Genomic DNA, 124,242 nt, shown 5'->3' with positions numbered 1-124,242 from the left:
TGATTTACGATGTGCTTCCCTGCACGCTGCCGGCCACCCCTGTAAATCGTCATCACCACGCTGCGTGCAGAGAAGCAGCTTTTCAAAAAGCACTTTTTTTCCTGCTTTTTAAACTGCAGCTGTGAAAAAGCAGGAAATAAAGGTCAGGTAAGAGCCTGGGCAGGCGGGTGGGACAAAACAGCAGCAGACATAGAACTGGTTCTATGTCTGCTGCTCTTCAGAGCTACCGGTTCTACAGAGGCAGACAGAACCAGTAGAAACCCACCCCTGCTAATAGCCACAAGTCATCAAAGCCTTTGAAACAAGTGTGTCATTGAACATGGAGAGAGAGAGAGAGAGAGAGAAGGAGAGAAAGAAAGAGAGATTGAGATAGAGAGCGAGAGAAGAAGGAGAGAAAGAAAGTGGAAGAGAGATTGAGACAGAGAAGGAGGAGGAGGAGAGAAAGAGAGATTGAGAGAGAGAGAAGAAGGAGAGAAAGAAAGATTGAGAAAGAAAGAAGGAGAAGGAGGAGAAGGAGAAAAAGAAAGAGAGATTGAGAGAGAGGAGAAGGAGAGAGAGAAAGAAAGAGAGAGAGAAGGAGGAGGAGAAGGAGAGAGGAGAGAAAGAAAGAAAGAAAGATTGAGAGAGGGAAGGAGGAGAAGAAGAAGGAGAGAAAGAACTGATTCCATCCAGGGTTAAACGTTGGCTTGTTCCCCCCTGGTTTAAAAGCACACTGAGAAGAATTTCAACCATCCCTCCCTTGGTTCTTGATCTGGATTATAAAGAGCATCCAGAATTAAAGGCCCAGGTACCAATATATCAATTTTTTAGATTTATACCACCTGAATGTCGATAGAGCTTTTCACTCACCCAGGACACGGTTGTCCCAAAAGATGCTTTTTCCAAAAGACAACTAGACTTCCTTGTTTGTTTGTTTTTTCCTTTGAAGACGTTTCATTTCTCATCAGAACTGAAGAAGCCTCTTGGATGAAACAGCGAAATGTCTTCAAGGGAAAAACAAAAAACCAAGTCCAGTTGCCATTTGAAAAACACCTTTGGGATTTATACAACCTATTTTTCCTCCCTTTGATGGTATAACAAAGCTCTTTCCTCATTCAGGCGCTGGTTGGGCTCCATCATAAACCACCCCAATATCTGGGTTTACAAAACTACAAATCAGGATTGGGATGCTTGATTGCACCTGGGGAAACCCTTGAAGACACTGTCTTTTAGGAATGGATCTAGAGCATTGCTAATCAATCTTGGGAACTTTGAGAAGCGTGGGCTTCAATTCCCAGAATTCACCAACCAGCCAAGTTGCTTGGAGAAGTTTGGGAGTTGAAGTCCATGCATTAAGATGTTCCCAAGGTTGGATAAATTAAGTCCAGGCATTAGGAAGTTCCCAATACTATCCTAGAAACAACTATAATTTGTTCTTGTGTTGTTGTTTTTAAAAAAAGACACATCAAAGCAGGCTTCTCTTCTCTCCCAGAGGAGGAGCAAGGGTGTTTCTATGCATGTGCAGAAGGCATTCCTCCCTTCTATAGCTTACGAATGACTTGGTTCCCCTGGCATACTTGAGCTTGAAAACAAAACGAAAATTTCCGATCTCTTAAGGAACGCCTGCGCCACCAATGTGCAATTTCTCATGAGTCATGCAACCCACAACTTTCCAGCACACACACACAAAAATCTAGTTGTGACCACGACATTCCAGGCCAACACAATGTGAAAAAGGAGGAGGCCTTGCTTGACAGATTAAGGGCCGATTTTGGGGCCAACTAGAGCAGTCTATTTTAACCAGGTCAGAGAATGTCTAACGGACATGTTGATTCGGTGTGCTAAATTTGGGGGAAGGTGCCTTAAAAGAAGATGTCTTGCTTTGGGGTAAGGTAAAGTGTGTGAATTCCAGCCATTGGTTTAATTAGTGGAAAGATCCATGATGGTGAACCCAGAAAATAGGTTTAGTGGGCAAGGCAGGGGTGGGGATTCTATTGGTTTGGACTGGTTCTATAGAACTGGTTATTATGATTCTGCGCAGTTTGGCGAACCGGCAAATCATGACCCTGGCTGGCCCCGCCCCTCTCCACCTGCCCCTCCCCTTCCCACCCAGTCAGTCCTTATCGCGCATGCCCAACATTGCCGACTGCATTCTCCTGCACCCGGTCACTCCTTAAGGTATTTCTTTTCCCTCCCTGCCAACAATCAGTTGTTCCGATGATCAGCTGTTCCGGGATCCCGCTCTCTGTCTTACTGCTTTGCCCAGGAGGCCCAGAAATGGAGCACAGGGAGGAGGGGGGCACTGCGCCCCCCCCCTGCACTCCATTTTTTGCTTTCCTGGGCCCCAGGGAAGCTTTCTGAGAGCAAAAACGCCACCCCCTCGGAGGCTTCCCTAAGGCCCAGGAGGCAAAAAACAACAAGAAGGAGGGATGCTGCAAAAAAAAAAAAAAGGCCACACTTACCCAGTCATATAGCCACACCCACATAGCCACGCCCATATATCCACGCCCACAAACCCGGTTGTTAAAAAATTTGAATCCCACCCCTGGGGTAAGGCACCAGGTTAGAAAATGGGAAAGCAAGAAAGGCCACTGGGTGACTCTGGGCCAACCACCAGGAAACGGTGAGTTCTAGTCCCGCCTTAGGCAAGTAAGGCCACTGGGTGACTTTGGACCAATCACCAGGAGACAGTGAGTTCTAGTTCTGCCTTAGCCATGAAAGCTGGCTAGGTGACTCTGGGCCAATCACCAGGAAACAGTGAGTTCTAGTCCCGCCTTAGGCAAGTAAGGCCACTGGGTGACTTTGGACCAATCACCAGGAGACAGTGAGTTCTAGTTCTGCCTTAGCCATGAAAGCTGGCTGGGTGACTCTGGGCCAATCACCAGGAAACGGTGAGTTCTAGTTCTGCCTTAGCCATGAAAGCTGGCTGGGTGACTCTGGGCCAATCACCAGGAAACGGTGAGTTCTAGTCCCGCCTTAGGCAAGAAAGGCCACTGGGTGACTCTGGGCCAATCACCAGGAGACAGGGAGTTCTAGTTCCACCTTAGCCATGAAAGCTGGCTGGGTGACTCTGGGCCAATCACCAGGAAACGGTGAGTTCTAGTCCCGCCTTAGGCAAGAAAGGCCACTGGGTGACTCTGGGCCAATCACCAGGAGACAGGGAGTTCTAGTTCCACCTTAGCCATGAAAGCTGGCTGGGTGACTCTGGGCCAATCACCAGGAAACGGTGAGTTCTAGTCCCGCCTTAGGCAAGAAAGGCCACTGGGTGACTCTGGGCCAATCACCAGGAGACAGGGAGTTCTAGTTCCACCTTAGCCATGAAAGCTGGCTGGGTGACTCTGGGCCAATCACCAGGAAACGGTGAGTTCTAGTCCCGCCTTAGGCAAGAAAGGCCACTGGGTGACTCTGGGCCAATCACCAGGAAACGGTGAGTTCTAGTCCCACCTTAGGCAAGAAAGGCTACTGGGTGACTCTGGGCCAACCACCAGGAAACGGTGAGTTCTAGTCCCGCCTTAGGCAAGTAAGGCCACTGGGTGACTTTGGACCAATCAACAGGAAACGGTGAGTTCTAGTCCCGCCTTAGGCAAGTAAGGCCACTGGGTGACTTTGGACCAATCACTAGAAGACAGTGAGTTCTAGTTCTGCCTTAGCCATGAAAGCTGGCTGGGTGACTCTCGGCCAATCACCAGGAAACGGTGAGTTCTAGTCCCACCTTAGGCAAGAAAGGCCACTGTGTGACTCTGGGCCAATCACCAGGAAATGGTGAGTTCTAGTCCTGCCTTAGGCAAGAAAGGCCACTGGGTGACTTTGGACCAATCACCAGGAGACAGTGAGTTCTAGTTCTGCCTTAGCCATGAAAGCTGGCTAGGTGACACTGGGCCAATCACCAGGAGATTGGGAGTTCTAGTCCTGACTTTCTTAGGCAAGAAAGACCACTCGGTGATTTTGGGGCAATCACTAGGAGGTGGTGAGTTCTAGTCCAACCCAGTGAAATTTGATTGGGTGACCTTAGTCCAGTTCCTCTCTCTCTGCCCAACCCACCTCACAGGGTGGTTGTTATGGGGAAAATAGGAGGCAGAAATTGTATGAAGTATGTTCACCACCTTGAGTGATTTGTAAAAACAATAAAGGAGCGATGTAAATAAACAAATGCATTTTTAAAAAGTGTTCAGTGTAACCCGATTATTTGAGGATGTTCCGTGAACTCAAGCAGCACCGTGCATTTGAGAGTTACAGTAGCTGAGTGAGGAAACTAGCTCCCAAAAAGTCTGCAGGAAAATCCTCCACCCCGTTTTCCTACCAATCAATCATTCTTTACTGTCTCCAGCTCCATTCTCAGGGGGAGGGGGAGAGAGAGAGAGAGAGAGAGAGGAAGAGGAAGAGAGAGAGAGAGAGGGAGAGGAAGAGGGAGAGAGAGAGAGAGACTTTTGGCTTCATGCAAGGAAAGCAGCAGACGCAGCAAAAGTCTTTCTTTCTCTCCCCCAAACTCCGTCAGAAACAAGTCTTTGCCGGCACAGCCTCTTGGCCCAGGAGGCTTTGCAGGGTCCCAAAGACTCATTTCTGGTGGAGTTTGGGGGAGAGAAAGAAAGACTTTTGCTGCTTTCCTTGTGTGCAGCCAAAAGCAGAAGAAGAAAGAAGCGGAAAGAAGCAGCCTGGTGGCCAAGCCAGGTGCATGAGGTGAATGGGGCAAGTTCCCCCTCCTCCCTTTCCCCCTCCCCTCACTACCTCATAGTGTTCGCAATGCAAGCGACACAAGCCTTGTGTTCCCACGGGCCACGTGGGCAGCACAGCCTTGTGTTCCCAGGCAGCCTGGATTAATTGCTTTGGGGGTGACATTTCTCTGCGGACCACCAACATTTTCTCATGGACCACCAGCGGTCCCCGGCCCACTGGTTGGTGACCACTCTACTAGAAGATCTCCAAGGTCCCTCCCAACTCTGTTAAATATTGATTTGCAAAAGCTGGACGGGGCTACACTTAGTAGGTTAGATTTTTTTTTTTTTTCCCCCCGAGGCTCAGCGTGTTTTGGCTGTATAAGCCCAGCCTCCTTTGCTGCTTTCCAATCCAAAGTCTTGGGGAAGTTCACACAGCTAAGCGTGTTGTGCAAGGGCAGGCAACATATTTGGAGCTGCAGACTCCTTACTACACCCGAGTGGAAGCAGCTGCCCTGCCTCTTGCTGTCATCCTGGAATCCAGCCGGTTCGGTTGCTGAAACTCAGGAATCTGTAGGTGAAAAACAAGGAAGGAAAGGAAGGAGGACAGAGACCGATGAAGTTGGAAAACAAGCCATGAAGGCCCCGAGATGGGGGACTCCTTGGAGACTCCGTTCCTTTACTGAAGGTGAGAAAACGGAGCAGTTTTCCGTAGCAGGAGGGGAGTAGAGTTGAGTGGGTAGGGCTGGAAGGGAATGGGAAATTCCTATGGGATCCCAAAAGGCTGCTTTTGAGCATTACGTCGTCGGGAAGGAAACTCCAGTTAAGAGATCTTGAATGTGGGGCAAGGAGAATGGCTGTATGTTTAGAACACAGGTCTCCAAACTTGACAACTTTAAGACTTGTGGATTTCCAACTCCCAGAATTTGCCTGCTGTGGGAGTTTGAAGTCCACAAGTCTTAAACTTGCCATGTTTGGAGGGAACAGAATAGAATAGAATAGAATAGAATAGAATAGAATAGAATAGAATAGAATAGAATAGAATAGAATAGAATAGAATAGAATAGAATACTTTATTGGCCAAGTGTGATTGGACACACAAGGAATTTGTCTTGGTGCAAATACTCTCAGTATACACAAAAGAAAAGATACATTCGTCAGGAGTCAAGCCTTGGATTAGAGCAAAGAAGGACAGTCCTCCCTAGTCATCAGCTGTTGAGGGCCACCTTCGACCTTTCTCCTCTCAAATTATCTTTCCTTGGTCCTTTGGGGATATTCCTGTCCAAATTATCCATCCTTAGGCAGCTTGGAGTGTCACAGTAGGATGTCAGCTATTCTAGCCACTGGAAAGTAGAGAGGCATGGATAGAAGAGGGTATTTGTAACTCAGAGTTGAATGGTGGGGGTCCTTGGTATTTACTGAGCTTGTTGGTTTTCTTGCAGACATTCCATTACCTAACTAGGTGACGCCTTCAGAGTTTCTGTCACTTTTCCCAGTGTTGGGGATGTTACCTAACTGGATAATGAAACGTCTGCAAGAAAACCACCAGGCTCAAAGAGCGCCAAGGACCCCGCGGTAGAGGAGGACTTGGGAGCTAGGTGACTGGTGGATTAGGCATTCTCAAACTTTTAGATGGATTTCTTCCAGGATGACATGTTCCCATCCTGAACTTCAGATCTTTCAATAGTGTATGCATAGCTGATGTATTTGAATCCACCCATTTGCTGCTGGTCATCCTCTTGTTTTCTTTCTTTCCACCTTTCCCAGTATTATGGACTTCACGATAGAGCTAGGAGGGAGGTAGGAGGTTGGGGAAGAACAGATAGATAGATAGATAGATAGATAGATAGATAGATAGATAGATAGATAGATGATAGATGATAGATAGATAGATAGATAGATAGATAGATAGATAGATAGATAGATAGATAGATAGATAGATAGATAGATGATAGATAGATAGAATGGGTGGAGATGGATGGATAGAATAGATGGATGGATAGATAGATTGATACAATAGATAGATTGATACGATAGATAGATAGATAGATAGATAGATAGATAGATAAGGATAGGATAGGATAGGATAGGATAGGATAGGATAGGATAGATCAATAGATAGAATAGATGGATGGATGGATGGATGGATGGATGGATAGATGATAAGATAGATAAAATAGATAGGATAGATACAATAGAAGATAGATAGATAGATAGATAGATAGATAGATAGATAGATAGATAGACAGACAGGCAGACAAATAGATAGACACAGACAGACAGAATTCTTTATTGGCCAGTTGTTATTGGACACTCAAGGAATTTCTCTCCGGTGCAGAAGCTTTCAGTGTACATACAAACAACAATATATAGATAGGTCATATACCATAGATCATATTTGCAATCGTTAGTCATATGATATGAACAACAAGTGACAATCATAGATATCAAGAGGAGAAGCTCATAGGAAAGAGGTGAAGACGAGAAAGATGAGCAGATGGCAAGGATAATCGCAAGACAGCCTAATAGATGGGTAAATATCTTCAGGCCAACAACAGCGCTGTGGGAATGAGATGTTCAATAGAGGGATGGCACGGGGAGAAAGAAACTATTTTGTGTCTAATTGTTTTGGCATGTAATGCCCTATAGTGGCATCCAGAGAGAAGGAGTTGAAACAGTTTATCTCCAAGGTGTGTATGCGTAAATATTTTCTCAGCCCTCTTTCTGGTTTGTGCAGTCTACAAATCTTCAATAGAAGGCAAGATGGTTGCAATTGGTTTTTTTTCTGCAGTCCTCACCAGAGGTGGTAATCAGCAGGTTCTGACCAGTTCTGGAGAACTGGTAGCAGAAATTTTGAGTGGTTCTAAGAACCAGCTAATACCACCTCTGACTTGGTCCCGCCTCTTCTATTCTTTGCCTCCCATTGAGTCCCAGCTGATCGGCTGGGTCTTCTTTGGTTGCCCTGCACAGGAGAATGGAGCTGGAAAGCAGGCCAGTGGAGTGGGGTGGGGAGGGAATGGGGATTTTGCAGTGTCCTTCCCCTGCCATGCCCACCAAGCCATGCCCACAGAATCAAGAGTAAACATTTTTGAATCCCACCACTGGTCGTAACTATCTGTTGAAGTCTGTGTCTGTCCTGTTTGGTTGCAGTGCCAAACCGGACATTTAATGAAAGATTGCATTTTCCTCTGTGGAACCCCATCAGCAGATCTTTGGGCAACCTGAGCTTTCTGAGGGTTGGGAAAGATCTTGGAATCCATGCCTAAGGTTGGAGATCTTTCCTCACGCTGGACTTTGGCTCCTGCTGGGGGTGGGGGGGACCCTCAGTCCCCTGGCTTCTTGGCAGGGATAATTGAGCTCTTAATATTCCAGGACATTCCTTGGCAGCAGAGGAGTCAAGCTTGGGCGAGTTTGACGCCCAGTTTTCACATCCCCTCCTTGAAGGCTTCTGCTCTCAAGAGGCTGATCAGGAGTAGGAAGAAACGTCCGCTTGGATTGTGGCAACCTCTGAAAGAGCAGAGGTAGCCTTGGGAACCACTAAGGATTCTCCCTGTATAATGGAACCAAGCTGGAATTCAAAGGCTTGACCGGCAAGGCCACCATTCCCTTTTCAAGCTGCAGCAAGCAGCATGCCAATGGAGAAAATGCAGGGTTTTTATAAACACCTTTCCTTGAGAGGTAAGTGGTAGAGCTGGGAAGAATAGAAATATAAATGTAAATATAAATAATGTAAATATAGAAGAGTAGAGTAGAGTAGAGTAGAGTAGAGTAGAGTAGAGTAGAGTAGAATAGAATAGAATAGAATAGAATAGAATAGAATAGAATAGAATAGAATAGAATAGAATAGAATAGAATAGCATAGCATAGCATAGCATAGCATAGCATAGAATAGAATAGAATAGAATAGAATAGAATAGAATAGAATAGTTGGAATGGAATGGAATAGAATATAAGTAGAGTAGAATAAATAGAGTTAGAAGGGACCTAGTCCAACCCCCTGCCTAGGCAGGAAACCCTATAGCATTTCAGACCAATAGTTGTCCAGTCTCGTCTTAAAAACTTCCAGTGTTGGAGCATTCACAGCTTCTAGAGGCAAGTTGTTCCACTGGTTAATTGTTCTTATTGTCAGGAAATTCCTCCTTAGTTCTGAGTTGCTTCTCTCCTTGATTAGTTTCCACCCGTTGCTTCTTGTCCTGCCTTCAGCAGTTTTGGAGAATAGCTTGACTCCCTCTTCTTTGGGGCAGCCCCTGAGATATTGGAACACTGCTATCATGTCACTTGTGGTCTTTCTTTTCATTAAACTAGACATACGCAATTCCGGTAACCATGCTTTATATGTTTTAGCCTCAAGTCCCCGAATCATCTTTGTTGATGAGAAATCTTGATGGGGACATTTTGTTTATTTCAAGACAGAGACCATGTCGGATTCCTTTCTAGGTGTCCAACTGTATTTCTTATAAAAGAGATAATAACCAGAATAAGAGAGGGTGGAAGGGACCTTGGTGTCAACTAAAAAAAAATACTTCTTTGGTCTTTTTAGTTGCCAGCAGAAAGGGAGTGGGAGAAAGTAGTGCATTCCTTAAATGCTTCAGATAATTGCTAGGCAGCTAAAGCTGTTGATGCGCAAGATTATTACTGGAGAGTATGACTCTTGACTATGGACGTGTCCCAGTGGAGAATATACATCCAGGGGGTGGGGGGAAGACCAGGGGCAAGAGGGAAATGAATGATGTGTCTTAGTATCGGCTGCACCCAGGTAATGCCGACATGGTCACTCCTAATAAATCATTTTTTTTAAACTCTGAGATTATGCAGCTAGAGACTGATGATTTGAACGGGAGTGGTTTGTTGGAGGTCTTCTAGTCCAGCCCTCTGTGGGACACCCCATGCAATTATTTCTCTGTTCTCCTGACAGCCTTTTTCCTAGCCCTGTGGATTATTCTGGTCCAAGCAAGCAGGATCAATATAGTGTCCATCCCAGAGAATCCCGCCGAAGGTCAGAACGTCACTTTCTCTGTGGAAAGAGTGCAGGGTGACATCCGTGAAGTCAGCTGGTTCCGAGGGTTGGCTTCTCAGGGGTCTTCAAGGATCTTCAGCTTCTTCCCCGGAAACTATCGCCCTCAGCGCAACGGGGTTCAATTTACCAACAGAGAATTTGGTTTCCATAATGGATCTATCCAGATTACTGGGCTGAAGCACAGCGATGCCGGCCAGTACAATGTTGTGATTCTACTGCGGCCCAAAGAAATTCTCAATGGCTCCATCGATCTCCGGTTGGCTAGTAAGTACGGGTCCTTGACTTATAAAGCCGTTTGTTTAGGGGCCATTCGGCACTGAAAAAAAATGACATGACCATTTTTCATACTGATTATGACCGTTGAATTCTGGGAGTTGAAGTCCATTCATCTTAAATCACACAGCTGGGGAATTCTGGGAATTGAAGTCCACTCATCTTAAAATACCCTAGATGGGGAATTCTGGGAGCTGAAGTCCACCTATTTGTCTGGGGAATAGAAGTCCACTTATCTTAAAATATCCTAGATGGGGACTTCAGGGAGCTGAAGTCCACTCATCTTAAAGCATGCTGTCTGGGGAGCTCTGGGATTTGAAGTCCACCTATCTGTCTGGGGATTTCTGGGAGTTGAAGTCCACCTATCTTAAAGTATGCTGCTTGGGACATTCTGGGAGTTTGTCCACCCATCTTAAAGCACACTGACTAGGGAGTACTGGGAGTTGAAGTCCACTCATCTTAAAGTACACTAAATGCGGGCTTCTGGGAGTTGAAGTCCACTCATCTTAAAGCATGCTGTCTGGGGAATTCTGGGATTTGAAATCCACCTATCTGTCCGGGGAATTCTGGGAATTGAAGTCCACCTATCTTAAAGTATGCTGCTTGGGGCATTCTGGGAGTTTGTCCACCCATCTTAAAGCACACTGACTAGGGAATTCTGGGAGTTGAAGTCCACTCATCTTAAAGCATGCTGTCTGGGGAATTCTGGGATTTGAAATCCACCTATCTGTCTGGGGAATTCTGGGAATTGAAGTCCACTCATCTTAAAATACCCTAGATGGGGACTTCAGGGAGTTGAAGTCCACTCGTCTTAAAGCATGCTTCCTGGGGAGTTCTGGGAAATCGAAGTCCACCCATCTTAAAATTGCTGAGGTTGAACAACACTGAATCTCAGATGCAACCAAAATTCTCACCTAACTGGTGAGAAGCTGGTAGATATCCAGGAAGGTTTAGCTGAGCTCCAGCCATTGAAAGATGGGTGAGCTAAGAGGCCCAATCTAAAACAACTTCAAAGCCTCACTGGCTAGCACAGGGTCAGGAATGGTTAACCCTGATCCCTCCATCCTTATTTCTATTCTAGCACCACCTCTGACCACGGCGACAACAGCAACAACGGTGACCACAACAAGAAAAGGAACCTCCCCCGTTAAGGAGGTTCCCAAAGAACCTTCGAAGTTGGGCTGGATTGTGGCTGGGGTTCTGGTTGGCGTTTTGCTGTGCGGGGCACTCATCGCCGTGATGGTTTACCGGTTTGTTTTACGGAAATCGGAACCCAGCACAGGGTAGGAGTTTCCTACTTCCCTCCCCCCTCTCTCCCCTCTTACCTCCCCTCCCTAGTTCGGTCATGATTCTAATCAGGTCTCCAAATCAGTGGTGGGATTCAATTTTTTTTTACTACTAGTTATGTGGGCGTGGTTTGGCTTGGTGGGCGTGGCAGGGGAAGGTTACTGCAAAATCCCCATTCCCTCCCCACCCCACTAACCTGCTTTCCAGCTCCGTTCTCCTGTGCAGGGCAACCAAAGAAGAACCAGCCAATCAGCTGGGACTCTGGAGGCGGAGAATAGATGAGGGCGGGGCTAGTCAGAGGTGGCATTTGGCGGTTCTCCGAACTACTCAGAATTTCCGCTACCGGTTCTCCAGAACTGGTCAGAAGAACCGACTGAATACCACCTCTGCTCCAAATGTTGAAATCTGAAATTACGGGGGGTTGTTGGGCAAACATTGCTGGGATTCAGGTCAGAGAGAGAATCATGCCTTTCAGGTTTGGTTCCAGGAGGGAGGAGTGCCCTCCACCAACGATGAGTATCTGCACTTCCATGGAAATGTGCAAGAAGTTAGAAATGTTACCCAACCTTCGTTCTCATCCAACTCAATCTCTCTTTCTCTCTCTCTCTTTCAGGGTAACAGGAAAATTGGATCTAGGTCTAGGAGTAAAAAAGTCACCTCCATCTAAACATGGTAATACCTACAGGTAGTTTAGTTTTAGCTACAGGTAGTTTAGTTTTAGTTTAGTTTAGTTAACTTTATGGCCATTGCACCTCGTACAACAAAATTAAATGCCGTCTTCAGTGTGCATTACAACGATAACGATAAAACACAAACACCCATCCTTCGCATTCTATACAATTGAATTGAAACCCTCTGATATTAAGACATAAGACATAAGACATCAGAATTTATTTGTCATTACACTCGCAAGCGGGTGCAACGAAATGAGGTGCTCTTCCACAAAGTAAAAACTGGACAAACACCACTAAAAAGAAAAAAAAAAAAAATTTAAACTAAACACAACCAACCATACAATCATCTCTATGCAATTTAAAAATGTAAATACCCCATTACTCTCAGCCATTTAATTCCACAATATTGCATTAATATTGCACTATACAGTGGTGGGTTAGTGATGACATCACACCCTTTCCTTCTGTTTTCCAGATGACAAAGAACCCATTTATGAGGTAGTGGATTCTGCAGTGGAAACACCAAAGGATCTGCTCCCGATCTCTGCCCCTCTTCCGGTGAGTCTCCACTTGTGTTCTCCTTGGTTTCTACTGAGGTTGAACAGTGAAGGAGGTCGAGGGCTCAGGAGATGGACCAAATCAACATGGGCCAGACTCTCGAATTGGTGACCTCACTGGAGTAGAAGATGGACCTATGTTTCTTGGAAAAGAAGGCTCCACAGACTGATGTCCCCCTTTCCCCCCCCATTGGAGGAACAGATGACTTTAATGCAAAGAGCAACTTCTGGTTTTGAGTTCAACCTGGATCTTTCACTTTTCTAGAGCGGAGCTCTCCAACCTGGGCAACTTTAAGACTCGTGGACTTCAACTCCCAGAATTCCCCAGCCAGCATGAATTCTGGGAGTTGAAATCCACAAGCCTTAAAGTTGCCAAGGTTGACAAACACTGTTCTCTAGGCATGGATGGCTTTAGGATTTGCTCCTGCTTTCTTTGTGGGAGTAGGATTCCTTCCTTCCTTCCTTCCTTCCTTCCTTCCTTCCTTCCTTCCTTCCTTCCTTCCTTCCTTCCTTCCCTCCCTCCCTCCCTCCCTCCCTCCCTGTTAACTGCCAAAAAAGAGCCTTCACAAAATGTCTCCATGTAAAGTCAAACAGGGACATCAAAGCCCCACCCATTTTAAAATTTGCACAGGCAATTTACATAAAATGGGTGGTGCTTCAATTGTACCATGTGGCTGCCACCTTGATTTATTTTTGTTGTTGCTCGGTTTAATGGATCTTTAACATTTCTCTTAAAAACGCAAAGTAAAAAGGAAGGGAAAGTTTGTTTTTTTTAAAAAAAGAACCTTGGTTTTCTAGCTTTAAGGGATCCCTCCCCCCTCTACCATGGTTGTATATTTTTCTCTTTTGCAGCCTCTTCCAGGGACTTGCCCCAAGTTGGATTCAAACTATACGGTACGTTCCAATTCAGGTGATTATCCTAAGCGGATCTTCCATGCGGCTTAATTTATAATAATCACAACATTGGACTTGAGATGAAAAGGAGCCAGAGGTTGAGGCTTGTTAAGAAATCTTTCAACCAATTTTCCAGCAGATCCCTATAAGTTATTGATGGTTGCACAGTCAATAAGATGTTTAGATTGGATTTATTTTTATCCACCTATCGAGTCCTTCTCAATCATCTGGGAATAGGCAGCTGTTGTTGTTTGATGGTGTTAAAAGTTGTCATCTCAGGATGTAAGCTGATCAAAATAAAGCTGCCTTTTGCAATTGACTGGTGGTGATTTTGTCAATGCCAGTGGTGTGCAACTTTATTTATATTTATTAAATATAAAAATATTTATTGCATTTTTCTTTCTCTCCTTTTTTTAGGACTTACTTTACAGTGAGAAGTCCGTTTACACTGAAATCAAGAGATGATACTATTGCTGAGAGATTCCTGATTCTTGGGTCATCTCAGGTAATGACCCATCCAAAAACATTGGGACAAAAACAAAATACTGTAATCCAAATATTTCTATCTTTGTGGGATCAAAGAATCTTTCTCTGCCAGACTGCGAATACAAATAGCTTTAACCTATTGTTAAATCCATATTTTATTGAACCCAAGACTGTCTCTTGATGGCATGGAGTCACACAGAGTTGGGCAGTCAGTTGGCCAACATCTTTCACCCAAACTGTGGACCACGGTCTAGAAGATCTAGAGGGATGGAAGAGGAAATGGATAGCCGGGGCTGTCACTCAATATAGACTTGATCGGGGGTTGGACTAGAAGACCAACAAGGACCCTTCCAACTCTGTTATTCTGTGATTGTGCAGTTCTTCTAAAAATTCTGAGGACCCCAAATAATTCACATAGAGAGAAAAAGCCTTATTCTCTCCAGATGTGTGTGTGTGTGTGTGCGTGTGTGGATCTTGCACAGATGTCCATCTGACCTCAGCTTTGAGACACGATGGTCGGCCTAGAAGATGGGCTCCTCTGAGACAGCCAGAAAATTGTGAGGACTTCTGAGGATTTCACCAATGTTGGTTTTCTATCTCCAAGAGGAAGTGTATTTAATCCCATCGCACATCTGTAGACATCTCTCATCTGATATTCTCCTTGTTTCTCTACACCAAGGGTCTTCAAACTTGGCAAGTTTATGACTTGTGGACTTCAACTCCCAAAATTCCTGAGCTAACATGACTGGAAGAGGAATTCTGGGAGTTGGAAGTCCACAAGTCTTAAAGCTGTCAAGTTTGAAGGCCCTTGCCCTACACCCTCTTGCGAACGATAATATCCCATCGAAACTGGTTTGTTTTCATTCTAGAGTTTGGGGTGTGTGTGTGTGTGAGAGAGAGTTTGAAAGAAAGGCCGGCTCTTATCTAAAGATGGGGCATCTATCTTTGACCGCTTGTAGCATCCTTCTCAAAATAAGGTGAAAGGATAAGGGACATTCTCTTCAGGCTGGGAAATTTCCAAGCTGGGTCAAATGGCAAGACAGCCTAAAAGGGTTACAAATTCATGTTTGAGATTTGGGTAAAAGATGAGATTCTCACATTTCAACTGAGAGAATACCTCACCGTGGAAAGGAAAGGAAAGCAGAGGTTGCACAGCCTCCAGGTTCAAGGAACACAGATAGTCCTCGACTTACAACCAAAATGGGGACCAGAGTTTTCATTGCTAAACCAGCTAGTTGATAAGTGAGTCATGGCCAATTTTGTAACCTTTCTTGCCACGGTTGTGAAGCTGTGAAGTTATGAGAGGCAACTGGAAGGTTGTTAAGCAAATCTGGTTTCTCCCATTGACTTTGTTTGGTGAAGCGGTGATATTCGTATATTAAAAATATTCTTTTCTGGCCTGTGTCTTTCTCATTCTTGGGTCCTCTTCTACCTCGGAGTTTGAGGGTTCTTCATAGCATCTCAGCTGTTCCTAGCATTTTGGAACAGCTCTTTTGGACCACCAACACATATATGGGCTTGATATGTACATATGAATATTATATATGTGTGTGTTAGCTAGATATAGAGACAGAGACAGAGATAGAGATAAGAGATACAGCAGAGATAAAGATACAGTGGAGATAGAAAAAGAAATAGAGATAGAGATAAGAGATAGAGATATGTGAAGATAGAGATATGATGGAGACAGAGATAGAAATAGAGATAGAGATAAGAAAAATAGAGATAGGAGATAGAGATGAGATACTGTGGAGATAGAGATAGAGATAAGAAATAGAGATAGAGATAAGAGGTAGAGATATGGTGGAGATAGAGATAGAAATAGAGATAAGAGATAGAGATAAGAGAAATAGAGATATGAGAAAGAAGATGGATAGGTAGAGACAGAGATATAGATATAGATATACTGTAAATATACAGGAAGTCCTTCACTTACAACAGTTCATTTAGTGACTGTTCAAAGTTACAATGGCATTGAAAAAAGTGACTTGTGATCATTTTTCACACTTATAACTGTCGTGAGAGAAAGAGAGAGGGGGAAGGAGAACTAAAGTGTATTCTTTTGAAGCGGACACGGCTGGCTGATTGAATGACTTGAACCAAAGAAAGGAGGATGAGGAGGGAACATGACACCAGTGTTCCAGTATTTGAGGGGCTGCCCCAGAGAAGAGGGGTGTCAGCCTCTTCTCCAAAGCACCTAAAGGCAGGAGAAAAAGCAACGGATGGAAACTAATCAAGGAGAGAAGCAACTTAGAACTAAGGAGAAATTTCCTGGCAGTGAATTAATAAGTGGAACAACTTCCTTCCAGAAGTTGTAAATGCTCCAAACAGTGGAAGTTTTTAAAGAAGATATTGGATAACCCTTTGTCTGAAATGGGATAGGGTTTCCTGCCTGAGCAAGACGGGGTTGGACTAGAAGACCTCCAAGGTTCCCTCCGACTCTGTTATTCTGTTAACTGTTCCTCCCTTGAGATCGAATTGCCATATTCTGACTTCTTAATCTTGATCGCGACTGAACCTTTCCCCACATTTGGTTTGCATGCTCCACAGCATTTACTTCTGCATTTTTTGGTGGGTTGGCTAAGGATCAGCGCTTGCAATTAGTAAACTTCCCGAAAGCAACCCTTCCTGCCCCTGGGCTTGTCCTCAAAACTGGAACTCATCCCGTGTGGGATGCATCATTAAAATGCAGGCTGCGCCTTGCCAGTTCTCAGGCGCTTGGAATACATGTGTGCCTTTAAGAACAGGTTGGCAACAGGCAACAGGTACATGTTGTTATTTTTTCTCAGCCTAGAAAAAGTGAGGAAACTATTTCCCCCCACCCCCCAAGAAATTAGGTCGTTTGTTCTTAAAGGCACAGCTGAGCACCAGCACAAAACAGAAACCTTGGCAACAGAATAATGGAGTTGGAAGGGACCTTGGAGGTCTTCTAGTCCAACCCGCCACCCAAGCAGGAGACCCTACACCATTTCTGACAGATGGCAGTCCAGTCTCTTCTTGAAAGCCTCCAGGGATGAAGCTCCCACAACTTCTGAAGGCAACTTCTGTTCCATGGGTGGATTGTCCTCACTGTCAGAAAATTTAGTTTAGTTTTTTTTAAGTTTAGTTTAGTTTATTGTCATTGCACCTCATACAGTGAAATTAAACACCTTCTTCAGTGTACATTATGACTATGAAAATAAACACAAACACCCATTTTATATACTTCACATTTTATACATTGAATTGAAAATCCCTGATATTGCATTAATATTGCACTATACGGTAGAATTCAATAGAATAGAATTCTTATTAGGGTTACATTCATATTAAAAACTACTCAACCTTATATATCATATCATTGTAACTATATTCATTTAACTTCTTCCTTTATTTTGTATTGTATGATATGGGATTTATTTTATAAATGGTTGGAAAATAAAGGGAGAAGTTAAAACGACTTGTCAGCTTTGAAGGTGGGTGGATTTCAACTCTTGGAATTCCCATGGTTGGCTAAGTTAAGGCATTCTGGGAGTTGGTCCACATATCTTTAAGGTGACAAGTTGGAGGAGCACTGATTTCATGCTCTGAATTGCTACTCGGCAAATAGCCAAGGCTGCTAACCACAAAATGTCACACAGAAACAGTGGTTTGTTCAATGATTAAAAATCTAGAGAAATAAAATATCAAGGGGGCAGGGGAGGAACCTAAAACGTTCCAGGGAGAATGGCAGCCAAGAAAGACAGCTCAGAATTTTTGGAAGATCGGATCGGGTAGCCTGAATTTCCATGTATAAAATATCAAAAGAAGCAGCATGATCGCGTCGGAATATTTTCCTTATATGTTTACAAGAAGTTTAAATTAAAGATTGATGAAAGATTGTATATGCAGAAATAATGCCATTGTATAATAAGAGGAAAGGGTCCTGTCATTATAAATAAATGAACACATCTTGTAGCAAAAGCACTATGTAAATGTTATATAGAGTCAGTTTTGTCTAATGATTCAGGCATCAAACTAGAAACCAGGAGATGGTGAGTTCTAGTCCCGTCTTAGGCATGAAATCCCGCTGGGTGACTTTGAGCCAGTCACCAGGAGACTGGGAGTTCTAGTCCCGCTTTAGGCATGAAATCCGACTGGGTGACTTTGGACCAATCACCAGGAGACTGAGAGTTCTAGCCCCGCCTTAGGCATGAAATCCGACTGGGTGACTTTGGACCAATCACCAGGAGACTGGGAGTTCTAATCCTGCCTTAGGCAGAAAAGCCTGCTGGGTGATTTTGAGCCAGTCACCAGGAGACTGGGAGTTCTAGTCCTGCCTTAGGCATGAAATCCGACTGGGTGACTTTGGACCAATCACCAGGAGACTGGGAGTTCTAGTCCCGCCTTAGGCATGAAATCCGACTGGGTGACTTTGGACCAATCACCAGGAGACTGGGAGTTCTAGTCCCGCCTTAGGCATGAAATCCGACTGGGTGACTTTGGACCAATCACCAGGAGACTGAGAGTTCTAGTCCCGCCTTAGGCATGAAATCCGACTGGGTGACTTTGGACCAATCACCAGGAGACTGGGAGTTCTAGTCCCGCCTTAGGCATGAAATCCAACTGGGTGACTTTGGACCAATCACCAGGAGACTGGGAGTTCTAATCCCTCCTTAGGCAGAAAAGCCTGCTGGGTGATTTTGAGCCAGTCACCAGGAGACTGGGAGTTCTAGTCCCGCCTTAGCAATGAAAGCCACATAGGGTGGCTGTTATGGGGAAAATAGGAGGAGGAAGTATTAGATATGTTTGTGACCTTGAGTTATTTATAAAAATAATAAAGGTGGGAAATAAATAAAACCCGTGGAAAGGAACGTCTAGGAAGAGTCGAGATGTGTGGCAAACAAATTTAATAAATAATAAAGTAAATATGTGTAGGAAAGATAAAGTGCCAATTTATATATACATTGTGTTTACAGATAAAGAATAATCTGATTTAAGAGACTGAAAAGGAGAAAGGATTGAATAGGAGGCGAATGTTCATACTAATAGCACATGTACTGTATTCTCTTCTATTGATAATGTTTGGCCAAATTTTTTCAACTAAAAACCTGCCAGAGAAACCAACAGGGTCCCCACCCAATCTAACTTGACAAACTCCGATTGAACTTTTTTTTTTAACCTCTACTGATCATCTGGAATGTTTTATTGGGTTCTCAGCTTGGACACGACTCGCAGGAAAGGGTGGTGTTGGATCCTTCTGAGAACAGCAAAATTTTCACTCACAATTCAGGTTGCAACCCCAAAGTCACAAAAGTCTTCCTAGCTATTTGCACAAGCACATTTTTTTAAAAAAAATCTCTGGCTCTGGGTTGAAATTCAACGATTCCTTCCTTCTGCGGCTGATTTTGGTATTTGCAAAAATAAAAAAAAATTGCAAAATGTTCTTGTAACCACAAGGCATGGCATGTTCATTTCAACCAGCTGAATTAGCAAACTGGTGGTTTTGTGAGCCAACACTTGTAATGTGTTAGGGTTCGTATGAAGAAATATTGAGAAAATCCCTCAATATTGCAGCTCAAAGTTCAACTCATTGCTGACCAGAAAGGAAAATTTTTGAGTCTGTCATCTGCACCTCTATAACTGTCTGGTTTGGTTCTGCAACCCAACAAGACAGACACAGACTTCAGAGAGTAATTAGGACTGCAGAAAAAACAATTGCTACCAATCTGCCTTCAGTCGAGGACCTGTATCCTGCAAGAGTCAAAAAGAGGGATGTGAAAATACCTACAGACCCCTCACATCCTGGACATAAACTGTTTCAACTCCTACCCTCAAAACGTTGCTATAGAGCACTGCACACCAGAACAACTAGACACAAGGACAGATTTTTCCCAAACGCCATCACTCTGCTAAACAAATAATTCCCTCATCACTGTCCAACTGCTTACTCAGTCTGCACTACTATTACTATTAATCTTCTCATCACTCCTTATCACCCATTCCCTCTCACTTGTGACTGTATGACTGTAACTTTGTCGCTTGCATCCTTACGATTTTTAATGACTGTTTCCTAGTATGATTTGATTGCTTATTGTACCCTATGACTATTATTAAGTGTTGTACCTTATGATTCTTGACTCTTGACAAATGTATCTTTTCTTTTTTATGTACACTGAGAGCATATGGACACAAATTCCTTGTGTGTCCAATCACACTTAGCCAATAAAGAATTCTATTCTATTCTAAAACATGCACAATGCAATACAGAAATATTCATTAAAAGACCCAAACATTCTTCATAGACAATAGTTTAATTCAAGTGAAAAAACACATTTTATTTTGAGCAATGTTAGAATGTATAAAGGGCATCCATATATTTTTCCGTTGTGTTCCAAACTGGATAACATCATACTGACTTCCTATAAAGCCTCAGGTGCTTAATACAAAATGTTATGATAATTTTGATTTTGTGCCATCCTTTTTTTTTTTTTTGACTCCTAGATTTATTTCTTAGCTGTTTTGTATGTTGCAAACATTCTCACGTTTTAAAAGTTGAGAATGACTTAGGTTTTGTTCATATAAACAGAAACAAAGTAAGCTAATATACAGTTTGGGTCAAAGTTGAGCTTCAAAAGAAATCAGCATCAGATCAAGATTAATATCTAAGCACAGAACTGTTCAGCTTTACACACGCAGATGGAAGATAACTTCTGTTTGTCTTCTCTAGAAACATCTGCAGAAAGATTTAGTGGGGAGAAAGCAAAATATGAATTGGGCGATATGATTCAGAACCAATTGGACAGCAATCTTGGTCCGAGCCAAACAATAACAATAACATCAGCAACAGCAATAACAATAACAATAATGCTATTTTATTATTGATAAAAGTGTTTGCAATTAAAATGAGTACTGTAATTAATAAGAATGTGAAATATAATTCTAACTTTAAGAGAATGATGATCTCTTTTGAGACAGGGAAGTCAATGGCTTAGCTCAGTTGGAGATCCCCAAACTATATCCTATTATCTCAAATAGAGACTGGTCCAGAATCATCTAATGAACTTCCATCGTTGTGGGAAGAACCTGGGTCTTAGTTCAACATCTTAATTTCTACTCCACCCTCGAAGAAGATTCTGGAATTCTTAGAATGTTAACTTCTTCCGAAGGACATGAAATTGTTTTTTTTTAAATCTCTCTCTTGGTTTGCAGACCACTCTTCAAACATTTGGCTTTCTGGGCAAAATTGAGCTGAATTGAGTTGAATTCTAACCCTCCCAAGGTCCCACACACCTACCTTTCACGAAAGAAGGAATGGCTTCCAAATTCAGCATTCAGGGGAGAATAGTGACAACATGCCTATGGAAAAAAGAAGAAATTGCAATTACCATTTCAGGTGTTCCCTATCCTTCCCCTTTTGTTTCAAGCTGCTCAAGGTCATTTTAGCGTCAGAAAAAGCTGAGGAGGACTATTGTTCTAAATCAGGGGTGTCCAACCTTGGCAACTTTAAGCCTGGAGGACTTCAACTCCCAGAAATCCCCAGCCAGCTTTGCTGGCTGGGGAATTCTGGGAGTTGAAGTCCTCCAGGCTTAAAGTTGCCAAGGTTGGACACCCCTGTTCTAAATGAAAGCAAAAGAAGGACGGATAGACTCAAATTTCTCCTCTTGATGCTTCCTGGGGAAAAAATACTTTGGGAACTCTGTTTTCCCCCATGTTAACTTGCAGAAGGAACAAAGGAAGGGAGGAAAGGAAGGAGGAAGGAGAGGAGGTGAAAGAAAAAGAAGAAGAGGGAAGAAGAGAAAGCAAAGAGAGAAGTAAGGAAAGAAGGAAAGAAGGAAGGAAGGAGGGAGGGAAAGAAGGGAGGGGAGGGAGGAAAGGAGGGAAGGAAGGAAGGAAGAGGAGGAGGGGAGAGAGGGAAGGAAGAAGAGAGGGAGGAAGGGAGGAAGGAGAGGAAAGAAAGAAGAAAAGGGAAGCAGGGAAAACAAAAAGAGAAGTAAGGAATGAAGGAAAGAAAGAAAGAAGGAGGGAGGGAGGGAGGAAGAGGAGGAGGAAGGGAGGGAGGAAGGGAGAAGAGGAAAGAAAAAAAGAAGAGGGAAGCAAAAAGAAAAGGACGGAAGGAAGGAAGGAAAGACTACAAGCATATTGAATGGTATAATAACTACAGTATATTTGAATCCTGAACTCTTAGTGTCTAAGGCCCAAACTGTATGTATTTTTTAAAAATGTGACTCGATGAGACGAATGACATTTTCATGCGACAAACATCAGGACAGGCATGTGGCACAAGCGGCACATCAGAATTTCTGAGAAATCCATGGGCCTCCTCATCCCCTAATCGCTACCGATCAAATTCATTTCCCCGGTTTACGGTTTCTACAATTCCCACTTTTTCCTTTTCTCTTTCTTGAACATGGATTGGTCGATAGGTAACAACTTGGTGGGGAGTGAAAGAGGGCAGACTGATTTCATCCTAGAGATTTGTAATGTGTATGTGTCAGATACGGATACAGATTAACAGCATTGGAAGGGACCTTGTAGGTCATCTAGTCTAATCCCCGCCCAAGGAAAACCATTTTTTGACAGTCTCTTCTTGAAAGCTTCCAGGGATGAAGCTCCCACAAGTGTGTGTGTGTGTGTTTTCCCAGAGGGAAAAAAATAAAGGAAAATAAGAAAGATAATCCCTCCCTCCCCCCAGAAGCTTGGAAAAAAAATTCATTTGGAAGTTCAGCTTAATCTCTTTATCCGTGCTGAGTGAAGAATTCTGGGAGCTGAAGTTCCCAAGTCTTAAAGTTCAAGGTTGAGAAACTCTGGTTTAAAACCCAGTTAGAATCCGAGGTAGCCACCAATCCTTCTCTCATTTCTCTCTGGATCCCCCAGTTCCTGCCCTTCACCTCACCCCATCCAGGGATGGGCTGCTGGGGGCTCGCAGGGTCTCGGACCATCCCCTAGCTAAGACTCTGCGAGCCCCCAGTAACCCCAGAAGGACAAACATTCACAACTAAAATAGTAAATGGACACCTTTTTGCCTTTTTTTCCTTTCTGGGTGTTCATCCAAGAGCATTTCACACCTGGTAAAAGTGTGGCAAGCTAAATAAAGTGCTTGCTGGAGGGAGAGCCATTGAGAAAATCAGATAACCTAGCCACTAGAAACTCCGTGCCTCGCCTCCAAGGGGATTAATTCCCAAATAATAAGAATCAAGTAACCCCTCAGAAACTCCACTAAGACTCCCAAGATCCCTCTCACAGTCACTGCTATTAAGCCTGGTTTCATCCAGTCTTTTATTTAAGTATTAAATACATGGAATAATAAACAACTTTTTGGTATATTATCTTTTTTTTTAGGGCAAAGAAAGGATGTCGAGTTGGCCACACCCACCCAGTCACATGACCACCTAGCCATGCCCACCCAGCCAGTCATTAGGGCAGAGAGCCCCTTGCTAAAAAAAATTGAAGCCCACCCCTGACCCCATCCCACCCCAAGCAGTGGATCTACTTACCAAAGAGCAGCGGCACAAGGGATAGACTGCTGGCCCAGGTGAGGGATCCAAGCAAAGCCCCAGCAATGATGCCTACGCTATATTTCACAGAAGTTGATCCTGAAACTACAAATCGGTTTTAGGTTAGTTTGCAGACATAACTGCATTTTGTCTACATCTGTCGTTGAACAAGGATTCAGGTAGATGTCTATGAAGGTTCTCCGTCCTCCAGGTCATGGGTTTTCCTTTGAAGATGAAGTTTCTTCAGCTCTGAGTGGATGGTGGGGAATGGACGGATTTATACTCCTTGCACACAGCTGGTCATTTGCATCCTTTTAGAGGGTCATTGAGGCCGCTTGGCCCTCTCTCAACAGAGCGGGAGGGATATGGCATCATCTATCTTCCGTCTATAACATACTCCTTTCAACAGTTCCAAGAAGGCTCCACACCCATTTGCACCAGGAGGACATAGATAAACCCCCAAGTGGCCTCAACGACTTTCTAAAAAGGATGCAAATGACCAGCTGTTTGCAAGGAACATAAATCCTTCCATTCCCTATCATCCAGTCAGAGCTGAAGAAGCAAGCAAAACGTCTTTCAAAGAAAAACCAGAAAGTCCAGTTGCCTCTGGAAAAAAGCACCTTTGGGACAAAGATTCAGGTCGCCCTCACCTTACGACCACAACTGAGCCCCAAATTTCTGTGGCTTAAGTGAAACATTTGCTAAGTGACCTTTGTCCTGTTTTATAAACCTTTCTTGCCACGGTTGTGTTTCCAGGTGCAATTCAAGCAACCTTGAAAGTTTTACGTGGCTTGGGATCAGGGTCCCCGAGACTCTACTTATTCAACTAGATTTAGCAGAACTGTCATGCCCCTGGTGGAGACTGACTCTGAGGGAGAGGAGGAACAGCCGACAGGGAGTGGAAGTGTGGCTCCGGAGGTTGGGGAGGAGGCTGGGGAAGGGCAGAGGCCGGCTGGGCAGTCAGAGGAGGACCCAGGCTCATCCCCTCTTCATCCTAGGGCACGCAGGGAGGAGAGGATAAAGGAGAGACGTGGTCTACTGGGGAGGAGAGGGCCTTGATCCTCTTCATGGGCTGCAGCTGTGACAACTGGATAAGAGTTTGGACCTGCGTACAGGCAAACGCTGGAAACAAAGCATGTAAATATCTCTAGTTTATTGTTCCTCTCTGAGTTTGTCATCCTTCCCAGTGTGTGTTATCTGTGGGCATCCTCCAGCCCTTATCTTGCCTGGTTTGTGTTGCTTTTTTCCTTCTTCGTGTAACTGTTTGTGTGGGAGTGTTTTTGTCTTCCGTCAAAGATATTCGGAGCTTGGAAGCCAAGTGAAGGAATAAAAGGGGCTTCACCTGTTTTCTGGGACTGTGTTTGTTTCGTTTGTATCCCACCCTGGGTCATTCACAAGAACAGGTATGTTGTAGATCCCACCAACCAGGGTGTCAGCCAAAGTCATTGACCGAGATGGGTGGCTATAGAAATTGATTGAATGATGGATTGATGGATTGAATGAATAAATGAATGAATGAATGAATAAGACCTGGCCTTCACGTTCTTCTAACCAAGCAATCTCCTTCAACTTCTCAATCCTATGCTTCAGGGACTTCTCCTTTTCGATAAATAATATCCAGGCTGATCGTCTTCAAGAAATTCTAGATTTTTCACAATTGCCCCCCTCCCCACATATCCCTTCTGTTTCTTTTTTTTTCCAAATTTAATTTCAATATTTCACCCAGAGGTGGTATTCAGCCGGTTCTGACCACTTCTGGAGAACCAATAGCGGAAAATTTGAGTAGTTTGGAGAACCGGCCAATCCCACCTCTGACTGGCCCCGCCAACCCCATCTATTCTCTGCCTCCCATTGAGTCCCAGCTGATCGGTTGGGCCTTCTTTTGTTGCCCTGCACAGGAGAACGGAGCTGGAAAGCAGGTTAGTGGGGTGGGGAGGGAAGGGGGATTTTGCAGTAACCTTCCCCTGCCACGCCCACCAAGCTATGCCACGCCCACCAAGCCACACCCACAAAACTGGTAGTATAAAAATTTGAATCCCACCACTGGACTATAAGTATGAGGAAGCATTTTTTTTTAGTGTGTTTAAATTTAGGTAGAAGGCCTGGCGTGATTTTTCTTGCTTTCTTCGTCGTTCTCCTTGCTCCATCTTATGATTTTCTTCAACTACTTGAGAGTAAGCTTGCTTTAGGGTAAATGGAACCGCTGCATAGATTTAAAAGTCAACAAATCGTACGATATAACTGAGTGGTCAGGCCACTTCAAGGCTAGGAGCATACACCCCGATAGAATATTTATAGCTCTGGATTGAAAAGTAAAGTCCACGGAACTCCCTGAGTTTGACTGTTTTCTTGCAGACGTTTCATGACCCAACTAGGTAACATCATCAGTGCTAGAAGGGAGTGGGGTTTGTAAAGAGGAGGAAGAAGAGGAAGGGGGGGGAGGAAAAGGAATGTGGGGTCCTTGGCGCTCTCTGAGCTTAGTTAGTTTCTTGCAGATGTTTCGTTACCAAACTAGGTAACATCATCAGTGCTAAAAGGGAGTGGGGTTTGTAAAGAGGAGGAGGAAGAGGAAGAGCGGGGGGAGGAGGAGGAGGAGGACTGTGGGGTCCCTGGTGCTCTCTGGGCTCGGTTGCTTTTTTGCAGACATTTCATGACCCAACTAGGTAACATCATCAGTACTAGAAGAGAGTGGGGTTTGCAAAGAGGAGGAGGAAGAGGATTGTGAGATCTGTGGTACTTTTTGAGCTTAGTTGTTTTCTTGCAAACATTTCATTAGCCAACTAGGTAACATCATCATCAGGAAGAGGAGGAAGAGGAGGAGGAGGAGGAGGAGGAGGAGAAGGAGGAGAAGGAGGAGGACTCAAATCTTCATCTCAGTTCAGTGACCAGAAAAAAAAACACCACAATACATACCGGATACGACCTTTAACTGCGTCTGGCTTCTGTAGCACTTCATTTCCTCTCTGTTTCCCTTCTCTTTGGCGGAGTGTTGGCCTGAAAACACCTCAACATAAACAGAATATTCTCCAGAATGAGCCTGGGTTATCTGGGTCAGATGCAAGGAGCAACCCTGTTGGATCATCTGTTGTTGGTTCTCCTGTTTGTTGGACTCTTGTCCAGAATCTTGGAATTCTTTACTCACTCCAGATTCGGTTTTTTGATTCCATTCGCAGTGGTCGTACGTGTCTGGGATGCCTTGGGGAGTCATCACGACATCCTGGCCAGCCTTGGGACTTGGAGGTTGGACCTTGATACGAATTTGTTTTTCATCTGCAAATCAAGTTGATTAAAAGAACGTTCCATTATCTCAGGATGGAACTAGAAAACGGGAACGCAAGATGTGTGTTTCTGACCCTTGAGAAGAATAACCTTCTAAAAGTTATTGTTTTGATCTACCTTTAACCAGAGCCCTGGTGGTGGCCCAGTGGTTAGAATGCAGCATTGCAGGCTAACTCGGCTAACTCTGCTCACTGTCAGCAGTTCGATCCTGACTGGTTGACTCAGCTTTCCATCCTTCTGAGGTGGGTCAAATGAGGACCCCGATTGTTGGGGGGCAGTTATGCTGATTCTCTCTAACTGCTTAGAGAGGGCTGGAAAGCACCATGAAGCAGTATATAAGTCTAAGTGCTATTGCTCTTCCTTCCTTCCCCTTCCTTACTTCCTGTCATGCCCCTGTCGGAGTCTGAATCCGAGGAGGAAGACAAACAGCTGACAGGGAGTGGGAGTGTGGCTCCGTTTGGCTGTGGAGGAAACTGGGGAAGGGCAAAGTCCAGCTGGGCAGAGCAGGAGAGAGGTAGAACAAGGGAGAGGGAGTCCAGAGGAAGACCCAGGTCCACCCCCTCTTCATCCTAGGGCATGCAGGGAGGAACGGAGAAGAGAGCAACATGGGTTGCATGGCTTATGGGGGAGGAAAGGGCCCTGATTCCCTTCATTAGCCACAGCTGGGGAGGGAATTTGAAAGAGATGCAAGCTGAGTGCAGTGTCTGCTGGGAACAAACATGAGTTTATCTCGTGTTGACTTTGGTTATCTGCATTCCTGGCATCCTCCCAACCATGTTGAGTTATTGCCGTGCCTTTATGTCTGGAATCCCTTTTCCTGCCTTGCTGGACTAATTACCTCATTTTGCCTTGTTTGGACTTTAAGTTACAGTTTTTGTTGACCACGTTTTGGACTTGATTCCCTGCAGCCAAAGGCTGTTCCTGGGAGAGTTTTTCTCCAGCCAGAAGGTAACCAGGACATTGGGGGAAAATTTGGAGCTAATAAAGGGACTCCTACTGATTATCTGACTGTGTTGCCTTTGTGCCATGCCCCTTTGGGTCATCACACTTCCTTCCTTCCTTCCTTCCTTCCTTCCTTCCTTCCTTCCTTCCTTCCTTCCTTCCTTCCTTCCTTCCTTCCTTCCTCCCTCCCTCCCTCTCTCCCTCCCTCCCTCCCTCCCTCCCTCCCTCCCTTCCTCCCCCTTTGTCCTTCGACTTACAACCACAATTGAGCTCCAAATTTCTATTGCTAAGTGAGACACTGTTAGGTGAGTTTAGCCCTGACCTTCCTTGCCACAGTTAAGTAAATCACTGCAGTTGTTAAGTGGGTAACACAGTTGTGAAGTGCCTCTGGCTTCCTCCATTTTGAGTTTGCTTGTCAGAAGGTTGCAAAAGGAGATCACATGACCCTGGGACACGGCAACTGTCATAAATATGAGTCACCTGGATTTTGATCATGGGGCCATGGAGATGCTGCAACAGTCGTAAGTCTGAAAAATGCTCCTAAGTCAATTTTATCAGTGCCATTGTAACTTTGAACAGTCATTAAAGGAACCATCGTACTTTGAGGACTGCCCATAGCTAGATTTCTGCCTGTTAAATAACACACTGACCGTGTGTTTGCAAACATGCTTAACCAGGGCGGCTAAACATCTAGCAACAACAGGGGTGGAATTCAGCAGGTTTGGACCAGTTCTGGAGAACCGGTAGTGGAAATTTTGAGTAGTTCGGAGAACCGGCAAATGCCATCTCTGACTGGCCCTGCTTTCCCCATCTATCCTCTGCCTCCTGAGTCCCAGCTGATTGGCTGGGTCTTCTTTGGTTGCCCTGCCCAGGAGAATGGAGCTGGAAAGCAGGTTAGTGGGCTGGGGAGGGAATGGGATTTTGCAGTATCCTTCCCCTGTCATGCCCACCAAGCCACACCTACAGAATCGGTCATAAATTTTTTTGAATCCCACCACTGAGCAACAATATCTGTTGTTCTTCTTTCAAGTGGTGCGGTGGCCTAGAGGAGGAGCTCTCGCCCCACAGTCAGGAGGCTGTGTGTTCGATCCTAGGTAGAGGCAGATATTTCTCTCTCTCTGGGTAGAATGAGATTATATCTGCTGAATAAAACTCTGCCCTGGTGAAAGGAAGGGCATCCAGCCGGTAAACGCTCAGCTCCATTCAGTTGCCCAGATTCCACCTCACAAGGGATTAAGGAGGTCGTTAAAAGAGAATGTTCTTTCATTGCTTAGCAAACCTCTTTGCTTCATTGGCTTATACTATATTTTGCAAACCTCCGAATGCTTAGATTGTAGGTTAGGCATTGCTGGGTGAATAAAAGTCTGTGAGGTGGCTTTTGAAAACTTACCACAAAGAATCAGAAAAATGGAACCGATATAAATGGAATCTCTTGTCTGTTGCTTTGTAGGAGGAACAGTGACTTTGACTGTATACCTTCCTTGATCCGATGGCCTCAGATTTTTGATAGTCAAGGAACAATTCTGATGCACCACTACGACTTGGGAAGTATTAACCGGGGTGAATTTTGTACCGCGGGCAAAAATAATTTTGTTCCCAGAGGGTTGCGTCCACTCGCATTCTTCGAATGTCTCCTGGATATTCTCCACTACATCCAGGAGGATACTTTGACCCTGGATAGGGTGTTCAGGTATAGAAGCCACAGTTAAATTTTCCTGAGCTGACACCATCTGTAAGAGGCAGCTTAGGATGCAACCTGCAAAGAAGTAAGTAAAACCACGAAGTTATTTCTTTCTTGTAGCATCTTCTCTGCAGCTCCTGCTAAGCACACCATGCCCCACCCTGAAGTTCTCCATCAAAGGAGGGAGGTCTGAGGAGGGGACTCCATATATGGCTGCCCTCTGTGTTCAGCCCAACCCTGGACTTCCCCTTCTATTCCAATCTTGGAGTTTTGACACATTTTGACATATGATTGCATGTCAGTGCTTGAGTCAGGAGAACAAGTGATCGTCTCTCATGTGGGTGGAGAAGCACCCACCCAAGCCAATAGCCAAGTTATCTGTGGACATAAACCAGCCACTCCCCAAACAACAAGAACAACAACAGTCTGTATTTTGGTGGTAAAGGCACCAGGCTGGAAACCAGGAGACGGTGAGTTCTAGTCCCGCCTTAGGCATAAAAGCCAACTGGGTGACTTTGGGCCAATCGCCAGGAGACGGTGAGTTCTAGTCCCACCCTAGGCATGAAAGCCAACTGGATGACTTTGGGCCAGTCACTCTCTTTGAGTCCAACCCACTTCTTAGGGTTGTTGTTGTGAGAAAAGGAGGAAGTAATTAGGTATGTTGGCCCCCTTGAGTTACAAATAAACAAAATAAAATAAATAAAACAAAACAAAACAAAATAAGTAAAATAATAAAATAAATGCATAAATACATTTCTCCCCCTCTCTTGCTAGCAAGCTAGTCATAGATATCTTGAATGTAGACTACATGTACCATCCAGTTGATGGTATGTGAGAAGATTATGTTGGCTTGCAATGTAGCTTCCAGATTAGTGACCCTGACTGGATTGAGGATGTGAAAAAAAATGACCCGTGCTCTCATGAGTGAGGAAGGCAACGAAGTCTATTTCTTTCTCTTGATTAAAAAGAGAGCCAGTTTGTGTTAGTGGTAGAAACTAGGAAATCTAGTTCCTCCCCGCTTAGGGTTGTTCTCACCCTTAGTGGTGGGACCTCGAAGAAAAATGCAAGGAGTTGCCCAGATGGTCACCGGAACTCAACGCTGGCTTGAAAGCAGGCACACACACACACACACCCCAATAACAAAAACCACCTCTATTTCCTTCTCTAAAAACCTCCATTTCCTTCCCTAAAAATGCATTCTGTGGAACTCTTGATTAAAAGTCATAAAAAGTGAAACAGACCAGTATTTTGAGGGTCATCTGGTGATGATCAAAACAGAACTACAGAATTGGAAGTCTTCTAGTCTAGTTCAGTCTCTTCTAAAAAGCTCCCAGTCATGAAGCACCCACAACATCTGGTTAATTGTTCTCACTGTTAGGAAATTTCTCCTTAGTGCTAGGTTGGGTCTCTCTTTGATTAGTTTCCATCCATTGTTTCTTGTCTCCTCTTCTGGTGCTTTGGAAAATAGCTTGACCCCTTCATCCTCTCTGTGGCAGCCCCTCAAATATTGGAAGACTGCTATCATGTCACCCCTAGTTCCTTCTTTTCACCAGACCAGACATACCCAATTCCTGCAACCGTTTTTCATATATTTTAGCCTCCAGTCCCCTAATCATCTTTGTGGCTTTTCTCTGCACTCTTTCGGGAGTCTCAACATCTTTTTAATAGTGTGATGACCAAAACTAGATGCGGTATTCTAAGTGTGCTTACTAAGGCTTTATAAAGCAGTATTAATATTAATAACAGGCATAGGGAATTACGCATCACTGCACAGGAAAGGTTGTAGCTTGGCATGTACCAAGGAGTAAATGATTAAGGGCGCCTAAATTTGTAGATTACATGCGTAAATATGTACGTTGTATATTTGTGAAACTAAGGCAAAATACGTAGAAGAAAGAAGTGAAAAGAATGAGGTAATAAGGAATGGTAGTGGTGTAGCTCACTTAATTAGATTTCCCTTTTTTTTTTTGTTTAATTGTCTTAATATTTTTTCCCACTGTTTCCTTCCTTTTTTTTTTTTCTGTGCCTCGTATAATGTAAATTACCCTGATAGCAGTGATTGATATGTGAGCAAAACAGAGAGAGACTTATTAAAAAGTTTGTACTTTTCTGGACCAGAAGTTGAAAGAGGATTGTATTATTATTGTACAATGTTATTATAATGATGTGAGTAGGATTAATGTAATTAAGGCTACCAAATTGTTAATCTCATCACTATTATTTGGTATCAAAATTAATGATACCCAGATGCCACACTGTTCATGAATTTAATACTTATATATACTTACAAATAAAAAAACTTAATAAAAAGTTTTCTAACTTTTTCAGAACATGAACCATTTGCCATCTAAGGATGCTAAGAATCTGTTCCATTTTTTTCCCTTCCTTTTAGCCATATACAAAGATATACTGATTTTGTTAGATGCGCTAATCCAGAAAAAATCATTCTAATGCACTAAGCCAGGGGTGTCCAACCTTGGTAACGTTAAGCCTGGAGGACTTCAACTCCCAGAATTCTCCAGCCAGCTTTGCTGGCTGGAGAATTCTGGGAGTTGAAGTCCTCCAGGCTTAACGTTACCAAGGTTGGACACCCCTGCACTAAGCTGTCTTTAATCAGTGGACAGACCTTATGTACATGCCCCAAAGAGTAATTAAATTAATGCCAGCTTGCCTCTAAGAAGTTATAGAAGGAAGAAACCAAGTTTGCTATTTTTAGACTGACCTGCTAGAAATATAGCTGTTTGAGATCTCGAATGGCTTTGGAAAGGCTCCATGGATTCTTAGTCCTCCAGGTAAAGTCAACAGAACAAGGCGTAGGATCTTCTGAGGTCTTTCTGGATTAGCACCCTTGGTGTTGATGTGATAAAGAACCTGGCCCTTCTGCTTTTGTCAACAAAGGACGGGAAGGAAGGAAGAATTGTTACCCAAGGGGTGTGGGAGATCACAAGAACTTCCTCTCACTTTTGGGTTGTTTTCAGCAGTTACCCCACCTAAAATGACTAAGGCAGAATCTCAACATGTCTGCCACCTCACTCCAGCTCATGAGGAAGGAGATCACTGGAAATCTACCAGCAATCACCTTGTATGTCTCAAGATTCCCCCCCCCCCCAAACAGTTTTTGGATTCACGTAGATGTGGTTTGACCGTTGGATATGTCAGCTTGGAATTGCTTCGTTCCCCTTGCAGGGAAGGATAACCTGTTGCGTAGTTTGCACTGGGAAGGATGGGGACACATGGTTTATGGGCCAAAGTAGACCTCTGAAGTTTTGCATTGCGCAGAGTTTCTGCAAAGAAAAAATATATTTTTTTCCTGCCATGCAGTCCTTTTCTAGGTTAGTTCGCTTTGGACAGAGGGACAGGCAACATATAAATGGAACAAATCAACAAAGAAACAAAGAAGTGTATTATTTTCTCCACCTTGCTTTTACTTCAGCACAGGCTGAGGAAATATTTTTTTTTAAATTTGATTTGTCAGTCACTTACAAGATAATATGTACAAGAATAACATGAGTATGAATATAGGAAATAGGTATGAATAATTGGGGACAATAGGACAGGGACGGTAGGCATGATGGTGCACTTATGCAGGCCCTTTACAGACCTCTTAGGAAGGGGGTGAGATCAATAGTGGATAGTTTATGGGTAAAGGAGTAGGAGTTAGAGAATGTAACAATAGAGTCAGGTAGTGCATTCCAGGCATTGACCACTCTGTTGCTGAAGTCGTACTTTCTGCAATCAAGTTTGGAGCGGTTTACATTGAGTTTGTATCTGTTGTGTACTCTTGTATTGTTGCAGTTGAAGCTGAGGTAGTCGTTGATTGTAGCAGATAATTTTGTGTACTACGCTTAAGTCGAACCATAGTTCTAGGTTGTCCAAGCCCAAAATTTCAAGCGTGGTGGTGTAAGGTATTTTGTCGCAAGCAGAAGAGTGGAGGACTCTTCTCGTGACATACTTCTGGACTCGCTCAATTGTATTAATGTCTGATATACAGTGCGGATTCCAGACATATGGGCTGTATTCGAGTATTGGTCTAGCAAAGGTTTTGTATGCCCTAGTTAGCAATTCAGTGTTACTGAAGGAGGAGCTTTGTAAGATTAGATTTGCAACTCTTAATGCCTTTTTGGCAATGCTGTTGCAGTGAGTTCTGGCGCTTATGTCGTTTGATATGAGTACTCCCAGGTCCTTGACAGAGTGAGGGTTGTCAACGAGGTCATATCCGCCTAGGTTATATTTGGTGTACTGATGTTTCTTTTTCTACCAGTGTGTAGGACAGAGCATTTGTTGGTCAAGATTTGAAGATGGTTTGGTGGTGCTGATATTACCTCTTTAGACCGCACTGGTGAGGTCACACTGGGATCCATTCTTGTCACAAAAAAAGCCCTGGAAAGAGTTCAGGGAAGAACTAGAAATAAGGTAAAGGGGTCTGGAGGCCAAACTGTATGATGAATAGTTGAGGGAAACAAGCAGGTCTACTCTAGTCAAATGAAGAGAAGGATTAGAGGTGACATGATGGCAGTCGTCTAATACTTGAGGGGCTGCCACAGAGAAGAAGGATTTGAGATCTTCTACAAACCACCTGACAAGAAGTAACAGGTGGAAGATCATTAAAGGGAGATCCAACCTAGAACCAAGGAGGAATTTCCTGATAGCAAGAACAATTAACCAGTGGAACAGCTTACCTCCAAAAGTCGTGGGTGCTCCATCACTGGAGGTCTTTAGAGATTCTAATATAATTTGGGATGAACACCCTTTGCATGGCGCGGGGGTAGGAATGGATATCCCGAGGAAAAAATGGCAGACTACAGGAACCAGGAGCACCACCTAGGTAACCTTGAGGACACAGATAAACCTCCAAGTACTTCAACGACCCTCTAAAAGGATGCAAATGACTTGTGGACTTCAACTTGCCAAGGTTGAGAAATACTACCATAGTAAAATGCAACCCAGTTTTCTCACCTCCTCTTCGCCCCTTGGCCAGTTGCACAATTGCAAACCTGAGGTCCGTGTGGCAATAAATAGCTATAAGCTTTGTGGAGAAGATTGAGCAAGGCGTTTTCTGTTAGCGAGTTCATTTCCCCATCCATCGTCCCCCTCGTCTTGACCACAGGCCCAATGAACGCCTTGGAAAAACCAATAGAAACACTGGAAAGATGAGAGAAATAAGTTGTGTCGTCTTCTCTACCTCGGCAGATGGTTTCCCCATCTGGCGGCCATGTTAGAATGTGTCCTCCTCAGTGGGATTTTGTGTTTAACGGGCTCTTCACAGGGGCCACGTTTAGATTGTCAGGCATTTTGTAACCTGGAAAACGATAAGTCATGTAGGCCCAAAACTCGGTTTCCTGACAACATTTCTTAACTGTTAAAACGGGGAAACGGTCGATCCGTAGACACTGAGCTTGTCCATTCATTTCCTTCAAGACGAACTAGCTTCAATTAGTAGCGGTTATTAGGATGAAGGTGAGGGTCTCAACACAGCTGCAGTCCTCGACTTGCAACTATCCATTTAGTGACTGTTCAAAGCTACAATGGCACTGGGGAAAAAAAAGTGACTTACGACCATTTTTCACATGACTGTGAAAAAATGTTCACAGGAATTTTTCAAAAAAAATTCACATGAATTTTTCAAACATTTGTCACATGAATTTTTCAAAAAAAAAAAATTTGCATGAATTTTTCAAAACCTTTTTGGATGAATTTTTCAAAACCTTTTTGCATGAATTTTTCAAAACTTTTTCGCACAAATTTTTCAAAAAAATGTCCACAATGTTTTCAATTTCCACACCAATTTCAGTATCCTTACAGTCATGTGGTCAAAATCCAGATGCTTGGCAACTGACTCACATGTATGATGCCTACCATGTCCCGTGGGGGGGGGGAAGGAGGTGTCAGGTGATCCCGTTTAGCGACCTTCTGACCATCGAAGTCATTGCGGAAGCCAGATTCACTTAACAACCATGTTACTAACTTAACAGCTGCAGTGATTCACTTAACGGCTGTGGCAAGAAAGGCTGTAAAATGAGACAAACCTCACTTGACTAAGCTGCCTTTGCTTCGCAATAGAAATTTCAGGCTCAATCGTGGTCGTAAGTCGAGGACGACCTCCACAAGGCTCCCACATTTTTTTTAACTGGACTTCAGAATTGTGTGTGTTTCGTTTCCAGATCGCAAGCAATTCATCCGAGTGGACTCTATGGGGGTCCTTCAAGGCTGTAGGGCCACAATTGAGCCCAACATGTAGGTTGCTAAGAGAGAAATTCGTTCTGCTCCATTTTACGACTTTTCTTGCCACGTTTGTTAAGTGAATCACTGCAGTTGTTCAATGAATTACACGGTTGTTAAGCGAATTATGGCTTCCCCATTGACTTTGCTTGTCAGAAGATCACAAAAGGGGATTGCATGAACATTGCTATCAGGGCTCCGGCAGTTACCCCCATTTAAATCATGAGTCTGGAGCCAAACTTCCAAAACTTAAAGAAGATTTATTAGGAGTAAACATGCAGGTGCTGCCTGGGTGTAGCCAACTCTGAGGCACATCATTCATTGTCACCCTTGACCCTGGTTCCCCCCCACCCCTCTGGGTTTATCATAATTCATATTCTCCAATGGGACACATTCATAGCCCAGAGTCATCAATCATGTTCTCCAGTTAGAATTTTGCGCGGCAAAAACTTTGGTCACCTAGTTACTATCTTTGAAAACATTTATGGAATGCACTTTCTATTTCCAAGCTGCCGCACTGCTCCCCCCTCCCTTTCTGTTGGCAACTCTAAAAAGACCATTTTATGAGTTGACACTGCACCTGTCACAAAGGTGGCAGCCCAGAAGCCTCAAAGAATCTGAATATAAATCACCTGACCGTGGGGATGCTGCAATGGTCATAAGTGTGAAAAATGGTCATAAGTGTGAAAAACGGTCATAAGTCACATTTTTCTGGGCCGTTGGAACTTCAGTGAATTGTAAGTCAAGGACTACCTGCAATAACAACATTGGGCTCTCATTGTCAAGGAGGGACAGATATAGGTAGTCCTTGACTTACTATCACAATTGGGCCCAGAATTTATGTTTGCTAAGCAAGACAGTCGCTTAACAAACTGTTGTAACTCAAGGACAGCCTGTAGTTCACTGAACATGTTACTAGCTGCAGTGATCTGCTTAAGGTTGTGGTTTTATGACCACAACGGAGCCCAAAATTTCCAATGAGTTTTGCCTCGTTCTGTGACCATTCCTGCCCCTGCTGTTAAGCGAAACACTGCCATTGCTAAGTGCCTCCAGTCTCACAAGGCTCTTCTAAGCTTGTATCCCAAGCGCCCCAGCTGATCTGCAAAACACAACAGCGAATTGTATCATCCCGGGTGACTAAGGCTCTATCGCAAACAGGATAAATCTACAACACAAAAAAAATTGCCAAATTCCTGTCCAGGATAACACGCAAACTTGCTTCATTTCCATTTCCTTTCGCTGATCTCTTCTAACCGTTTCCTTCTCACCCCCCACTTCCTCTTCTCTTCTAGGCGGGGTTGCTTGTCGGAAAGGATCGTTTTTCCTGTTTCTGACACCTGGGTGTGAATCAGATCCACGGCGGGTTTATGATCATGATAAAGATTGGGTTGATAACTCAGGGAGAGCAGTAAAAGAGGAGGGAAATTTAATCCGCCCGTTCCCTACAGGCGGTCCTTTACTTACAACCGTTCGTTTAGTGACTGTTTGAAAGGAGAACAGGGCTGAACAAAATGACTTAGGACTGTTTTTCTTATTTTTTTCTTATTGTTTTAGAGTCGGAAGGGACCTTGGAGGTCTTCTAGTCCAACCCCATTCTGAAGCAGGAAACCCTATACCCATGATGGTGAACTTATGGCACGCGTGCCACAGGTGGCACGCAGAGCCATTTGCGTGAGCACGCAAACCCCAGCCAAACTTACCTACACTGTGCATGCGCGCAGCTGATTTTTCGGCCCATTTGAGGCCGTTTTGCCCTCGCAGAGGCTTGAGGAAGCCTCTGCGGCCTCAGGAGGCCGAAAAACGGGTCTTCCAGAAATACTGGAAGTTCCAAAAAGGGCCTGTTTTCAGCCTCAGGAGGCTCCAGAGGCTTCCCTCGAGCCTCCAGGAGGGCAAAAATGGCCTTCCCGGGCTCCAGAGGCCCTCCGGAGGCTGAAAACGGGCCCTTCTGGTATTTCCAGAAAGCCCTTTTTTCGGCCTCCAGAGGCTCCAGAGGCTTCCTCGAGCCTCCAGGAAGGCAAAAATGGATTTCCCCGGGCTCCAGAGGCCCTCCGGAGGCTGAAAACGGGCCCTTCTGGTATTTCCGGAAGGCCCGTTTTTCGGCCTCCCGAGGCTCAGAGGCTTCCTCGAGCCTCCAGGAAGGCAAAAATGGATTTCCCGGGCTCCAGAGGCCCTCCGGAGGCTGAAAACGGGCCCTTCTGGTATTTCCGGAAGGCCCGTTTTGCCCTCCCGAGGCTCCAGAGGCTTCCTCGAGCCTCCAGGAAGGCAAAAATGGATTTCCCGGGCTCCAGAGGCCCTCCGGAGGCTGAAAACGGGCCCTTCTGGTATTTCCAGAAGGCCCGTTTTCGGCCTCCCAAGGCTGCAGAGGCTTCCCTCGAGCCTCCAGGAAGGCAAAAATGGACTTCCCGGGCTCCAGAGGCCCTCCGGAGGCTGAAAACGGGCCCTTCTGGTATTTCCGGAAGGCCCGTTTTCGCCTCCCGAGGCTGCAGAGGCTTCCCTCTGGGAGGGTGAAAACGGCCTCAAACAGGCCAAAAATCAGCTGGGAGGCATGCACATGCACAGTGCAGGTAAGGGGGCGGGGGGTGTTGCGTGCACATGCGCAGGGGGGGATGGGGCGCATTGCATTGTGGGTGCTGGCACGCGCGCACTTTCGGCACACTCACAACAAAAAGGTTCCCCATCACTGCCCTATCCCGTTTCAGACAAACTCTTCCAGTGTTTATTTAAAACTTCTGGTGTTCTCAGTTAATGACTGTTCCAGCATCCCCATGGTCCCGTGATCAAGAGAGCATCAAGGACCCCACAGTCCTCTTCCTCCTCCTCCCTCCCTCCCACAAATCCCAATCCCCTCTAGCACTGATGTTGTTACCTAGTTTGGTATAGAAACGTCTGCAAGAAAAGAACCAAACTTCAAGAGCACCAAGGATTCCACACTTCATCCCCCGAGTGACATATATTCTCTTCTATCAGAGCTAAATTATGCCAACTAAAAGTCTACGGAGGTTCCTGTCTCTGAGGGGTGGCGTTAGAAGACCATTTTCAAGGTCTATTTCATTGACCACCTGAGGAATTCTCAACCTTCTTCTTCCCTTTCTTCAGTACGATTACTTGTTCCTCTCATCAAGGAAGACCAGAACCCTCAACATCTGTAGGGATGGGAACCAAGAAAGGAAGGCCTGTGTGTTATGTCTCACCTGTGCAAACGAAGTGAGAAGTCCAAATTTCCAAATGAATATAAACAAGCAAACAAGTCCAGTAATGACAGGGTTAAATTCCTTGAGCCGAGAAAGTTCTTGGCAGTCTCACACAAGCTGTCTGCCAAGTCCGACAATAAAGCAAGAACATAAATCACAAGCTATCGCCACACACAGAATCTTCCGAAGCTTCTCTCACAAATTAACACGTTGTCCCGAACAAGTTCTCAGAGCGAACACACCCACTTTTATTCCCTGTGGGGCGTGTCAGTCCCTCATCTCAGTCTCTGATTCGTCCTTTCTTTCTGCGTTGCAACTCGCACTTTTTCCTGCACCGTTGCCTCGCATCAAGCCAGCATTCCTCAGCTTGATCTTCAGTCAGAGACTCTGATGTGCTCTCCTGATTATCTGCCGACACCTGAGGCACAATCAGGGAGGAAGGTCTTGCCGAAGAGGAAAGTCCTGGGGAGGAAGGCAATTCCAAATCCTCTAACAAAGCAGGCTCAAACCTCAGAGCCAAATCCTCCTCTTCCTCATTGTCCAAGTCCTCGACCTCTGACAAAGCAGGCTCAAACCTCTGAGCCACAACACCTGTGAATAGGAGCCAATGTTGTAATCTGAAGGTTGGACCCTCTCAAGGATACCCCAAAACCCAAACCCAAGCTCTGGTTGAAGAAGAAACCTCCAGAAGTCTGTTCTGGGAAGTCTTATTTTCAGGAGCAAATCCTAGAGGTTCATTTTGTCTCCAGATCCAAGTGGGTTTCCTGCTGCCCAAATGGCACTGGGCGGTCTTTAATGGTTTTATTGAGATGTCCAAGTTGATGGCATGTTTCTTTTTAGGAGAGCTATAATTCCTAAAGTCCACAAAGGATGGCAGAGTTTTTTTTCCCCGTATTGGCAATCTTCGGGATGTGGTCTCGGTTTTAGACCTCAACGTGTTTTTCTGGAATTATGCAGGGTGGGGGGGAGGAGGCTGCTACTGGTTCACACCGGTTCGAGCGAACCGGATGTTAATTTTACATCCGGTTCGCTGAACTGGTCATTGCAACGACTGGCTGGCCCCACACTACCCCCTAACCCTCCCCTCCCAGGAGTCTCCACACAGCCCATTTTGGATCTCAGGTAAGTACAGGGCCCGCATGGAGGTTCGGGGAGGGTGAAATGATCCCGTTTCTGGCCTCCAAAGAGCCCCTGAAGAGCCTCCGGAGCCCGAGGAGGGCAAAAACAGACCCCCGCCATGGTGCAGGAGGCCGACTTAGGCCATGCCCACCCAGCAACTGGGCAGAGAATGGGTTGCTAAATTTTTTTGAAACCCACCCCTGGAATTAAGTCATGGAAAGAAGAAGTAATCTTGAAGGCCCCACAATGACCAAACATTTGTCATGCATGGCATCATGACCCCAAACACCGGTCTTTCATAGTTGTTGTCCAGCAACAGACGCAAATATATAAGTCACAGGGTAGACATTGGGAAGTCACAATATATATTTTGTCATGTCCCTGTTTTCCTCATTGTACGTGCTTATGAGTGTGGTCCTTCTGGTTTTTAATTTTACTTTTTAAAGGACCAGGCTGTAATCCATCAGGTTGTTGTCTGCGAACAATTGTGGGCTGAATCCATGAACTCCATAACTCCATTTTGAAAAGGAGGAGCGGATCATAATTTCTCTAGATTAGACGAAGGTTTGCGATTTTGTTTTTTGTTATTGTTTTCAAAACAGGAGTATTCAAATAATTTCTTGAACCCTTGCTCTGCTCAGAATTATAGTGCATAAGTTTCAATAGCATGCCTAAAGAAGGAAGAGAAAAGGGGAAGTTAAGATAAGAGAATAAATATTTTTATTCTGCATTTCTACACCAATAAAACAGGTCAGGGACATAATTTTTAGAAGTTTGTGAACAGGTTTAGAATTTTAAGAGAACTTGAGGGACAGTTTCTCAACATGGTTTGAAGTAGAGGTTTGCTAGTTTCTAATCTTCCCCTTCCCTCTTTCTTTCTTTCTCTCTTTCCTTCCCTCCATCCTTTCCTTCCCTCCCTTTCTTTCTTACTCTCTCTTTCCTTCCTTCCCTCTCTCCTTCCTTCCTTCCTTTCTTTCTCTTTCTCTTTCCTTCCTTCCCTCCCTCCTTCCTTTCCTTCCTTCCTTCCTTCCTTCCTTCCTTCCTTCCTTCCTTCCTTCCTTCCTTCCTTCCTTCCTTCCTTCCTTCCTTCCTTCCTTCCTTCCTTCCTTCCTTCCCTCCTTCCCTCCCTCCTTCCTTCCTTCCTTTGAATATGGATCAGATGATCATAGTGTCAGGATTCTGGCAGTTACCCCCATTTAAATTATGAGTCTCGAGCCAAACTTCCAAAACTTCAAAAGGATTTATTGGGAGTTAACATGTCCAGCACTGCCTGGGTGTAGCCGACTCCGAGACACATAATTCATTGTCAGTCACCCTTGACCCTGGTTTCCCCCCGCACCCCGTGGGTGTATCATAATTCATATTCTCCAATGGGACACCTCCATAGCCAAGAGTCATCAATCATGCTCTCCAGTTAAAATTTTGCACGGCAGAAACTTCGGTCACCTAGAAACTATCTATGAAAACATTCATGGAATGCAGTTTCAGTTTTGCAAACTTCTACACTGCTCCCTCCTCTCTTTCTGTTGGCAACTCTACAAAGACCAGAGAAATATTTTATGAGTTGACACATAGGAATGCTACAAAGATCATAACTTCCTAAGTGTGAAAAACGGTCATCAGTCACCTTTTTTCAATGCAGTTGTAACTTTGAACAGTCAATAAATGAACTGTTGTAAGTCGAGAACCACCTTTGTTTGATCATTCCTGTCCTGGTCTGATCATTTTGCCTGGGCAGGAAGAGTTTTTTTTCCTTTCGATTTTAGGAAAGATTTTTGTTTATTTATTTTAAAAAAGATAAATTACGGAAATTACCTTGGAGCGGAATTTAACTGCCAATGTGAAAACATGCCTACAAGAGCAATGAACCCCAGCAGGGAACCCACAACGATTCCAGCTGTTTTCTTTCCAGCCAGCGTGATATTCCTAGCCTCTGTGTTCTTTCTTGGAGATTCTAAACACAAAAACAAAAAAAAAACAAGATGAACTGATGGGTGGCTTATAATCGTAGGTTAAACATCATTCTTTCTTATTGATAGTCCTTGACTTATGACCACAAGGGATTCACCTCACTTGAAGCCTCCGATCGGCTTGCAAACGACTTTTCGCACCGTTTCCCGCACCGTTCCATCGGTGTGAAGTGCATTCACAAGCCAACGGGAGTCTCGCAGCAAGGCGATTTGCTGCCATTGCAAAGCAATGAGAAACCGCTTACTCACAAGAAACACAGACCCTTCCTTATTTAAGTCAGGGCAGGAACAGCCAGTGGTGGGATTCAGCTGGTTCGCAGCACTTCAGGAGAAGTGGTTGTTAACTTTCTGACCAGTTTGGTGAACTGGTTGTTGGAAAAAATCATGAACAAATAATTCCCTCAATGCTGTCCAACTATTTACTAGGTCTGCACTACTATTACTATTAATCTTCTCATCCCTCCTTATCACCCAGACTCTCCCAGTTGGGACTGTATGACTGTAACTTTGTTGCTTGTATCCTTATGATTTATATTGACTGTTCCCTAGTATGATTTGATTGGTTATTTGTACCCTATGGCTATTATTAAGTGTTGTACAATATGATTCTTGACAAATGTATCTTTTCTTTTTATGTACACTGAGAGAATTTGCACCAAGACAAATGCCTTGTGTGTCTAATCACGCTTGGCCAATAAATAATTCTATTCTATTCTATTCTATTCTATTCTATTCTATTCTATTCTATTCTATTCTATTCTATTCTATTCTATTCCATTCCATTCCATTCCATTCCATTCCATTCCATTCCATTCCATTCCATTAAATCATTGCTTTATTCCTATTCTATCCTATTCTCTATTCTATTCCATTCCATCCTGTCTATTCTATTCTATTCTATTCTATTCTATTCTATTCTATTCTATTCTATTCTATTCTATTCTATTCTTCGAACAATCACTAAGCAAACTGTTGTAAGTCGAGGACTACCTGTATTTGATATTTGGGTGTAGAACAGCCTGCTGACTATATCTGCAGGTCTTCCTATCCCAATGGGAACCATTGGCTCCCTTTGAGGGCTACCTAGGAACTTAGAAAGAAGTTGAGAAGCTGGCTGGGACTTGCAACACAAAATGGAAACAATCCCACAGCCACAGAGAATTGGGTGTTGCTTTGTCTTTTTCAGGAACGGAGTTCCAGAGTTAGGTCTCATGATTATCCATCCATGAATAGAGTGGGCAAGGATGAAATTGGAACCAATGGGTCAAGTATAAGATCACTTTGCGCCCCAGGCTGGACATAGGAGAAGGAGTGTCAGAATCCGTGGTGGAGAGAAAAGAGGGGTCAGCCTAGAGTCCCTATGTAGCCACAAGCAAACTAAGTTGAGCCCCCTTTGAATTCCATTGACCACGAGCAAACTAGGTTCAGCCATCCTTGAGTGCTGTTGACCACAGGCAAATTAGATTCAACCCTCCTTGACTGCCATTGATAACAGGTAAATGAGGTTCAACCCTTTTTGAGTGCCGTTGATCACAGGCAAACTAGGTTCAACCCTCCTTGAGTGTCATTGACCACAATCAAACTAGGTTCAACCCTCCTTGACTGCTGTTGATCACCGGCAAACTAAGTTCAACCCTCCTTGACTGCCATTGATAACAGGTAAATGAGGTTCAACTCTTTTTGAGTGCCGTTGATCACCGGCAAACTAGGTTCAACCCTCCTTGAGTGTCATTGACCACAATCAAACTAGGTTCAACCCTCGAGTGCTATTGATCACAGGCAAACTAGGTTCCACCCTCCTTGAGTGTCATTGACCACAAGGAAACTAAGTCCAACAATCTTTGAGTGCCATTGACCCTTAATTGACTCTAAGCAGGTGCTGACCATTAACCGAGAAGATTCTTGTGCATAGACTGTAGCAATACACCAGTTTAACTGAACCTTTATGTGTGAACCTGATCATTCATGCCTGACCCTGAACAACAGAATGAGGGTTAGGTCCATGAGAGAAAAAAGCTAGGATCCCATTACGCCTTTCTTCAAACTTTGTGCCCTCCGAAAATATCAATCAGGAATCATTCTTTACTCAGCGCAGCCCTTACCTGGTTTGCGCAAAAGGTAAGTACAATTTTAAAGCTGTCCAGGATGCTGTAGAAATATGAAAGGATCCCATATCTATTTACCTGTGATTTGTAACAACACTTCACCTTTATCGTAGGCATTTTGGACAGTTCTTTTTTTTAGGATTGCATAGAAACCATTGTCCCTGAATGTTAAATTAGTGATGCTCAAAGAGCAATCCAGTTGTATCTGCTCACGCCCCGTATAAGCGTTGCTGTAATTGACTCTAAGAATGGGGGACGTTTGGTAGGTCAGGATTTCATTCTTCTTCTGGATGGGACCACGATACCACCAGCAGAGAGAGACGTTCTCCATGCTTCCCACTGGGATGAAGGTGACTTCCTTCCCTACGGAGGGTCTCGGCGGTACCGTCTTGATGGAAATATAAGTGTTCCTAGCTTGAGACACAAAGATGCAAGATGAACTTAGAAGATAACCTATGAAGATGGAGAGAGAGAGAGAGAATGGGGTGGGGTGGGGAGACAGAGAATAAGACAGAGAATAAGACAGAGAAAGAGAGAATGAGAGAGAAAGAGAGAATGAGAGAGAAGAGAGATAGATGGAGAGAAAGAATAAGACAGAGAAAGAGAGAGAATGAGAGAGAGAGAGAGAGAGGGATGTAGAGAGAATAAGACAGAAAGAAAATGAGAGAGAGAGAATGAGAAGAATGTGAGAGAGACAGAAAATGAGAAAGAATGAGAGAGAGAGAGAGAAAGAGAGGGGGGGAGAAAGAATGAGAGAATGAGAAAGAGAGAGAGAGAATGAGAGAGAGAGAGAGAGAGAATGAGAAAACAAGAAAAAAGAGAAAGAAAGAGAGAGAGAAAGATTAAGACAAAGAAAGAGAGAGAATGAGAGAGAGAAAGAGAGAGAAAAAGAGAGGTGGAGAGAGAATAAGAAAGAGAGAATGAGAGAGAGAACAAGACAGAAAGAGAGAGAGAGAAAGAGAATAAGACAGAAAGAGAATGAGAGAGAGAATGAGAAAGAATGAGAGAGAGAGGGAATGAGAAAGAATGAGAGAGTGAGAGAGAGAAAGAGAATGAGAAAGAGGGAGAAAGAGAATGAGAGAATGAGAAAGAGAGAAAGAGAATGCGAATGAGAGAGAGAGAGAAAGAAAGAGAATTAGAAAATGAGAAAAAAGAAAGAGAGATGGAGAGAAAGAATAAGACAAAGAAAGAGAATGAGAGAGAGAGAACGAGAGAAGGAGAGAAGGAGAAAAGAGAAAGAGAGAGAGAGAGAGAGTCATTAATATGGGCCAGTTGCCAAGCGTTCCAATTTTGATCATGTGACCCTGGAGATGCTGTAACGGTTGTAAGTTCACATCACTTTTTTCAGTGCTGTTCTAACTTCAGTCACTAAACGAACTTTTGTAAGACGAGAACTACCTGTACTCTAAAGTGAAATCTGTCTTGCTAAGGAAGCTGCAGTACGACTCCTGTGTATTTAGTCTGCCCTTTTCTGCAGAGTGTCTTTCACCCCAGACCACAGCCAGCCAGCCCAAGGAGCCCCATTCTTTTACCTGCCAAGACCATTGCTGGCCAGAGCTGTCTTTGTCCGAAGGACCAGCCTGGTTCCAAGCAGCCTCTCCTTGATACTTCAACCTCTCTCTGGAACTGGAGGCTACGAGACATGATGGAGGATTATTTTTCACCCTGCCAAATTCTTTGGGAGGCTTAGTGGAATCTTGTCCACTTAGTATCTCGGGATCTTTTCTGGTTTAAAGGGCAGCATCTTCCCTCCCTACTTGACCCCCCCAACACACACCCAGGTCACAAAAAGAGGTAATAAAGCAGAGGTGTGAACTAAGCTGACCTGGGAGAGTCTCAGTTTTGGAGATGTCCAACTATGAGCATTTGAACCCCGGACCTCTCAGAGGCCATGGGGATGTGGCTGAGGATATTATGACATCCTCAGGATCTGTTTGGTGGTCTATTTTTAGGGAGATAGATTTAGGTCTGGATTTGGATTCAGACTCAGATGTTCTAGATTCAGATGTAGAGAGTCAGCAATAAATTCAAATTTTGGTTTAGATTTAGATGTAGGGTTTGGGTTTGGGTTTAGAGTTTAGGGTTTAGAGTTTAGGGTTTATGTATAGCATTTAGATTTAAATTTAGGGGTTTGGGTTTAGAGTTTAGGGTTTAAGGTTTAGGTGTAGAATTTAGATTTAGATGTATGGTTTGGATTTAGAGTTTAGGGTTAGGGTTACGGTTAGGGTTTAGATTTAGGGTTTAGAGTTTAGGGTTTAGGTGTAGAATTTAGATTTAGATTTAGGGATTTAGTTTAGAGTTTAGGGTTAGGGTTTAGAGTTTAGGGTTTAGGTTTAGGTATAGAATTTAGATTTGGATTTAGGGTTTAGGGTTTAGAGTTTGGGGTTTATGTATAGCATTTAGATTTAAATTTAGGGGTTTGGGTTTAGAGTTTAGGGTTTAGGGTTTAAGGTTTAGGTGTAGAATTTAGATTTATATTTAGATTACATTTACCAGTAGATACAAAGGCAGGTTCAGATTCAGAGGAAAATTCTGATTCTGATGCAGATTTAGCTTAGATTCAAATATAGATTCAGATTTAAATTCAGATTTAGTTTTAGATTCAGATGTGGGTTGAGATTTAGATTTAGTTGAAGCTTCAGATGTAGCTGCAGATTCAAACCACTTAAGGCACCCATTTTTTCCCTTACAACTCCTCCCAGTCATGAAAAATTAATCCAATTTTGGAGGGCTCGTTAAACAACGAAAAGTGAAACAACCAACAAGCTGAATTAACGGGCGCACGTAGCTAGGAAAGTTATATGTATTCATTCAATTAATTTTAATTCAATTAATGAGCCCAACAATGTTACATCATCAACAAATAAATATTTGTTCTTCAGGATGATTGCTCCCTGATTTTTTTTTGCAATGTAAAATAGTATCTGTTGAACCAGGAAATACTTAGGTCTGCTGTCGGCACTTGGGGGTTAATAATGTCCAAAATATGCACCATTCAAAATGTATGGAGGATGAAACAGGTCATTCTTGACTTATAGCAGTTCATTTAGTGGCTGTTCGAAGTTACGACAGCACTGAAAAAAGGGGCATGCATTTCTTATCCCAGTTTGATGCCCAAAGCACACCTTCATCAATATATTCAGGTAGAGGGTAAAGGTTCTCCTCACACATCCGTGCTAGTCATTTCCAGCTCTAGGGGGCGGTGCTCATCTCCATTACAAAGAGCCAGCGTTGTCCGAAGACGTCTCCATGGTCATGTGGCCAGCATGACTAAATGCCTTCGAAGGCGCATGGAACACTGTTACCTTCTCACCAAAGGGGTCCCTATTTTTCTACTTGCATTTTTACCCGTTTTCGAACTGCTAGGTTGGCAGAAGCTGGGACAAGTAACGGGAGCTCACTCCATTACACGGTGCTGGGGATTCAAACCGCTGAACTGCCGACCTTTCTGATCCACAAGCTCAATGTCTTACCCTCTGAGCCACCATGTCCAATACATGAAAAGGAGCTAAATCATCATTCTAATTACAGCAGTTGGAACAGTATCTCCATGGGGGTTAAGGATGTTGGGCTGCTATCAGAGGGACCCTGAGTTCGAGTCCTGCTTTAGGCACGAAGTCCTTTGGATGACTTTGGAACAAGTTCAGTCCTCGGAAGAAGGCAAACTACTTCCCAAAAAGTTGCCAAGGAAATGACAGGCAGTGACAAGGAGTCGAGAATTTCTCCAAGGACCACAACAAAAACAGCACAAATAACTTTCTGTAAAACCACGCTACACATACAACCACGCTACACATACGACTTACAACTTTAGTGACTGTTCAAAGTTAAAATGGCACTGAGAAAAGGACAATTTTTCACATTTACAATCCTTACAATCCTAATTCCCACAACATTATCAACTTATTTATTAAGATTGTGCCTATCTCTTCCCACTTATGACTATAACCATGTTGCTTCTATCTTTACAATTTGTATTGTTTTATTTGTTTCCTAGTATGATTTGATTGCTTATTAGTATCCTATCACTATCATAAGTGTTGCATCTTATGATTCTTGATGAATGTATTTTTTTCCTTTATGTCCACTGAGAGCATTTGCACCAAGACAAATTTCTTGTGTGTCCAGTTCACACTTGGCCAATCAAGAATTCTATTCTATTCTATTCTATTCTATTCTATTCTATTCTATTCTATTCTATTCTATTCTATTCTATTCTATTCTATTCTATTCTATTCTATTCTACTCTACTCTACTCTACTCTACTCTATATTTCATTCTATTCTCTATTCTATTCTATTCTATTCTATTCTATTCTATTCTAGTCTAGTCTAGTCTAGTCTAGTCTATTCTATTCTAGTCGTCTAGTCTAGTCTAGTCTATTCTCTATTCTATTTTCTATTCTATTCTATTCTATTCTATTCTATTCTATTCTATTCTATTCTATTCTATTCTATTCTATTCTATTCTATTCTATTCTATTCTATTCTATTCTTACAGCATCCCTGCGGTCACGTGATCAAAATTCGGACTCTTGGCAACTGACTCGTATTTATGACAGTTGCATTGTCCCAGGGTCACGTGATCCCCGTTTCACTACCTTCTGACAAGCAAAGTCAACGGGAAAGCCACTTAGCGACCGTGTGGCGAACTTAAACCATGGCAGTGATTCACTTAACACCGACAAGAAAGGCAGTGAAATCGGGCAAAATTCAATTAACAACTGTTAATAAACGTGCTCTGCAGCGGAAATTTTGGGCCTTGGTTGTGGTCATAAGTCGAGATGTACCGATATAAGGAAATAAACATAACATGGTGTCAACTAAAAAATACTTCTTTGGTCTTTTTGGTTGCCAGCAGAAAGGGAGTGGGGGAAAGTAGTGCATTCCTCAAATGCTTCAGATAATTGCTAAGCAGCCGGAGCTGATGGCGCGCAAGATTATTACCGGAGAGCATGATTGATGACTCTTGGCTATGGATGTGTCCCATTGGAGAATATACATCCAGGGGGTGGGGGGAAGACCAGGGTCAAGGGGGAAATGAATGATGTGTCTTAGTGTCAGCTGCACCCAGATAATGCCGACATGGTCACTCCTAATAAATCATTTATTTTTTACTCTGAGAGATGCGGCTAGAGATTTATGATTTGAATGGGGGTGTATTGTCAGAGCCTTGACACGTGGATTGTAAGTGGCCCAGGGTTAGCTTTGCATGGCTTTTCAGTTTAATAACAAGCAAGCAATCGAGCAAACAAACAAACTCCCTGGAAAATAAATTTGGGTCCAGTCCAAGTTTGGTCACAAAGTCTTTTATTTCATCAATACAGGTGATGGATTCTTTTGTGCCTGAGGACTCTGGAGGGTTAGAAATGTTGACTTTTGGAGTTACCAGGAGGTCCCTCAATATTTTGTTGTTAGGTCCCTGTAGATGGCATCTTCCTTGGCGGTGGGGGAGAAGGATGGGCAAATGGTCTCTGAGGCTGGTGGCTGATGGTTAGACGAGGGTGTTACCAGGCTACAGTAATCTTCATTTTCTTTTTCATAATCTGGAAGGCAATGTTATTAGTGGTTATTACCGAGCCATGGTGGTGCAGTGGTTAGAGTGCGGTACTGCAGGCTACTTCTGCTGACTGCCGGCTGGCTGCAATTTGGCAGATCGAATCTCAGCAGGCTCAAGGTTGACTCAGCCTTCTGTCCTACAGAGGTGGGTAAAATGAGAACCCAGATTGTTGGGGGGAAATAGGCTGTAAACTGCTTACAGAGGGCTGTAAAGCACTGTAAAGTGGTATATAAGTGCTATTGTTCTTTGTTTTCCCCTTCCTCTTCCTTCCTCCCTCCCTCCCTCCCTCCCTCCAGGTGTGGGATTCAAATTTTTTAACAACCGATTCTGTGGGCATGGCTAAGTTGGTTGGCGTGGCTGTTATTGGCTGGGCGTGGCCAACTCAATATCACTCACATCGAGGCACGCATCTCCTCGCCTGGCCTCTCATGACTGTGGGGATGCTGCAATAGTTGTAAGTGTGAAAAATGGTCATAAGTCACTTTTTTCAGTGCCATTGTAACTTTAAATGGTCACTCCACAGAAGCAAAGTACCAGCAAAGGAGGGGGAAAAAACTCCAGAGAAGTTCCTGAGACAGGAAGTCCAGTCCTGCCAAGAATGTAATAAGGGTTAATGGAGAGGCAGTTTTTGTAAGCAACACCAGAATGTTTCCTTCCTGCCTTCCTTACAGGATTAGGCCAGTAATTTCTTCTAACAACCGGTTTTCCGAACTGCTTAGAATTTAACAACCGGTTCTAGCGAATAGGTGCAAACGGATAGAATCCCACCCCTGCCTCCCTCCTTCCCCCCCTTCTATGATGTGCAGTGGTTAGAATGCAGCATTGCAGGCAAACTCTGCCCACTGTCAGCAGTTCGATCCTGACCGGTTGAAGGTTGACTCAGCCTTCCATCCTTCCGAAGTCCATAAAACGAGGACCCAGATTGTTGGGGGCGAGAGGCTGACATTTGTAAACCACTTAGAGGGTGTTGTAAAGCACTGTGAAGGGGTATATAAGTCTAAGGGTTATTGCTATTTATTTATTATTTAGCGTATGGCATATCACACACGGACTCGGAATAAAAATTAACCTGTCAACCAAATCGGTAGAACCCAATCAAATGTAAATGTCAAAAAAGGGCTACGTTCATATAACGGTAGTCCTCGACTTACAACAGTTCGTTTAGTGACCTAAGTCACAAAGGCACTGAAAAAAGTGACTTAGGACTGTTTTCACATGTATGATCTTTGTAGCATCCCCACGAATATGTGATCAGAATTCAGATGCTTGGCAATTGGTTCATACTTGACAAACAAAAGTCCATGGGGAAGCCAGATTGGCTTAACCACCACGTCACTCATTTAAGAACTGCAGTGATTCACTTAACAATGGGCAAGAAAGAGCTCAGCCTAAGGCAAAATTCATTGAACCATTTTCTTGCTCAGCCACATACATTTTGAGCTCAATTGTGGTCGTAGATCGAGGACTATCTGTACGTCCTAGTGAGCTTTGGAAGCCATATTGATATCAGATACTCCCATGCTGCCACAATTGAGAAAATGGGAGGGGGGAATTTCTTGGAGCGTATGTGGTTAGACATAGTAACATTCTTTTTCTAAATCAAGGTCATGTCATCTCTGCACCTGGGTGAGAGGACATCTCAAGCTGGAACAGATGGTGATTGGGGCATGTGATGTGATGATGGGTGCAGGGGGAAGATTTGTAGTTTTTACTTATTGCAAGGAAGCCCGGAACTTTCAGATTCGGGATTCCCCAGATGTGCCAGTTTACTATCCAAATAAAAAGGAACCTTTTGAGAAGATGTCTGTCTCGGAGTTACTGGGCAGAATGGAGAGTGGCTGGAACGCTGACATTGGAAACAGGACAAACCTTCAGAATATTTGCTAGGATAATCTTTGATTCCACTTGCAAGTAGGTGATGGAAATCACACATGAATTTGGTAGTGGAACAATTATTCATAGTTTATATCAGGGGTCTCCAACCTTAAGATTGGTGGACTTTAACTCCCAGAGTTCCTCAGCCAGCAAAGCTGGCTGAGGAACTCTGGGAATTGAAGTCCACTAGTCTTAAAGTTGCCAAGGTTGGAGACCCCTGGTTTATATGACATGAACACCTCAAAGTCATTATCTGATCTTCTACTAATGGTACTTACAGAGGCTTGGCATTGAGGACACTCTGCTGACTCAGCATTCTATTCTCTTCCCTGGGGAGGGGGGGAGAAGGAGGGGGCGAATTAAGAGGTATATGTGACCAGGCTTAAATTACTGTTCTTCAGACATACCTCATGCAAAAATCTAGCTCTCTGGGAAAGGTCCTAAGGTTGGGAAATGTGGAAGGAAAGAAGAAGAAGAAGACAATTAGCAGTCAGGTTACAGCAGTGATGAGTTCACTGTTGAAAGAGTTGGAAAAGCAGGATAGGGACAGATCATTGTGGAGAAAATCTATCTACCAGTATGGGGGGTCACTTGAAGTCCACATAACAAATGGTGCATCATGCATGCATGCAAGGATGCATGCATTCACCCACTCACCCATGCATGGATGCATGCATGCATGCATCCATCCATCCAGCATCCATCCATCCACCCACCCACCCACCCATCCATCCACTCATCTACCCTCCTATCCACCCACTCATCCCTCCCTCCATCTATCCACACATCCATTCATCCATCCATCCACCCATCCACTCACCCACTCAGCCATCCATCCATCCATCCATCCATCCACTCATCTACCCTCCTATCCACCCACTCACCTACTTATCTCTCCTCCATCTACCCCCTATCCTTCCATCTATCTCCCCACCTATCTCCCCACCTATCTATCCATCCATTTATCCATCCATCCATCCATCCATCCACTCATCTACCCTCCTATCTACCCACTCACCCACTCATCCCTCCTCCACCTACCCCCTATCCTATCTCTTCACCTATCCATCCATCCGTTTATCCATCCATCCATCCATCCACACATCCATTCATCTATTCATTTACCCATCTACCCATTCACCCACTCACCCACTCAGCCATCCATTCATCCACTCATCTACCCTCCTATCCACCCACTCATCCCTTCCCCCACCTATCTCCCCATCTATCCCTCCGTCCCTCCAACTATGTCCTTGGTTTAGCCAGTCACAAGTTGTTCAAGGATGATTAGGAACAGCACAATGGACTCCAAAACATCTAAGTCCAGTTGGAGTTTTCAGATGAGCTAAGCATCTACTGCTCCAGCTATGGTCATTAAGAGCTTGAAACAGAAGCTTCTCGTACTTGTTGTACTTACCCAGATAAAATGCTTTGGGTACTTAATCTCTGTTTACTTGTAATCTGGCTTTCCATCCTACGAAAGGGGTGAAAGGAAGACAGATTTTTTTCAGAGATGTGCATTCAAAAGAAATCCCCTCTTCATCTTCTTCTTATCCTTTCCCAAGAACCTCCCTTGAGTAGGTCTGCTTGTACAGATCAGACCGAAAATACAGGTAAGGGTTACAACAGTTTCTTTGGTGACCATTTGAAGTTACAACCACACTAAAAAAAAAAAGTGACTTATGACCAGCCAGTAAGTTTTTCCCACTTATGACCATGGCACTATCCCCATAGTCACGTAATCCAAATTCAGATGCTTGACAACTGACTCCTATTTATGATGATTGCAATATCTCCGGGTTATTGTTGTGGCCCGCCAGTGATAGGCAGAGCTGGTGGCAGATTCGGACAGTGAGGAGGTTGGGGAGGAGCCTGGGCCAGTCCTGGAGTCTGGGGAAGGCTCTGACGAGGGCTCTGCGTCGGAGGCAGAGATGGGGCCAGGGCCGTCTGACAGTTATCAGCTGCCTTCTGAGTCAGACATCAGTAAGGCAGGAGAACAGCTGGAGCCTGTTTCCAGTGTGCTCATGCGCAGAGCTGCCAGACGAGGGGAACAGCTAAGGAACAAGGATCGACTTGGGAGTAAAGCCACAGGTGGACGGTGAATGGCCCCTCCCATAAGGAATAAAAGAGGAGCGAAAGGGGAGGAGTGTTTGTAGGAGACCCTTAGTTCCTTCCTGCGTTGTTGCCAAGTATTGTGGCGCATGAAAGATATCAGCCTGGTCACTCGCCAAGCCTGTTAATGGCCTATAATTGGGAACTATCTTGAAAGACTGCTGGCTGGGACTTTGCTGGGGAGGAATTCATTGTAAATTAAATAAAAGGGATTTATCAGGACAAGGAGTCGGCTTTGTGCTGTTGGGGGGAAGCCTAGGTCAGTAACAGTTATGTGATCAACTTTTGTGACCTTCTGGCATGCAAATTCAATGTGGAAACCAGGTTTATTTCCCTCCTTCCTCCCCCCTCCCCCCCCCCAAAATGAAAACCTGATACAGATAATCAGGGTTGGAAGGGACCTTGTAGGTCATCTAGTCCAACCCCTTGCCTGGAATGCTTATGTGCCGTAGTTCAGATCTGAAACGTACTTGGCTTGAGAAATCTCCGCACTTCCCAGCTCCGCAGTACGTGCAGGCCTTAAAACAGAAGAAAACACACAAACACACACACACACACACACACACACGCACATGGACACCAAGACACAAGCACACAGAGAATGAAAAATTCAACTTATTTATTTATTTCTATCCCACCTTTATTGTCTTTACAAATAACTCAAGGTGGCAAACTTATCTAGTACTTGCTCCTCCTCCTATTTTCCCCAACAACAACAACCCCTTGAGGTGGGTTGGGTTGAGAAAGATTGTGATTGGCCCAAGGACACCCAATTGGTTCTCATGGCTAAGGCGGGACTAGAACTCACCGTCTCCTGGTGATTGGCCCAAAGTCACCCAATTGACTTGCATGGATAAGGTGGGACTAGAACTCCCAGTCTCCTGGTGATTGGCCCAAAGTTACCCAATTGACTTGCATGGATAAGGCAGGACTAGAACTCCCAGTCTCCTAGTGATTGGCCCAAAGTTACCCAATTGACTTGCATGGATAAGGCAGGACTAGAACTCCCAGTCTCCTAGTGATTGGCCCAAAGTAACCCAATTGACTTGCATGGATAAGGCGGGACTAGAACTCCCAGTCTCCTGGTGATTGGCCCAAAGTCACCCAATTGGCTTGCATGGATAAGGTGGGACTAGAACTCACCGTCTCCTGGTGATTGGCCCAAAGTCACCCAATTGGCTTGAATGGATAAGGCGGGACTAGAACTCACCGTCTCCTGGTGATTGGCCCAAAGCCACCAAATTGAAAACCCACAACTTCCAGGTTGCTTCTGTCCTTGGTTAGTTTCCGTCCATTGTTTCTCATCCTGCCTTGTGGTGCTTTTTAAAGTAAATTGACCCCTTCCTCTTTGCGGCAACCCCTCAAATACTGGAATCCTGCTATCATGTTCCCCCCTGGTCCTTCTTTTCTCTAGACTAACCAAACCAAATTCCTGGAACCATTCTTCATATGATTATTATTTTTTTTGTCTCCAGGTCCCTTAACCATCTTAGTTGTCTTCTTTTTTACCCCCCCAAAAAAAAGTTACAAAGAAGTTGTAAGAAGTCTCCTTTCTTTAAAAAAAAAACATCACAAAAAAAAGATAGAACGAAATGTTACCTTTTAACACGGCCCACAGTCCGGTAAAGCATGAGTGAAATAATGAAGGCAAAGCCAGTGCCACTGGAAACGATGATCCCTAGGATGGCTAACGGAGACAACGTGTTTCGCTCCAGGGCGTAGTAACTTCTGTCTGGGAAGAGAGAGAACAGTCGTAAAGAGCTGGGAAAGGGGCTATGCACGCCAGAGTTGGATTATTAGAGCTTTAAAAAGGCATTTCTCAAGCTTGCCAACTTTAAGGCATGTGGAAGTCAAGGCCTCTTGAAGCTGCCAAGGTTGAGAAACAGCAGACTGGCTCTCTGCTTGGCATGGCATAATAGTCTAGGTCCACGCTGGCTGGGGAATTCTGGGAGTTGAAGTCCACCCATCTTAAAGGTATAAAGGACAGGCAAAGATGATGAAACCTTTGCAGGAAGCAAAGTCGTTCATTCGGTTCAGCTTCATTCTTGAAGCTCTTTGCATTTCGGTTGGTTTTTTTTTTTCTAGTTCCTTGGACACTTCTGTTATTGGCAGCACTTCACAGGAAAGGAAGGTGGGTGCTTATCTCGAGGGACTGTTTGAGATTCATTACCGGCCGGGAATGAAAATAATTCCCAGCATTGCAATAAAACCAGACTTGTTTTTAAAACAAGTGTATGCATAATTACAGTCTTCTTTGTCAGAACACATGCCAGTAATTTGGGGAGTGGTGTCAAGGTGGCCATTCCCACCCAGTTGGCCAAACCCACCCAGTTGGCCATGCTCACCCAGCCTCCTGAGGTCAGCCACAGCCCTGATGCAGCCTTCAATGAAATTGAGTTTGACACTCCTGTATTGGGTGTCAAATTGACCCGAATAGTGGAATAGAAATTACCTCTGATTATTAAGCTCGTGGTTCCCACTTCTGATCGGTTAGCACTCTTCTTATACACAGCGTAGAAGTCGGAGTCGGTGGCTATAACGTCTCTAATAAGTAGCGCGCAGTCTGGCCTGATGCGTTCACGTTGGCGGCTGGCGGAGCCGTAGACTACGGTATTTTTCTTGGGGTCATAAGCTAAGATCTCAAAAAAGTTATTTGTTTCCCCTCGGTACCAGTGGCAGGCTGTGAGGTTACTCTTCACTCCGGATGGAGTTAGGGACACGTCCCATCCGATGTCGGGATCGTCGGGATCTACCCTCACATCAATGGTGACATTTTGTGCTGCTGCACCCAACTGGAAGCCAGGGGGTTTCAGGAGGTGATCTGGAGGGGGCGGGAAGGAGGAAAAACACCGAAGAAGTCCCCTTCGAGCAGACGCCACACCCAGGAGAGCACCATTTGGAGAAGGGAAGCTGTGTACAATAGCACTTAGACTTATATACCACTTCGCAGTGCTTTACAGCCCTCTCTAAGCGGTTTAGGGAGTCAGCCTCTTGACCCCAACAATCTCGGTCCTCATTTTAACTGACCTCAGGAGGATGGGAGGATGACTCAACCTTGAGATGGTCAGGATCGAACTTCTGGCAGTGGGCAAAGTTAGCCTGCAATTCTACATTCTAACCATTGAGCAACATGGAAGGGAGGGAGGGAGGGAGGGAGGGAGGGAGGGAGGGAGGAAGGAAGGAAGGAAGGAAGGAAGGAAGGAAGGAAGGAAGGAAGGAAGGAAGGAAGGAAGGAAGGAAAGGGATGGGGGAAAGGAAGAGCAGTAGCACTTAGATTTATACACCACTTCACAGTGCTTTACCAGCCCTCTCTGAGTGGTCAGCCTCTGGCCCCCAACAGTCTGGGTCCTCATTTTACCCGCCTCGGAAGGGTGGAAGGCTTAGTCAAGCTTGAGCTGGTTACAATATATGACTCTCTGGGAATCCCCAGCTTTAGGGAGGAGGGAAATTTTACAGAATTGGAATCACAATTTGAAAAAGAAAGAAAGAAAGAAAAAGGAAGGAAGGAAGGAAGGAAGGAAGGAAGGAAGGAAGGAAGGAAGGAAGGAAGGAAGGAAGGAAGGAAGGAAGGAAGGAAGGAAGGAAGGAAGGAAGGAAGGAAGATAACCATCATAGTAAACAGTGCAAGATGTGGAGAGACCTGGCCCAGAGAACCGCCAAGCATCAGACACGACTGAAGGGATAACCTCATCATCATCTATCATAATACCATCCACCATTTCAGAAAGACAATCATAGCTTAATTGAAAAGGCACCCAGGAGTTTCAACTATGGTTTTCTGTTGGTTCCCATGGATCAGGGCTCTCCAACTTTAGGACTTGTGGACTTCAGCTCCCAGAATCCCTATGACTTAAAGTCGCCAAGTTTGGAGAGCCCTGATCCAGGAGAACCAACTGAAAACCCTAGTTGAAACTCCTGGGCCCCCCTTTTCACTGGTTCGTCTTCCATCTCAGCATTAAAAATGCACAAAAGTCACGCAGCGTCTATTTTCAGAATGAGATGGGCAGCACATAAATTCAATAAAGGAATACACAAATGCCTCTGGGTGGGCCTTACTTCAACCCCAACTGCTAGTTTCTTACAGGTGAAGAGTAGAATAAGCCAGGAACAGTGATGTGTAGTAAGGGTCCTCCAGGCAAGGCAGCGGGCGGCTGTTATTCTTGCCATGCTTGGTGATGGACATCCTGAACTTAGATCTTGGTGCCCATCTCGATGGTTGTGTTCCATGTTCTTCCCCCACGCCAGAGTCCCCTCCCCACTAAGACTGGGAGGCTTCACTGCCAGGCCCACAGCCCTAAGCCATTGTGAACTCACAGCCAAAGGTCACAGAGCAAAACCTGAGATAGGTGAAGGGGATGTGGTGGCGGTGTGGGAGGAGGAGGCGTGGGAGTCAGGGTCAGCATCAGGGCAACCTGAGAGCTCCGAGGGGGAAGAGGGAATGGAGCTGTCAGAGAGAGAGAGAGAGCGACAGAGGCGGAGTCTGGCCTGTCCGTCAGCCCTCAGGTGGAGGGCTGGAGATGACTGATGAGGAAGTGGAGGAACAGCTGGGTCCAGTGCCTGATGCACGAATGTACGGAAAGCAGAGGAGAGGAGAGCAGTGGAAATCTATGGGCCGGTCCTTGGGACAGAAGAACCACTGCTGCTAATGAGGCCCCACTTTAGCTCTGGGGATAAAAGGCAGAGGGCGGAGATGAATAAATACGGCAGACAACTATTCATCTCCTGACCGGCTGGACTTGTTAGGCTGTGATCTGCTGGCACTCCTAATTAAAGGAAGGTTTGAGTTCATTTCAGAGGGTTTGTTGTGTTTGGACAGCTGGGTCAGAACGGTGGGCCATCCAGAGTCATCCAAGGAACCTTTCTTCAAAAATGATATTTTTGCCGGAGAAATGCCGACTGTCTACGTTTGTGCGAAGAGACATTGTTCAGGAACTAGGAACCCTACTGTTTCCTACTAAAACACCTCTCCCCTTCCTTCTTCCTACTCCTTCAAAAGTCACTGACAGTTGGTCTTAGATGTTCAGTGCTAAGGAGAGCATAGCAGAAAGCTGGAGGATCTGAAGTTCTTAAGATCTTCTCAACTGCTCCTTGCTAAACCGCTTGAATACATTTATGATAGCCAGGCTTCTGATAGGGGGGGAAACGAGTTTTAAAAGTCAGCGTGACAGCCATGGAATGGATCCTCCCCACCCTTTCAAATTTGGCATTTTATCAATCAAGGTACCCCCAAAATGCTCTTTCTGGTCTCATAGGGTCGTCCACATTCATCAGAACGATTTCATGGACTCTAGATTCTTAGTACAGCTCAAAAAAGAACACTATTGGCAAATTCTAATTGCCTTGGGCCATCCATTTTGGCACAAAGATCCAGGTTAACCCCAAAAAAGGATTAGATTAGGGGTGGCCACTTTAAGACCTTTGAACTTCAACTCCCAGAATTCCCTAGCCATTATGGGAGCTCTGTGAATTAAAGTCCACAGGTCTTAAAGTGGCCAAGTGTTAGAAATTCTGTTTATATAAAGCACCATGCAAAAAACAACAACAAAGAGCACAGTCACCATGTGCTTTACTGCTCAACTATATAACTGTAATAGGAAATAGGAAACTCTACTTAGAACAAAAGAGCATAGAGCAAAAGTGCATATACCATAGACCCAAACTTGTATTCTACTGGCTGAATGCTTCTGTAATCGTTGCAGTAGAAAATACATTCCAACAGGTATTTCAATACCAAGATTGGACACCCTTGAATTAGATGTTCCCACAGGTGTAGAAAAACACAGAGGTATCCTGAACCCTGGGTATTTAAAGTAACTCAAAAATTAACGATCTCAGGAGCAGATACTGCACTGATTTAATTTCTTCAGTAGATAGTATTGGTGTTTTTTCCAGCTCCTAGTGGGATCAGGGGAGCTGTGAGAATTTGCTGTCGATTTGGGTGCAGGAAGGGATAGATAAAAGATTTGCAAGTCGAAGGAGGTTTTTTTTTTCATATTGAAGAAAAGGGATCCATTTTTGTTCTTGAAGGCTGAACATCGGGATGCAGTCTGTTCTTTTTACCTGAAAGAGAGTCAATCTCCAATCAGACAGGGCAGCCAAAAATGAAATAGAGGCAGTCCTCGACTTACGACCACAATTGAGGACAGAATTTCTGTGGCTAAGTGAGACAATTGTTAAGAGAATTTTTAAAATCAGATTATTTCATCGTGTTTTTTTAGGTTTGCTTCCCTCTGCTGGTAGAAACAGAGGAGTCCGTCCCCTCCGCTGCACTTTATACCATCTTATACAAATGCCTCCATTCCAACTGGCTGTCAGAGAGAGACCGGCTGAGCCAGGGGGAGGAGTCAAGCAGGGAATTAATCTGGAATCTTTATGTAGGCAGCAATAGCCAAAGTCCAACCTCCCTTTCAATCCCATTTGAACCTTATCTAACCTTATCTCTTCACATGTGGGATCTATAACAGAATAACAGATTTGGAAGGGACCTCGGAGGTCTTCTAGTCTAACCCCCTGTGCAGGCAGGGAACTCTATACTATTTCAGACAAATGGTTGTACAATCTCTTGTTAAAAGCTTGCAGTGTTGGAGCACCCACAGCTTCCAGATGCAGATGCCATTGGTTAATTGTTCTAACTGACAGGAAATCTCTCCTTAGTTCCTTCTTAGTTCCTTTTCTCCTTGATTAATTTCCATCCATTGCTTCTTGTCCTGCCTTCGGGTGCTTTGGACAATAGGTTGAACCCCCCCTCCTCTTTGTGGCAGCCCCTCAAATATTGGAAGATTGCTATCAGTTTACCCCTTTTCACTAGACTAGACATACCCAGTTCCTGCAACCGTTCTTCCTGTTTTAGCCTCCAGTCTCCTAATCAACTTTGTTGCTCTTCTCTGCACTCTTTCTAGAGTTTCAACATTTTTATTTCGTGGTGACCAAAACTGGATGCCATATTCCAAGTGTGGCTTGGTTCTTCACACCCGGGTCATGGATGCCCTCCTTACAGCCCCTGGCGCTCTGCCCTTCAAATTTAAATCCATCTCACTTGGTATAGTAGGTGAATCGCCAGCTGCATTTAGCAACGGCCTGGTTAACCAGGGTTGCATTAAGGAGCCGTGGTGGCACAGTGGTTAGAATGCAGCATTGCAGGCTAACTTTGCCAACTGCCAGCAGTTTGATCCTCACTGACTCCAGGTTGACTCGGCCTATCCATCCTTCCAAAGTGGGTAAAACGAGGACCCAGATGGTTGGGGGCAAGAGGCTGGCTCTGTAAACCGCTTAAGAGAGGACTGTAACGCTCTATGAAGCAGCATATAAGTCTATGTGCTATAGTTATTGCATGAACATGTGTGATGTTTTTCCAAAGAGGGATAATTCACACATTGGTTTTCAGTCTTCCTTTCCTGGGTCTGTTACTTACCGTCCTCTCCTGGGGGCACCTCTTGCTCCACCTCTGCCTCTACCTCTATTCCCTCGCTGTATGTTACCTCCACGTTGTGTCTTACGCTTGGGAGCTGTTGTTTTCCTAAAGAAACACACACAAAATGAGCATAGCTCTGAACACTAAGTTGTCAATGGAGAATGGAGTTGTCTTGGCCCTTAGTTTTAAACTAAACCTACATACAGTTAGACTTGTGACTTATGACAATAATTGAGCCCCAGATTTCTGTTACTAAGCAAGATGGTTATTAAGTGAATTTTTCCCCTTCTGAAATATTTACCATCCTCCTTTTTTCTTCTGTGGGCTCAGCTGCCTCTTATCTGACTATTGCCTAGTCTGTGGCTCTTCTATCTCCCAAGGTTATTCTCACATACCACTATACAATCTTAGATGGGATACGGTAGCAAAGGGTTGAAGGACATTTATTCAGTTCTTTAGTTGAAATTAGACTGTCAGAATCAACTGGATGCCAATTTACTGCCAAAACTGAAAGCAGGATCCAGGACTTCTGATGTACCACCTTCTTCTCTGCTGTGTCCAAAGTCCAATGACCAATACTCCCCCTCGTCCAGTTCCTGTTGGAGGCACGTCCAAAGGTGCTTCCGGGCTCAAAGGATTAACTAGTGACATCACCATAGCCCAGGGGACACCTGTGGGAGCGCCTTTCATGTCTCTGTCAAAGCTGACAAGCTGGAGCTAATAACAGGCACTCAGCCCTCCAGGTAGCAGCACTCAGGTCTCAAACACAAGCTTGTTAACATCCAACCCAGCATCCTAATCATGTGAGCCACCATGCTCCTTATGACCAATGCTATTTCATGTAAACAAGAGCATTCAAGGACCATTTAATTGGATAGCAACTTACTTTGCTGCTTGTGTTGGTGCTGGTATTGGTGGCGGGGTTGCAGCTGGAGCTGGTGCTACCGCTGCCACGCTGGCGGCCCGGGCAGGTTGAGAAATACTACTAAAGAATTTTAAAAAAATATTGTGAGAATTCCTTTGAATTCTGTTGTTTAACAAGCTGTGTTTTGCTTCCCTGGGCTTGCATCTAAGGCAGAGGTGGGGAACGATGGGAAAGAGATAACAGTCGCCATGGCCAACTTGCTGTGGCCAACTCGCCATGGCCAACTCACCACAGCCAACTTGCTGTGGGACAATTTAACAATTCTATTTAATTATTTAAAATCAATGAAAAATATTTTAATTTTTGCCATTCATATTTCATTCTGTCCCTTCTTTTGCATCCTTCCTTTAATTATTCTATTCCACCATTTCTTTGATAGTAGTGCAACTCTTATCCTGCAGCGAGTTGGCTGTGGCAAATTGGCTTTGCTGAGTTGGTTGTGTTGAGTTGGCCGTGGTGAATTGGCCATGGTGAGTTGGCAGTGGTGAATTGGCCATAGTGAGTTGGCTGTGACGAGTTGACTGTGGTGAGTTGGTCGTGATGAGTTGATCGTGATGAGTTGGTCGTGATGAGTTGGCCATGGTGACTTGGCCATGGTGAGTTGGCTGTGGTGAGTTGGCCATGGTGAGTTGGCTGTGGTGAGGAGTTGGTCATGATGAATTGGCCATGGTGAGTTGGCAGTGGTGAATTGGCTGTAGTGAGTTGGCTGTGGCGAGTTGACTGTGGTGAGTTGGTCGTGATGAGTTGGCCATGGTGAGTTGGCCATGTTGAGTTGGCCATGGTGAGTTGACCGTGATGAGTTGGCTATGGTGAGTTGGCCATGGTGAGTTGGCTGTGGTGAGTTGGCCATGGTGAGTTGGCCGTGATGAATTGGCCATGGTGAGTTGGCTGTGGTGAGGAGTTGGTCATGATGAGTTGGCCATGGTGAGTTGACCATGGTGAGTTGGCTGTGGTGAGTTGGCCATGGTGAGTTGGCAGTGGTGAATTGGCCATAGTGAGTTGGCCATGGCGAGTTGACCGTGGTGAGTTGGTCGTGATGAGTTGGCCATGGTGAGTTGGCCATGGTGAGTTGGCTGTGGTGAGTTGGCCATGGTGAGTTGGCTGCAGTGAGTTGGCCATGGCGAGTTGGCCTGCAGCGAGTTGGCCATGGTGAGTCGGTTGTGGCATGTTGGCCACAGAAAATTGTCACAGACCCAGGAACGATAATCGCCCCTTATGACTTGTGGACTTCAACTCCCAGAATTCCCAAGTTAGCATGGTGTGTCGATGTTTCAAACACCTATTTCTTTCAAAAAAAATGGAGTCTAAATATTACCTTCGAGTAGGCCTAAGCATCTGATAAGCAGTTAGGACTACAAGCATTGAGACCACGAAAAATGAAGACATTGCAATTCCTATGATGCCTCCTACAGAAAGCCGGTTTCCTTTCCTGGCAGTAAGTCCTTCAACAGAAGAGAATATATTTAGCTCAGGGTTGAACTTTGGAGTCCTTGGTGCTCATCTGCTTTCTGCAGATGTTGCATTATCCAACTAGGTAACATTTTCAGTGCTAGAAGGGAGTGGGATTTGATCTCTCTTTGTATGCAATAGTCTGCCCTACCAGCATTGGACAGGATGCGATTTTCCATGATGGGCGAATAGGCGGAAATATAAATTAAATAAATAAATAAATAAAATACTATTATCTGTTTGTTTGTCTGTTTGTTTGTCTGGTATTAATCCCTGCTTATCTGGGCTTAGTGTTAAAGAGAATGTGTTCTTTTTTCTTCTTCTTAGTTTTTTATTGTCTCTTTTGAATGATGTGTAAATGTAGTTTATCTCTATGTGTCTGTTGCTGGCTAATGTGCAGAAGTGCCATGCATCTGGGAATCCCTTAGCATTTTCGGATTTAGCTTGATCTAGTATGGCCACAGTAGCCCTGTTGAAACTATGATTGGATCTGTCTATGTGTGGTGAGATTAAGGAGATTAAGGAAACAGAGTCAGTCCTTTTTTGAAACAACAAACAAATCAATACAAAAGTCAATAACAACAAAAAAATAGACAATAAATTAACACATCCCGCAAAGGATTATTGAATATGGGAAGGATCTATATAATGTAATTATAAAGGGGGGAATATGATGAACATTTATATATAAAAAGATTGGAAGTCATGTCTTTACTTTACTTTTTTCTTCTTTACTTGTTATTGTAATTTTTCTTGACACTTTTCTCTGTCTTTTTCGTTTTTCTATTTTCTCTTTATTTATTTCTTTTTAATGTTTTAATTATGAAAAAAAAACTTTCAATAAAACACACACATACGTGAAATTAATCTGGGTATGTATACGCCGATTCCCTCCCTCCCTCCCTTCCTTCCCCTTCTGCCATCTTTCCATCTCTCTCTTCTTCCCTTCCCACCTTCTTCCTTCCTTCCTTCCCTCTCCCCAGCTCCACATAGGCAATGCCTTCACATGGGCAAAAACACCTGGTGAGATTGCACCTGGAAAACAGGTGATTTGTACATTCGAGGATGCCAACTGGGCTTTTTCAACCCTCCCTATAGACAACCCTGCAGTGAGCCCAGATCTACGTTCAGCCTGGCTTTATCCTACAGAAAAAGAAAGAAAGAAAGAAAGAAAGAAAGAAAGAAAGAAAGAAAGAAAGAAAGAAAGAAAGAAAGAAAGAAAGAAAGAAAGAAAGAAAGAAAAAGAAAGAAGAAAGAAAGAAAGAAAGAAAGAAAGAAAGAAAGAAAGAAAGAAAGAAAGAAAGAAAGAAAGAAAGAAAGAAAGAAAGAAAGAAAGAAAGAGGGAGGGAGGGAGGGAAGGAAAGAAAGATTACCTTGAATATGCAGATATACTTTCCCCACTCTCTTCCCTGTCTTCTTCTCCATCACCCCTTTGTAAAATCCCTCATCCTGAGTGGTGAGATTTTTGATGTGCAGGGAACAATCGGAGTTGAGAAATTCCCGTCCTGTGGCACCATCTTTGAAGGCCAGCTTAGACAGAGGGGGCAAGCTATAGGTCACGATGGGTTTGGCTCCATCATCGCCCCCTCTGAACCAGCTGCAGGTACTGAGGGTGTTGGTGTCTCCAGTCGGGGTGAGGGTGACATGCCCTCCTATTTGGGGTTTCTCGGGGTCCAACGCAATATTAGTAGAATCTAGGGGAGCCCCAGGCTTTGTGGTGAGAGGGCGACGAGAGGGAGGAGGGGGAGGAGGAGGAGGACGGGGAGGAGGAGGAGGACGGGGACGAGGTGGGGGAGGAGGAGGAGGGGGAGTAGTGGGAGGGGGAGTAGTGGGAGTGGGAACACGAGGAGTAATAGTGTCGCTGGTAGTACTAGGAGGAGCTTCAACCCGATGGAGGCAAGAACTCAAGAGATATGCTGGATGGAAAGGGGAAAAAAAATAATCAATATTTAGTTCAGCAAAAATTTAACCTTGGCAAAGAACAGTAACTTTTGCAGCTTGATGATCAAAACTAAAGGAATATCTTCCAAGTTTAGACTCTTGAGGAAGGGAGTTAAAGAGGCAATTCTAGAAGGGTAACCTGCCACCATGACCTAAGGTAAAAGTAAGGGCTTCCCTGTCCAGTCATGTGTGACTCTAGGGGGCAAGCGGAGGGAGCCGGCATTGTCCGAAGACACTTCCGTAGTCATGTGGAGAGCATGACTACATGCCGAGGGGGCAGGGGACGCTGTTACCTTCCCACCAAAGTGGTACCTATTTACCTACTCGCATTTTCATGCTTTTGACCTGCTAGATGGGCAGGAGCTAGAGCAAATAACAGAAGCTCACCCCGTCACGGGGCACTCGGGTCTCAAACCCGGGCCGTCAGCTTTCTAGCTGACAAGCGCAGCATCTTTAACTGCCGAGCCATTGCACCCGCTATGTACCGTTATCTAAAAAACTTACAATATATATTTTGTACCGGAGCTGCTGTGAATATCTGTCTCTCACCTGTTAGAAACCAAACCAGCCAAGATTGTTTACATCCAGAGAGGCTAACGACTGCCAAGTGGTGTCTGGATGGTATTCCCGCCACTCTTGGGGATGGATGAGTCTTAACCATGGTAGGGGATGATTGTTGTGCACATCTGGAACTTCTCCTTTTATTTCCCCCATCAGATTCTCGGAATCTTAAGCTGAGTCACTATTCACCCATCCCCGGTCTATCCTGCTGTAGTCTGGGGCATTGGCAGGAATTCCCACCTACGTTTTCCAGGTAACAGGAAGAGGTCATAAAGCAAATAGGTGAGTCATGGTTAGCACAGGAACCTCTCTGAAGCAAGCAAATAATTTTTTTTAAAAAAATTACCTCTCTGGGGTAATTTAAATCCAGGGGCTTTGAAATAAAGTTAACTTTTCTTTATTTCGATAGAGGTATGATTTCTGTTGCGAAGTGAGATAGTTGTGAAGTGAATTTGGTCCCGTTTTATGACCTTTCTAAAGGACACGGTGTCTCAGTGGCCAAGAGTAAGGGATGCGGTGCCTCAGTGGCCAAGACGCTGAGCTTGTTGATCAGAAAGGTCGGTGGTTCGAATCCCTAGCATTGCCGCGTAATGGAGTGAGCTTCCGTTACTTGTCCCAGCAGCTTCTGCCAATCTAGCAGTTCGAAAGCACATTAAAAAATGCAAGTAGAAAAATAGGAACCATCTTGGTGGGAAGGTCACAGCATTCCATGTGCCTTCGAAGGCCTTTAGTCATGCCGGCCACATGACCATGGAGACGTCTTCGGACAGTGCTGGATCTTCGGCTTTGTAACGGAAATGAGCACCGACCCCTAGAGACGGAAACGACTAGCACGGATGTGAAAGGAGGGGAACCTTTACCTTTATGAACTTTCTGGCCGGAGTTGTTGAGTTGGCAACATGGCTGCTAATGGAATCTGGCTTCCCCGTTGATTTTGCTTCTCCAAAGGTCACAAAAAGGAGATCACTTGAACCCTGGGATACCACAGCTGTCATAAATGAGTTGCCAAGCATCTGAATTTTGATCATGTAATCACGGGGATCATGCAACCGTCATAACTGATGAAATAAGTCAAAAGCCACATCGTTCAGTGCCGTTGTAACTTGGAACAGTCACTAAATGAACTGTCCCAAGTCAAGTGAAATGTAGTTTAGAGTAAAATGTTGATATTTTCTCTGTAGTAACAGCAGAGGTGGTGTTCAGCGGGTTCGGACCAGTTCTGGAGAATCAGCAGTGGAAATTTTGAGTAGTTCGGAGAACTGGCAAATCCCACCTCTGACTGGCCTCACCCCAATCTAGTCTTTGCCTCCCATTGAGTCCCAGGTGATCGGTTGTGTCTTCTTTGATTGCCCTGCACAGGAGAACAGAGCTGGAAAGCAGGTCAGCGGGGAGGGGAGGGAATGGGGATTTTGCAGTAGCCTTCCCCTGCCACGCCCACCAAGCCACGCCCACCAAGCCACACCATGCCCACCAAGCTATGCCCACAGAATCGGTAGTAAACATTTTTGAATCCCACCCCTAAGTAACAAGTAGCCCTCCACGTACAACCGCAATTTAGCTCCAAATTTCTGTTGTTAAGCAATACAACTGTTAAACAGTTTTGCTCGATCTTACGATCTTTCTAGCTGCCATCGTTAAGTAAATCGCTGCAGTTGTTTAGTTAGTAACACAGTCGCCAATCAGATTTCCCCGTTGATTTTTCTTATCACAACGTCGCCAAAATGGATCCCATGACCCCGGGACACTGCAATCGTCATAAACACGAGCCGCTTGCCAAGGATCTGAATTTTGATCACATAACCATGGTCGTACATGTGAAAAACGGTCCCTTAATCAGTGGTGGTATGCGACCAGTTCGGACCGGTTCTCAGCTGGTATGGGGAAAGCTGCACACCGGCGTTAGGCATAGTGCACCCACCAAGCCACGCCCACCAAGCCACACCCACCAAACCAGTGGTAAAACGATTCGAATCCCACCACTGCCCTGAAGTCACTTTTTCCGGGTGAGGCTGTAACTTCGAACGTTCACTAAGCGAATGTTCGTATGTAGAGGTGTTGTGACTCCGGGTTTGGAATCTGCTCCTGTGGCAGATATAAGTTCGAGCGATGAGGATATGGCAGCAAAATATGAGCCGGCATTGCTTAGTGACTTGGATAGTAGCCAGGATGAGGAGATGGATTTAACAAGGGGAGATAAACCTGATTTATTGGAGTTGTCAGGACCTTCGACCTCCTCTGGTTCTTTATCTGACCAGCAGCCGGGAATGGCTAACAAGGAAGGCATGCGAGAGTTTTCCAGTGGAGAAGACAACTTGGAGAACTTATGGCTTGACGTCAGAAATAGGAGGAGGCTGAGACGCCAATCTCAGTTAGAAAGGAGGCGTCGAGCCAGTAACTAATTAGGGAAATTAACACGCTCCATAAGTGGATAAAAGGACACGGCTGGGCTGGTGGAATTCGCCAGAAGCAAAGTGACTAAATGGGAGTGAAGACATGCAGCAAACTCTCTGAGGCTTGTGAATTACTGCCACACCAGGATTGCCTGACAGAGTGTGGATTTATTGCTGTGTTTTGGAATTACTTCAGCCGTTCTCTTGTGGGGGTTTGTTTTTGATTTGAGTTAATTCTGAAACGGCTGCTTTTTGTTTTGCTCGCCTGCAATTAAAGGGGAGACATAACATTTAGGACGATCCAGGATTCGTGATTTCTCACAGTCCTGAGGGTGTGGCAGGGGGGGGTGTTTAGGAGTAAAACTACAATGCAAACAGCACACACCACAATTGTCGTACAGTCAGGACTTTATTCCATCGTGACACAGGAAGCTATTTTTCTGCCCCTGGAATTTAAGAGGGTAAAATTGCTGTTGCTTTGGCATGCGTTAAGATGGCCTTGGCTTCCCAGATGGTTTGGATTCCTTTTCTTGGATGAAAAGCTGCAAATTCTATGGTGCTGGTTGAATTCGGACCATTTGGGGTGGTTTTGTTTTGTTTGTTAACCTGAAAAGAAGAACAAAAAAATCAGAACAACAATTTACACATCTTGGTTAAGACCAACCTTCCAAAAACCAGGGTGCTTTTCCCCCTGAAACCACTAGGGGGCAACCTCACTTCAAATTTTCCTACCAAGGAAGGGGAGCTTTTCTCAACCAGGCCCCTTTAAGAGGGGTGGACTTCAGCTCCCAGAATTCCCCAGCCAGCCATGTTGGCTGGGGAATTCTGGGAGCTGAAGTCCACCCTCTTAAAGGGGCCAGATTGAGAAACACTGAGAATCAATCTGGCCACTTTAGAGGGGGTGGACTTCAACTCCCAAAATTCCCCAGCTAGCCATGTTGGCTGGGAATTCTGGGAATTGAAGCCCACTCCTCTTAAAGTGACTAGATTAAGAAACACTGAGAATGAAATATTCTCAGTTCTAACTGCAGGAATTCTGGCTTAGGTTTGACTTGGTGACTATCAATAATATTGATAATAGTCTAATTACATCTTAATAAACAATTGTGGGGAGGGGTGTGATTACAGGTGATCCTCGACTTATGACCACAACCAAGCCCCAAATTTCCGTTGGTAAGCGAGACAGCTGTTAAGTGAATTTTGGCCCATTTCACAGCCATTCTTGCCCCCGTGGTTAAGTGAATCAATGCAGTTTAAGTCAGTAACACGGTTGTCAGGTGATTGTCAGAAGGTGATCACATGACCCCCAGGATATTGCACCCATCATAAGTACATGCCAGTTGCCAAGCATCTGAATTTTTGATCGGGTCTTGTTGCCTGTGCGAAAAACAGCATAAGTCACTTTCTTTTCCAGTGCCCCTTTAATGTCCACTAAATGAATGGTTGTAAGTCCAGGACTACCTGTATTCCATTCTTAGTCAACATAGATAGGTTGTGATGACCCAGGGTGGGATACAAAACAAACACAGTCACAGAAAACAGGTGAAGCCCCTTTTATTCCTTCATTTTGCTTCCAGTTCCGAATATCTTTGACGGAAGACAAAAAACTCCCACACAAACAGTTACAAGAAGAAGGGAAAAGCAACACAAACCAGGCAAGATAAGGGCTGGAGGACATCCACAGATAACACACACTGGGAAGGATGCCAAACTCAGAGAGGAACTATAAACTAGAGATATTTTCATGCTTTGTTTCCAGCGTTCGCCCGTATGCATGTCCATCCTCTTATCCAGTTGTCACAGCTGCAGCCCATGAAGAGGATCAAGGCCCTCTCCTCCCCCATTGACCACGTCTCTCCCTTATCCTCTCCTCCCTGCATGCCCTAGGATGGAGAGGGGATGGGCCTGGGTCCTCCTCTGACTGCCCAGCCGGCCTCTGCCCTTCCCCAGCCTCCTCCACAACCTCCAGAGCCACACTTCCCCTCCCTGTTGGCTGTTCCTCCTCTCCCTCAGAGTCAGTCTCCACCAGGGGCATGACATAGGTGTTAAAAGAAAGGTAAGCATCAATATCGAGGAAGAACTAACCCATCAAATTTCATTTCCTTAAGCATCCGGATTCTGGTTTGCCTCCCTATTCGCTGATCTACGAGAAAAAAGCATTAGTGGAGGTATAAATTAAATAGGAATTCCTTCAAATGAGAAAAAGATTATTTCTTTCCCTTTCTGCCTTTCCCCCCCCAGTATTTCTCATTTTTCTCCCAGGGTCTGTGTTCTGTCCCAGCTTCCCACACATGAGATTAAGTTGCTCACAGAATCACAGATTTACTCAGCGATCTACCATTCTGCAAACTGCTACCTGAGTCTGCACTGAAAAATAGAAGCTTCCGTCCTCAGGAAGGTTCAGCTCTGCTTTTAGATTAGCTAGAAAGAAAGAAATCTGATGATTTCCTGCTTTCTAGCTAATCTAAATCTCCAGGCACAGCTGATAGTCAGAACAACTGATGGCCGGGGGGAGGAAAAATAGCAACTCACCAAAAATTAGGTTAAGGCACAATGCAGGCAAGTTGGATGGCACGCATGCCAAGTAAGAAATGAGTGGGCAGGGCAAGGCCAGCCAGTGGCATGATTTGCCGGTTCTCTGAACCGTGCAGAATCGTAACAGCCGGTTCTATAGAACTGGTCTGACCAAGTAGAATCCCACCCCTAGACCTAGGGGCTGTTTACTCTCTCTCTCTCTCTCTCTCTCTCTCTGACAGCTCCATTCCCTCTTCCCCTCGGAGCTCTCAGGTGACCTTGATGCTGACCCACACCTCCTCCTCGTCTTATTCGGCTGTTGGAGGGGCTGGCAGCTGACAGGCCACAATAGTCTGGAGCAGCAATCACCAACTGGTGGGCTGAGGCCCACCGGTGGGCCACGAGAAAATTTTGGTGGGCCGCAGAGAAATCTCACCCCCAGAATACCACCCCAAAGCTGGTAGCGCCGATGAGCAGCGGAGACCAAATCGGTTCTCTCCGATGCCCAGCTGTTGAGCCCACCCACTGGGCTCCCATAGTCACCTTTATCTCCTGCTTTTGAAGTGCGGTTGCTTTGCGGCGGCTCAGTGGAGTGCTGCGCAGCAGCTGCTAAAGCAACCGGGAGAGTGCAGGATTGCTGGAGGTGAGTCGGAAAGTGCACGTTTGGCGCACGCATGTGCACAAAGTGTGTGCACGTGTGCAAAGTGCGCTTACCAAGCCATGCCCACCGAACCGGTGGTAAAAAGTTTTGAAATGCACCACTGAAAGGGGAGGTTGACTTTCATCCTGGCCAATCGCCTTTCCTCCCCAGTTCAGTGAGTGTGTGCTTTGCACGCATGCCCAGCATTTCAAAAGCAACTGTCAGCCCTACCAGAGCCAGGGCTGACATTCCGGGGGATGGACGGTTGTCCGGGACCTCACAGCACTGATGACAAAGTGCTGGTGAAGACTGGCGAAAGGGGTATGTACTGCACATGTGCAGCCACCAGATGAGTGACTCTGATGAAAACTGGAGACTGGGGAAGGCGTTGCACATGTGTGAACAACAACTGAGAGGTGGGGTGTTTTTGAATTAGCTTGGAAGTGGGGTTCTCCTTGTACGGAGAATGAAGATTACAGGGTGTGGTGGAGGCGGTGGGGTTGCACGGCGATATCAATGGTGGGGACCACTCAACAGGCAGTTCTGACAAAAAGCGATTTATTGCTAGTCAGTTCGTGCTGTGTTTTCACTGCAGAGATAAAACAACATTGTCAGGAGGTCTGTTTTTTTTTTGTCTTTATTTTCTGGCGTGAATAGCGGGACCTGACAGCAACGAGTAAGCTCTAAAACAGGGGTGTCCAACCTTGGCAACTTTAAGACTTGTGGACTTCAACTCCCAGAATTCCTCAGCCAGCAAAGCTGGCTGAGGAATTCTGGGAGTTGAAGTCCACAAGTCTTAAAGTTGCCAAGGTTGGACACCCCTGCTCTAAAAGTTATCTTCTACTGCACGCCGGGTGAGTAAAACAGCTGAGGCGCAGCAATTTGATGCGCAGCACCTATCAGCTGAGCCGCAGAACATGGAAATAAAGGACAGATCAGGGCAGGGATTGATGGGTGGGGCCAACTGATCACAGGAACTACCGGTTCTCCCGAACCGTTCTGAACCGGCAGAATCTCACCCCTGCTGTTACATTTTTCTTTGATGTCTTAATCCTAAAAGGGAATGATTGATGGGTCTTAGGGCTTTCCCTTTTTATTGGGTTTTTTCCCCATTTTATCGGAATACTTTAATAAATTGCTTTAAATGACCTCCCGACTTGGTTGCTTATTGGGTAAGGTAAACCAAGGCAGATCTTAGGATCAGATTTAGCCATTAATACTTACGCATCCTGGGTTGCCGTTGCTGAGCTGCTGGCTGCTTGTGTGGTTGTTGCACTCCTAAAGAGAGAAGGAATAGGAGAGAGAGAGAGAGAGAGAGAGAGAGAGAGAGAGAGAGAGAGAGAGAGATATGGTGTTGATTCCACAAAACGCTGATGTAGGAAATTAGCAGGCTAAGACTGAGGGAGGGGTCACAGGTGTCATTAGTCTCGAATCCCTTCATTCCCACAAGAAATCTAAGTCCAGCCCTCCTTGAATTCCATGGACTTTCATCTATCGCCAATTTGCTTTGACCATTAGTAGCTCAGATTCTTCTAGAGAACTTAAGCTTCCAATAAATCCTTATAGCCATTTGAACTGCCCGGATCCCCTGATTTTCCTGGCGCTTGATATTTGCATTTCTCAGGCCAAATAGTTGGTCAATTTCTTCAGATTCCTCCAAAGGAAAAAAACGTTCAAAAATATCTCAAGGGCAATTTAATAATGAAAAATAGGATGTCTAGTTGCAGCCCTTAGCTTCCTTGTTGCTAAATAGCCCGGGGACACTGATTATGTGCAAAATTCTCTTTCTTTTGAAGTTATTTCTAATGTCTATTTCTTCACACACAGAGAAAACTGGTGGAAGACAAACGATAGAAGAAATTACCATCCCTATTCAATTGTAGATTTACTATGTCCCAGAATTATGGCCACCGGCTGCAGAATTCTGGGAGTTGAAGTCCTGTATTGGTATTCCTACTGAAATTCTTTTGCTCTTAACAGAACAAAAACTTCCTGTTTCATTTTGTCTGGTGTGTCTGCTCCGAATATCATCTTAGATGTGTTTGTCCCCCCCAAGTTTGGCGATTTTTAAACGTGTGGACTTCAACTCCTAGAAATCCCCAACCAGCTTGGGAATTGAAAGGCACAATCTTAAAGTTGTAAAGTTTGAAACCCACAATTCAGAGGCTTGGCAGCGGATTCCTATTTATGATGGTTTGCCATGTCCCAGGGATCATGGGATCCCCTTTTGCAGCCAAGTCACTGGGGAAGCCAGATTCACTTAATGACTGTACTACGATCACAACCCCTGCAATGATTCGCTTAGCAACTGTAGCAAGGAAGAATTGAGGTTCAACTCCCTTGACAAACGTCTCACTTAGCAAAATAAACTTTGGGGTCAATTGTGGTCGTATGTCGAGGAATACCTGTATATTCACCTTCATTCACAATAAAACAGCTAATTGAACTCTTCACCTGGTTGTTCACTTCCTGACACCCAAACACCATTGCCGTGTCACTTTAGATACACCTGCCCAAGGTCCACCATTGCTGTTCTAGCCCAAGAGTCTTTATTTCTATACTAATTAACTGTTAGTCCAGAGGTGTTAAACTCAAGGCCCACGGCCTGCATCCAGCCTGCGATGTGGTCAGATGTGGCCTGCGGGGCCATCCTGGAAAATGTAAGGGGGGTTGGCCCGCAGTTGCTTCCACCCTAGTCTACCCAATGTAAGGAAGAAACATCAGGCCGGTGGTTTGGGGAGTGGCATCAAGATGGCCACGCCCACCCAGTTGGCCACATCAAATCCAAGAAAGAAAACCTTAGGCTCCATTTAAAATAGAGAAAAAGGACTTTTTACTGACTATGAAGTGGTAGCAACTGGAGAAATACAAGATCTGAGGCAAAGATCTGACTGGAAATATTGAAGGACCAGCCGCAGTGCCTTTGCTGGCCATGGGGGGGGGATATGCATGGCCTGTTTCTGGCCAGCAGGAGGCTGTGCATATACCCCACGAGGCCCCCACATGGCCCATTTTTGGGATGGCAGAGTGCTGCTGGGGACTGGGGAGGCTGAAAATGGGACGAGTAGGGGCTGTCAACTCATAAAATATTTCTATTGTCTTTTTAGAGTTGCCAACAGAAAGGGAAGGGGAAGCAGCACAGCAGCTTGCAAAACTGAAAGTGCATTCCATAAATGTTTTCAAAGATAGTTACTAGGTGACTGAAGTTTCTGCTGTGCAAAATTCTAACTGGAGAGTATGATTGATGACTCTTGGCTGTGGAGGTGTCCCATTGGAGAATATGAATTACGATACACCCAGGGGGTGGGGAGAAAACCAGGGTCAAGGATGACAGTGAATGATGTGTCTCAGAGTCAGCTACACCCAGGCAATGCTGGCATGTTTATTCCTAATAAATCTTCTTTAAGTTTGGCTTGGGACCTATGATTTAAATGGGGGATAACTGCCAGTAACTGCGGGAGCCCTGACACTGGACATCCAATCTGAGTTGTCAGGTGTCATTTCATGTGGTACATCTTCAGGTGGCATCTCAGACATCTGGTATGCCAAGATGGTTGACCTTGGCCTGGAAAAGATAAGTGGCTGCATTTGCGCAGAAAGCAAGAAAGCACCCCAATTTTTACAATTCACACAATTTCAACTTCCAGTACCCTTCCCCCCACAAGGCCCAATTATTCCTACCCCCCCCCCCATCCTGTTTCTATGGCAGCCCCAAAGAGTCAAGTGGCAATGCCGGACCTTTTAACTCCCAATAAATCGTTTTGAAGTTTGGCTCGAGACTCATGATTTAAATGGGGTTAAGTGCTGGAATCCTGACATCCAGCAGAAGAAAGAATCTTGGAGGTTGACACCTACCCAGTCGGCCATGCCCGCTGGACCCCCACCCCCGAGGTCAACCACAGCCGTGATGCAGCCCTCAATTAAATTGAGTTTGATACTCCTGTGTTAAGTCATTCACCTTCAGATTTTCCCTCCCTTTCTTTGCGTTTTCCAAAAGATTAAAGGCTGGACCTGCTTAGCGTAAGGAAGAGTTTACATTACCTAAAAGGGGTTCCTCTAGCTTGGTACGCCACTAGGCCTATGACCAACACGATCCCAACGAGGCACCCAGCGGAAATACCAGCAATAATTCCTGCACTCAAAGCTTTCTTCTTCGCTGGCTTGTCTGTGGATGCAACTGAAACACAACCCAAACACTTTAGAGCTAGTCCTCGACGTACAGTGATTCATTTAGCGACCGTTCGCAGTCACCATGGCAAAGAACAAAAAGTGACCGTTTCTCACACTTACGACAGTTGTGGCATCCCCTGGTCACGTGACTCAACATTGGCAACCGGCATGTATTTATACGTGATCCCCTTTTGCGACCGTCTGATGAGTAAAGTCAACAGGGAAGCCGGATGCACCGAACCACCGCAATGCTCCCTTAACAATGGGAGCGATTCACTGAACAACGGTGGCAAGAGAAGTCGTAAATTGAGGCAAAACTCACTTCCGTCTTGCCCAGCGATGGAAATTTGGGACTCGGTTGTGGTTGTAAGTTGAGAGCTACCTACATTATGATTTTGGGCAGTTTTGGCTGCGTTGGCTGGAAAATTCTGGGAGTTGAAATCCAGGCATCTTAAAATTCTGGGAGTTGAAATCCAGGCATCTTAAAATTCCTGGAGTTGAAATCCAGGCATCTTAAAATTCCTGGAGTTGAAATCCAGGCATCTTGCTAAAGTGAAGAAACCTGCTTTAACTATTTCCTCAGGGTATTCTTCGATTCAATCCAAATCAGCTTTGGAGCCACACAAACCCTTATCCTTATGACTCGTGGAGGGACCGGAAACCATAATCCACTGAGTGAAAAAAAGAAAGTCCTCCCTTTCCAAATAAGTATGAATTAGAAAAAAGATGAGCTTTGACAGTGACTGTCAACGCATAAAATATTTCTCTGGTCTTTTTAGAGTTGCCAACAGAAAAGGAGGAGAGGGAGCAGTGCAGCAGCTTGCAAAACCGAAACTGCATTCCATAAATGTTTTCAAAGGTAGTTTCTAGGTGACCGAAGTTTCTGCCGTGCAAAATTCTAACTGGAGAGCATGACTGATAACTCTGGGCTATGGACGTGTCCCATTGGAGAGTATGAATTACGATACACCCAAGGGTGAAGAGAAAACCAGAGCCAAGGGTGACAATGAATGATGTGTCTCAGAGTCGGCTACACCCGGGCAGTGCCGGACATTTTAACTCCCAATAAATCCTTTTGAAGTTTTGGAAGTTTGGCTCAAGACTCATGATTTAAATAGGGGTGACTGCCGGAATCCTGACAGGGGCCTCATGGGGCCTCCAGGCAGCCCGTTTTTGGCAGGCAGGCAGGCATCTCCCGGCTCCTTGCCCCAGCAGCCCAAGGAGGAGAACTACAATGCTGATCTGGCCTTTGCAGAAATCCACTTTGACACCCCTGATCTAGAGAGCAAATGTTGTGTCTCTCTTGAATGCATGCTTAATTATTCCCCCTTTAAACAAGTCCAATAATTCCAGGAGCAGCTGAGTCAGAATGAGAACAAGCTTTTTTTTAAAACAAACAAACAAACAAACAAACAAGAACCCTACCAGTAAACGCGTGAATTTACCTCTTGTGATCATTAAGAACACTTCCCCGAATAAGGATTTTGCAGGGAGATTCATGATTACCCCGTAAAGGCCCATGTCTAAATTTGAAACATTATTGATGCCAAGGACGCACTCTTCCAATGGCATGTGGCCAGAATGATAGCCAGGTCGGGACTCGAAGGTGTTGTTCGACGGATAATACAGCACGATTTCACGGAAAGTTTCATTTTCTCCTCTGTACCACAAGCAGGACTTGGTGTCGTTCGTGGGCTTTTCAGGAATAAGCCTGACGTCCTGCCCTTCTAAAGGAAAATTTGGTGTCACTTCAACTGTAAAATCGGGCGGCTTCGGGGTTTGAGCTTGTATGAGCATAAAGTAGGAATTCACAAGATGAGCTGCAAAAGAAAAGGCATTTCAACATTCATCTCATATGTATGCTAGCTCAATACCTGTGCTTCGCTACGAAACTAGCTTAATTTTTTTGGGAGGAAAATAAGGGGTGAAAAAATTCTGCCTCTGCCTACCAGCATCCATTGGTATTCATCTGGCTTGCATCCTGTCAGTGTGTGAGAGAGTTGAGGGCAGTTTGGAAACTAAAAGAGTATTTGCTGTGTGAGACAGAAGGAGACAGCAAGGAGCCTGGGCGTGGCTTAGTTCAACTGTTCTGTACTAAAGCTGCTTGGTGCTGTGAAACTGTTTTGCATTTGGAAGAGATTTCTTTTCAGGTGGGGGGGGGTAGAACTCTTCAACATCAGAGTGTGTTAATAATAATATAGGAAATAGCTAGTTAGCTAGCGAGCTAGCGAGCTAGCGAGATAGATAGATAGATAGATAGATAGATAGATAGATAGATAGATAGATAGATAGATAGATAGGTAGGTAGGTAGGTAGGTAGGTAGGTAGGTAGGTAGGTAGGTAGGGATGGATGATAGATAGATAGATAGATAGATAGATAGATAGATAGATAGATAGATAGATAGATAGATAGATAGATAGATAGATAGATGTAGAGAGATAGATATTAGATAGATAGATAGATAGATAGATAGATAGATAGATAGATAGATAGATAGATAGATAGATAGATAGATAGATGAGAGAGCAGGAGATGGATAGATAGATAGATAGATAGATAGATAGATAGATAGATAGATAGATAGATAGATAGAAAGAAAAGATAGATAGATAGATAAATAAGATAGGCAGGTAGGCAGAGAGAAAAAGAGAGGGGGGATAGAGAGAGACAAATATAGATGATGATATAGATACCAATGATAGATAGGTAGATAGATAGATAGATAGATAGATAGATAGATAGATAGATAGATAGACAGACAGACAGATGAGAGAGCAGGAGATGGATAGATAGATAGGTAGGTAGATGGTAGATATGGACAGACAGAGAGACAGAAATCAACGAATTGATTGTCCAATTTTTTTTTCTCCTTTCCCCAATAACCAATTGTTGGGCTAAACTCTTTCTCTTTTTTCCCCTTGTACTCCTTTTAGTGCAAAGGCTGATCAGACACCATAATCAAGACATTCAATTTGGTTCCATGATGAGCATCAAAGAGCACTTCTCATTCTACTCAGATGACTCCAACTGTCATGGTCCTAAAATATAAGGCGCGCGTGGCTAATTCCAAGCAACTGATTGCTCCGTCGGTTCAGGGCACCTTAGATCTTCTCCAGGGTCCTTCTCGATCTCTTGACCCCATTCCACCCCCCCATGCTTGCTATTCCAGACCTTGCTCCCCAGACTCCCAATCAGACCTGTGAGAAGCCACACCAGCTGGGATGTTCTCCATTCTGATAGTTTCTTGTGCTTGGGCAGCATCGCCATGATGTTCTTAGCAGATCTAGGAGGAAAGAGCTTGTGACATGCTGGGAGTTCCTCAAAGGGCCCAGCCAGGTGCCTCAGTTTCCCCCCCTTGTCTTTCGCCCACACTGTCAGTGACTATCCAAGGGAAGTCCTGCACTCCTGCTTCCCCCCACCCCCACAGCCGACCTCACTGTCAGCCCCTCCCACCATTCCTTTATGAGCTCTCAAGGCAGAGGACGACGTCACAAAGCAGGCAAGAGCCCCCATGGAGAGGAATAATAACAGATAACAGATAATCAGAGTTGGAAGGGACCTTGTAGGTCATCTAGTCCAACCCCCTCACCCAAGCGGGAGACCCTACACCATTTCTGACAAATGGCAGTCCAGTCTCTTCTTGAAAGTCTCCAGTGATGGTGCTCCCACAACTTCCGAGGGCAACTTCTGTTGGTTGATTGTTCTCACTGTCAGAAAGTTTCTCCTTATTTCCAGGTTGAATCTCTCCTTGTTCAGTTTCCATCCATTATTCCTTGTCTGGCCTACAGGAGCTTTATTAAATAGCTTGACCCCCTTCCTCCTCCCTGTGGCAGCCCCTCAAATATTGGAAGATGCTCTCCTGTCTCCCCTGGTCCTTCTCTTCACTGGACTAGCCAGGCCCAGTTCCTGCAACCGTTCATCGTATGTTTTAGTCTCCAGTCCCCTAATCATCCTGGTTGCTCTTCTCTGTACTTTTTCTAGAGTCTCAACATCTTTTTTGTAATGTGGTGAACAAAACTGGATGCAGTACTCTAGGTGTGGTCTTACTAAGGCTTTATAGAGTGGTATTAGTATGGTATTACTGGTATTAGTAAGGTTGACCCTTGTTCCTTTGGCCTAGTCAGATTCTCAATCCCGAGACAAGAGATGCTGGAGGGAAGGGAGCATCCTGGATATGTCCCCCCCCCCGATGGAAATGGGGAAGGATCAAATTGGGGTCCTGATGGTGCTTTTTCAAGAGGTCAATGGTTTTGGTTTTGCCTTGAAGACTTTTCGCTTCTCATCCAAGAAGCTTCTTTAATTCTGACTGAATGGTGGAGGATGGAAGGATTGATATTCCTTGAAATCCTCTGGTTGTTAGTGCTCTTCCTGAGAGTTGTTGAGGTCACTTGGAGGTCTATCTGTGTCCTCGGGGTCCCCTGAGTAGTGCAAATGGGTGTGGCACCTCCTTGGAACTGGCGAAAGGATTGTGTTGTAAACAGGAGACGGCTGGGTGACTTTGGGACAATCACCAGGAGACTGGGAGTTCTAGTCCCATCTTAGGCATGAAAGCCAACTGGGTGACTTTGGGTCAATCACTCCCTCTCAGGACAACCCACCTTCCAGGGTGGTTGTTGTGGAGAAAATAGAAAGAGGAAAGAGTATTGGGTATCTTCTCCAGCTTGGGTTACTTTAAATAGTAGTAAACGTGGAATACAAATCGAAATAAATAAAGTTTGTGTCAGCTTTGGAAGCCATTTTTCTTAGAAGCTTAGTGCCTGGGAAACTGGGAGGGGGGATTTTAAAGACAGGTGGAAGTTTAGACCTAGCAACATTCTTCTTCTGAGTCAAGGCCGTGCCATCCTGTGCCTGGGATAGGAGTGGTTGGAGGAACGTCTCCAGCTGGGATGATCGGGGGACTGGACCACGTGATGGACTGATGGGTGCAAGGGAAGAGTTTCGGATTTTCGATTACGAAGGGAAAACCTGGAATTCTCAGATTTCTCTCATGACTTCTCTCAACATGACTTCTCTCAATAAATTCTTACTTGAATGAACTTTGTTTCGGAGTGCTGAATGAAATGGGGAAGTTTCTTTGGAACGCTGACACTAACTCGAATCCTTAAATTTTACAAGCAGCATCCCCTGATACTGAGGGCTGTCCGGGGTCCTGAGCGCCAAGCGCCGACCTGCCAACTGGGCAGCACAAAGACTCAGGGAAGATGGAGGAGAAGGAAGCTACCAAAGAGGGAACCATGGGAACCAGAGGTGCTATTCAGCAGGTTCTGACCAGTTCTGGAGAACCGGTAGTGGAAATTTTGGGTAGTTCAGAGAAGCAGCCAACACCACCTCTGACTGGCCCCGCCCCCATCCATTCTCTGCCTCCAAAGTCCCAGCTGATTGGCTGGGTCTTCTTTGGTTGCCCTGCACAGGAGAATGGAGCTGGAAAGCAGGTTAGCGGGGTGGGGAGACAATGGGGATTTTGCAGTATCCTTCCCCTGCCATTCCCACCAAGCCACACTCACAAAGCCATACCATGCCCACAAAGCCACGCCAACAGAACCAGTAGTAAAAAAAAATTGAATCCCACCACTGGATCAGACTTATTGTCAGATGTTTAACATCATATGTTTAAACAAACATGTCAAAACGTGACACGAGTGGCTCATTTCAAGGTAGCATGTGAGCTGGCTGAGGAATTCTGGGTGTGGAAGACCTCAAGTCTTCAAGTTGTCATATTTGGAGATCCTGTTTTATAAATGGATCCTCAACAAGGCCTTCCAAGGATGGTGGAGACCAGATCGAAAAAGGTGCATCAAAAATTAAAGGAGATCCAAGAAGTGAAGTGTCTTATCCCTACCACTTAAATTAACCAACCATATGATAATTTCACCAACCAGAAAAACCCATCTCTTTGCTGTTAGAGCAAGTACCAGACAGCCCCAGCTGCTGAGAGCTACCTCCACGATGGTCTCCTGGACCAGTGGTGGGATTCAAAAAATTTTCACTACCGGTTCTGTGGGTGTAGCTTGGTGGGTGTGGCTTGGTGGGTGTGGCAGGGAAGGTTACTGCACAATCCCCCTTCCCTCCCCACCCCACTAACCTGCTTTCCAGCTCCGTTCTCCTGTGCAGGGCAACCAAAGGAGACCCAGCCGATCAGCTGTGGGCATGGCTTGATGGGTGTGGTGTTCTGTGGGCGTGGCTTGGTGGGTGTGGCATGTGGCTTGGTGGACGTGGCAGGGGAAGGTTACTGCACAATCCCCATTCCCTCCCCACCCCACTAACCTGCTTTCCAGCTCCGTTCTCCTGTGCAGGGCAACCAAAGGAGACCCAGCCGATCAGCTGTGGGCATGGTTTGATGGGTGTGGTGTTCTGTGGGCGTGGCTTGGTGGGTGTGGCATGTGGCTTGGTGGGCGTGGCAGGGGAAGGCTACTGCAAAATCCCCCTTCCCTCCCCACCCCACTAACCTGCTTTCCAGCTCCGTTCTCCTGTGCAGGGCAACCAAAGAAGACCCAGCCGATCAGCTGGGACTCAATGGGAGGCAGAGAATAGACAGGGGCGAGGCCACTCAGAGGTGGCATTTGCCAGTTCTCCAAACTACTCAACATTTCCGCTACCGGTTCTCCAGAACCGTTCAGAACCTGCTGAACACCACCTCTACCTTGGACATGCTGGAATCTTATTTTCAAACCCAACTGGAAAATCCTTCCTCTCGCATGAAAGGCAGCTGGATGACTTTGAGCTAATCATCAAGAGACAATGAGTTCCAGTCCCACCTTAGGCATGAAAGCTGGTTGGTGACTTTGAGCCAATCACCAGCAGGTGGTGAGTTCCAGTCCTGCCATAAGCATGACAGCTGGTTGGGGAACTTCGGACCAGTCCCTCTCTCTTATAGCCCAACCCACCTCACAGGGTTGTTGTAGGGAAAATAGGAGGAGGAAAGAGTATTAGGCGTCTTTGCTACCTTGAGTTATTTACAAAAATAACAACAGCGGGGTAAAAACCAAGTTACTAAATGAATCCCTATTTCCACAAGTTTATTGGCACCCGATTCAAGGCAGAACATTGCTAGTAGCTGTTGAACCAAACGCACCACCAGATCAAGAATCTATACAGGAGAGTTATGGAATTATGGGTGTGTTTAGCTCTGGAGATCTCTAACAATTTCTCTCCCTTTTCCGTTACGCCTGTTCTCTTCTTACGCACTTCATAAATGGCTCTGTCACCCGATCTAAGATTCTGGAGGTGTAGCAGGCAGTCCTTCCCAAGAAAGTGCCGTTTATCGTAGGCCGCGCTGAAATAAATCGTGTGGTTCTGTACATAATAAATCAAGATTTCAGAATATGCCAAGGTTTCGTTTTCTCTTTTGTACCACGCACAGGAAATGGTGTCGTTCTTGTTTTCTTCTGGGAAAAGGGTAACTTCTCCTCCTAATTTAGGGTGTTTGGGCTCCATGTGGATCATAATGGTTATATCGCTGCCAATTTGTGCGAACACCAAAGATGAAGTTAAGATACGAACTGCGGGGAGAAAAATGGACATGTCTAAGCAAAAATGACAAAGAGAATAGTAAGGAGGCAATGCCAGTTTTTGCTGCCAAGAAAGTCCAAAGATGATTTTTAACATTTGGCCCTGAGGGAGTTGTGTACTCCTTTTATAAGGATCAGACTTATCAACAGATATTTAACATCACAAATTAAAACAAACATGTCATGGCTTATTTCCAGGTAGCACGAGATAAGACGTGCTAGCTCCACAATGCCCTGTTAGTTTGTTTATTGGTTCATTGATATATTGATGTGCCATGTATTGATTTATGACACTTATATGCCGCCCCCCTCACTGATAAGGAAAAAGATATAGAAACAATTACAATTATAGTGCTGTGTAAAAACTAGAACCAAGGGGACCGATGGCAGAGGGATGATGTCTTCTTTGGATCAGGGCATCAGTGACTGTGTGCAGGTCCTCAAGAAGATCCAGATAAGGACACAACTGGTGCACCACACAAACTTGCGCAAAGGCCCTCCTAGCCACAACTTCCACTTGACCAGGAGTTGCGAGTCTAGGAGAACGGCTCCAGCTGCTCGCCACATCTGTCTGGGGGTAATGCAAGCTCCTTCAGAACTAACGAGGATAAACAACCAGGCCTGATGCTCTCCAAATGTTTTAGTTCAGAAGTCTCCAAACTTGGCAACTTTTAAGACGTGTTGTGCTGCCCTGCTCACACACACACACAGGTAACTGTGGTTTAGTGCAGTGGTCACCAACCGGTGGGCCGGGGACCACTGGTGGTCCGTGAAAAATTTTTGGTGGCCCGCAGAGAAATGTCCCCCCAAAGCAATTAATCCAGGCTGCGCGGGAACACAAGGCTGCGCCACCCACGTGTCCCGACCACCTGCTGGCCCCCACCCTTCGGCCAAGTGCAAACCTTACCTTGAGTAGAGCCACACGAGCTGGAACTGGAATGTAAGACCAACGGCGAGGGAGGGAAATCCGCCCCGGGGTGGCTGCTGACATTGGTGGGAAAGTCAGTCCCATATTCCACAGCTGCAGTAGTCACAGGACTGGCCCTTTGGTTATCCCAGAGCAGCTGCTCCTCCACTCGGGTGCACCGGCCTGTCATGGACTGGAGGAGCTGCTCCGGGATGACCAAAGGGCCAGTCCTGTGACTACTGAAGCTCCGGAATATGGGACCGACTTTCCTACCAATGTCAACAAGCCACCCCGGGGCGGATTTCCTTCCCCTGGAAATTTTGGACCACCAAAATTTTCTCACAGACCACCAGTGGTCCCCAGCCCACCGGTTGGCGACCACTGGTCTATTTAAAGGCAAGGCTGGCAGTGGAATTCTGGGAGTTGAAGTCTACAAGTCTCCCCAGTTGAGAGATTCCTGTTTTAGATGAACCCCGCTATCTTCAGCCAACATGGCCTCCCAAAGATGGCGGAGACCAGATCGAGAAAGGTGCATCAAGGATCAAGAAGGGAAATGTCTTCTCCTGCACCGCACATCTTCACCATCACCATACCCTAATTTCAACCAATCAGAAGTGCCCATCTCTTACCTATTAAAACAAGTACCAGGCAGCCCCAGCTGCTTAGTGGTACCTCCATGATGGTCTCCTGGAGATGGAAATGACTTGGACATGCTGGGATCTTATTTTCAAACCCAGCTAGGAGCATCAACCTTTCTTCCACTTTCTCCCAGCAAAGTTGGGGTCTTTTAGCTGGACAACCCCACCCCACCCACTCAGCCACCCCGAGTCTTTGATCTCTTGAAGCTTCTCAGTTATTTTCCCATTCCCCTCCACTCCTATTATGATTCCCCAAGTCAGATGGACGAAGGTCATAATGCTAAGTGGCACGGTGACTTTGGGCCAATCCCCAGGAGACTGGGAGTTCTAGTCCCGCCTTAAGAATGGGAGCCAGCTGGGTGACTATGAGCCAATCACCAGGAGACTGGGAGTTCTAGTCCTGCCTTAGCCATGAAAGTAATTGGTTGACTTTAGGCCAGCCATTCCCTCTCAGCCCAACCCACCTCACAGGGTTGTTTTATGAAGAAAATAGGAGGGGGAAGATGTACTGGATATGTTCACCGCTATCTTGAGTTTTTTTGTCAGAATAATAAAGGCACTACAAAGAAAGAAATACAATATTGTAAACTGGTCTAGACTTAGAGATAGAATAACAGAGTTGGAAGGGACTTTGGAGGTCATCTAGTCCAACCCACTGCTCGAGCAGGTGAGCCTATATTCCAAATATTAGCCTCTACCTAAGATCGAACTCACAGCCCAGAAATTGAGCAGCGAAGAAGTAAAAAATATGTTTCGACTGGTTATTTTGGCCCTTATTAATCTCCTAGTCCTACAGGAATATGTGAGCCCTTCTCTCACTCCTTCAGCCTTGGGTCTCCAATGACAGGATGATCCATGACCCCTAAAAAAGTATTCGTCGTAAAATATATCAGCATGACCCTTTCTAATATTATAGAAAGCATTTAGACTATGGAGAGAGAGAGAGAGAGAGAGAGAGAGAGAGAGAGAGAGAGAGAGAGAGAGAGAGAGAGAGAGAAAGAAAGAAAGAAAGAAAAGCAGGGCACCAGAAGGATGTTTTTTTTTTAATTCATCAACAGGTATGAATAATGTTTTGGCCCTGGGGTCCAGATGTCGATAAAGGCAGCTGTTTAAGAAGCCATTAATGTGTGCTGGTTGGTTTCACGGTAATTCCCAAGTAGGTGGGATTCGTTTTCTTCAGGATAGTAGGAGTGGGCGAATCCATGGTTGTGCTCCAAACTTCAGCGGCACTGGCATTGGAGGTCAAGATGCTTCTTCTACCTGAAAGAGAGCCAACCTAGCATCAGAAGGTAGTAATCCGGAGTGGAAGCACCCACAATCTACTATCTACTATCTTATCTTTGAGATTCTGCATGACGTCTATGTCTAAGCCAGAATTGACCTTGCTAGCACTGATGACGTTACCTAGTTTGGTCATGAAATGTCTGTAAGAAAACAACCTCAGAGAGGATCAAGGACCTCTCAGTCCTCCTCCTCCTCCTCCTCCTCCTCCTCCTCCTCCTCCTCCTCCTCCTCCTCCTCCTCCTCCTCCTCCTCCTCCTCCTCTCCACAAACCCACCTTCCTTCTTGCACTGATGCTGTTACTTGGTTGGGTCATGAAACGTCTATAGAACACAACCAAGCTCACAGAGGGTCAAGGACCCCACAGTCCTCCCCCTCCCCCTCCTTTCCCCCTCCCCTCCTTCTTCTCCTCTCCACAAACCCCCACTTCTTCTTGCACCTATTTAGCTGGTCATGAAATATCTGTAGAAAACAACCAAGCTCAGAGAGGCTCAAGAACCCCACAGTCCTCCTCCTCCTTCTCCTCCTTTCCACAAAGCCTCACTCCTTCTAGTATTGATGCTGTTGCTTAGTTGGGTCATGAAATGTCTATAAAAAAAACAACCAAGCTCAGAGATCACCAAGGACCCCACAGTCTTACTCCTCCTCCTCCTCCTCCTCTTCCTCTGCCTCCCCCTCTGCCTCCCCCTCATGCACTTCCTCCTCTTCTCCATAAATCCCACTCTCTTCTAGCACTGATGATGTTACTTAGATGGGTCTTGAAATGTCTTTAAGAAAACAACCAAGCTCAGAGAGCACCAAGAACTGCTCAATTCAAGCCTGAGCTACAAATATTCTTTTCTATTGTTATCTAGCTTTCTGCTTGGGGAACCAGATTTGGCTGGCTGGGAAATTCTGGGAGTTGAAGTCCACAAGTTTTAAAGTTGCCCTGTTTGGGGACCCCTGATCTAGAACTTTTCCAATAATTGTCTATTTCTTTGTTTTTCTATTGACTCAGTCGTCCGCAAATTTGGGTTGGGTTTTTGTTTTCGTTCACGCAGTCCGAACGAATGGTTGGACCATGGGTTCCTTGAGAAAATGCCTTTGAAATAAACAATAGCTCTTACCTTTTACTGCTGTCTTTCCATACTTGGTAAGAGATCAGGCCTACCACAAGTGCTGTTCCAAACAGACATCCCACAAAAATGGCAGCAATTGATCCGGGCGATAAACCTTTCCGCTTCTCCACTTCATTGTTTTCTGAAGATACAGATAAAGATTAACAGACTTGGAAGGGACCTTGTAGTCATCTAGTCCAACCCCCTGCCCAAGCAGGAGACCCTACACCATTTCTGACAAATGGCAGCCCAATCTCTTCTTGAAAGTCTCCAGGGATGAAGCTCCCACAACTTCCGAAGGGAAATTCTGTTCCATTGGTTGATCGTTCTTGCTGTCAGAAAATTTCTCCTTATTTCCAGGTTGAATCTCTCCTTGTTCAGTTTCCATCCATTATTCCTTGCCTGGCCTTTGGATGCCTTGGAAAATAGCTTGACCTCCTCCTCTGCTCTGTGGCAGCCCCTCAAATATTGGAAAGCTGCTCTCCTGTCTCCCCTGGTCCTTCTCTTCACTAGACTAGCCAAGCCCAGGTCCTGCAACCGTTCATCATATGTTTTTAGTCTCCAGTCCCCTAATCATCCTGGTTGCTCTTCTCTGCACCTTTTCTAAAAGTTGAGGGTTCTTTTTTAACAGCATGGTGACCAAAACTGGATGCAGTACTCTAGGTGTGGTCTTACTAAGGCTTTATTGAATGATATTAGTACCTCATTTGATCTTGATTGTATCCCTCTGTTAATGCAACTTAGGATTGCATTGGCTTTTTTGGCGGCGGCTGCACGCTGCTGGCTCCTATTTACCATAGCTGGTTGTCCACTAAGACACCAAGATCCCTCTCTCACAGTTACTGCTATTAAGAAGTCTGGCTTCACCCAGTCTATATGTGTACTTTTCGTTTTTCTTGCCTAAGTGTAGGAAATTGATCGGAAGTTTGGTGGCTCAATTGTGGCTGTAGGTCAGGGACTATTTTATGAGTTTTTATTATTTGATGTTTTTCAGCCACCCAGAGTCACCTCTAAGATGCATAGAAGGAATAATCTAATAAATCTATCTGTGTTTCCTCGAAAATAAGACCCTGTCGTACAATATTTTTTTTGCCACCCAAAAAGGCACCAGGTCTTATTTTCAGGGGATGTCATCCACTGACTAACCTCACTTGCGTGTGTTATCCCTGACCTCCTTTTCGCGGTCAGAGGCCTTCAGGAACTTTTTCTTCTGTGGCAGGCAAGGCTTTCCTGAAGGCTCCTACAGCCGATAACAGAGCTCTGGATCGATCCAGAGCTTTGTTATCCACTACAGAGGCCTTCAGAAAAGCCTTGCCAGCTGCAAAAGAAATGGGCTGGCAAGGCAGGTGTCGGGGTGTGCGAGGCCTGGTTACAACTGACCAAAGGTAAGTTGTAGGGTAGCTCCACACACAACCCATCCCCACCTTAGCTTAATTTTTAACCTGTGCACTCTGGAGTGGGCGGGATCTTAATTAGGGCTTATTTTGGGGGGGTAGGGCTTATATTGGGTGCACGTGTCAAAATCAAGCTAGGACTTACTTTCAGCATAGTGTCATATTTTCAGGGAAACAAGGTATAAATAGAACCAATGAAAAAAAAAAATGTTTACCTTTTATGACCAGTAAGTATATCTTCCCAACTGCTGTGCTATTGCTTGCATTCCTCTGTAGTACATATATGTCCATATCTGACTTGCTAATGTTTTTGATTCTCAGGGAACAGTCCTTGCCTGGTGTGTGCCTTGTGTCGTAACCAGCTTTTTTATGGAGCTGAGGAGCTGGGCTTACTTCATAAATCAAGATGTCTTGGTAAATAGCGTCTTCCCCTCTGCCCCAGGCACAGGAAATGATCTTTTCCGGGGTGTCCTTGGGCCTGAGAACGACAGTAACACCCACAACTGGAAATTCAGGTTCTATGGTGATTTCAACGGTAACATTTTCCGTAATGTTTGGAACCGCTTGAATGAGAACCAGGTAGCAGGAACTCAAGATGCAGGCTGGAAGAAAAGAAAAAAGCAGGGGGGGGGGAAGAGAATTCAGAGGAAGGAGGTCAGGGGGAAAGAAGGATACAAATAAAGGATTTAAAAAAAAAAAAAAAAAGATCCCAGAGCAGCGGGGAACAACCAGAGGCCCGGAAAAGAGCTGGCGTGGTTCCCATCTTCAAAAAAGGGAAGGAAAAAAACAAACGGATCCAGGAAACTATAGACTTATATCAGCCTGACATCAATATCTGGGAAGTTCCTGTAAGAAGCAACGGATCGAGGGTTGGGCTTCAAACATTTTAGCAATGGGTTCTCTGCCCGGTTGCTTAAATGGGCGTGGCTATGGTGTGGGTGTGGCCTAGTCAGCCTCCTGCACCAGGGTGGATGGATGTTTTTGCCCTCCCCGGGCTCCGGAGGCTTTCCTCGAGCTTCCGGGAGGGTGAAAATGGCGTCCCCGGACTCTGGAGGCTCTTTGGAAGCTGGAAATGGGCCCATTTCCGGCCTTCCTGAACTTCCGGGAAGCCCATTTTCCACCCTCCCTGAGCCTCTGCACGCACCCTGCACTTACCTGCATCCAAAATGGGCCACGTGGGGAGTCCAGGGAGGCGCGAGGTGGGGTGGGCGGGGCCAGCCAGGAGTGGGATTTGGGGGTTCTCCAAACTGCACAGAATCTTAGCTAGGGGCTCTCCCGGACCCCTGCGAACCCCCTGCAGCCCCACCCCTGAACGGATCTATGAACAGCAAGCTATAACCCGAAGTTAACATGGATTCCTTCCAATTCTGTTGTCCTGTTATAAATAGAATCATAAGCCTGGACCTTGGAGGTCTTCTAGCCCAACCCCCAATGGAGATTTTACAGTAACCTTCCCCTGCCATGTCCACCAAGCCACACCCCCAAGCCATGCCATACCCACCAAGCCACGCCCACAGAACAGGTACCGTAGTATAACTTTTTGAATCCTATCACTGGTTGGATCTCTCCTTGATTCGTTTCCATCCCTTGTTTTTGTCCTGACTTCAGGCGCTTTGGAGAAGAAGTCAATAGCAGTGGCAAGAACAATAACACTTACTTATATTCTGTCTCAATAGTGCTTTTACATCCCTCTCTAAGCGGTTTACAGAGTCAGCCTCTGGCCCCCAATAATCTGGGTTCTCATTTTACTGACCTCAGAAGGATGGAAGCCTGAGTCAACCTTGAGCTGGTCTGGATCGAACTGCTGGCAGTCGTCAGAGTTAGCCTGCAATACTGCATTCTAACCACTGCTCCACTATGGCTTCCTCCGTTCCTTCTCACTTCCATTCCTTCATTCTCACATTTCTTTCTTCCTTCCTTCCTTCCTTCCTTCCTTCCTTCCTTCCTTCCTTCCTTCCTTCCTTCCTTCCTTCCTTCCTCCCTTCCTCCCTCCCTCCCTCCCTCCCTGCCTCCCTTCCCAAGCAATAGCACTTAGATTTATATATGCTTTACAGTACTTTCCAGCCCTCTCTAAGTGGTTTACAGAGTCAGCCTCTGGCCCCAGTAATCTGGGTCCTCATTTTACTGACCTCAGAAGAATGGAAGGCTGAGTCAACCTTGAGCTGGTCTGGATCGAACTGCTGGCAGTCGTCAGAGTTAGCCTGCAATACTGCATTCTAACCACTGCTCCACTATGGCTTCCTCCCTTCCTCCTCACTTCCATTCCTTCATTCTCACATTCCTTCCTTCCTTCCTTCCTTCCTTCCTTCCTCCCTCCCTCCCTCCCTCCCTTCCCAAGCAATAGCACTTAGATTTATATATGCTTTACTTTCCAGCCCTCTCTAAGTGGTTTACAGAGTCAGCCTCTGGCCCCAGTAATCTGGGTCCTCCTTTTACTGACCTCAGAAGAATGGAAGGCTGAGTCAACCTTGAGCTGGTCTGGATCAAACTGCTGGCAGTCGTCAGAGTTAGCCTGCAATACCGCATTCTAACCACTATGCCACCATGACTTTTTCCTCAACTATTGGAAGTCTGCTACCATGTCCTTTCTAATCTTTCTCTTCATTTGATTAGACATGCCCAGTTCCCTCAATCGTTCGTCGTATGGCTTAGCTTTTATACTCCTCATCATCTTCATTGCTCTTCTCTGCAGTCTATCTAGAGCAGGGGTGTCCAACCTTGGTAACATTAAGCCTGGAGGACTTCAACTCCCAGAATTCCCCAGCCAGCTTTGCTGGCTGGGGAATTCTGGGAGTTGAAGTCCTCCAGGCTTAATGTTACCAAGGTTGGACACCCCTGTTCTAGAGCCTCAACTTCTGTTTTTGCACTGTGGTGACCAGAATTGGATTCAGTATTCCAAGCGTGGTCTCACCAATCCGGTATAAAGTGGTACTGTTATTTCCTGTGATCCTGAAACTAACCTAGGACCATGAGGAGTGGCAGAAAAGAGCAACACAGATGATTAGGGGATTGGAAGATAAAACATACAAAGAGCAGTTGCAGGAACTGGGGATGTCTCGTTTAATGAAAAGAAGGACTGGGGTGACATGATAGCCGTGTTCCAATATCTGAGTGTCCGCCACAAAGAAGTGAGGCTCAAGCTATTCTCGAAAGCACCTGAAGGCAGGACAAGAAGCAATGGATGGAAATTAAGCAAGGAGAGAAGCAACCTAGAATTAACTAGGGATTTCCTGACAGTTAGAACAATTAACCAGGGGAACCTCTTGCCTCCGGAAGTGGTGGAGGCTCCATCACTGGAGGTTTTTAAGAAGAGATTGGACAACCACTTGTCTGAAATGGTACAGGGTTTCCTACTTGAGCAAGCGATTGGACTAGAAAAGTTGGACTCCTTTCCATCTCTTATTCTGCATTAGCCTTTTTGGCAGCTGCAGCAGGGCACACCATGTGCACACTCCATGTACATGGAACACACTGCGTGAGCACAAGGAGAAGACACGAAAATGGTACAACAAGGTCCCGAATCCAATAGATTTATGAAACTTACATGGTTAGATTTAGAGTTAAAAAAATAAACAGATAACTAAGAAAATAACAATAGCGGCTTATATACCACTTTTACAGCGCTTTATAGCCCTCTCTAAGCGATTTACAGAGTCAGCCTATGGCCCCCCAACAATTGAGGTCCTCCTTTGATCCACCACAGAAGGATGGAAGGCTGAGTCAACCTTGAGCCTGATGAGATATGAACTGCCAAATTCTAGGCAGCCGGCAGTCAGCAGAAGTAGCCTGCATTACCGCACTCTAACCACTGCACCACCATGGCTCCTAAATGCCCTTTCAGAATGAATGGAGAGATGAAACCTCTTTGGAGCAACAAAACACGCTATGTGTCCTTACCCTGGCATTTGCACCCCACCCATCCAGAAGAATAGTGTGGCTTTCAACCAATATGTACTGCCCACCTATGATGGAATTCATGGCTGTTCTTCCAATGCAATCTTGGTGCCCAAGCAGAACGTTACATCTTCAGTTTGAGCCAACCACAGCCCACCTTCCCAAGGTCTCCTGTCGCCAGCATCAGGCACCTTGTTGTCACCTCTCTTCCCACCAACTTCATTGCAGTACGATCTCCCAGGTAACTGATTAGGTCATAAAGCCAAAGGATGAACCAAGAGGAGAAGGGAAATTTGACTCATTTGGACATGGATTCTTCCCAGACAGGTGAACTTCACATGAGTGCAGCATCCAAAGCAGCCTACAAAGACTTTTATTAAAAAAAATATCAGGAAGGGTAGAAGGAGTTAGATGAATCAAGAAGAGTTAAAAGATAGGAATCTTGCCTATTCAAGTCTTACCTTCATCTGTAGGGGGAAAATGGATGACATTTTCCCTCAGCCCAGTCTACCTTGAAGGTTTGTCACTGTAAGAATAAAATAGAAGGAGACATTTTGTCTATATTCCACCAAGAGAAGAGTTGGGCTGAGCATCTCACAAGGCAGATTAAATCAATAAAATGAGGCTTCTAGAGAAAAATTGGGCTGAGCATCTCACAAGGCAAATTAAACAAAATACACCTGACTATGAGTGTAGGCACCCATCAGCCTTTTTATTCCATCATCGGGAAAGAGAGGAGATAGCAGAAAGAAACAGAAGAAAAGACAGAATGGACAAACCAGCAAACAAAGCAAGAAGTTGGGAAGATGATAAAAATAATAATGACTGATGAAACAAACGGAGAGAAAAGCATTTTAAGAGATTTAAAAATGGAATGGGATAATCTGGAAGATACTTTTGAAGGAGAGATAGGGGTTTGGGTGGATATTTTGGAGACCTAGCAGCTTAGGAGGATAGAGAAGGGAGAAATATACAATCTGAATAGTGAAGATACAGATGATGATAGAGATAAAGATCCAAGAGAGGAGTATGGGAGGCAAGCCAAAAAACAAATAAGAATTGAAGTATTAGAACAGATAAGATATGATGGATAGAAAGGAAATTTCACACACACACACAAACACACACACACACATATACACTTTTTTTCTAATATAATGATGGCCTGATTAGAAATTTGAAAAGAGGTAGAAACAAGAACGTACACCTTTATATGAAGCAATAGTTAGATGGAAAGATTGGAAGTTGAAACGGTATTATTATATAATTTTTTAATAATAGAATATAAGTAATAATTTGATGGGAAAGAATTAGAGAGTGAAAGATGATATTACCATGTATGCTCATTGGCATTAAAATGGAATATTGAAATATTGAATAACCACTTGAAAAAAACCCCCATGTAAGTAGAGTTTGATTTTTCCCCCCCTACTGGGCTTACAAATCTGACTCTGTACAACATGCTGTCCGAATGTCCTTGATTACACTTGCCTGATGTTTCTCCAACCTTAAATCTTGAGAATAATTGTGGAATAGGTTATTCGTTTTATTGATTTCTATGCACTCAGAACCTGTCTCTCAAATCGCCCCATCTGTCAGATACCAGAAGGTGGCAGCATCGTCTCAGAAGAAACGTTATCTCTACAGAATCTCTGCTAAAATGACATTAACATCTAAGATTCTACCTTCAATTGATACACAAGAGAAAGGAATATATTGTCCTCCATTTTAAGCAATAAAACTTCTCATTTGACAGTCTATGGAGACTCTCCATCATCCAGGTCATGGTGCTTTTTCTAAACTTCGGGGTTTTTTTTTCCCTTCAGTTTTTCAAAATTGAAGAAGCAAAACCATTGCCAAGAAAAAAACAAGAAAGTCCAGTTGCTTTTTGGCAAAAGCACCTTTGAGATGTTTTTTTTGGTTGACACCTTCCATTCCCCCTCATTCTTTTAGGGAAAAAACCTAATTATCATTCCTAAAAGAAAACCCGAATCCTCTATCTTATAATATTTATTGCTCAAGACAGTTATAATTTTCAGTTTCTTTTCTCCAGTTTGAAGTCCTTCCGATGTACAACATAACTGGTGGTGTATAACAATTACATTTCCTCCCCCCTCATTCATTATATAACATTGATAAAATAACACGATGCTCCACAAATACCAGTTAGTCTATTTTAAGAATAAATACAGCACAATGGTGCCAGTAGTTTGTTAAATTAAGGTCCCCCCAAAGACTCAATTTAAAAATTGATTTGAAAATCAAGGACCTTGCTAAAATTAACCAGAATAACAAGAGTGAAAAAAAATATCTAAAATGGTGTCATAATAGAAGGGCAGCCACTAGAAATATCACAATATCCCCCTCCCCAAATGTGTAATAATCCCTCATCTCCCCCTAATAAATTGTCTCTAATCTGTACAAATCTCTGATTTCCCCCTAAAAGAAGGAAAGAGCGGGGGAAAACAAGGTCGAAGAACATCTGAAGAGAGTTATACTTTCGAAACAAAGATGACATTTTTTCAAGTTCTTCAAGATAACACAAAGCAGCCCCAAAGTAAAACCACAGGGAAAATACATGATTTGATTACAATGTCATTATAGCTACTCTTTGATTTAAGGCTGCAATGGAGCCAGAAATCCAGCCAAATCTTTTGAAATCTGTGACTGAAAAAAAATAATCAGAATATTTCCTTCATCCAACAATCGGTCATCACACCTCCATCTGTGAAAAAGGAACGACACATTCACATTTATTTGTAGGTCTTGGAATGAGACCAAGAGGCACCAAGTAGTTCTTGAGTTGTGATCAGAATGGAGCCAGCCCACTATGGTCATAAGTCATGACGATCATAAATTAGATCAAGCACAAATTAGATCAGCCCAATTTTATGAGCATTCCTGAGGCGGTGTTTAAGCAAACGCCACCATTGTTAAGTAAATCAGTGGAAACTATTCCGTAAGTCACTAAATTAGTCAAGAGTCCTTCAAGTCAGTCCTGATTTTTAGTTGACATCCCCGGACACAAATAGCACACTATTTAGAAGAAAGTTCCCCTTGTCTTCTTAGCTGTATCATGAGGCTAAATTACTATAGGTAGTCTTTGACTTAAGGCTACAATCGGGCCTAGAATTTCTGTTGCTGAGCGAGATGGTTGCTAATGGAACCGCGCCTGATTTTACGACCCTTTTGGCCACAGATCTGAAGCAAATCTGAAGCAAATCGCAGCAGTTATTAATTGAACCATGAGGTTGTTAAATGAATCTCGCTTCCCCCCCAATGATTATGCTTGTCAACGCCGGCCGGGAAGGTCACAAATGATAATTTATATGACATTTCAATCGTCATAAATACACACTCAAGCACCCACATTTTGTTCACAAAACCTGTGAGGATTCTATGGCAATTATAGAGGAGCCGCTGTGGTGCAGGGGTTCGAGTGCAGTGCTGCAAGCTACTTCTGCAGCCAGCTGCCTACAATTTGGCAGTTCAAATCCCACCAGGCTCAATGTTGACTCAGCTTTCCGTCCTTCTGAGGTGGGTAAAACAAGGACCCAAATTGCTGGGGGTAATATCTGACTCTGTAAACCGCCTAGAGAGGGCTGTAAAGCACTGTGAAGTGGTATATGAGTCTATGTGCTATTGCTATTATAAGCAGGTGAGTCACTTTTTATCGGTGCCATTGTCATGTATGATCACTAAACGAATTGTTGTAAATTGAGGACTTCCTGCAATAGAAGCAAATAGGGTTACTTTATTATGTTTCCCAGGCGTATCATTGCTTTTATTTTGGGATCCCTTCAAAGCCTGCATGAGAAAAAAAATTTATCCTGTTAATTGTTGGTGCTTGTTAAGGCTAAACTAAATTCCTTGGGGTTAATTAACGAACAAATTGAACCTTTAATGGTGTTGCCACATGAATCCTTCTGCTGCTTCAATTAAATACATTATAGAGAGAGGAACAAGATGGTGGGGGTTTTTTTTGGAACCTCAGCTGTTCAGGAAATAGCTTTGGGAGTCATTGTCCTTCTGCTTTTATTGCTGTGAGAACATTTCTTCTCTTTTGTCCCCGAACATTGGGTGCAATTGAACGCCCATCACACCTGCCATGAACTAATGCCAAGTACACAAAGGTCATCCTGAGGAAGGTTTCCAACACAGCAGCACTCATGGATCATTGGAGCAAGGGTGTCCATAGGAAGGAGGATACCCCAAAAATAAATAATCCACATAGTGAAAGTCCCAAAGGTGCCTTTTTCAAGAGGCAACTGGACTTTCTGTGTTTTTTTTTCCCTTGAAGAAGTTTCGCTTCTCATCCAAGAAGCCTTTTCGGTTCTGAGTGAATGAATGATAGAGGATGGAAGGACTGCGAGGAAGATAAATCCTTCCCTTCTCCACCATTCAGTCAGAACCGAAGAAGCTTCTTGGATGAGAAGCGAAACGTCTTCAAGGAAAAACAAAGGAAGTTCAGTTGCCTCTTGAAAAAGCACCTTTGGGACAACTGTGACCTGGATGATGGCTATCCCTTACATCTGGGATAGGATAGGATAGAGTAGAGTGGAGTGGAGTAGAGTAGAGTAGAATGTATAGAATAGAATAGAATAGAATAGAATAGAATAGAATAGAATAGAATAGAATAGAATAGAATAGAAAATATGGAATGGAATGGGATAGGATAGGATAGGATAGGATAGAATAATAGCATAATAATAGTATAAGCGCACCAGTGTGCCTACCGTCCCTGTCCTACTGTTCCCATTAATCCATTTATTCATATTCATTTATTATGTATATACTTATTCCTGTTTATACTTATATTTTTATATGTTATGTTCATACTTTTTTTCTCATACATGCTTGACAAACAAATAGAATAGAATGGAATAGAATAGAATAGAATAGAATAGAATAGAATAGAATAGAATAGATCTGGAAGGGACCTTGGAGGTCTTCTAGTCCAGCTCAAGCAGGAGAATCTATACTATCTCAGACAAGTTACTGTCCAGCCTGTTCTTAAAAACCTCCAGTGATGGACTGCCCACAATTTCTGGTGGCAAGCTGTTCCCCTGGTTAATTGTCTTCACTGCTAGGAAGTCTCCATCACATCTCTGCCCTGATGGTTGCAAGCAAATGCAAAGGTATTCTGAGTTTGCTCCCAGGACCATACCTGGAGTGTTTGGTTCCAGGTGTGCACTTGTCTTCCTCATTCCATTCTCCCCTACTTTTGTCTCCGTTTTTACTAATCCTGATATCCATCTTTGCAAGAATGACGCCAGAGAAAGGGAGGTGGCTTGCTTGGAGAAAGTCTAAAACTTGTGGCTCAGAGGTGGGAGCAAATCCCCTCTTCCATTTGATGGGAGAGTTGGTCAGTCAACCTTGGTAGCTCTGGTGGCCGAGAACGGATTCTGGAATTCTTCCTGCGAGTTGGGTGCTGGCCTCTAGAAGAAGTCAACCTACATGATGGAGAAAGGACCTTTCACTCTTGGTTGGAAGTTGCCATACGTAGCAGGTAAGTCATAAAGGAGGGAGAAGTTTGTTGAGGTTCCACTGAGATCATGAGATCTATGGCTAGACACCACAGATGGCAGGATATGGTAGCGATATGACCGTTGACTTAGATGGGAAGGGCATGTCGGAATACCGCATCCAGTTTTGGTCACCACGATATTAAAAAAAAAAAAAAAAGATGTTGAGACTCTAGAAAGACTGCAGAGAAGAGCCACAAAGAAGATTAGGGGACTGGAGGCTAAAACATACAAAGAACGGTTGCTGGAATTGAGTATGTCTAGTTTAATGAAAAGAAGGACTAGGGGAGACATGATGATAGCAGTGTTCCAATACCTCAGGGGCTTCCACAAAGAAACGGGGGTCAACTTATTCTCCACAGCACCTGAAGGCAGGACAAGAAGCAACGGATGGAAACTAATCAAGGTTTTCTGGTTGTCTGCTATCTGATGACCATGAATGCTGATTGACATCCTATGTATGTGTCATGCCCCTGGTGGAGACTGACTCTGAGGGAGAGGAGGAACAGCCAACAGGGAGGGGAAGTGTGGCTCCGGAGGTTGTGGAGGAGGCTGGGGAAGGGCAGAGGCCGGCTGGGCAGTCAGAGGAGGACCCGGGCCCATCCCCTCTCCATCCTAGGGCACGCAGGGAGGAAAGGATAAAGGAGAGACGTGGTCTATGGGGGAGGAGAGGGCCTTGATCCTCTTCATGGGCTGCAGCTGTGACAACTGGATAAGAGGATGGACATGCATACGGGCGAGTGCTGGAAACAAAGCATGGAAATATCTCTAGTCTGTCGTTCATCTCTGAGTTTGACGTCCTTCCCAGTGTGTGTTCTGACATCTGTGGACATCCTCCAGCCCTTATCTTTCCTGGTTTGTGTTGTTTTTTTACTCTTTATAATTTAAATGGCATTTCCTCCTTCTTGTAACTGTTAGTGTGGGAGTTTTTTTGAATCCAGTCAAGGATATTTGGAGCTTGGAAACAAAGTGAAGGAATAAAAGGGGCTTCACCTGTTTTTTGTGACTGTGTGACTGTGGGTCACCACAGTATTTTTGCTGTCCTCTTTGGCTCTCCTCACCAGGAAAGCTTCCCATCTCTCATCGAAGCTTGACAGGCTACATGGAAAATTGAGTTCAAATAGAATAGAATAATCGTAGGTTTGGAAGGGACCTTGGAGGTCCTCTAGTCCAACCCCCTGTTCGAGCAGGAGACCATATGAATTCCCCACTTAACAGCTGTGTTACTAACTTAATAACGGCAGGGATTCACGTAACCAGCGTGGCAAGAAAGGTCATAAAACAGGGGCAAAACTCACTTAACAACTCTCTCACTTAGCAACAGAAACTTTGAGCTCAATTATGGTCATAAGTCGAGGATTACCTGTATAGTCACTGGGCTCAAGGTTGACTGAGCCTTCCATCCTTCTGAGGTGGGTGAAATGAGGACCCAGATTGTTGGGGGCAAAGAGGCTGACTCTGCAAACTGCTTAGAGAGGGCTGTAAAGCAATGTGAAGCGGTATATAAGTTTAAGTGCTATTGCTGTTGCTAACTGTGTCAACAGATGGCTGGCTGGGGAATTCTGGGAGTTGGTCCACCAGGCTTAAAGTTGCCAAGGTTGGAGACCCCTGGCTTAGAGAGGACTGGAAAGTGGTATATGTCTAAGTGCTATTGCTCTTCCTTCCTTCCTTCCTTCCTTCCTTCCTTCCTTCCTTCCTTCCTTCCTTCCTTCCTTCCTTCCTTCCCTCCATCCATCCATCCATCCATCCATCCATCCATCCCTTCCATGGTGCACAATGATTAGAATGCAGCATTGCAGGCTAACTCTGCCCACTGTCAGCAGTTCGATCCTGACCGGCTGAAGGTCGACTCAGCCTTCCATCCTTGGGTCAGACCAGTTCTTCCGTAAATGTTTGGTCAATGCATCTTGGATAGAATGACTATTTTGATTGACTCTTTCTCTCTTTTTCTTCTTCTTCTTCATGTTTTAGTTTTCATCCTCAGCTCTCATTTCCCGTCAACCCAAGCCCAGGTAGTCAAATACCACCTCCCTGTTTTCATGGACCGTTCAAATGCCATAGAAGGGCAGGGAATCAACTTAACCGTCGGTGCTGCCCCGACTTCCTTCTTCATTTGCAATTGGTATCGAGGGAGCGACAGTCAAGAAAAGTTGATCGTCACCGTCTACCTGCCTCCGTTAAGCGGATACGTCTTCGGACCTGCCTACACCAGGCGAGAAACTCCAGGCCCGAATTGCTCTCTCCAGATTGAAAATCTAAACCAGGATGACTCTGGAACCTACACAGTGACCAAGGATGGACCGTCTGTCCATGGCATAGGAAACCTCAGTGTGGAGGTTCTAGGTATAAACTTTCCCTTCCCTTCCCCTTCAGGTGGCTTTGAATGGCTCCCTCTGTAAACCTCTTGCCCATTTGTCCGCCAGTAAAAATGCACTTACAGAATAACAGAGTTGGAAGGGACCTTGTAGGTCATCTAGTCCAACCCCCTTGCTTGTCAACATCTGGTGAAGAATGAAAAGTTGACAGCTCCCTTCAAATCCCAAACATCAAATAATACCCAATAATGTACTTATTGGTATCCCGCTTTTATTGTTGTTACAAACAACTCAAGGTGACGAACATATCCAATACCCCTTCCTCCTCCTTTTTCACCTGTAACCACAGCCCTGTGAGGTGGGTTGGGCTGAGAGAGAGAGAGAGAGAGAGACAGACAGAGAGAGAGAGAGAGAGACCTGGAAACTATCTATGAAAACACTTATGAAATGCAGCTTCGGTTTGCAAGCTGCTTTACTGCTCCCCCCTCCATTTCTGTTGGCAATTCTAAAAAGACCAGAGAAATATGTTATGAGTTAACACACAGTGGTGATTTTTTTTTTGTCTCTTTCAGCTTCGGGCTTACTCCCCAAGCCAAACATGTCCATTGTCCAGCTCTTCCGAGAGAATATGGATTTGGTTCGTCTCAAGTGTGACACAACCGTGAAATTTGCGAATATCAGCTGGCTACAGAATGGGAAGCCCCTCAATTCATGCTCCCGGATCCAGCTGTCCCATAATAAGCAGACCCTCACCATACAGCCCGTTCTCCGCCGTGATGCCGGCGCATACCAGTGTCATATTTCCAACCCCTTCTCTGCTCGAAGGAGTGACACCACCACCATTTCTGTGATCTGTGAGTATCCACTTCCTGGAACGGTGCAACTTTTTTCTCCCTGAGAGATGATTATCTGCCATAGGTTGCACATCGGTATGTGCAAGAGGGAGGAATTGGCATCCTTCGGTCTCAAGAGACTATGATGTAGTGCTATGAAACCGGTAGCTGCCACTTCCCTTGTTGTTTCAATGCTGTATGCAAAATGTCCTCTCCAGAGCACAAGGCCTGGGTAATTTAATATGGAGGATAAACCGTTACCCAAGCAGCAGATTCCCCCCTCACCATGTCGCTGAAATAGTCTAATGGAATGGCAGTGCCGATAGGATTAGTGCCACCTGCGTCGCAGGAGTTACCAGAATGTGATTGTACACAGTCACACAAACTGCTTCCGGGACTCCAGCTCTGGATTTTGCCTTGAGGTTGACTCCTGAAAGCCTTTTCCAAGAATAGATATAGCCACAAGGCAGTGGAGGTTTCAAATTAGAGTTTCCCTTCTCCTAGAAGACGGTTCTGCCGTTTTATCTGCCGTTGGGGCGTACAGCCCTCTTCCGCCTTCACAACTGTTGACCGTTTTCTCCTGTAACCCTGGAAAGGGGTCCTTATGAGGTGCTAACAGCTGGGCCAGCTGGACCAAGGTTTTTTAAGGGGGTATTACTCTTCCAGCACTTGGCTCCATTTGCCATGTGCGAGAGGGAAGGTAGCAATAGAAATAGCATTTAGATTTATTTACCGCTTCACGGTGCATTACAGCCCTCTCTAAACGGTTTACGGAGTCAGCATCTCGCCCCCAACAATCTGGGTCCTCAGAATACAGAATAACAGAGTTGGAAGAGACCCTGGAGGTCCAATCTGCCGCTTCAGCAGACAACTCAACATAGAGCCGTGGTGGCGCATGGCTTAGAATGAAGTATTGCAGGCTAATTCTGCCCACTGTCAGCAGTTCGATCCTGACCGGTGGAAGGTTGACTCAGCCTTCCATCCTTCCGAGGTTGGTAAAAGGAAAACCCAGGTTGCTGGGGGCAAAAGGCTGACATTTGTAAACTGCTCAGAGAGTATAGTATATAAGTCTAAGTGCTATTGCTATACCATTTCAAATGATTAATCCAGTCTCTTCTTAAAAACCTCCAGTGTTGGAGTAGCCACAATTTCTGGAGACAAGTTGTTCCACTGATTAATTGTTCTCACTGTTGGAAAATTCCTCCTTAGTTCTAAATTGCTTCTCTCCTTGATTATTTTCCATCCATTGCTTCTTGTCTTACTTTCTGGTGCTTTGGAAAATAGGTTGACCCACTCTTTTTTGTGGCAGCCCCTCAAATATTGGAACACTGCTATCATGTCACCCCTTGTCCTTTTTTTCATTAAACTAGACATACCCAATTCCTGCAACCATTCTTCATATGGTTTGGTTGGGCAGGGGGGGTTGGACTAGATGCCCTACAAGGTCCCTTCCAACTCTGTTAATCTATATGTTTTAGCCTCCAGGCCCCTAATCATCTTTTTGCTCTTCTCTGTGTTCTTTCCAGAATCTCTACATCTTTTTTTAAAAAAAATATGGCAACCAAAACTTAATGCAATTTTGGTTGCCATATTATCAAATATTATTTTTTAAAAAATTCTCCAGGAGAATTTCTAAGGTTCTAAAGGGGAGAAAATGGGATGATGATGACCAACTACTACAAGCCCCTCAACCTCTCCATAAATTATGTTCTACAGATGGTCCGGACCCCCCTGTGATCAAGATGTCTGCCAAGTTTCTCACCCAACCGTCCAACGGTAGACTCAACTGCAAAGCCAGCTCGTTTCCTGAAGCCGAGTATTGTTGGTTCCACAACGGGAAGGAATTCAGCAAGAGCCCTGAAATTCTTCTCAAGGACATTCAGTCAGGGACTTATACTTGCCAGGCGACAAATCCTTTCACTCAGCGGAAGGAAAACACCACTTTGGAGATTGAATAGTAGCTGCATAGCCGCTATCAGAACCTGAGGTTGCTATTTAGAACCACGTTTCTGTGGCCAGTGGCTTTTCTGTGGTCACCTCAAATTGAATTGTTTGCTTTGGGGTGCTCGGTGTTCTCTGAGCTGGGTGGTTTTCCTGCAGAAGTTTCATGACCCTACTAGTTAACATCATCAGTGCTAAAGGGAGTAGGGTTTGCTCTCTATTTATAAACCCTACTCTCTTCTAACACTGGTGATGTTACGTCGCTGGGTAATGGAACATCTGCAAGAAAACAACCAAGTTCAGACAGTACCGAGAAACTCACAGTCCTCCCACCTTCTCCTCCTCTTCCTCCTCCCCTCCTCCTCCTCCTCCACCACAAACTCCACTCCCTTCCACCACTGATGCCAGAGGTGGGATTCAGCAGGTTCTGACCAGTTCTGGAGAACCGGTAGTGGAAATTTTGAGTAGTTTGGAGAACTGGCAAATACCACCTCTGACTGGCCCCGCCCCCGTCTATTCTCTGCCTCCCGAGTCCCAGCTGATTGGCTGGGTCTTCTTTGGTTGCCCTGCACAGGAGAAAGGAACTGGAAAGCAGGTTAGTGGGGCGGGGAGGAAAAGGGATTTTGTAGTAACCTTCCACTGCTATGCCCACCAAGCCACGCCCACCAAGCCACACACCATACCCACCAAGCCATGCCCACAGAACACCACGCCCACCAAGCCACGCCCACAGCTGATTGGCTGGGTCTCTTTTGGTTGCCCTGCACAGGAGAACAGAGCTGGAAAGCAGATTAGTGGGATGAGGAGGGAATGTGGATTTTGCAGTATCTTTCCCCCAGGAGTGGGGAGGGAATGGAGATTTTACAATATCTTTCCCCTGCCCCGCCCACCAAGCCACACCACGCCCACAGAACAGGTAGTAAAAAAAAATCTGAATCCCACCACTGACTGATGCTGTTACTTGATTGGGTCATGAAATGTCTGCAAGAAAACAACCAAGCTCAGGAAGCGCCGAGGACCCCACAGTTCAACCCTGATCTACAAATCCTCTCTTCAATTGCTATTCCTTATTTGAACGCCCTAATTATCTGTTGGACCTGCGTATGTCATTTCTGATGATCAAATAATATTTCTGATTCATTCTATGTACCATCTCAAGCTTTTCTCTCGAGTAAGGCACGATGATTACGATGGGGTGAATAAATGATAAATAATACTTTCTCTCTAAAGAGCTGGTGCTTTTTGCCGTGCACAACACCCAACCCTGAAGAACCCTATCAGAGAGCAGCGGGTATCAAAATGCTTCCCCCCTTTTCAAACTTAAACTTCTCCTTAATCCACATTTCCTCTGAGCTAATAGTTTATTCATGTCCCTTCTGAAGACCAAGCACGCTTCAAATCAAGTTAATGATTTCATCTCCTCACTCGTCAGTCCTATCTAGGGTAAAAACCAGTGGTGGGATTCAACCAGTTTGCACCACTTTGGCCGAACCGGTTGTTAAATTGCTGGCTGCCCCTGCCCCCTCCCCCTCCTCGCCCCTCCCTGGAGTCCTCCCGCACCCATTTTTGCTCCCAGGAGGCTTCAGGGAGGCTTGCTAGGCCCCAAACTGGGCGCATTAGGGCAGAGAACCGGTTGTTGAATTATTTGAATTCCACCACTGGTAAAAAAAACCAAAAAAAAAACAAAAACCAGTAGAAGTAAATAAACGACCTTCCAGACATGGTTATTCATAAGTAGTTGTGAGTGAAGTGAAACAAAAAAGAAACTTGTCACATCAGTCTGTGCTCTAAGAGGTTAAGCGACCTATCCAGGCTCAAACATATATCTGTATATAAAGAACAGATTCAGACTATTGTTCTTACAGAGTCAGATATTCTCCTGTGGTTTGATGCTCCACACAGGAATAACTGCCTTTAATCTTGATCAATGATGGAGATGCAGTTTTGTCCAATGGTTCAGGCACCAGTCTAGAAACCAGGAGACTGTGAATTCTAGTTCCACTTTAGGTGTGAAAGCCGGCTGGGTGACTTTGGGCCGATCACCAGGAGACGGTGAGTTCTAGTTCTGCCTTAGGCATGAAAGCTGGCTGGGTGACTGTGGGCTGATCACCAGGAGACTGTGAATTCCACCTTAGGCATTCCATCTTAGGCATGAAAGCTGGCTGGGTGACTATGGGCCAATGACAAGGAGACAGTGAGTTCTAGTTCCATCTTAGGCATGAGAAAGCTGGCTGGGTGACTATGGGCCAATGACAAGGAGACAGTGAGTTCTAGTTCCATCTTAGGCATGAGAAAGCTGGCTGGGTGACTATGGGCCAATGACAAGGAGACAGTGAGTTCTAGTTCCATCTTAGGCATGAGAAAGCTGGCTGGGTGACTGTGGGCCAATCACAAGGAGACAGTGAGTTCTAGTGCCATCTTAGGCATGAGAAAGCTGGCTGGGTGACTATGGGCCAATCACAAGGAGACAGTGAGTTCTAGATCCATCTTAGGCATGACAGCCGGCTGGGTGACTATGGGCCAATCACAAGGAGACAGTGAGTTCTAGTTCCATCTTAGGCATGAAAGCTGGCTGGGTGACTATGGGCCAATCACAAGGAGACAGTGAGTTCTAGTTCCATCTTAGGCATGAGAAAGCTGGCTGGGTGACTATGGGCCAATCACAAGGAGACAGTGAGTTCTAGTTCCATCTTAGGCATGAGAAAGCTGGCTGGGTGACTATGGGCCAATCACAAGGAGACAGTGAGTTCTAGTTCCATCTTAGGCATGAAAGCTGGCTGGGTGACTATGGGCCAATCACAAGGAGACAGTGAGTTCTAGTTCCATCTTAGGCATGAAAGCTGGCTGGGTGACTATGGGCCAATCACAAGGAGACAGTGAGTTCTAGTTCCATCTTAGGCATGAAAGCTGGCTGGGTGACTATGGGCCAATCACAAGGAGACAGTGAGTTCTAGTGCCATCTTAGGCATGAGAAAGCTGGCTGGGTGACTATGGGCCAACGACAAGGAGACAGTGAGTTCTAGTTCCATCTTAGGCATGAGAAAGCTGGCTGGGTGACTATGGGCCAATCACAAGGAGACAGTGAGTTCTAGTTCCATCTTAGGCATGAGAAAGCTGGCTGGGTGACTATGGGCCAATCACAAGGAGACAGTGAGTTCTAGTTCCATCTTAGGCATGAAAGCTGGCTGGGTGACTATGGGCCAATCACAAGGAGACAGTGAGTTCTAGTTCCATCTTAGGCATGAGAAAGCTGGCTGGGTGACTATGGGCCAATCACAAGGAGACAGTGAGTTCTAGTTCCATCTTAGGCATGAGAAAGCTGGCTGGGTGACTATGGGCCAATCACAAGGAGACAGTGAGTTCTAGTTCCATCTTAGGCATGAGAAAGCTGGCTGGGTGACTGTGGGCCAATCACAAGGAGACTGTGAGTTCTAGTTCCATCTTAGGCATGACAGCCAGCTGGGTGACTATGGGCTGATCACCAAGAGACCGTGAGTTCTAGTTCCATCTTAGGCATGACAGCCAGCTGGGTGACTATGGGCCAATCACAAGGAGACAGTGAGTTCTAGTTCCATCTTAGGCATGAGAAAGCTGGCTGGGTGACTATGGGCCAATCACAAGGAGACAGTGAGTTCTAGTTCCATCTTAGGCATGAGAAAGCTGGCTGGGTGACTATGGGCCAATCACAAGGAGACAGTGAGTTCTAGTTCCATCTTAGGCATGAAAGCTGGCTGGGTGACTATGGGCCAATCACAAGGAGACAGTGAGTTCTAGTTCCATCTTAGGCATGAAAGCTGGCTGGGTGACTATGGGCCAATCACAAGGAGACAGTGAGTTCTAGTTCCATCTTAGGCATGAGAAAGCTGGCTGGGTGACTATGGGCAAAGCACAAGGAGACAGTGAGTTCTAGTTCCATCTTAGGCATGAGAAAGCTGGCTGGGTGACTATGGGCAAATCACAAGGAGACAGTGAGTTCTAGTTCCATCTTAGGCATGAGAAAGCTGGCTGGGTGACTATGGGCCAATCACAAGGAGACAGTGAGTTCTAGTTCCATCTTAGGCATGAAAGCTGGCTGGGTGACTGTGGGCCAATGACAAGGAGACAGTGAGTTCTAGATCCATCTTAGGCATGAAAGCTGGCTGGGTGACTATGGGCCAATCACAAGGAGACAGTGAGTTCTAGTTCCATCTTAGGCATGAAAGCTGGCTGGGTGACTATGGGCCAATGACAAGGAGACAGTGAGTTCTAGATCCATCTTAGGCATGAAAGCTGGCTGGGTGACTATGGGCCAATCACAAGGAGACAGTGAGTTCTAGTTCCATCTTAGGCATGAAAGCTGGCTGGGTGACTATGGGCCAATCACAAGGAGACAGTGAGTTCTAGTTCCATCTTAGGCATGAAAGCTGGCTGGGTGACTATGGGCCAATCACAAGGAGACAGTGAGTTCTAGTTCCATCTTAGGCATGACAGCTGGCTGGGTGACTATGGGCTGATCACCAAGAGACCGTGAGTTCTAGTTCCATCTTAGGCATGAAAGCTGGCTGGGTGACTATGGGCCAATGACAAGGAGACAGTGAGTTCTAGATCCATCTTAGGCATGAAAGCTGGCTGGGTGACTATGGGCCAATGACAAGGAGACAGTGAGTTCTAGTTCCATCTTAGGCATGAGAAAGCTGGCTGGGTGACTATGGGCCAATGACAAGGAGACAGTGAGTTCTAGATCCATCTTAGGCATGAAAGCTGGCTGGGTGACTATGGGCCAATCACAAGGAGACAGTGAGTTCTAGTTCCATCTTAGGCATGAAAGCTGGCTGGGTGACTATGGGCCAATCACAAGGAGACAGTGAGTTCTAGTTCCATCTTAGGCATGAAAGCTGGCTGGGTGACTATGGGCCAATCACAAGGAGACAGTGAGTTCTAGTTCCATCTTAGGCATGAAAGCTGGCTGGGTGACTATGGGCCAATCACAAGGAGACAGTGAGTTCTAGATCCATCTTAGGCATGAAAGCTGGCTGGGTGACTATGGGCCAATCACAAGGAGACAGTGAGTTCTAGTTCCATCTTAGGCATGAAAGCTGGCTGGGTGACTATGGGCCAATCACAAGGAGACAGTGAGTTCTAGTTCCATCTTAGGCATGAAAGCTGGCTGGGTGACTATGGGCCAATCACAAGGAGACAGTGAGTTCTAGTTCCATCTTAGGCATGAAAGCTGGCTGGGTGACTATGGGCCAATCACAAGGAGACAGTGAGTTCTAGTTCCATCTTAGGCATGAGAAAGCTGGCTGGGTGACTATGGGCAAATCACAAGGAGACAGTGAGTTCTAGTTCCATCTTAGGCATGAGAAAGCTGGCTGGGTGACTATGGGCCAATCACAAGGAGACAGTGAGTTCTAGTTCCATCTTAGGCATGAAAGCTGGCTGGGTGACTATGGGCCAATCACAAGGAGACAGTGAGTTCTAGATCCATCTTAGGCATGAAAGCTGGCTGGGTGACTATGGGCCAATCACAAGGAGACAGTGAGTTCTAGTTCCATCTTAGGCATGAAAGCTGGCTGGGTGACTATGGGCCAATCACAAGGAGACAGTGAGTTCTAGTTCCATCTTAGGCATGAAAGCTGGCTGGGTGACTATGGGCCAATCACAAGGAGACCGTGAGTTCTAGTTCCATCTTAGGTATGAAAGCTGGCTGGGTGACTATGGGCCAATCACAAGGAGACAGTGAGTTCTAGTTCCATCTTAGGCATGAAAGCTGGCTGGGTGACTATGGGCCAATCACAAGGAGACAGTGAGTTCTAGTTCCATCTTAGGCATGAAAGCTGACTGGGTGACTTTGGGCCAATCACCAGGAGAGGGTGAGTTCTAGTCCCATCTTAGGCATGAGAAAGCTGGCTGGGTGACTATGGGCCAATCACAAGGAGACAGTGAGTTCTAGTTCCATCTTAGGCATGAGAAAGCTGGCTGGGTGACTATGGGCCAATCACAAGGAGACAGTGAGTTCTAGATCCATCTTAGGCATGAAAGCTGGCTGGGTGACTATGGGCCAATCACAAGGAGACAGTGAGTTCTAGTTCCATCTTAGGCATGAAAGCTGGCTGGGTGACTATGGGCCAATCACAAGGAGACAGTGAGTTCTAGATCCATCTTAGGCATGAAAGCTGGCTGGGTGACTATGGGCCAATCACAAGGAGACAGTGAGTTCTAGATCCATCTTAGGCATGAAAGCTGGCTGGGTGACTATGGGCCAATCACAAGGAGACGGTGAGTTCTAGTCCCTCCTTAGGCATGGAAGCCGACTGGGTGACTATGGGCCAATCACCAGGAGACGGTGAGTTCTAGTTCTGCCTTAGGCGTGAAAGCTGGCTGGGTGACTTCGAACCAAACACTCTCTCTCAACCCACAATATCACACTTGGTCCACAGGCCAATTCCTTTCGAAAGCAATGGATCAAAACTCAGTTGATCTAAAAACGTTGAAAAAAGTGACCATTCACACACTTACCTGTCCAGATCTGAATGACTAATATGGAGGATGCCCCCAAAGGAATCTGCGAAGAATGGGTCAAAGAGAGCTGGTGAGCCCCACCCCATCCCTGTCCCACCTTGGTCCTCAGGTGTCCACAGGGCAAACAGCTTGGTCAGCAATGTGGAATGCCAGACACCAATCCATTTTTAGGTATCTGAGGTTCACCACCCTGGCAATAAACAATAAAAGCCGTCACTTTTTATGACTACAGTGAGGTGTTCCCAAATTTGAGACAAGGGGGGTTTCCCATGATGCCATTTTTTTTTCTTTTTTACTTCCTTCAACATCTAATTCCCTGGGCAACTGTTTTATTTTTTTTGGCTTAATGTACGCCATTTTTTTCTTTTTATTTCCTTCAACATCTCATTCCTTGGGCAAATATTTTATTTTTCTAGCTTAAAGTACACCTTTTCCCTCTCTTTTTTTTTACTTCCTTCAACATCTCATTCCCTGGCCAAATATTTTATTTTTCTAGCTTAAAGTACACCTTTTCCCTCTCTTTTTTTTTTACTTCCTTCAATATCTCATTCCCTGGGCAAATATTTTACTTTTCTGGCTTAAAGTACACCTTAAAAAAAAAAAAAATTAACAGATGGACTAAGGGAAATGGAAGCAAAAGAAAGCCCCAAAAGTGTGGAGGGCAATAATGGAGAAGAGAAAGAGAAAACAGAAAGAAAAGAAAAAAACAGTTTATATTAGGGAGTACTTTTTTTTCACGATGTTTACTAAAGCACCTTCGTAAAACGGTTTATAGTGCATGGTTGCTGGGAAGATGGCAATGAACTGTGTGTGTGTGTGTGTGTGTGTGTGTGTGTGTGTGTGTGAAAGGGCTCCTCCACACCCTTGCCATGAGGAAGGTATTAAGAATTGGACTGGCTCAAAATCACATTAGCTGGCTTCTGGTCTTTTTAGTTTCTAGCCAGCTGGCTTTAACCACTACCCAAAACTGACTCTCATTTTCTGGCTTAAAGTATGCTTTTTTTTTTTTTTTTTTTTTTACTTCCTTCAATATCTCATTCCCTGGGCAAATATTTTATTTTTCTGGATTAAAGTATGCCTTTTTTCTTTTTCTTTTTTACTTCCTTCAATATCTCATTCCCTGGGCAAATATTTTATTTTTCTGGCTTAAAGTACGCCTTTTTTAAAAAATTAAAAATGTTAATAGACGGACTAAGGGAAACAGAATGAAAAGAAAGTTCCAAAAGTGCTTGAATAACAAATTTTCTATAGTTTCTACTAATGCTATAATATTCCCCTTTTATTTATTACTACTATTCCCCTTCAGTTTAATGACCGTTCAAATTTATAACAGCACTGAAAACAGTGAGTTAGGTCCAGGCCTCGTACATACGACCATCACAGCATTCCCCACAATCATTTGATCAAAATTTAGGTGCTTTACAACTAGCATGTATTTATAACAGCGTCCCGGGGTCCCACAATCACCACTTGCAATCTTCCTAGCAGAGCTTCCAGCAAACAAAGCCAATGGGGAAAACTGGGTTCACTTAATGACCCTGTGACTCACTTAACAACTGCAATGGTTCGCTTAATACCAGTAGCAAAAAGGTCTTAAAACCAGGCACGAATCATTTAACACCTGTCTTGTTTAGTAAAGGAAATTCTTCAGAAGTTTTGTCTGAAGTGGTGTAGGGTTTCCTGCTTGAGCAAAGGGTTGGACTAGAAGACCTCCAAGGTCCCTTCTAACTCTGTTGTTCTATTCTAACTCTGTTCCGTTCTGTTCTGCTCTGCTCTGCTCTGCTCTAAATATGCCCAATATGCTCTATTTTCTATTCTACTCCATTCCACTCCACTCCATTCCGTTCCGTTCCGTTCCGTTCCGTTCTGTTCTGTTCTCTTTCTATTCTATTCTATTTTCTATTCTATTTTCTATTCTATTTTCTATTCTATTCTATTTTCTATTCTATTCTCTATTCCATTCCATTCCATTCTGTTCTGTTCTCTTTCTATTCTATTCTATATTCTATTCTGTTCTGTTCTGTTCTGTTTTATTCTATTCTCTTTCTATTTTCTTTTCTATTCCATTCTATTTTCTATTCTATTTTCTATTCTATTCTATTTTCTATTCTATTCCGTTCCATTTCATTCTGTTCTGTTCTATTCTGTTCTCTTTCTATTCTATTCTAATATATTCTATTTTCTATTCTATTTTCTTTTCTTTTCTATTCCATTCCATTCTATTCTATTCTGGACCCAGTTTTGATCATAAGTCAAGAACTGCCTGTATACTTCTGCTTCCCCAAAGAAATCAACCCGACATTTCATTTATGGCTGGAAGAATTTTTTTCTGGCTCTTGAACGATATAATAATGCCGTCATTTCTACTTTTTAAATGGGAGATTTCTCTATTAGTACAGACAGTTCTTGACCTACAACTGTTCATTGAAAGATCGCTTGAAGTTACAACGAACTGAAAAAAAGGGAGTTAGGATTTTTTCACACTTATGGCCGTTGCTGCATCCCCATGTCATGTAATCAAAATTCAAGCAATTGGCTACTGACTCCTATTTATGAAGGCTACAGTGTCCGAGGGCCATGTGATCCCCGTTTTGCGACTTTCTGACAAGCAAAGCCCGAGACGCTGAACGACCGTGTTATTAACTTAGAAAGAAAGAACGGTCATTAAATGGGGCAGGACTCCCTTAACATGCGTCTCCCTTAGCCACAGAAATTTTGGGCTCAACGACGGTCGTAATCTGTTAATACAAAAGCAATTTGGGCATATTTAGACACGCGTAGCCCTTGTAGATATGATTTTTCAGCGGAAAACAGAGGCCAAGTTAGTTAGGTAGTTAGATACACATGATTTTTCTGGATTGGGAAGTTCATTTGGTACTTATTCTGCAATTGCTGTTGGTAATTATGGTGCATGAAGCCTAACTCTTATCTTTGATGAAAGAAAAACCTGTCTATAAATAGACCAGAATTGTTCTACTGGTGGGAATATAGATCATAAAACCTTAACCTGAAAGATCAGGTTGGGGAGAGATCGTCATGCAGAAAATCTACCTGTGTGTCATCCCTGGGAGACGAAAATATAATCATAATCAGATCATAAAGAAGAAGAAGAACCAAAAGATTTTGTGTAAAGGGTCATTTAAGCATTTTTTTCTCAACCTTGGTCCTTTTAAGATGGATGGATTGCTCCTCCAAAGCCATGTTCCGCCCAGTTTCCACCTCTGAAATTTCCTGTCTGGCCGCTCACAGAGGGTCAGTAATCATACCTCTTCAGCCCTTATTCTTAACACTGGAACACCACAGGGTTGTGTGTTGAGTCCCTTACTCTATATTTACAGACCCCTCCCATCCTGGACATAAACTGTTTCAACTCCTACCCTCAAAACGATGCTATAGAGCCCTGTACACCAGAACAACTAGACACACAAGGACAGTTTTTCCTGAATTCCATCATTCTGCTAAACAAATAATTCCCTCAACACTGTTCAACTATTACAAAATCTGCACTACTGTTATTATTAATCTTCTCATCACTCCTTATCACCCATCCCCTCCTACTTATGACTGTAACTTTGTCGCTTATATCCTTACAATTTATATTGTCCGTTTCCTAGTATGATTTGATTGCTTATTTGTATCCTGTGACTATCATTAAGTGTTGTACCTTGTGATTCTTGACTCTTGATGAATGTATCTTTTCTTTTATGTACCCTGAGAGCATTTGCACCAAGACAAATTCCTTGTGTGTCCAATCACACTTGGCCAATAAAGAATTCTATTCTGTTCTGTTCTGTTCTGTTCTGTTCTACTCTACTCTACTCTACTCTACTCTACTCTACTCTACTCTACTCTACTCTACTCTACTCTACTCTACTCTACTCTACTCTACCCTACCCTACTCCATTCCATTCCATTCCATTCCATTCCATTCCATTCCATTCCATTCCATTCCATTCTATTCTATTCTATTCTATTCTATTCTATTCTATTCTATTCTATACTCTTTATGTGCATGACTGCATTCCCACTCATGCTAGTAATACTATTACTACATTTGCAGATGATACAACAGTGGTGGGGATGAATCTGCCTACTGAGATGAGGTGGACAGGTTGCTTTCGTGGTGTGGAGATAATAATTTGGTCCTCAACACCAATAAAACCAAGGAGCTTATAGTGGATTATAGAAGGAACAGATCAGACATCCAGCTCTTGCTTCTCAATGGGGACCGAGTGGAGCAAGTGGCTGGGTGCTACCCTATTACCATCTGGCAGACGGTACAGGACAATAATAAAAACAAGGACAAATAGGCTGAAAAACAGCTTCGATCCCAGGGCAGTAACTCTATTGAATTTATTTATTTGATTAATTTGATTGGTCAATTGCTTAAAAGATAATAAGTATAAGTATAAACATGAGTAAGAATACAGGAAATAGGTACAAATAAATGGAGATAATAGGACAGGGACGGTAGGCATGATGGTGCACTTATGCAGGCCCTTTACTGACCTCTTAGGAATGGGGTGAGGTCAATAGTGGATAGTTTGAGATTAAAGTAGGGGTTAGAGCAGGGGTGGGCAACTATGGCCCTTTCATGAATTATGGACTTCAACTCCCAGAATTCCTGAGCAAGCCATGCTAGCTCAGGAATTTTGGGAGTCGAAGTCCACAAGTCATAAAGGGGCCATAGTTGCCCACCTCTGGGTTAGAGGATGTAACTACAGAGTCAGGTAGTGCATTCCTGTATAGTGCACTGTAATCTTAAAAGATCCATCTCATCCTGGGCTCCCTTCTTTTTGAACTCTTACCATCTGGCAGACGCTACAGGACAATAATAAAAACAAGGACTAACAGGCTGAAAAACAGCTTCTATCCCAGGGCAGTAACTCTATTGAATTCTACCGTATAGGGCAATTAATGCAATATTAGGGGTTTTCAATTCAGTGTGTGGAGTGCGAAAGATGCGCGCTTGTGTTTATTTTCATGGTCATGATGTGCACTGAAGATGAGGTTTAATTTCGTTATACGAGGCGCAATGACAATCAAGTGAAGTCAAATTAAACGAAACTCTCTCCAACCGGGCTCGCCTCCCCACCCTTCTCAAAGTCCGGGTCGGGGCAAAGGACCGCTCCCTCGCCTCTCCGGGGGAGCTGCCAACTTTGCTCCCGAGCAGCCGGCGGGGGATGATGAAGGCGTCTCGGGCCGGGCGAGGGTCTCGGCTCCGCGTGCGAGTCGGAGTCGGAAGGGAGAAAGGGCGCTGTGCGGTGCAGAGGAGCCGGCGGAGGGGCTGCGGTCCAGCGGCGCTCCTGGCAGGTGGGTTGGGACTCAGGAGCGTCGGTTTGGGCGGGTGGGGGGCGAGGGCCCCCCTCATTGCAACACTTGGGGGGCGTTCTTGATCAAAGACACCCACACACACACACCCCACACACGCACACACACACCGCTTTCTTGGCGACCACCGCGGGGGCAGCAGCGCCAGGAGCAGTGCCTCTTCTCTCGCTTGTTGGGTTAATAATAACGGGATTCATTGAGTCACGCATCTGCAAAAACCGGTTTCGTTTCGGGTTTTTTTTCCTCCTCGTCTTTGTTTCGGTCCCGTCACGGATTCGTGTGTGGGGCCAGTTCGATCCGCCCGCCGCCCGCCCTGTAAAACCAACGCTGGTTTGTACTGCCATGCCCGGGCATCGCAGAGAAAGGGCCTCGCCTCCAGACCTCGTCTGTCTCTTTAAAACAACAACAACAACAACAACAACAACAACAACAACAACAACAACAACACACACACGCACACACAGAGCCCAAAGCATTAGGAGAATGCTTGCCCAGGAGTGGGAGGGGGTGGAGGGTGATAGAAAGGCAGTTTGCTAAGCTCAGGGAAAATGGGGTTAATGGGGTTTATGCTTTTTAAGTTTTTTATTTTATTTTTATCTTTTAATTTTGCTTAACTCTTGCTGACCTGTATACAAAGTCCAAGTAGCTAGTTTTGGTGGGGTGGCATGGGATGGGATGGGATGGAATGGGACAGAACGGAACAGAACGGAACAGAACGGAACAGAACGGAACAGAACAGAATAGAATAGAATAGAATAGAATACAGAACAAAATAGAATAGAATAAGAATAAATAGAATAGAATAGAATAGAATAGAATAGAATAGAATAGAATAGAATAGAATAGAATAGAATAGAATAGAATAGAAATCATAGGGCTGGAAGAAAAATTCTAATAATTTTTCTCAACTTTGGCAACGTGAAGGTACATGGACTTCAACTCTGGGAGCTGAAGTCCATCAGATTCAAAGTTGCCAAGATTGGAATGCACTGAACTAGAAGATTTGCATTGAGCAGTTTTAGATCAGATGACTTCTGGGGAAGAGGATGGACTGCCACCTGTCAGAAATGGTGTAGGGTCTCCTGCTTGGCGGAGGGGGCTGGACTAGATGACCTACAAGGTCCCTTCCAATTCTGATTATTTGTTTTCTTTTTCCTCCTGAATTACAGCCATGCTCCTGATGAATTCCTGCATTCAGCTGGCCGATGCGGTCAACACAGTTATTCCAATAACCGTGTCTCCGCCGAAACCGGCCGAAGGATTTAATATCTTCCTGATACCCAGGTTGGATCATAAGAATTTTACAAGTTGTGGCTGGTATCGGGGGTCAGTGTTGACCTCAGAGAATCTAAGACTAATTATCTCTAGCCAACCTAAGTTTTACAATATGGGAGATGCCTACACTGGTCGGGAAAAGTTATGTGCAAACTGTTCCCTTCACATCAAGCATTGTAAGACAGAGGACAAGGGGATGTATACAATCATTATGACAGGAAGCATGATTGCAATCGGAGAAGTCAACTTAAATGTCTCAGGTACAACTTACTTATTCCTTTGGCCCTCTGACTTGATTGATTGGTTGGTTAGTTGGTTGGTTGGTTAACTGGTTGGGTTGGGTTGGTTGGTTGGTGGGTTGAGTTGGGTTGGTTAGTTGATTAGTTAGTTGGGTTGGATTGGTTGGTTGGTTGGTTAGTTGATTTATTGGTTGGGTTAGTTGATTGGTTGGTTGATTAGTTGGTTGGTTAGTTGGTTGGTTGGTTAACTGGTTGGGTTGGGTTGGTTGGTTGGTGGGTTGAGTTGTGTTGGTTGGTTGATTAGTTGGTTGGGTTGGATTGGTTGGTTAGTTGATTTATTGGTTGGGTTAGTTGATTGGTTGGTTGATTAGTTGGTTGGTGAGTTGGTTGGTTGGTTGATTAGTGGGTTGGGTTGGGTTGGTTGGTTAGTTAATTGATTGGGTTGGTTGGTGGGTGGGTTGAGTTGGGTTGGTTGGTTGATTAGTTGGTTGGGTTGGTTGGTTGGTTGGTTAGTTGATTTATTGATTGGGTTGGTTGATTGGTTGGTTGATTAGTTGGTTGGTTAGTTGGTTGGTTGGTTGATTAGTGGGTTGGGTTGGTTGGTTAGTTAATTGGTTGGTTTGGTTGGTGGGTGGGTTGAATTGGGTTGGTTGGTTGATTAGTTGGTTGGGTTGGGTTGGTTGGTTGGTTAATTGATTTATTGGTTGGGTTGGTTGGTTGGTTGGTTGGTTGATTATGTACCTGTCAGGGCTCCAACAAATCCACCCTCATTCAAATCATAAGTCTCCAGCCGCATCTCTCAGAGTAAAAAAAAATGTTTTATTAGGAATGGCCATGTTGACGTTAGCTGGGTGCAGCTGACACTAAAATACATCATTCATTTCCCCCTTGACCCTGGTCTTCCTCCCGCCCCCTGGATGTATGTTCTCCAATGGAACACATCCAGAACCAAGTCATCAATCATGCTCTCCAGTAATATTGTTGCACTCCAACAGCTTTGGGCTGCTAAGGCGATTATCTGATGCATTTAAGGAATGCACTGTTTTTCCCCACTCCCTTTCTCCTGGCAACTAAAAAGACCAAAGGAATATTTTTTTAGTTGATATTACCATCAAGTTGGTATCAGCTTCCACCAACCATATAAGACAATTTTATCCCCAACATGTCTTGATTAATAACCCCAGATTGGGCCCAGGGCAGATTTGCTTTAGGTTACACATGGGTAATGACTAAAAAGGATACATGTGCCTTGATACTTAGGAGGTCCTTCCCAACTTCCACACTGATTCAACCATTTTTCTGTTCTAGGTGGACTTCATTCGGTTCCAACCAACCAACCCGAAGGTGTGCTAGTGGATACGGGTAACTATTGTTCTATCCGTTGTAAACTCTGGCATCTTTCTGTCTGTTTTTGGCCCTTGCCATCTGCAGCAAACCAACATAAGATGCTTGGGTTGCCCAGAAAGGCTTCACTTGGTGTTGAATTATTTGGCTTTCTGAATTTGCTCAGTGAGTTGACTTGTAGGTTTATTGATCAAAATGCATTTAATCCCTGAGAAAACTTATCAGGTTAACATGAGCCAAGTTTTAGCATTCCGGGATAACACAACTGCTAGTTATATAGAGGCCCTGGTTAGCTGTATTGTGTGTGAAAACAGAATGGGTAGCATTTTTGCATTAATCTGGAAACCCTCCGTGCAGCTTCCTCTTTTATGTGTTCTTCTTCCCATCACCAATGCCCTGGGAACCAAAAGCGATCATTGCAGTTGTTGGTGGGATCATAGGAGGAACCATAATATTGACTGAAATAATGCTCTGGATTTACATCCTAACCTGTAAGTATTGTAAGATCTTCCAAACTGGGTATTTTGCAGTCCTAACTTTCAGTGATTGCAGGGGGGAAAGTGGGGGGAGGCTTGCAATGAATAAAGGGAGCAAGAAATGGAGGGGGATGAGGGTCCAGAATATTAATTGAAGAAGGGGAGGTGCTTGGAAACTTAATGCCTTGAATGGAGAAGACTTGGGGACCTGCAAAAATTGGAGATGTTTTCTTCTGTTTAGAAATCTTGTTTAGATATCTTTGCTTCCATAACCACTTAACTTTAGAAGAATATATCTTTGGCTAACCACAGGTGTTCTGTATTCTGTACAGTGGTAGATTTGTTTTCTGTACAGATGCAGATAGATAAACTCAACAAAACATCCATAACGAAGTATGTTTATTGGTTCATCGGGTATCCTCATAACTCACATTTGTGATGAAGTTCTTCTTTCATGACCAATCCTTTGCATATCTGTCTTGTAGGTAAAAAGATGGTTATCTGCTATCCTTTTTCCCTCATCTCATAGTGGTAGAACAGTTACCACGAGTCCGTGAGTTCAGCCAAGAGTGAGGAAACCTCCCCCAACCCATCGAGGGTCAATTTAGTGACCAATCAGGATTACAGATGTGGTCACATGACATGGACTACATTTCCCAGGATACCTTAACTACATTTACCATGATGCATTCCCTTAAGGGGACAGCTCACAATTGCTAATTAACTATCCAATTCCCATACACTGGCTGGACAGCACAACGGGCCTAGGAGGAGTCTTTTCTTTTCTAATTGACCAAATTGGGAAGATTGACAGGTTGTCCCAGAGATGCTTTTTTTTTTTTCAAGAGGAAACTGGACTTTCTTGATTATTATTATATATATTTTGGCCTTAAAGACGTTTCACTTCTCAACCAAGCAGCTTCTTCAGTTCTGTCTCAATGACTCTCAGGAAGAGCACTAACGACCAGAGGACCACAAGGAATATAAATCCTTCCTTCCTTCACCATTCAGTCAGAACTGAAGAAGCTACTTAGATGAGAAGCGAAGCGCCTTCAAGGAAAAAGCAAGAAAGTCCAGCTGCCGTCTTGAAAAAAAGGCACCTCTGGGACAGTGTTGCTGATGGCTTCGTGGTGGAGAGGTTGACAATTTGCCGTCTTCCCACAGATAAGAGATGCCGGAATTCTGCTCCAGATGAGGCTTCATCTGAACCTCCGTTTTCAGTCTGTGACAACACTTTTCCACCTCTGGGGGTGAGACGTTGAATGCTTTAATCTTGGTGATATTTCATACATAAACACCTGGATTAAAATAAAAGGGGTAAATCAAAGGTAGTCCTCGACTTACGACCTCGATCGAGGCCAACGTATTTGTTTAAGTGAATTTTGACCCATTTTACAACCTTTTTTGCTGTTAAATGAATCACTGCATGGTTGTTAAGCAGAGCTGGCTTCCCCATGGACTTCGCCCATCAGAAGGTTGCAAAAAGGGATCACGTGACCTCAGGGCATGGTCATAAATGTGAGTCAGTTGCTACATGTCTCAATTTTGATCACGTGACCGCGGGGAATGCTGCAACGGTCCTAAGTGTGGGAAAAAAATGGCCGTAAGTCACTTTTGTGCAGCGCCGTCATAACTTCCAATGGTTACTCAATGAACTGATGTTAATCCAAGGGCTAGCTGGGCTTACGTTCATTTAACAAGAGTTCAAAGTTATGACCACCTCAGAAAAAAAATACTTGTGACCAGGGGTGGGATTCAAATTTCTTAACAACAGTTCTGTGGGCGTGGCCTAATTTGTGGGTGTGTCTTGGTGGTCATGTGACTGGTTGGGCATGACTTGTATGTAAATATTATAAATATGTATGTAAATATTGAATTCTTTTATAAAAAAAGAGCAACTTTTAACCCAACATCAGGCAAAGCAGGCAGGCAGATTGTGTTGCTCACAGAATCAGATTCACTTAGAGATCTATCGATCTGCGATCTGCTACCTAAATCTGTCACATAAAATTTGCTTGCAAGCAAACTCACAAAATTAGTTCACAACATACCATGTATGTAAATATTGATTATTATTTTTTTATAAAAAAAGAGCAACCTTTAACCCAAAATCAGGCAAAGCAGGCAGGTTGAGTTGCTCACAGAATCATAGATTCACTCAGAGTTCTACCTTTCTGCAATCTGCTACCTGAGTCTGCACTGAAAAATAGGAGCTTCGGTCCTAAGAAAGGTTCAGCTCGGCTTTTAGATTAGCTAGAAAGCAAGAAATCCAATGATTTCCTGCTTTCTAACTAATCTAAATCTTCTGGCACAGCTGATAGTCAGAACAGCTGATGGTCGGGGGAAGGGGTGGAAAGGAAAAATAGCAACTTACCAAACGCAGGCAAGTTTGATGGCACGCATGCCAGGTAAGGAGTGAGGGGGAGGGGAGGGGAGGAGAGGGGCCAGCCAGTGGTGCAATTTGCCGGTTCTCTGAACTGCACAGAATCATAACAGCCGGTTCTATACAACCGGTCCGAAAAGGTAGAATCCTACCCCTGTTTGTGACATGTCCTTCCACTTATGACCATCATATCACCCCTGCCCCCCCCCCGCATGATTGGAATTTGGTCACAGGATAACCAGTATGTAACATCCTACGGTCACCTGATCACAATTTACAACCTTCCCAGCTGGTTACCTACCAAATTTCCGTTACTAAGCAGATCATCAACTTTGTGGTATTTTTCCGAGAGTTGTTAAGCGGTCGTTAAGTGAATCACGCAGTCATTAAGCCAGTGCAGCTATCTCCCATGACTTGGTTTGTCAAAAGCTGCCTGGGGAGGTCACAAATGGTGATCAGATGACCCCAGAATGCTGCATCCATCATAAATAGATGCCGGTTGCCAAAATACCTGCATTTTGACCGTGGAGATGCTGCAACGGTCGTAAGTACAAGGACCGGTCGTAAGTCACTTTTTTTTCAGTGCTGTTCCAACTTTGAACCATTGCAAAATGAATAGTCATAAGTAGAGGAACTCCCCTGCAACTTGGATTATAGCAGGGGTCTCCCACCTTGGCAACTTTAAGACTTGTGGACTTCAACTCCCAGAATTCCTCAGCGAGCAAAGAATTCTGGGAGTTGAAGTCCACAAGTCTTAAAGTTGCCAAGGTGGGAGACCCCTCTGGATTAAAGAGTCGATCCAATTGTTAGAATTCAGAAATTGAGTCCTTTGGGTATTCGCTAACTTTAATAATAAATATATGTCTCTTTTCTCACCTTAGGACTGCTCAGAGCATATAACTTATATTAACGACGCATGTGACGTAAGTAAAGAGTTGCTAAGGTTAAAATGATCCTGTTTACACACTGGCTGGGGGAGGCAGATCAATAAGAAATGGCTTAAACTCAAGACACAAAGTTCATCCAAGTAAGAATGTATTGAGAGAAATCATATTGGCACATCTGGGAAAACCCCAAATCTGAGAGTTCCGGGTTTTCCCTTCCTAGTTGAAAATCCGAAACTCATCCCCCTGCACCCATCAGTCCATCACGTGGTCCAGTCCCCCGGTCATCCCAGCTGGAGACATTCCTCCAACCACTCCTATCCCAGGCACAGGATGGCACGGCCTTGACTCAGAAGAAGAATGTTGCTATGTCTAAACTTCCACCTGTCTTTAAAATCCACCCTCTCAGTTTCCCAGGCACTAAGCTTCTAAGAAAAATGGCTTCCAAAGCTGACACAAACTTTATTTATTTCGATTTGTATTCCACGTTTACTACTATTTAAAGTAACCCAAGTTGGAGAAGATACCCAATACTCTTTCCTCCTCCGGTTTTCTCCACAACAACCACCCTGGGAGGTGGGTTGGCCTGAGAGGGGGTGATTAGCCCAAAGTCACCCAGTTGGCTTTCATGCCTAAGGCGGAACTAGAATTCACCATCTCCTGGTGATTGTTCCAAAGTCACCCAGTTGGCTTTTATGCCTAAAATGGGACTAGAACTCCCAGTGTCCTGGTGGTTGTTCCAAAGTCACCCAGTTGGCTTTTATGCCTAAAATGGGACTAGAACTCCCAGTCTCCTGGTGGTTGTTCCAAAGTCACCCAGTTGGCCTTCCTGCCTAAAATGGGACTAGAACTCCCAGTCTCCTGGTGGTTGTTCCAAAGTCACCCAGTTGGCTTTTATGCCTAAAATGGGACTAGAACTCCCAGTCTCCCGGTGGTTGTTCCAAAGTCACCCAGTTGGCCTTCCTGCCTAAAATGGGACTAGAACTCACAGTCTCCTGGTGATTGTCCCAAAGTCACCCAGTTGGCTTTCATACCTAAAATGGGACTAGAACTCCCAGTCTCCTGGTGGTTGTTCCAAAGTCACCCAGTTGGCCTTCCTGCCTAAAATGGGACTAGAACTCCCAGTCTCCTGGTGGTTGTTCCAAAGTCACCCAGTTGGCTTTTATGCCTAAAATGGGACTAGAACTCCCAGTCTCCCGGTGGTTGTTCCAAAGTCACCCAGTTGGCCTTCCTGCCTAAAATGGGACTAGAACTCACAGTCTCCTGGTGATTGTCCCAAAGTCACCCAGTTGGCTTTCATACCTAAAATGGGACTAGAACTCACAGTCTCCTGGTGATTGTCCCAAAGTCACCCAGTTGGCTTTCATACCTAAAATGGGACTAGAACTCCCAGTCTCCTGGTGGTTGTTCCAAAGTCACCCAGTTGGCCTTCCTGCCTAAAATGGGACTAGAACTCCCAGTCTCCTGGTGGTTGTTCCAAAGTCACCCAGTTGGCTTTTATGCCTAAAATGGGACTAGAACTCCCAGTCTCCCGGTGGTTGTTCCAAAGTCACCCAGTTGGCCTTCCTGCCTAAAATGGGACTAGAACTCACAGTCTCCTGGTGATTGTCCCAAAGTCACCCAGTTGGCTTTCATGCCTAAAATGGGACTAGAACTCACCGTCTCCTGGTTTCTAAGCTAGCCACCTCACCACTGCATCAAACTGATCTTCATAACCTTCATGAAAAGCACTTCTAGATCTTGCAACATAAGTGAACTGTGCTGATTTTCAGACAATGTGCATCCTTCCACCATGAGAAATTAAATCATATACTCCTCGGCTGTGGTCAGAAAAGTCAAAATGGCAGCCTCAGCGGTGTCATAGAAGCCCCATCCAGTTTTTCACATGCTTCCCATATGCGATGCCCATAAAGCAGGAGCAGCATTTCGGTTGTCCCCATTGCAGCTGCCATCTTGATTTGGGGGGGGGGGGCTACGACGTAACCTGTCGATGCCCCAGCAGGTACTCAAGAAATCAAGTCAAACATCCGATGGGTTTGATGTTGGAAATTTTCAGGTGGACTTCTCCTGTGATTGTGGAATGGATGGATCAGGCGACGGCGGAGAATAACAGCGGCCAAACCAACCAGTTTCTCCCTATTCATTTTCACACTGATTTTTTCCCGGGGTTGTCTTTTAAAAAGGGCCAGGATATGTTTTCTCTAAGCTGCCAACCAAATTGTCTTTCTTCCTCCGAATCTCACCCTTTAAAAAAATAATAAATCGCATCTCATTTCATAAAGACTCAATATTTTTTTCTTTTAACGATCCCGTAAACTCTTCCATCGGGGTGGAATGATCGGAGCTGAGCGTTTACTGGCCAGATGCCCTTCCTGAGGCCTATGTGGAGTTCACAGCAGATCTTTTCTCTTTGCATCCAGAGAGAGAAATAATCTGCCACTACCTAGGGGTAAACCATAAAGACGAAACCAAAAACACCCTGTATTATGTAACAGGTAGTCCTCAACTTACAACACTTTGTTTAATGAATGTTTGGAGTTACAATGGCACTCAAAAAAGTAATTATGACCATTTTTCATACTTACGACTGTTGCAGCATCCCCACAGTCACATGAATCAAAATTCAGATGCTTGGCAGCTGACTCATATTTATGACAGTTGCAGTGTTCCGGGGTCATGTGATCAATTTTTGCGACCTTCTGACAAACAAAATCCATGGGGAAGCCAGATTCACTTAACAACCGTGGCAAGGAAGGGTGTAATACAAGGCAAAATTCATTTAACAATTGTCTCGCTTAGTAATGTAAATTTTGGGCTCCATTGTGGCCATAAATCGAGGATTACTTGTTATCCTATAAAAACGAAACCTAGAACACCCCGTGTTTTATTATTCTTACCAATATATGGATGATTTCTTATCCCTGGATATGTATTTGTGTTTACAAAGACAAAAATGGTCATTTTTCAGCTGTTCAACCTGAAATTTATCATACTAAAATGATGCTTGTGGGAAAAGTTGGCCGCACAATCATTTTTAATAAAAGCAGCTGTGTTTTGAAGAATAAATCCCGCTGGATTGTCACTTCAAGCAGTGAATCATGTCATGTTCATATCCCATTCTTTTATTTATTTCCAAAATTAATATTCT

General features: G+C 44.8%; 5 protein-coding genes and 3 long non-coding RNA genes across 12 annotated transcripts; 3 read left to right on the top strand and 5 right to left on the bottom strand.

The window, feature by feature from the left end:
• Positions 1-5,068: 5,068 nt before the first annotated feature.
• CEACAM19 (CEA cell adhesion molecule 19) lies at positions 5,069-15,215 on the top strand. Of its 4 annotated transcripts, none has more exons than XM_087971134.1 (7): positions 5,069-5,319; positions 9,547-9,912; positions 11,003-11,204; positions 11,822-11,880; positions 12,358-12,440; positions 13,292-13,333; positions 13,751-15,215. In XM_087971134.1, the coding sequence occupies exons 1-7, from the start codon at positions 5,268-5,270 to the stop codon at positions 13,796-13,798; spliced, it is 852 nt and encodes a 283-aa protein (XP_087827260.1). In that variant the 5' UTR covers positions 5,069-5,267; the 3' UTR covers positions 13,799-15,215. The 4 variants fall into 4 exon arrangements, with proteins under 4 accessions (XP_087827260.1, XP_087827257.1, XP_087827259.1 ...); XM_087971131.1 differs by having other exon boundaries at positions 5,082-5,319; positions 13,292-13,349; XM_026681402.2 differs by lacking the exon at positions 5,069-5,319 and adding an exon at positions 8,096-8,309.
• Positions 15,216-20,089: 4,874 nt separating this feature from the next.
• LOC113421150 (uncharacterized) lies at positions 20,090-32,217 on the bottom strand. Of its 2 annotated transcripts, none has more exons than XM_026681401.2 (6): positions 31,899-32,217; positions 28,886-29,251; positions 26,188-26,544; positions 23,275-23,373; positions 21,075-21,136; positions 20,090-20,513 (listed from the first exon to the last, which is right to left on the bottom strand). In XM_026681401.2, the coding sequence occupies exons 1-5, from the start codon at positions 31,948-31,950 to the stop codon at positions 21,105-21,107; spliced, it is 906 nt and encodes a 301-aa protein (XP_026537186.1). In that variant the 5' UTR covers positions 31,951-32,217; the 3' UTR covers positions 20,090-20,513; positions 21,075-21,104. The 2 variants fall into 2 exon arrangements, with proteins under 2 accessions (XP_026537186.1, XP_026537184.1); XM_026681399.2 differs by having other exon boundaries at positions 23,275-23,379; positions 31,899-32,063.
• Positions 32,218-52,649: 20,432 nt separating this feature from the next.
• LOC113421153 (uncharacterized) lies at positions 52,650-55,047 on the bottom strand. Its single transcript, XR_003372142.2, has 3 exons — positions 54,926-55,047; positions 53,797-53,844; positions 52,650-52,688 (listed from the first exon to the last, which is right to left on the bottom strand). It is a non-coding gene; the product is annotated as an uncharacterized LOC113421153 (long non-coding RNA).
• Positions 55,048-59,254: 4,207 nt separating this feature from the next.
• Positions 59,255-63,066, bottom strand: LOC148129969 (uncharacterized). Its single transcript, XR_015750419.1, has 4 exons — positions 62,978-63,066; positions 61,624-61,722; positions 60,738-60,842; positions 59,255-59,386 (listed from the first exon to the last, which is right to left on the bottom strand). It is a non-coding gene; the product is annotated as an uncharacterized LOC148129969 (long non-coding RNA).
• Positions 63,067-64,249: 1,183 nt separating this feature from the next.
• LOC148129968 (pregnancy-specific glycoprotein 22-like) lies at positions 64,250-84,455 on the bottom strand. Its single transcript, XM_087970411.1, has 5 exons — positions 84,389-84,455; positions 82,510-82,827; positions 76,773-77,147; positions 64,485-64,805; positions 64,250-64,254 (listed from the first exon to the last, which is right to left on the bottom strand). Exons 1-5 carry the CDS (start codon positions 84,453-84,455, stop codon positions 64,250-64,252), a joined length of 1,086 nt encoding a protein of 361 aa, XP_087826537.1.
• Positions 84,456-85,442: 987 nt separating this feature from the next.
• LOC148129967 (uncharacterized) lies at positions 85,443-109,942 on the bottom strand. Its single transcript, XM_087970410.1, has 5 exons — positions 109,890-109,942; positions 109,160-109,290; positions 88,369-88,755; positions 86,769-86,901; positions 85,443-85,641 (listed from the first exon to the last, which is right to left on the bottom strand). The coding sequence occupies exons 1-5, from the start codon at positions 109,940-109,942 to the stop codon at positions 85,638-85,640; spliced, it is 708 nt and encodes a 235-aa protein (XP_087826536.1). The 3' UTR covers positions 85,443-85,637.
• Positions 97,477-102,678, top strand: LOC113421202 (cell adhesion molecule CEACAM6-like). The gene is made up of 4 exons (XM_026681459.2): positions 97,477-97,556; positions 99,544-99,915; positions 100,460-100,741; positions 102,437-102,678. Exons 1-4 carry the CDS (start codon positions 97,505-97,507, stop codon positions 102,676-102,678), a joined length of 948 nt encoding a protein of 315 aa, XP_026537244.2. The 5' UTR covers positions 97,477-97,504.
• Positions 109,943-119,010: 9,068 nt separating the features above from the next.
• On the top strand, positions 119,011-123,319 carry LOC148129966 (uncharacterized). Its single transcript, XR_015750545.1, has 3 exons — positions 119,011-119,077; positions 121,092-121,133; positions 123,151-123,319. It is a non-coding gene; the product is annotated as an uncharacterized LOC148129966 (long non-coding RNA).
• Positions 123,320-124,242: the final 923 nt, after the last annotated feature.

Source organism: Notechis scutatus, chromosome 8 (genome assembly GCF_049901735.1).
Source record: "Notechis scutatus isolate UNSWTSFEM ecotype Mainland chromosome 8, rNotScu1.2, whole genome shotgun sequence".
NCBI classification, from domain to species: domain Eukaryota; kingdom Metazoa; phylum Chordata; class Lepidosauria; order Squamata; family Elapidae; genus Notechis; species Notechis scutatus.
This window is presented reverse-complemented; position numbering and strand designations above follow the sequence as displayed.

Excerpts from the sequence above, each read along its gene's own strand:
- CEACAM19 (XM_087971134.1), top strand. The coding sequence starts at position 5,268 with ATGAAGGCCCCGAGATGGGGGACTCCTTGGAGACTCCGTTCCTTTACT. Across the intron at positions 11,205-11,821 it reads AAATCGGAACCCAGCACAGG|GGTAACAGGAAAATTGGATC; the intron begins GTAGGAGTTTCC and ends TCTCTCTTTCAG. Across the intron at positions 12,441-13,291 it reads CGATCTCTGCCCCTCTTCCG|CCTCTTCCAGGGACTTGCCC; the intron begins GTGAGTCTCCAC and ends TCTCTTTTGCAG.
- LOC113421150 (XM_026681399.2), bottom strand. The coding sequence starts at position 31,950 with ATGGAGCCTTTCCAAAGCCATTCGAGATCTCAAACAGCTATATTTCTA. Across the intron at positions 29,252-31,898 it reads AACAGCTATATTTCTAGCAG|GTTGCATCCTAAGCTGCCTC; the intron begins GTCAGTCTAAAA and ends ACTTCTTTGCAG. Across the intron at positions 26,545-28,885 it reads CATTTTTCTGATTCTTTGTG|ATGAAAAACAAATTCGTATC; the intron begins GTAAGTTTTCAA and ends CTTGATTTGCAG.
- LOC148129967 (XM_087970410.1), bottom strand. The coding sequence starts at position 109,942 with ATGCACTATAAACCGTTTTACGAAGGTGCTTTAGTAAACATCGTGAAA. Across the intron at positions 88,756-109,159 it reads AGTCATTCAGATCTGGACAG|CCTGCATCTTGAGTTCCTGC; the intron begins GTAAGTGTGTGA and ends CTTTTCTTCCAG. Across the intron at positions 86,902-88,368 it reads ATACTTACTGGTCATAAAAG|AAAACAATGAAGTGGAGAAG; the intron begins GTAAACATTTTT and ends CTGTATCTTCAG.
- LOC113421202 (XM_026681459.2), top strand. The coding sequence starts at position 97,505 with ATGATGGAGAAAGGACCTTTCACTCTTGGTTGGAAGTTGCCATACGTA. Across the intron at positions 99,916-100,459 it reads CCTCAGTGTGGAGGTTCTAG|CTTCGGGCTTACTCCCCAAG; the intron begins GTATAAACTTTC and ends TGTCTCTTTCAG. Across the intron at positions 100,742-102,436 it reads CACCACCATTTCTGTGATCT|ATGGTCCGGACCCCCCTGTG; the intron begins GTGAGTATCCAC and ends TATGTTCTACAG.
- LOC148129968 (XM_087970411.1), bottom strand. The coding sequence starts at position 84,455 with ATGTCCAAGTCATTTCCATCTCCAGGAGACCATCATGGAGGTACCACT. Across the intron at positions 77,148-82,509 it reads CAGAGCCATTTATGAAGTGC|CTCATCTTGTGAATTCCTAC; the intron begins GTAAGAAGAGAA and ends TTTCTTTTGCAG. Across the intron at positions 64,806-76,772 it reads GTTCTTAATGATCACAAGAG|ATTCTACTAATATTGCGTTG; the intron begins GTAAATTCACGC and ends GGGCTCCCCTAG.